The sequence below is a fragment of the Hypanus sabinus genome, unplaced genomic scaffold (genome assembly GCF_030144855.1).
Source record: "Hypanus sabinus isolate sHypSab1 unplaced genomic scaffold, sHypSab1.hap1 scaffold_703, whole genome shotgun sequence".
In the NCBI taxonomy this organism is placed as follows: Eukaryota; Metazoa; Chordata; class Chondrichthyes; order Myliobatiformes; family Dasyatidae; genus Hypanus; species Hypanus sabinus.
Window position 1 is genome coordinate 97,714 of NW_026781555.1, and position 144,179 is coordinate 241,892.

The window sequence follows — 144,179 nt, forward strand, 5'->3', positions numbered from 1 at the left end:
AGTTCTGTAGAGGCTGGAGGGAGTTACAGACACTAAGAGGACTATAGGGCTTGGAATGGGTTACAAAGACAGGGAGGTATATAGGGTGTGAAGACTATTACAGAGACAGAGAGGTCTAACGATGTTGGAGGGGTTACAGAGAAAGGGACGTCAGTTAGGTGTTGGAAAGGGTTACTGAGAAAGGGCTGTCTAAAGGTTTTGAAGTCGATTATAGAGATAGAGAGGTCTATAGGGTCTGGGGACTGATACAGGATCAGGAAGTCTAAAGCTGTTGGAGCATTTACCGACACAGGGAGGTCTATAAAGTTGGAGGGGGTTAGAGGCAGAGAGTTCCATTGGTGTTGTAAACTGTTAAAGAGACAGGTACATCTATAGGGGTATGGAGGCTGTTTTAGAGACAGGGTGGTCCATAGTGATTGGTTGGGCTTACAGAGACACAGAGGTCCATAGAGGTTGGGTGGTGTTACATTCATGGAATGTCAAGAAGTGTTGCAGAGGGTTAGAGAGACAGGAGGTTGATAGGGCCTGGAGTGGGTTACAAAGACAGTGAGGATTATAGCAGTTGGAGGAGTTAGAGACAGGGATGTAAATAGGGGTCTGGGGGGGGTTACAAAGACAGCGAGGTCTATAGGAGTTGGAGGGGTTACAGAGACAGGGAGGATTATAGGGTCTGGAGACTATCACAGAGACACTGAGGTCTATGAAGCTTGTAAGATGTTGGTGAAATGGAATTTTCAAAGGGTTGAGGGCTGTTGCAGAGGCAGGGAGGTTGAAGTGGGTTGGGGGGGTTACAGAGACAGGAAGGTCTATACAGATTCCAGAGGGTTACAGTAACAAGGAGGCAGTTACAGAGACAGGGATGTCTATCAGGTATGGGAACTATTGCAGATATGGGGTTCTATAGGGGTTGGAGTGGGTTTACAGAGGGGGATCTAAAGGGGTTGGACTGGAGTTGTAGAGGCAGGAAGGTCTCTGGAGTCTGGAGACTGTCACAGAAACAGGGAGTTCTATCAGGGTTGGGGGGGTTACGGAGACAGGAAGGTCTATCAGGATTGGAAGGTTGTTGCATTGACAAGGAAGTCTATAGGCGTTGGAGTGGGTTTCAGAGACGGAGGTCTGTAGCGGTTAGAATGGGTTTCAAAGACAGGGAGGTCTATAGGGCTCTGATGAGGTTACAGAGACTGGGAGTGTTGTAATGTGAGCATTATTTAAAGTAAGTTAATTCTAACCGGGAAGCTGTTTTTAAAACGAGGCTGGTTCCGGGGTCAGTGGAGTTTCACTTCCATTCTTTTTATTTTCTTTGTATATTCTTTGTATATAGTTAGACTGCCATGCTGCACGAGTTGCCTGAAAGTCTTTGTATTGTAATTATCATTTGCCGTCCCAGATAAAGGTGTTCTTTTGGCCATGCAGTTGTCGAGTGGTCCTTTTGTAAAGTCGAAGTTACCACATATTTTTGGCGATGAGGTGAACTGGTTTTGTGGACGTGATGGCCCGTTTCGAACAGGAGCTCTGAGCGGACGTTCGGGACTATCGGTGAATTTGTGGAGTGAATCGAATACTGGCTGGAGAATGAGGAAATGTTGGGATATTTCTTCAGTGCTAATGGAATTACTCAGGAGGCTAAGAAGCGCTCTATTCTCCTGAGTGTGTGTGGGGCAAAGACGTACAAGCTAATAATGAACTTAGCCACACCATGGAAAGTGGAGGAAATTCCACATGACGAGCTGGTCAAGCTCATGGGAAACACCACAATCCAAAACATGCTGTGACAGTCCAACGGTGTAAGTTTCACAGTCATTTCAGGAAGCCAGGTCAGTCTGTAGCCAATTTTGTGGCTGAGTTTCAGTAGCTGTAGGAGCTTTGTGATTTCGGGGCAGGATTGGATGACATGCTCCATGATAGATTAGATTAGATGCTCGGTGACACTGAACACCACCACCAGCTGGGGAAAACCCCACCGTTGACTTTCAAGGAAGCCCTAGAGATTGCCCAAAGCATGGAGATGACTGCTAATAATGCCAGGGATATCCAGAAAGGACATGGGGGTCGCAGTCAGCAGCAGTGCACCAAGTCAGGAGGGAGACTGGTAAACAGTCAAAGTGGGTGGAATGTTTTCGGTGTGGAGGGACACACTATGCAAATGTTTGCAAATTCAAAGACACTGTCTGCCATGCTTGTAGCAAAAGGGGACTTTTAGCTAAAAAGTGCAGGAGCATAAAGGGTGAGGTTAAGCCTGGGCAGGGGAAAGCTCAACAGACTCAGGCAGCCACACACCACCGAGGAGAAGCAGATGAGGAGGCAGCTTGTGCCTACAACATGTTTGGGGTGGAAATGGATGAGGGACCACCTGAACCACATGGTGCCACAGTCACTGTCAGAGGAAAGGACATTATTTTGAGATTGATTCTGGGGCTACTGCATTGGTCACTAGTGACGAGACCTACAGGAAGACATGGGGGGTCCAACCTACCTCCCATCAGTCCGTTTAAGCTCCAACTCAGGACCTATGAGGGACAGCCCATACCTCATTTAGTGGTGTTATATGTGGATATTTCAGCCGGGGGTCAGAAGGCTGAAGCCAGGTTGGTGATAGCTAAGGGCAGTGGGGCTCAGCTTTTGGGGCCGCGATTGGCTTCGCAAAATCCAGCTCAACAGGCATGAAATTAAGTATGCACACAAGACGAGGGACATCCTGCAGTGGTACAGTGCCATTTTTAGGGACGAGTTGGGCACACTGAAGGGCGTGACCATGAAACTCCATGTCGACCCTGAGGCCACACCACGTTTTTTAAGCCCGGGTTTGTGCCCTGTGCCATGAAAGGCAAAGTCGAGGAGAAGCTGGAGCGTTTACAGGGGCTGGGCATCATTGAGCCCGTCCAGTTTTCAAGGTGGGCAGCTCCCATTGTTCAGGTTTTGAAGGCAGATAAAACGGTGAGGATATGTGGGGACTACAAGCTTATGGTGAATCAGGTCTCAAGGCTGGAGGAGTACCCATTGCCACGGGTGGATGACCTGTTTGCGACCCTGTCGGGGGTAAGCTGGTCACAAAGCTGGACATGAGCCACACCTACCAACAGCTGCTGCTTGATGAGGATTCAAAGGAGCACGTCACCATCAATACGCACAAGGGATTATTCAAATACAATCACCTGGTGTTTGGAGTGGCGTCTAGCCCCGCCATTTTCCAAAGGACAATGGACTCTTTGCTGCAGGGGATTCCGCACATAGCAGTGTATCTTGATGATATTTTGATCATGGGGGCCACGGAGGTGGAGTATCTGGCTAACTTAGAACAGGTGCTCTCAGACGCAGGGCTGCAATTGAACCACGGAAAATGTGTGTTCCTGGTTCCGAGTGTGATCTACCTGGGACACTAGATCAGAGCTGAAGGGCTGTACCCAGTGGAGGACAAAGTGAGAGCTATCAAGGAGGCCCCAAGCCCCAAGAGCGTCACTGAACTCAGATCATTTTTGGGCATGGTGAATTATTATGGCAAGTTTCTTCCTGACCTCTCAAAGGTTTTGGCCCCATTGTACAAGCTGCTTCACAATGACACGGAAAGGCAGTGGGGTGAAGAGCAGGAGGATGTGAAAGAACTTGTTCACTATGGCTCCAACAAGGAGATCGCCCTTTCATGCGACGCTTCGCCCTATGGAATCGGGGCAGTTCTCTCACATTTGATGGAGGACAGTTCAGAGAAGCCTATTGGTTTTGCTTCACGTACCCTGACAGCTGCTGAGAAGGGATATTCACAGCTAGACAAAGAAGGTCTGGCCATTGGTTTTGAGGTCAAATGCTTTCGTCAGTACCTCTATGGACATGCATTCACAATTTATACATACCATAGACCACCGATGAGCCTGTTCGGTGAGACCAGATGCATCTCACCGTTAACCTCAGCCAGGATACAGCGTTGGGCTCTCACATTGTCAGCCTATCAGTATACTATCGTATACAGAGCAAGTGGGGATAATGCAAATGCCGATGCGCTGAGTCGACTACCTTTACCTGAGATGCCTGTTACTATATATGTGCCTCCAGAGACTGTGTTTTCACTGGAGAAGCTGTCAGAGACACCTGTAAAGGCGACCGAGATCAAGCAATGGACAGGAGGGACCAAGTCCTGTGCCAAGTCAAGACTTTCCTTTTACAAGGTTGGCCCAGAGTTGTGGAAGGAGAGGAACTGAGGCCTTATGTTAAACGTGACAGAACTGAGTCTGCAGGATGGCTGCATTTTCTTGGGGGGTGGGGGAGGATGCAAGCGTCCTCCTGCAGAGGGATGGAGAAGGCAGAGCACAAGTCGACTACAGCGTACAACGGCTTTCGGAAGGAATGGAGGCCAGTATAACATTGGAGTCCGGCACAACAGGTGAAATCAGGTGCACGATTTGATTAGTGACCTGTAAGCCCTGTATGAACCGCTATTCCTCAGGGCATCTGGCGATAGGTGGTACTGTCGGATGGAAGGTAGGCAGCGAGTCTCCTTCAGACTCACCCGGTGGGGTAAGCGGAGGGGGGGGGGGGGTGGGCGGGAGGTCAAGGTCTTGACAAGACCTACGAGATTCTTATGTTGAGCCCATAATTCTGGGTTCACTCGGTGAATGTCGAAATGTTCTGACCATTGGAGTTGGGGTGGGGGATGATGAGGAGAAAATGTCTTGTATGGGGAGAGGGGTTATCCATAACAATGCCCATTTCAGGGTTCAGGAAGTGTACCCCAGGTTCCTGACATAGGGACTGGTTGACAGTACTCTCTTCACCATGAGGCCCAAGTCCTTTGATGTGAAAGGAGGTTTCAGGGCTGAGGAGACATGGGGGTGTCTGTGTCTCTAGGAATAATTGTGTCTGGGCAAAGAAAAGGCCAGGGTCTAAATGGTCTTTGGCAGGTAGTTCCTCCGGGCCAAAACCTATGGCCCCACTGAAGAACATGAGAACGTAAGGAATAGGAACAAGTCATCAGGCCCTTCGAGCCCGCTCCACCATTCAATAAGGTCAATGGGCTTTCTGTCCATGGGCTCTTCTCCACCCATAACCCTCAATTCCTCTACTATGCAAAAATCTATCCAACCTTGTTTTAAATATATTTACTGAGGTAGCCTCCATTGCTTCAATGGTCAAATAATTACACAGAGTCACCACTCTTTGGAAAAGCAGTTCCTCCTCATCTCCATCCTAAATCTTCTCCCCCAAATCTTGAGGCTATGCCCCCTAGTTCTAATCTCACCAACCAGTGGAATTAACTTTCCTGCCTCTAACTTGATCTACCCCTTCCATAATTTTATATATTTCCATAAGACCTCTCATTCTACTGAATTCCAGCGAGTACAGTCCCAGGTGACTTAATCTCTCCTCATCGACTAACCCCTCATCTCTGGGATCAAAACTGGTGAACCTCCTCTGCACTGCCTCCAATGCCAGTATATCTTTCTTTAAGAAGACCAGAACTGCATGCAGTACTCCAGATGCAGCCTCACCAGTACCCTGTACAGTTGCAGCATAACCTCCCTGCTCTTAAATTCAATCCCTCCAGCAATGAAGGCCAACATTCCATTTGTCTTCTTGATGGCCTGTTGCACCTGTTAGCCAACCTTTAGTGATTCATTCACAAGCACTCCCAAGTCCCTCCGCACAGCAGCATGCTGGAAATGTTTTACCATTCTGATAATAATTTGCTCTTCCATTTTTCCTTCCAAACTGGATAACCTCGCATTTGCTAACATTATACTCCATCTGCCAGACCCTTATTTATCCTGTCTATATCTTTCTGCAGACTGCCCATTTTGCTTTTCCACTGAATGATGGGCAAACCAAGTTTGAAACAGGGTCCAGAATTAACCCTATGAACTGTGCTGCTATTGAGAGAGAGAGAGGGGGAGGCATCCAGCGCAAATGAGAGAGAGAGAGACAAGGTTAATGTTATGGTTTCTTCTGCCAGCTTATTTATCTTTTCCCCAAGGACACTTTGCCTGCTTGTTAAGATTCCGGCAGAGAGAGCAGGATGGAGCCGGTTGATGGACAGCCGGTGTCCAGCATATGGTGATAAAAAGCTGGTCCATTGGGACACACTGAGACACACCACGAGACATGCAGTGTGGACACTGAATGAGCTTTGTGCACCCACATGAAGGTGGGGTTTTTGGAGGATCGATTTAGGGAAATCGATCAGTGGCTCACAATGTGAAAAGGTGCGACCGGTGGGGAATTATTTGTGTGTCCACCCTTGCCTGGGTAATAGGTCCACCACTGAAGAACGGTCGTATGTATCAGGGTCATAGTCTGTGACCACAACAGGACTTCAGAAGACAACTGGAAGATCAATGGTATCACCTCTCATCACTTCTCTCTCTCTCTCTCTAACATTACTCAACCAACTACCTCGAACTGAACTGAACTCTCTTTATCATATCGTAAGACTGTATCCATTTACCCCTAGATTTGAAAGAGCCTGGTTTTGGTTCCTATTTCCACACTTCTGTATATATCATTGCTAACCTGTTTCATATATTTGCATTCTATAGTACTGCATTGCGTAGTTTACTAATAAACACTATTGGTTACTAGTAATACCAGACTCCAAAATGTTTTCCATTTCTGCTGGTTCTTTAACCCTGTCATGGGGTACGTAACAAGTATCATCAGCAAACTGAGTTACACTGCTCCTGCTCCCCTCCTCCAGATTGCAAAGGTATATCATGAACAATAGTGGGCCCAGAACCAACCACTGCGGAACAATGCTCACCACTGATTGCCAACTAGAGAAACACCCATGAATACCAACTCTCTGCTTTCTATTGGTTAACCAATTCTCTATGCATACTAATACATCACCCCCACCTCTATGCATCCTTATCTTACAGATAAGTCTTTTATGTGGCACCTTATCAAATACCTTCTGGAAATGGAAGTAAATAACATCCATCTGTTCCCCTCTATACACTGTGCTCGATATATCCTCAAAGAACTCCAGTAAATTTGTCAAACAGGACCTGCCTTTGCTGAATCCATGCTGAGTCTGCCTGATGGATCCATTTCTTTCCAGATGCCTTGCTATTTAATCTTTAATGATAGCTTCAAGTATTTTCACAACTACAGATGTTAAAGTAATTGGTCTATGGGTACCTGCCTTTTGCCCAGATCCTTTTTGAATAGTGGTGAGACATTTGCCATTTTCCAAAATGCCCGGACCTGCCCAGAGTCTGGAGAATTTTGGCAAATAATCACCAAATCTTCCATAACTTCTATAATTTTTTCTATAATTATCTTCTATAACTTCTGCCATTTCTCTCAATATCCTAGGATGCATTCTATCAGGATTAGGGGACTTATCTATCTTCAAGCCCAGACATTCATTCAACACTACCCCTTTAGTGATAGCTATTGTATCGAGGTCCTCACCTCCCATCACATCCCTAAGATCGCTCTTTGGCATGTCAGACATGTCCTCCACCATGAAAACTGACACAAGATAGTCATTCAAAGCCTCTACCATTTCCTCATTACCTAATATCAATTCCTCTTTCACATCATCCAAAGGACTTCTGTTCACTTTAGCCACCATTTTCCACTTCATATAATTATAAAAACTTTTACTATCCTTTTTTATAGTTTGTGCTAGTTAATTTCATAATTTATCTTCCCTTTCTTTATTGCTTACTTAGTGGATCTTTGTTGCTTTTTAAAGTTTCCCAATTCCAGTTTCCTGTGACTCTTGTTGACTTTGTATGCGTGACGAGTCGGCATACAGAGAGGAGTAGAGAGGCTTGTCACGTGGTGAGAGAACACGTCTTCATGTAGACAAGACAAAAGAGGTGATCGTGGACTTCAGGAAGGCTTCTGTCTCCCACTCTCCATTGCACATCAGGGACTCTGCTGTGGAGAGAGTGAAGAACACAAAGCTCCTTGGTGCACTCAGAACAGACAGTCTAATTTGGACCTGTCACTCCTCTCATTGGTCAAGAAGTCACAGCATCGTCTACACTTTCTGAGGAGACTGAGGCACACAAGGCTCCCTGCCCTCATTCTAACAACTTTCTACAGGAGCACCATTGAAAGTGTCCTGTCTGGCTGCATCATCGTGTGATATCGAAGCTGCAAGGCATCGGACCGCAGTCCCTACAGAGGACAGTAAAAGCCACCACGAGGTTCGGTAGGGTCTCCCTCCCCTCGTTTCTCACAGTTACTGTGAGCACTGTATAAGTAGAGCCCAGAGTATTAATGAGGATCATTTCCACCCATCTCAAACTCACCACCACCATCAGGACTAGGACTGCCAGACTGAGTAACAGCTTCTTCCCCCAGGCTCTGAGACTAATGACTCCCCTGTCAGCTCTGAGGTCTCGTCACTCGGATAGGGAACAGCTTACCTGTGCTGAACACCACATGGGCTCGGAATTACATTTTATTATTTGTGGGAATAACGTGATGTTTTATGTGTTGTGTGTGATATACGTCTTGTTGGTGTGCCACACTTCAGAAGGAACATTGTTTTAGTTGGCTGTGAATAAAAAGTTAGATGAGAATAAACTTGAACTTGAGTAAGTGATGGGCAGGTAATGGAGGCATCCGGCACCGGAGAGCACAGGTTTAATCTGAGGATCAGGGGATTTGAGGGGATCTCAGGAAAGCAAGTTTGCAATCTGAAACACAGTTCTCTCACAGTATTTAAAAAGTATCTGGTGAGCACTCAAATCGTCAGGCACAGAGGCTACAGAGCAAGTGTTGGTGAATGGGTTTGGTACAGATGGTACTCGGTGAGCTGTATGAACAGGAAGGATGAAGGATGGGGTGGGCAAGTTAACCAATACACATGTTGTACCTACTCCACCCACACCTACCCTCCTGAGAGCCCTGCCCTGGGCCACAAGAGACACCCATTGCCATATCTGCCCCCACCACCATCCCCATCCTCATATACCACCCATGCACTCGCGACAGTCTTTATATTTTGCACAAACTTTGCCTCAAAGCTATCAGTTTTGTGATCAGAATCATTGACATACAACATGAAAAGTCCCCATCACCAACCCCTGTGGAACACCACTAGTCACCAGCAGACAAACAGACCAGGTCCCCTTTATTCCCACTCTTTGTCTCCTGCCAGTCAGCCAATCTTCTGTCCATACTCAAGAAAATCTGTAATTGCTGCAAATCCAAGCAACACACACAAATTACTGGAGGAAGTCAACAGGCCAGGTACCATATATGGAATAGTCTCAGACTGTAACCCTTCATCAGGACTGGAATAAAAGATGAGAAAGAAGGTGGGGGGAGTTGGGGAGGAAGAAGTACAAGGTGGTAAGTGATAGGTGAAACCCGGAGAGCGGAGGAGTGAAATAGAGAGTTGGGAAGTGGATTGATGAAAGAAATAAAGGGCTGGAGAAGGGGGCGTTTGATAGGAGAGGCTGGAAGACTGTGGAAGAAAGGGTAGGAGGATCATGAGAGGGTGGTGAAGGGCAGGTAGGGAGTTAATGTGAGAGAGGGAAATGTGAAGTGGGAAGGAAATTACCAAACGTTAGAGAAATTGATTGTCATGCCATCAAGTTGGAGGCTACCCAGACAGAATATAAGGTGTTGCTCCTCCAACCTGAGTGTGGCCTCAGTGTGGAAACAAAGGGTCCATGAACTGGCATCTCAGAATGGAAATGGGAAGTAGAAATGACATGGGTGGCCACCGGAAGATCTCTCTTTTCTCTCGGCCAGCTCTCTCTCATTCCTCTGTCATACCCATTGTCCTACTGTACTACTAATAAACCTCACTTTCGTTTCTCCCTCTCAGACCGCGGGAGGAATCTGTCAAATCATCATCACTGTCTTCTAGAGTTCCTTTACCTTCAGCTCCGTAATGAAATCTGATCAAATGCCAGTGACTGGGTGCATAGGGAAGACTGTATATCCCAGTGACTGGGTGCATAGGGAAGACTGTATATCCCAGTGACGGGGTGCATAGGGAAGACTGTATATCCCAGTGACTGGGTGCATAGGGAACACAGTATATCCCAGTGACTGGGTGCATAGGGAAGACTGTATATCCCAGTGACTGGGTGCATAGGGAAGACTGTATATCCCAGTGACGGGGTGCATAGGGAAGACTGTATATCCCAGTGACTGGGTGCATAGGGAAGACTGTATATCCCAGTGACTGGGTGCATCGGGAAGACTGTATATCCCAGTGACGGGGTGCATAGGGAAGACTGTATATCCCAGTGACTGGGTGCATAGGGAAGACTGTATATCCCAGTGATGGGGTGCATAGGGAAGACTGTATATCCCAGTGACAGGGTGCATAGGGAAGACTGTATATCCCAGTGACAGGGTGCATAGGGAAGACTGTATACCCCAGTGACAGGGTGCATAGGGAAGACTGTATATCCCAGTGATGGGGTGCATAGGGAAGACTGTATATCCCAGTGACAGGGTGCATAGGGAAGACTGTATATCCCAGTGACTGGGTGCATAGGGAAGACTGTATATCCCAGTGACTGGGTGCATAGGGAAGACTGTATATCCCAGTGACGGGGTGCATAGGGAAGACTGTATATCCCAGTGACTGGGTGCATAGGGAAGACTGTATATCCCAGTGACGGGGTGCATAGGGAAGACTGTATATCCCAGTGACTGGGTGCATAGGGAAGACTGTATATCCCAGTGACTGGGTGCATAGGGAAGACTGTATATCCCAGTGACTGGGTTCATAGGGAAGACTGTATATCCCAGTGACGGGGTGCATAGGGAAGACTGTATATCCCAGTGACTGGGTGCATAGGGAAGACTGTATATCCCAGTGACTGGGTGCATAGGGAAGACTGTATATCCCAGTGACTGGGTTCATAGGGAAGACTGTATATCCCAGTGACGGGGTGCATAGGGAAGACTGTATATCCCAGTGACTGGGTGCATAGGGAAGACTGTATATCCCAGTGACTGGGTGCATAGGGAAGACTGTATATCCCAGTGACGGGGTGCATAGGGAAGACTGTATATCCCAGTGACGGGGTGCATAGGGAAGACTGTATATCCCAGTGACGGGGTGCATAGGGAAGACTGTATATCCCAGTGACTGGGTGCATAGGGAAGACTGTATATCCCAGTGACTGGGTGCATAGGGAAGACTGTATATCCCAGTGACGGGGTGCATAGGGAAGACTGTATATCCCAGTGACGGGGTGCATAGGGAAGACTGTATATCCCAGTGACGGGGTGCATAGGGAAGACTGTATATCCCAGTGACGGGGTGCATAGGGAAGACTGTATATCCCAGTGACGGGGTGCATAGGGAAGACTGTATATCCCAGTGACTGGGTGCACAGGGAAGACTGTATATCCCAGTGACAGGGTGCATAGGGAAGACTGTATATCCCAGTGACGGGGTGCATAGGGAAGACTGTATATCCCAGTGACGGGGTGCATAGGGAAGACTGTATATCCCAGTGACAGGGTGCATAGGGAAGACTGTATATCCCAGTGACTGGGTGCATAGGGAAGACTGTATATCCCAGTGACAGGGTGCATAGGGAAGACTGTATATCCCAGTGACTGGGTGCATAGGGAAGACTGTATATCCCAGTGACGGGGTGCATAGGGAAGACTGTATATCCCAGTGACTGGGTGCATAGGGAAGACTGTATATCCCAGTGACTGGGTGCATAGGGAAGACTGTATATCCCAGTGACAGGGTGCATAGGGAAGACTGTATATCCCAGTGACAGGGTGCATAGGGAAGACTGTATATCCCAGTGACAGGGTGCATAGGGAAGACTGTATATCCCAGTGGCGGGGTGCATAGGGAAGACTGTATATCCCAGTGACTGGGTGCATAGGGAAGACTGTATATCCCAGTGACGGGGTGCATAGGGAAGACTGTATATCCCAGTGACGGGGTGCATAGGGAAGACTGTATATCCCAGTGACTGGGTGCATAGGGAAGACTGTATATCCCAGTGACTGGGTGCATAGGGAAGACTGTATATCCCAGTGACAGGGTGCATAGGGAAGACTGTATATCCCAGTGACTGGGTGCATAGGGAAGACTGTATATCCCAGTGACTGGGTTCATAGGGAAGACTGTATATCCCAGTGACGGGGTGCATAGGGAAGACTGTATATCCCAGTGACGGGGTGCATAGGGAAGACTGTATATCCCAGTGACTGGGTGCATAGGGAAGACTGTATATCCCAGTGACAGGGTGCATAGGGAAGACTGTATATCCCAGTGACAGGGTGCATAGGGAAGACTGTATATCCCAGTGGTGGGGTGCATAGGGAAGACTGTATATCCCAGTGGCGGGGTGCATAGGGAAGACTGTATATCCCAGTGACTGGGTGCATAGGGAAGACTGTATATCCCAGTGACGGGGTGCATAGGGAAGACTGTATATCCCAGTGACGGGGTGCATAGGGAAGACTGTATATCCCAGTGACTGGGTGCATAGGGAAGACTGTATATCCCAGTGACTGGGTGCATAGGGAAGACTGTATATCCCAGTGACAGGGTGCATAGGGAAGACTGTATATCCCAGTGACTGGGTGCATAGGGAAGACTGTATATCCCAGTGACTGGGTGCATAGGGAAGACTGTATATCCCAGTGACGGGGTGCATAGGGAAGACTGTATATCCCAGTGACGGGGTGCATAGGGAAGACTGTATATCCCAGTGACTGGGTGCATAGGGAAGACTGTATATCCCAGTGACGGGGTTCATAGGGAAGACTGTATATCCCAGTGACAGGGTGCATAGGGAAGACTGTATATCCCAGTGACTGGGTGCATAGGGAAGACTGTATATCCCAGTGACTGGGTGCATAGGGAAGACTGTATATCCCAGTGACGGGGTGCATAGGGAAGACTGTATATCCCAGTGACGGGGTGCATAGGGAAGACTGTATATCCCAGTGACGGGGTGCATAGGGAAGACTGTATATCCCAGTGACTGGGTGCATAGGGAAGACTGTATATCCCAGTGACGGGGTGCATAGGGAAGACTGTATATCCCAGTGACGGGGTGCATAGGGAAGACTGTATATCCCAGTGACGGGGTGCATAGGGAAGACTGTATATCCCAGTGACTGGGTGCATAGGGAAGACTGTATATCCCAGTGACGGGGTGCATAGGGAAGACTGTATATCCCAGTGACTGGGTGCATAGGGAAGACTGTATATTCCAGTGACTGGGTGCATAGGGAAGACTGTATATCCCAGTGACTGGGTGCATAGGGAAGACTGTATATCCCAGTGACTGGGTGCATAGGGAAGACTGTATATCCCAGTGACGGGGTGCATAGGGAAGACTGTATATCCCAGTGACTGGGTGCATAGGGAAGACTGTATATCCCAGTGACGGGGTGCATAGGGAAGACTGTATATCCCAGTGACTGGGTGCATAGGGAAGACTGTATATCCCAGTGACTGGGTGCATAGGGAAGACTGTATATCCCAGTGACTGGGTTCATAGGGAAGACTGTATATCCCAGTGACGGGGTGCATAGGGAAGACTGTATATCCCAGTGACTGGGTGCATAGGGAAGACTGTATATCCCAGTGACGGGGTGCATAGGGAAGACTGTATATCCCAGTGACGGGGTGCATAGGGAAGACTGTATATCCCAGTGACGGGGTGCATAGGGAAGACTGTATATCCCAGTGACGGGGTGCATAGGGAAGACTGTATATCCCAGTGACAGGGTGCATAGGGAAGACTGTATATCCCAGTGACGGGGTGCATAGGGAAGACTGTATATCCCAGTGACGGGGTGCATAGGGAAGACTGTATATCCCAGTGACGGGGTGCATAGGGAAGACTGTATATCCCAGTGACGGGGTGCATAGGGAAGACTGTATATCCCAGTGACGGGGTGCATAGGGAAGACTGTATATCCCAGTGACGGGGTGCATAGGGAAGACTGTATATCCCAGTGACAGGGTGCATAGGGAAGACTGTATATCCCAGTGGCGGGGTGCATAGGGAAGACTGTATATCCCAGTGACGGGGTTCATAGGGAAGACTGTATATCCCAGTGACGGGGTGCATAGGGAAGACTGTATATCCCAGTGACGGGGTGCATAGGGAAGACTGTATATCCCAGTGACTGGGTGCATAGGGAAGACTGTATATCCCAGTGACTGGGTGCATAGGGAAGACTGTATATCCCAGTGACTGGGTGTGATGGAACAGTGTACCCCAGTGATTGGGTGTGTGGGGGACAGTGTACTCCAGTCAATGGGTGTGGGCAGAGAGTTGTATCCCAGTGAATGGGTGTGGGGGAGTGTACCCCAGTGACTGTGTGTTTAGGGTGAAGTGTATATCCCAGTAACAGTGTAGGGGGGGTTAGAGTGTACCCCAGTGACTGGGTGTGTGTATACCCCAGCAACTAGGTGGGGGGGAGTGTGTACCCCAGTGACTGGGTACCGGGGGGAGTGTGTACCCCAGTGACTGGGTGCATGGGAGACAGTGTGACCCAGTGACTGGGTGTTGGGGGAGTGTGATTTGTTACCCTGTTACAACTAAGGATCACAGTTAACAGACAGTACGCCACATACAATTAAACAATTTAGCTTTATAATTCTTAATTTGCCTGGAGGTTAGTAAAGAAAAAGCAACAAAAGAAAAAGGCCCATTTTAACAAAACAGTCTAACGTGCACAAGCTGGAGCTCACAGTTTCCCCTTCTCTGATCCTCCTTCGAACTCCCCGGGTTTCATCGAATAACGACCCCACTCCGGGTCGACTCCTACAACCTCTTCTCTCCGGCATCATCTCCCTTCATCTCCCACCAACAAAAAGACGCCACTCACACCGGTGTCAGGCACTCAACACGGAAAACACACTCCCTTCATTGGACAGTTCACCTCAGAAAACACCCATTATCTCTCACCATAACCCAGACACTGGCTCTACAGAAAGACCATTAGTTAGCAGTGAAACCTTTCCCAGAGAGTTACACCAGTAACTGGGTGAGAGGGGACAATGTACCCCTGTGATTGGGTGTGTGTGAGTGACAGTATACCCAGTTAATGGGTGTGTGGGGGGACAGTGTACCCCAGTGATTGAGTGTGTGTGTGTGGGAGGAGTTGTTCAGTGTACCCCCTTGACTGGGTGTGTGGGATAGTGTGCCCCCAGTGAGTGGGTGAGGGGGGGACGACAGTGCTCCCCAGTGACCGGGTATGTGAAGGACAGTGTACCCTCTTGTGAGTGGGTGTCAGGGGACAGTGCACTTTAGCTTTCTATTTCTTAATTTGCCTAGAGGTTAGTAATACAAAAGCAACAAAAGAAAAGGGCCCATTTTAACAAAACAGTCTAATGTGCACAAGCTGGAGCTCACAGTTTCCCGTACTCCGACCCTCCTTCGATCTCCCTGAGCTTCGTCAACTCCTGGCCCCACCCCGGGTCAATTCCTACGGCCTCTTCTCGCCGGCGTCTTCTCCATTCATCTCTCACCAAAAAAAAGACCCCGCTCACACCGGTGTCAGGCACACAACACGGAAAACACACTCCCTTCATTAGGCGGTTCATATTCCAAAGCACCCGTTATGTATGTTAATGGGTGTGTGAATGGGGGACAATGTATCCCAGTGACTGGGTGTGTGGGGAGGGGATAGTGTACCCCAGTCGCGGGGGTGTGTGGGGTGACTGTGTACCCCAGTCACTGGTCACTGGGTACATGTATGGGAGACAGTGTACCCAGTCACTGGGTGTGTGTGTGTGTGATCAGTGTGCCCCAGTGACTGTGTGTGTGCGTGTGTGTGTGGGGGGGTGATCAGTGTGCCCCAGTAACTGTGTGTGTGGGGATAGTGTACCCACGTGTGGCGGGCACAGTGTACCCTTCTGGTGACTGGGTGTGTGGATTGGACAGTGTACGTCCCCTTGATCAGTGTGGGGGTGGGATCGTGTTACCCCAGTCACTGGGTGTGTGTGAAAAGGGGACAGTGTATCCCAGTTACTAGGTTTGTGTGTGTGGGGACAGTGTACCCCAGTAACTGTATGTAGGGACAGTGTACCCCAGTGACCAGGTGTGTGGGGACAGTGTACTCCAGTGACTGGGTGTGTGGGGACAGTGTACCCCAGTGACCAGGTGTGTGGGGACAGTGTACTCCAGTGACTGGGTGTGTGGGGACAGTGTACCCCAGTGACCGGGTGTGTGGGGACAGTGTACCCCAGTGACCGGGTGTGTGAGGACAGCGTACCCCTGTAGATGAATGGAAATGGAATCTTGCTGCTTTGATTGAACCAATATGAAGGTCACTGTTCAGTTTGAGGGATAATCTCTTTGATTATTACCTGGTGCCTTTGCTTATGTTGCTCAGCTCTGTGGAATCTTTGTCAGAACTATAAGGACGCTCAGCTTTGGCTCTCGATGAGTCTGTGATTGTCCTTTGTGCCAGAACATCCAGTGGTCTGTTAGGGTGGTGAGGATGGTCTGAGGAGATTACACTAGTACCCCTGACCCGAGGTAATGTGGCTGTCCTTCAGACTGTGAGAGTGGTCCCAGGGGATTGAAGAGTTCAGTCTGCAGTTCCACTCCCTTCACTGGGGTAATACATCTCCTCTTACCATCTCATTTCCTTCGAGAGGCTGCCAGTTGCTGCCGAACTCTTTGTTGCCTGAAATTCTGCGCAAATTGAGCTGTTGGGAAGTGGGTCTGTGGAGCAGATGAAGAGACGATGAGAACCTCCCCCCACCCCAATGTTTCCTTCACACCCCAATTACTGTCACCCCTCTGCACCACCTCCACTGCTAAGCCCCCATCTCTCCTGAATCCCTCCCTCATCTCTCCTTTCCATCCCACCCACAATGCAGGATTTCCTGCTCCCTCCAACCTCCTTATTCCTTCCTCCAACCATCCACCTCCTCCCACCTACACCCCGATTTCTGTCACCCACACACCCTGACACCAACTACACCCCTTCTCCCACCTTTTGTCCCGATTCGTGAGGGTCAGGTTGTAAGACACCTGCCTATACCCCTCTCCTGCTCCCCCTGCCCGGACTTGGCTGGACCTCCTGTCCTAAGGGTAGGGCTGTTGGGTACTTGCCTGCAGACCCTCTCTCTCCTGTTGCACTCCTCCTGAGGGTGAAATATAGCGAGAAAATAAGTCCCACAATGACACCGACGATGTTGATGCTTGCAATGAGTGCAGAGATGCTCTTTAGAAAATTGTCACCTACACCAGGAGAGGAGAAAAGCTTCTGTGAATAACTCCATCCTCTCACTTCCAATGGTGGGAGATCGATGGATTGATTCCATCCCCCTCCGGCTGAAGAAAACTCCCATTCACCCCAGTGCTGATTCCTACCACCCACACATCACTCCTCTCCACTCGGTTACTCCTCGTCACAACACACATCATTCCTCTCCATTATCCCTCGTCACTCCCCTCCCCTCCATTACCCCCATCACTCCCCACACTTCCGTTACCCCTCATCACTCATCACATTACTCCCCTCCCCTGCATTACCGCTCATCACCTCTCACTGCCCTCCCCACACTCTGCCTCATTCTACCTCTCCATACATCAGTAACCCATCTCTTTGCTCTCCCACTATTAAAGTGCTTCTTCTGTTGAAGTCAGCTCCTGTGTCAATCATGAGCACTGGTATTCACTGTATGTCCATAAGAAAACACACACACACACACACACGCACGCACGGACTTGATCCCGTGAGGCCGTAACACAATGGGTTTGGACTGGGTGTACCACACAGTTCCTTCTCTCTGCTCATTATCCGGTCTAGGATGAACACCAGGTGAATGGACAAGATTTCAGAAAACTCTCTCCAATTCTCTCCTTGCAGGCTCCCACTAGCCTCCTCACCATAGGAATATTTATTCCTAAAAGAATTGAAGCTTCACCTTTCCTGACCAAGTCCGGAGAAACCAACACTGGCCAACGAGGACCTCAGCCACTCCCACACCGGCCTCTGAAAACTCCAGCTTCAATGACCGGTAACCACCGTACGGGTAGTCATCAGTACTAAGGCCCCAGATCCCTAGCGCACTGAGTGGCGTCTATAGTGAGTGAGTCAAACTCACTGGATCTCTATTCTTCTCTTCTGCCTGGGGGGGGGGGGGGCTGTCGTGTCTGTTGAGACATTCGGAGGTTTCAATCTCACGTAACTGTGGGCCCTTCACCACTCACCCATCCTTAATTGATTCACATCAGCCCCTTTCGACCACAAGCAAAGCACCTTTCTCTCCAGCTGAAAAATGTAGGCAGAGAATTTCTCCCCTTTCTCCTGGAACCCATTGCTAAACCCCGTCGTAAGCTCCACTGGACTTCCCGTCGTGTCAGAAACACTTCCTAGTGCTTGCAGGTCACCACAGAAGTAGCAAAGGAGATTTGAGGACATCACCACTTCAGCAGCCGGAGCTGTCTTTTCACATTATCAGGGCACTGTCACTCACCCAGCAGCTGAGATGTCTGATCCGCCCAAGTCTCATATTCCTCCTCCCCATCGGGGCGGGATTCACTCCGGAGAATATTCCCAGCCTACGATAACTTTGACTCTCCAGCGGAGCACTTTGCTATTTATCCACCAGGGATAGAATTGCCGATACCAACACAAAATTTTCACCCTTCACTGGAGGACTCATTTGACCTTCCACATCAGACTACTCCTTCCCATCAATCCATAGAAACGACAGCAAATTGTTTTTAAAATATCCGCCTGCTGCTATGTTGGACTCGGCTTACAATTCAGCACCTTCACCAATACTCCTCTCTTCACTGAATGTATGGATGGTCCATGGCCCCACCTCTCCTGAGACCCCAATAGTACCAGACAGACCCCAGTCATGTCATCGTTAGTCTGAACTAAAACAACATATTTGCCCGCCTTCTGGTCAAAATGCTTTCTGTAACATATTAACGGTGATCATACATGATTGTAATACACTAATACTAACACTAATACACTAATACTTTAACGGTACTTAAAACCGTAAGCAATAATTCATCTAGGCTGCGGATATCTAACCTGCTCAGAACACAAGCTTTAATTATGGGTTATCTCTTTGATTCACACCAATGCTTAATCCCTGTCCCATCCATAACCACATATCTTCATCACTTTCCTGGATAACACAGGTTTAAATACAAACCCACTTAATTAATTCTTAGCACAAACAGGGAAAAATCTGCAGATGCTGGAAGTCTGAGCAACACACACAAAATGCTGGAGGAAATCAGCATTTTGTTTGCGTTAATCAGTTCTTAGAGCAATTACACAGTATTCAACAAATTCAATCTGGTAGGATGAAACCCCTTTTCAGTTGCGTCTCTAGAGACTTGGCTCGTTAACCATATATAACCATATAACCATCACAGCACGGAAACAGGCAATTTCAGCCCTCCTAGTCCATTCCAAACTCTTAATCTCACCTAGTCCCAACTACCCGCACTCAGCCCCTAACCCTCCACTCCTTTCCTGTCCATATACCTATCCAATTTTATCTTAAATGACACAACTGAACTGGCCTCTACTACTTCTACAGGAAGCTCATTCCACACAGCTATCACTCTCTGAGTAAAGAAATACCCCCTCGTGTTTCCCTTAAACTTCTGCCCCCTAACTCTCAAATCATGTCCTCTCGTTTGAATCTCCCCTACTCTCAAAGGAAACAGCCAATTGACGTCAACTCTATCTACCCCTCTCAAAATTTTAAATACCTCGATCAAATCCCCCTCAACTTTCTACACTCCAATGAATAGAGACCTAACTTGTTCAACCTTTCTCTGTAACTTAAGTGCTGAAACCCAGGTAACATCCTAGTAAATCGTCTCTGCACTCTCTCTAATTTATTGATATCTTTCCTATAATTCGGTGACCAGAACTGTACACAATATTCCAAATTTGGCCTTACCAATGCCTTGTACAATTTTAACATTACATCCCAACTTCTATACTCAATGCTTTGATTTATAAAGGCCAGCGTTAACCCCTCGCTAACAGCTGCTGTACTTAGCAGTGAGAAAACTCCGCATGTCTAGGGTCGATATGACTTGAGTCCTGTCAAACCTGAGGAGCTGGCATGTCTCTCCAACATGAACCTTGAGTTCTGTGAAGACTGTGTTATTACTGCTCCCGTGGAATCGCCAGGCGGCAAGAAATAACAGACTGTACACTGCATACAATAATAAAGAATGTCTAATCTCCACTGGAGCTCAAATCTTCCGATGTACTGACAGTGCTGACTCATTTTCACTGATCACTGTCAGAATTCCCCCTCTTGGGCTCCATCAGATTGTGCATTCCTATCCTATAGATCAGATCCTATAGTCAGTTCCCTGGAGCTTCTCTCTGCATCTTCCACTGTAAAAAGATTTCGACCCACCTCAGTATGCATCACAAAACCTTTACCCCGGCATTCTCTCAAACCTTCTCCCAGTTTCACCATCCAGATTGGAAGGCACAATATACCTAAGCATCCCTTACCTTTAACTGGAATCAAACACTACCAACAGCACACACTGATCACAATTAGATGAAATACCCTACAACATTAGGAGTAAAATCTTTATAAGGGGGTTACACGAGTGGGTATCATTTAAAGTGAGAGGAGTTAATTTTAAACAAGATGTGAGAGGAAATTATTTTTTCTCTTTTAAAAATGTAACACAGGGAGAATGAATGCCTAAAATAAGCTGCGTTGAATAGTGATACAGGCAGATACATCAGGGACTTTTAAGAGGTGTTTAGGTAGGCACGTGAATATGAGGACATCAGAAGGATACAGAGATTGTGTAGGCAGATGGCGTTAGTTTACAGGTACAGGAGCTTCATGACCCATTCCACTAGGTTGAAGAATTTATTACCCCCCCAACTACCAGCTATTCCCTCTGGTCTTGAACTCGGGAGGTGGGGTGTTGAAACAGAAAGGATACCTTCACTCATCTTGACTCACCCTACACTGAACCATTCCCACAACTTATGGGCTCATTTTCATGGACTTGTCATGTCATGTTCCTGATATTTATCGCTTCATTATCTATTACTACATTTGCATGGCACAGTTTGTTGTCTTTTACTGGTTGATTGTTCCTCTTGTGTGCAGGTTTCATTGATTCTATGGTGTTTCTTTGAATTTACTGAAAACTGAAAGTGTATTAACAAAGATATTGGATGATGCCAGGGTGGTTTTCAAGGATGGAATTGGAAAACTCAAACATATCAAGGGTAAAAGAGCGTTAAATGACAATACTACACACAAGTTTTACTAATCCTGACCAGTTTCTTATACCATCTGTGACAAAGTAGCTGGTAAGCTACACTGCATAGAGACTGAAGGAATTCTTTCCAAGCTTGTCTGGAGCCCATGGGTAACGCCAGTGCTCCAGCAGTCAAGAATAGTTCTGTCAGGATCTGTGGTGATTTTAAGGTCACCATCACCCAGTACTGAACATAGATCAATACCCTCTGCCCAGGATAGAGGAGATCTTTGCAAAACTTTCTGGAGGAAAACACATCAGCAAAGTGGACTTAGCTGAGGCCTACCTACAGATGGAAATGAAAGAAGAGTCCAAAGTGTTTCTCAACATGAACCCTCACAAAGGGCTTTATCACCATAATAGGGTAATTTCTGGAGTAGCATCTGCCCCTGTCGTCCTGCAGAAAGCTATGCACCAGGTGTTGCAAGGAACTCAGTGCTACCTGGATGGTTTAATTGGGACCAGTCAGGATGACAAGCAACATCTCCAAAACCAAAAGACAGTGTTAAAAAGATTAGAAGATTATAGGCTCAGTGAATGATGCAAGAAGTGTGAATTCTTTCAACCGAGTATTACTTATTGTGGTCAGACCATTGACACACAAGTGTTCTGAGAAAATTCATGCAGTGGTGGATGTTCCAAGGCCAAAGGACATGTCCCAGTTGCAGTTCTTTTTATGATTTGTCAATTAATATAACAGGTTTCTGCCAATCTTGGTTACTGTACTCCACCCCTTGAACTCATTACTAAAGATTACGAAGAAATGGCAAAGGAGAAAGCAATGTGAGGTGGATTTCCAAAACACAAAGGAACTGGTGACATCAGACACTGTACTCACATGTAATGCCTGGGTTAAGAACATGTTTTATTGTATTTCTTCTCTTATGCTGTGAGGTATTTGATTTTAGCATTTTTTCTGCAAACACAGTGTATTCAGTTAGTTAAGCTTCATACATTAGTGTTCTTGGTTTCCACTGAGATATGGAACCATTTGTTCAACTTGGGAATTTTATGTCAGCCAATCGAGTTGTCTTTGCAACGTGTTGTATCCGTCTGTTCAGTGGGATGCCATGAAACATTTGAGAGAGCTGGGTGGGATCAGACTTCTGAGGAACAGGGGGTTGGTTTTTGTTGGCAGATGTTGGAAGAAGGAGGTGCGGAGCGGAACACAGGGGAAGACACTCGCAGAATCCTGCCTGAAGGGGAGACCCTGTTGCAGGAATGTGCTGATGAATGGCATAGAGAAGTTAGCCTGTTTGTTCATAACACTGAGTTTTTTCCAGATTAATTACATAGAGAAGGAGTTAGCCTGTTTGTGCATAATATTTTTTGAGGGAAGATCAAACTGTGGCAGGTGATGTGGGTTCAGCACTGTGAGTAAAGTGATACACCCAACTACTTTAGAAATGAGCTCCAAACTTTATGTGCACTTTTAGATGGGTTGAACTGTAATGGGCTCTTTTTTTCTTTTCTTCTCCTCTGAAGTGTTTGTTAAAGTTGAAATAGCTGTAAATATACTTGCACTGTAAGTCTATGCCAGTGTAAGGTCTGTTATTTCCTGATGAAGAACACCTTGGCACGGAGCAGTGTTGATACAGGATTCACCTCAAATCTGTATTCCCTCCACATTCCAGCTTTCCAAGTTAGTTAAACCCGAATCATACCGACCTGAGATGTGTGTTGCTTATTGAAGGTGGCCTGGAGACTTTCAAGGAGCAGTGGGCTCCACAAAGGCTCAAGTAATCTGTTACACATTGCCAAGACATAAATTAGATCCAGAACAAAGTTCTTCTTTGCTGTCCCACCACACACTTTCAGTACAAGGTTAGATTCAGACTGAAGCTCACTCTGCAGGGAAACAACACCCTCAGAATAACCTGGGTTCTTTACTCTGCCACTCACCACATGTGTCCAGTTTGCACATGTCCCTCAGCTTGATCTCTGCCATTTCATTACTGATCAAATTCCTGGCCTCACATTTGTACACAGCGTCCTCGACTTCTGCAGTGTGATGAACCTCTAGCGTATTTCCAAGTACCCGGATGTGCCGCGTGCTGTCGTTTACCAAAGCTTCTCCATTCCTCCACCACGTGAAGCTGGTGTGGTCACCGGAGGTCACGGTGCAGGTCAAGGTAAGGTTGTAGATCCCATTGGTCTGAACTGTGATGTTTGCTCCTGACACAAGCTCTGGGGTTGGAGGAGGGAGATGCAAGATGAGTAAAGGAATTCTTTGTGGACACTTCAAACACCAACTTTCCCATCCCATCCTGAAAGGTCCCAAGTGAACATCAAGCTAATCCCAGCTCATATCCCCCCACCCATTTAACCCTTCACTCATCTTCAGTTCATCCAGTTGCTACTAGAAGCAGCTTCCACATGTGCTGTGCCCTCTTTACAAAAAATTGCCCAGGGTCATCCACAAGCACTCTGTTATGTCTTGTTTATGGCTCTGTATGCTGGGAATTCTCTCAGTTCCATGTCTTTTGTCACTCCTGGGAGTGGTCCTGAATCTGGTGCAAGAGCAGTAACCATGGGACTGTGATGGGCACAGACCTAGACTGGAACTGTGTGCAGTGTTCCAGAGTGAACCTGACACTGGAGATCCTGGGTCACACACCTTCTCCCCCATTCATCAGCTCACAGATCAGGGTGATCAGGATGTCAATTCCCATCTGTTGACGTGGCTCATTCTGAGAGGGGAAACGAGGCAGAGTGGGGAGTAAATTGCAGTGATGGGCAGTAATTTGGGATGACAGATTCAGCGTCCACTCAAGGGTAGCACTCCGAGTACAGCTGCAGCTTTGCAGTGCCAGAGACCGAGGTTCAATCTTGATCTTGGCTGGTGTCCGTGTGGAATTTGTATGTTCTCTATTTTTCGGCATTGGTTTCCCCCGGGAGCTTCCGTTTCCTTCACAAATTAAAGTCAGTAGGGTAGGTAAGCTAATTAGTCATTGGGCAGACATTGCCACAGGTCTGTATGTAAGCAGTAGGTCTGGGACAAGTTGATGAGAATGTGGGAGGAATTAAAAAATGGAATTAGTGTCGGAATAGTGTGAATGGGTAGATGGTCAGCGTGGATCATGGGCCAAAGGGGTTCTCCCATTTCGTGTGGCAAAAGGGGTCTTCCTGTTCTGTGTGGGTAAAGGGGTCTTTGTGTTCCATGTGGTTTAAAGGGGCTTTTCTTGTTACATGGGGCTAAAGGGGATTTTTCTGATTCTGAATCTGGTTCTGTTCTAATTGTACGTGTTTATACCACACTCCTCCCCGTGTGCTGTTTCTACAGGCTCGGGGCCACAGGGTCACCCTGCACAGCCACTGGCCTCATCTCCAGGGATGCAGTGGGTGTGTTCCCCCAGCCCTGCACTGTCACAGCCCCACTACACTGGGACCCTGAGCTCAACTCTGGACACAGGCAGACAGTGGGAACACGCAGGATCTGCCCTCACACATTCATCCAGGACCCTCCACAGTTTTACTCACCGTACACCTTAAGTTGGATACGCTCTCTGCGTTCGTCTCCTGAATCTCCTGCTGTAACAATGACCTCATATTCAGCAGCATCCTCTTTCCTCAGATCATGGATTTCCAGGCTGAAGTTTCTGGAATGAAGAGTTATTCGGTTGTTGTAAATGGTATTAAAGTATTTAATCAATTCTTCCAAGTATCGTGCTATCTTTGTGCTGGGTGATGATCTTTTCCACACAACCTCATCCACGTCCTGTCTGACTGGGATCGAAGGAAACAAGGAAACCGAGTGTCCCAGGACTCCATTCACGATGGCAGGGGAAGCTCCAGTCCTGGCTGAGGAGACAAGAGGAGGCAGTCAGAATGTGAGCTCAGTGACCGGAGGAGGAATCAGAGCTTGCAGAATCACAGACACAGGGGCCCATTGTCTGGCTACTGGCCCACGAGTGATCTGCCCCACAGTTCCTCCATCACACAGTGAGCTCATGGGGGGAACAGAGTGAAGATTCTCTGCAGCCAGGCCTGAGAAATGAAGTCAGGGAGGCAGAGAGATGGCAAAGGAACTCGGTCAAGTGAACGGTATGGGTGGAGAAGGTTGAAGCATTTGGGGAGTTTGAACAAAAAAGGAACAGAGCAACACTCTTACAGTTCAGGCCAGTGGAGTTCAGAGTTCAACTCTGGCATCCTGTGTAAGCAAGTTTGTCCTTTCTTACCATGAGTGTGTGTGTCTCCTCCCACTGTCCAAAGACATACCGGTTAGCAGGTCAATTGCTCATTGTAAATTGTCCTGTGGTTAAGCTCAGGATAACTAGTTGGGTAGCTCGTCTGGCCGTAAGGACCTGTTCCAAGCTGTATCTCTAAGCCAATAAATAAATGATAAGGGTAAATGGGAGGGTGTGAGCCTTGTGGAGGAAGAGATTTCTGAAAATGGTGAAAGGCATAAATGGTGAGGCGGAGAATCGAATACGAGAGAGTCTGAGGTTGGTATCTTTGGAATAGAGATGGACATTAGAAATGGTTTAAAGCAGTGATGAAGTTGCTTCTTTCACATCAGTCGTGATATAGGCCTGGGTACAATTAATGAAATTAAAGACATAAGCAAAGTGGTCATTCAGTAATCTGGGAATTTTAACAGGGAAAACTAAGAACATTTTATTTCTGAACTGTATAGAAGGAGGAACTTTCTATTGCTCATTTGGAGTCCAGGATGACTCCCCGTGATGTAGTTCATAAATAAAGTGGGTTTGATCCTATTCTTGTTGGAGTCCACATTTATTTGTCTGGACAAGGTGGTTAGTTCAGGCAACAGTAGGAATTAAAAGCACAAGATAGTCTGTAGACATGGGAAATGCAAATCAACACAGACAAAATACTGAATGGACTCATCAGCTCAGGCAGCATCTGTGCAAATGAATAAATAGTCAATGTTTTGGGCCAAGACACTGTTCCATGACTGAGAGGGAAGGGAGAAGATGCTAGAATAAAAAATGTGATGGGAGGGGAAAGAGGCAAACTGGAAGGTGTTAGGTGAAGCCAGATGGGTGTAGAAGGTCAAGTGCTGGAGAAGAAAGAATCTGACAGGGAAGGAGAGTGGACCAATGGAGAAAGGGGAAGAGAAGGTGGCCTGGGGGAAGTAATAGGCTGGTGAATAAAGGTCAGACTGGGGAATGGGGGAGAGCAAATTGCTTACCAGAAGGAGGAATATTAATGTTGGATTATATTGGATTGATGCTGACATGTTGAATGGCACCCAGATGGAATACAAGGTGTTGCTCTTGCACCCTGAGGGTGGCCTCATCTTGGCAGAAGAGGAAGCCATGTATCAACAAGTCCAAGCAGGAATGGGAATTGGAATTAAAATGTTTGAGCACCGGGAAGTCCCACTTATGGATACTGGTGCAGATGTGCTCAATGGAGAGGTCTCCCAATATATGATGTAGCTCACCAATGTAGAGGAGACTGGTCCATGGAACCCCAGCTCTAGAGACTGTTGAGTGTCAAATCCCAGAAGATCAGCAGTTTCTGAAATACTCAAGCCGCCCCATCTAGCACCAACAATCATTCCACAGTTACAGTTCTTCCCCCATTCTGATGTTTGGTCTGAACAACAACTGCACCTCTTGACCATGTCTGCATGCTTTTAAGCATTGAGTTACTGCCTCCTGATTGGTTGATCAGATATTTGCATGAATGATCTGGTGTACAGGTTCACACAATAACGTAGCCTCTGAGTGTACATTAAAGAGAATGCATGTGGTAATAGTGGGAAACACTACTTAATATGACTTGTCCAGATGTTCAGAACTCTTTCAGGAATGTTCTATATAGAATGTTCATCAACTAACTGAGACTGCTTGGAACTGCAGATATTTCTGTGTACCTGAGAAACAAAAGTGAATAAACCTTTACAATTTGCATTTATGGAGTACCATATGGACATTGTTCCTGCCCCAGAATATCCACCATCACATTAGTGTGGATACCATAGGGATATTGTTACTGTTTCAGTCTATCCACAGTCTTATCAGTGTGGAGTTCTTTAATGACGTTGCTCATGCCCCAGACTATATCCAGTCTTATCTGTGACTGAGCTGAGGACACCAAACCTAATATTTACAGTTTTGCCAATGATGCCAAATGAAGTGAGATTTAGAGTTATATTGTGAGTGCAAAGATGTATTAAGATGATAGACAGGCTGTGTGGGTGAACAAGAGCATGACAGATTGAGTACAATGCTGAAAAACATGAAGTTATCCTTGACAGAAAAGACAAAAATAATGTTTAGAAAGTGTTTTTCAAAGGAAATATATCCCCTTTGTACATGTCACAGGGGATAAATGCTCAGATACAGGAAGTATTTTGGAAGGCATAAACACAAGAGATTCTACAGAGCTAGAAATTCAGAGCAACACATACAAAGTGGAGGGATTTGAGTGAGAGTAACAGTCATTCTGGCATTGGAATTAAGGATTAGAGTTTGGAGGATGATGAGTGAGAGTCTCTCTGGTGTTGGTATTGAGGATTAACCTGTTATAGACCTGAAGGTAACCATGACAAAACTCACCTTCAATAGCAGCAGAGAGTCTCTGTGCAGACTTCACCATCTCTCTCCATCATCAATGACAGCAGAAATGCAGTGAATGTCTGACAGGACATCTCCCACTGGGTTTGGAAGATGAAGCCACCTGGTTGCTGGGTTGGCAAGAAGGATTAACCATACAGCTGTTACACTAGAAGTCAAATCATGTCAATTCTATTTCCACCCTGGTATCTATAGTGTCTATTCAAAGTATTCACACATACCCTTCTCCCCCCAGAAATTTTCATGCTTTATTGTTTTACAACATGGAATCACAGTGTTTTAATTTGACTTTTTTTGACACTGAAAAACAGAAAAAGACTCTTTCGTGTCAAAGTGAAAACAAATCTCTACAAAGTGATCTAAATTAATTACAGATATAAAACAGAAATAATTGATAACATAATTACTCATGCCCCTTCAAATCACTATTTAGTAGATGCACCTTTGACAGCAATTCCAGCCTTGAGTCTGTGTGGATAGGTCTCTATCAGCTTTGCACATCTGGACACTACAATTTTTCCTCATTCTTCTCTACAAAACTGCTCAAGGGGATTGTGAGTGAACAGACCATTCCAAGTCCAGCCACAAATTCTAACTTGTTTGAGGTTTGGGCTCTGATTTGGCCACTCCAGGACATTAACTTTGTTGTTTTAAAGTCATTCCCTGTAGTTCTGGCAGACGGCATCAGGTTTTCCTCCAGGATATCCTTGTTTTATGCTGGTTTCATTTTACCCCCTACCTTCACAGGCCTTCCAGAGTCTCTTGTAGTGAAGCATCCCCACAGCTTGATGCAGCCACCATCGTGCTTCATGTTAGGGATGGTGTGTCTTTGATTATGTTTGGTGTTTGGCTTATGCCAAATATAGCATTTAGTCTGATGGCCAAAAAGCTCAATTTTGGTTTCATCAGATCATAGAACCTTCTTCCAGTTGACTTTAGAATCTCCCTCATGCCTTCTGGAAAATTTTAACTGAGATTTCAGGTGAGTTTTTTTTTCCCAACGGTGGCTTTCTCTTTCCCACTCTTCCATAAAGCTGCAACTGGGGAAACACCCAGGCAACAGTTGTTGGGTGCACAGTGTCTCCCATCTCCAGCAGTGTAGCTTGCAACTCCTCTCGAGTAGTCATAGCTTTCTCGGTGGCCTCCCTCATTCGCCCCCTTCTCACACAATCACTCAGTTTTTGAGGACAGCCTGCTCTAGGTCGATTTACAATTGTACCATGTTATTTCCATTTCAAGATGATTGACTTAACTGTACTCCAAGGGATATTCAGTGATGTGGAAATTTTCTTGTATTTATCTCCCAACTGTGCTTTTCAATAACTTTTTCATGGAGTTGCTTGGAGTGTTCTTTTGTCTTCATGGTGTAGATTTCCCAGGATACCGACTCACCAGCAGTTGTTCCTCCTCCTCCTGCTTCCTCTTCCAGTTTAGACGCATCTCGGCGTATTACTGCCCTCCGCAGGATGTACAATTAATTATAGAATTTCAAGAAACTCAAATTCTCGAATATAAACTAGTCGCATGTAGAAACTGAATGATAAATTGTTCAATCAGATGGTGGCTCTCTTGGTGGCCAAACAAAGATTTAATAGAAAAACAAAATACGTTTAAGTCAGACACCCTCTTGAACAATATTCTTCTTTCAATTTTATATCGATTACAACTCAGCAAAATATGCTGAACTGTCTCTGGACTACCACAGTCACATAATCCAGTTGGACATTTTCCTATTATCTTTAAATAATAGCTTAGGCCGCAATGTCCCAACCTAAGTCTTGTTAATTTCACCACATCTCTATGATTTAAAGAGTAACAGTCTGAGACCTTTTTAACAAGTGGGTGACTAGAAAGGAAATACTGTAGCAGTGTGCTACATGCAGCGCTAAAATTACGACACGGAGTCGGTAACTGCAGTCGAAGAAAAAACTTTATTCGAAATCCCCAGCCTCACTTTTAAGCCTCCCTCAACCTGCCCCCCGTGGCGCAGAGGCTCCAAAGCTCTGTGCTCGCAAACCCCCGTAGGCTATCTAATTGTGAGTCGGTTCGGATGTGCCAGGAAATGGGTCGCCACAATACCTTTCTTTTAATTCATTTTTCTAATCCTCCTACCACTTCTTCTCTACCTTTTTTATCCCACTTCTCAATTCTGCTCTGCTTAGGGGTACTCTAAATCTTACTTGCCCACTCTGGAAGGAAGACTTTGCAATGCCATCTACAATTTCATTTCCCTCCACCCCAGCATGCCCAGGTATCCATATAAATCTAACTTCACAACCCATCTTCCCTAATCTAAACAAAACTAAGAGAATCTCAATAACTATGTCAGGACGAGCTTTTGATTTATTCCCTTTTATAGCCTCTAAGACAGCAGCAGAATCCGAACAGATGATGACCCTGCATGGTCGAGAGTCTTCTATCCACCATAAGGCCCAGAGGATTGCTAATAATTCTGTTGCAAAGACAGAAACACCATCTGAAACGCAGTGACCAATCTCAACTCCAAGTTGAGACACGTACATCCCAAATCCTGTCTTGCTGCTTTCTGAGTCCACTGAGCCATCAGTAAAAATAGAACATAGAGAACATAGCATAGTACAGCACAGTACAGGCCCTTCAGCCCACAATGTTGTGCCAACCCTTAAACCCTGCCTTTCATATAACCCCCCAACTTAAATTCCTCCAAATACCTGTCTAGTAGTCTCTTAAATTTCACTAATGTATTTGCCTCCACCACTGACTCAGGCAGTGCATTCCACACACCAACCACTCTTTGAGTTATCCTTCCTATAGTGAGGTGACTAGAACTGGACACTGTACTCCAAATGTGGCCTAACCAGAGTTTTAAAGAGCTGCATTATTACCTCACAATTCTTAAACTCTATCCCTCAAATTATGAAAGCTAACACTCCATAAGCTTTCTTAACTACCCTATCTACCTGTGAGGCAACTTTCAGGGATCTGTGGACATGTACCCCCAGATCCCTCCACTCCACCACACTTCCAAGTATCCTGCCAATTACTTTGTACTCTGCCTTGGAGTTTGTCCTTCCAAAGTGTACCACCTCACACTTCTCCAGGTTGAACTCCATCTGCCACTTCTCAGCCCACTTCTGCATCCTATCAATGTCTCTCTGCAATCTTCGACAATCCTCTAAACTATTCACAACATCACCAACCTTTGTGTCATCTGCAAACTTGCCAACCCACCTTTCTGCCCCCCACATCCAGGTCGTTAATAAAACTGACGAAAAGTAGAGGTCCCAAAACAGATCCTTGTGGGACACCACTAGTCACAACCCTCTAATATGAATGCATTCCCTCCACCACAACACTCTGCTTTCTGTAGGCAAGTCAATTCTGAATCCACCTAGTCAAACTTCCCTGGATCCCATGCCTTCTGACTTTCTGAATAAGCCTACTGTGCGGAGGCTTATTCAGATAATGATCAGATAAGATCCCTGTTTATTATTTAAATATTCACTTATGATCGACGCTGTTAAAATTGCTCTGCTTTCTTGAAGCTGAAAAAGGAGGAATAGGTCTAACTCTGGTTCTGGCAAAGGTCAAAGAGGAATGGGTGGCAAGCCAATTTGGTCAGCTTCCACAATCAGTTTCAATTTCACAGCCTAGTTATTAACCAAATCTAAAAATGGATATCTTTCAATTTTACTTCGGCACTCCGACATCTCCTGCAAAAGACATTTTGATGAACAGCTGTGATTAAAGCCATTTCATTTTACCCAATACTGCAGGCCCAACTTAACTCGTCTTAAGGGTAGAGGAGCTTCTCACATCTCCACACATAATGCAGGGACTGATGTTGTTCTGAAAGCTCCACAGCAGAGCCTGAGTGCTTTGGACTGCACAGTGTCTAATTTTTCAAGCACTGCTGTAGCAGCAGAACCATAAGCATTACAACCATAATCAATTACTGATCTAATCATAACTGGATATATTAAGTACATAGTTTCCCACCCTGCTCCCCAGTCACATCCAGCAATACTTCTCATAACATTTAAAACTTTCTCACACTTTCCAATTGTTTTATCTATATGAACACTCCAAGTAAGTCTTTCATCAAACCAGGTACCTAAAGACTCTTTCTAATGGAGAATCATATAGACACAATTCACAATCAGGAACCTTTCTTCTAAAGCCAAGAATCATGTATTTGGATTTAGAAGCAGAAATCCTGAAACCCCATTTACTTGCCCAATTTTCAACTGATCTTAAAGGCTTTTGTACCTGATTTAATATATACTTAATGTTTCTCCCTCTTTTTCAGATTGCAGTCTACAAACAACAATTTGCTAAATCCTGTCCCTACCTGATCAAAGATATCATTTATCATGACTTTAAAAAGAACTGGCCTAATGACGCTTCCTTGGGTACCATTGTCTATTTTAACTGACTTGGAGCTTGTTCTGCCTAATTTTACTTGAATTGTTCTTTTCAAACCTTTGATCAGGTTAAACATTCTACCTCTAATTCTCGCATCGTAGAGTTTAATTAATAAACTATCCTTCCACACTGAGTTATATCCTCTTTTAGTATCTAGAAATACTCTTACCATTACTTCTCTATTTTGAAATGCTTTTTAACTATCATAATCTAAAAGGGCAACATATTATATTGTTGATCTTCCAATTCTAAAACCACTTTGATAGGCAGAAAATTGTCCCTCATTTTCTAAAAAATAAACAAGTCTGTTGGTGACCATTCAATTCATAGTTTTATAAAGCACTGATGTTAAAGCTATAGGCCGATATGAACTAGGACGAGACGTGTCTTTACCTGGCTTTAAAACTGGAACTACCACCGCACGCTTCCATTCTACTGGTAATTCTCCTCCTTTCCACACTGAATTAAACAAAGGTAGCATTTCTATTAATACAGAGTCATCTAAATGCTTGAGCAATTCTTAACACAGTCAATCCCTACCAGGAGAAGTGTTTGAAACTGATTGGACATCTTCCTGCAATTCCTGAAGGGAGAAAAACACATTTATGGAGCTATTATCATCCAATCTCCTGTCTAATTTCCAATTTTCCTCTAATGTAATTTCCTTTCTCAAATCACCTGGATCTTCAGAACTGTTTAATGCTTGGAACACCTCTACAAACTTATCAGCCTTTTCCTTGATGGTTACAGCTTCAATATCTCCTTCCTGCAAAGCTGGGATAGATGGCTTTCTATATATCCCTGACATTCTGTGAATAGCTGCTTTATAGGTGTCTCAGGGCCCAGGGTTCCACAATATCTTCTCTAACTATCCCTCTTTGCATTTTTAATTACTCTCCTTGCTACTGCTCTTTCCTTTTTATACTTCATTACATTATCTAACACTGGGTACTTCCTTAATTTCCTGTAAGCTCCATTTCTGTTTGTTACTGCTATATCACAATTTTTATTCCACCATGGAACTAACGCTTGAGCCTTAGGAACATACTGCAACTGAGTAATAGTCAACTGAGCAACTTTATGATTAGAACAGGGGGATTCATTCCAATTGTCTATGGAGCCCTCACTATCAATTTCTTCTATTATATCCACAGCTTTCTCCTGGTACTCATCCCACCGGGCCAATGAAAAACTATACCGTCCAGCCCTCTCCTCAACTTCTACTATCAAATTTCTACCAAATCTACATAACATAGGATAGTGATCACTTCCTAGTGTGTATCCGTCCATAACAGCCCATTCTCCAACCCTGGCTAAGTTTGAGGAAGTGATTGATAAGTCTAAGTGACTACAAGTATTCTTTACAATATTAAATCTTGTAGGCCTTTTGTCGTTTAGAAGTACCATGTTATATTTATCTAGAAACTCCTCTTCTACTGCTCCATTACTATCTTTACTTTCACTACCTCATATAGGATTATGGGCATTGAAATCTCCAACCCAGATTACTGGGGATCTTACCTTATTCATAATTCCATCAAAATCTGATAACATCATCATATTACATGGATTATAGAAATTAATCAAAGTTGTTTGACCACAAGAGCTCCAAACCTCCACAGCCACAATTTCAAGGTTAGATTTAAAATCAAGTCTTCTAAACTGAAGTCCTGTTTTTATGGAAGTTGCACACCCTCCACCAGATTTACCCGTTCTGTCAGCTCTCAGACTATTATACCCAGGGATCACAAAATCTAAATGAGGCTTTAACCATGTCTTCTGTATACAGATCAAATCAGGCTTATCTTTTAAAGTTCCAACAAATCTTTTTAATTCTTGACCATTTGCAATTAAACTTCTTGCATTCAATTGTAATATTAAAAACATCCGAATACTCATTATCGGACTCTTCATCCACATAAAGCTCCTCCATGCTCTCTGACCCCGACAACTGGGAAGTATTCAGTGATTATTTGTTTTCATATACTCATGTAATTTTTCAGGTAAAACCTGTTTCTATGCCCCGACCAGTACGTCAATAAATGCCAAAAAAGACTCTTTAGTCATCAACAGCATGTCTGAAGGAACCACAGTTGGAGAACGCAGAATGTGCTGACTCTCCATCGTTCCAAATTTTACTTACCCTTTGCTCTCCGTCAACTTTCTTTACTGCCTCAGCATATGATATTTTTTGTTGGTTACGAACAGCCTGAATCTGCTTTGCCTTGATACAATACTCACATCCTCTGAATGCTGCTACATGGTCCCCTCCACAGTTACTGCATTTAGGTGCGGCTGCCTTACATACTGTAATATCATGATCCTCTCCACATTTCTCACATCTTCTTTTACCTCGACACAAACCAGCAACATGTCCAAATGTCTGGCAATTATAACAGTGGAGGGGAGGTCTAATATATCCCCTAACTTGATAAGACATGCTTCCAAGATAGACTCTAGTTGGAGGAACATCACCTGCAAAAACCAGCTGGACAGGAGAATCCCAAACATCTCCTTCTCTGGATTTTAATCGCTTGGCTTCAATCACTCAACCATCTGTAATATTGTCCAAAATTTCCTTTTCAGTCACGCCAGACCAAATACCATGCACTACCCCCAAAACTCCCTTCCTTTCTTTTGGAGTAATACACTCCACTTTCGCAACCAATTTTCCCACCGTTTTAGCACTGCTATATTGGTCAACATCTTTGAAACAAATTTTCAGCAATCCATTATACAAAATCTTGGCCTGGAATCCTTTACCTATTTGGTTCTCTAATGCTGCTGCCACTTTCAAAGGAGTAAAGGCTCTAAATCCTCCTTCACCTTCCTTCTGACCTTTAATTTTATACAGAACTATAAATTCCGCCAAGACACCCATTTTCCTCAATTTGTTGTCCTCTATTACATCTATTACATTGGGTCTTTCACTTGATGCACCTCTTTTTTGGCTATCCTTACTTCTGGAATATTCCACAGCCTACCACCCTCCCCCCCCCCCCCCCCCCCCCTTTGCAGCCATATGCTACAAACTAATCCTTTCAAACTACTAGGCTGAATAGAGGGGAATAAAATACGTACAATTAAACAAACTGGCAAACCAAAAGTTAATGGAAACTATCACCGATCTAACATCAAAACAATACTTCTACCCTGCCCAGCCCAACTACCCTCCTGGCACCGCTCGCCAAGAAGCTCCCAGCCCCACAGTTGAACCTTCCAGATACATTTGTATTTTTACTACAATGAATTAAAACAACTTAACTGCACACAAGTAATCTCCATTTAACTAATTATGCAAATTCTCAACCCAATTGGCTGCACCAGCGGTGATTGAGTGTGTGATATAAAAATGCGGGGGGGGGGGGGGGGGAGGTGAATTCTTATGCAATCAATTATTTGTGTTTTATATTTGTAATTAATTTGGATCATTTTGTAGAGATCTGTTTTCACTTTGACAAAAAAGCCAAATTAAATTCTCTGTGATTCAATGTTGTAAAAGAACAAAACATGAAAACTTCCAAGCGGGTGAATACTTTTTACAGGTATCTGGTTAGCTCTGACTGGTTCTTTGGAATCTTTGGGACAATTGCCCCAGCTCACCATGTGCCTGGGTGGTGTACTGATACACCCAGTGAATATTTGCACTCTGGGTCTCAGCTGTTAGAGGCAGCTGCTCTGATAATCGCTCGTGATAGCAGGGCTTCAACCCTGGAGGAAGCAGGTTTTAACTGTAGTGTCAAGGAGAGGGACCATTCCAGACTCTAGCACGGCCAAGTATTACAGCAAAACTGTGGGAGCTGATTGACTCCCTCAACTTAATGCACATCTGGAATACACTCCAGTCCTTCACCCAGAGGTCTGGGGGAGGAGACTCAAGTCAACCATCTGAACATTTCGCAAGTCTGCATCTCTCCTGGTGGACTCCATGTATCTGGTACCATGCAATGGTATGAGCAGAGGTCCTCACTGTGCATACAGGTGGCTCCACATTCCTGCACCTTAACAACTGACTGATAGAGGACGAGCAATTCCAGCAGAGATCCCCATCTTGAGGGAAGACTCACAGAAGCACGTGATGGGATTGACCAAGATGCAGGGCTCACAATTCAGGTTGAGAGAGATGTGCTCAACTTTGAACCCAGTCTGAGCTCTGCTTCGATTTGTCAAGGACCCGGCACTGCAGAAAGCAGACAAAGACAAGTAGGGTAGCTTGAAGGCAAGAATGCAGGATCACAGATCCGGAGCCGACATCACTCACTCTTCCACTCACTGGGCAATCGCAGCGTCACCGGTCCAGAGGGAACTGCTGGCTTGGTCTGCTCCCTTTGTGGGGGTGGGGAGTCGGAATAGAGTGGAACTCCGCTCTCTTTATGAGGAGTCAGAATGGGGTGGGGAGTAGGAATAGGGGTGGGGCTCTACTCCTTTCATAGGGAATAGTAATGGGGAAGGGGCTCTGCTCTCTTTCTCAGGCATCAGAATTGGGGTAGGGCTCTGCTCTCTTTGGTTTCGTTGTGGGAAGATTCGGAGGGTTGTTCACTTCCCTTCAACAGCTCAAGGTGCAAACCCAGGAGTGTGACAGACTGACCATGAAGTTCCTGTTGTGGGATCGCCACTTGTGAATCCCAGTGATGGGAAGATGTACTTCCTGTGGTGCAAGGCAGTCATCATTCTGCTGTCTGAAAGGAGTCTTTACCAGTTTTAACATTCTCAATGTGTGGCTCCCTCCATAACGCAGATCAGGGAATTGTTGTCCAGCTGTCCAATAGCCTGATTTCCCACTCACCTGGCTTCACCTATCAGTTTCTAGCTTGTACTCCTTCGCTTCCCTCCACCAAATCACTCTGACGTCTTCCCCCTTTCTGTCCAGTCCTGATGACCAAGATCTCACTTGGACAGCGACCTGTTCACTGTTTACTGTCTGAATGTTCACTATTTACTGTTTATCTGTTCACTGTTTACTGTTTACCTGTTCAGTGTTTACTGTTTACCTGTTCAGTGTTTACAGTTTACCTGTTCACTATTTACTGTCTACCTGTTCAGTGTTTGCTGTCTACCTGTTCATTATTTACTGTTTAAGTGTTCACTGTACTGTTTACCTGTTCAATGTTTACTGTTTTTCTGCTCAGTGTTTACCTGTTCAGTGTTTACTGTCTACCTGTTCAGTGTACTGTTTACTTGTTGACTATTTACTGTCTACCTGTTCACCATTTACTGTTTACCTGTTTACTGTACTGTTGTCCTGTACTGTGCAGCACATGCATTTATAATTATATTTTATTAACTTATTTATGGTAATATTCTGTTTTATGTGCTGTTTGAGATACATGTTGAGCAGGGGCAAATGCAAATTCAATATAAATGATAATAAGTCAATAAATAATGAAAAAATATCAACACCATGAAGCCTGCTTGAAGCTAATGGGTACTTCAAACTGCCAAGTGAGAGGTTAAAGCTCTCAGTGAACACTCCAGCCGTCTGGTATGGGGGGAGGGGGAGGCTACTGCACAGGATCAAAGTAAGCTGCAGGGAGTTGTAAATGTTGTCAGATCCATCATGGGCACTAGCCTCTGTAGTATCCAGGATATCTACAAGGAGCAGTGCTTGAAAAGGTGACGTCCATCATTAAGGCAACCCATCGTCCAGGACATGCCCGCTTCTCATTGTTATCATCAGAAAGGAGATACAGGAGCCTGAAGGCACAATCTCAATAATTCAAGAACAGTTTCTTCCCCTCTGTCATCAGACTTCTGAATGGACATTGAATCCATGAACCTCCCTCAATTCTATTATATTTCTACTATTGCGCTACTTATGTAATTTAACTATTTAATATACACTTTGTATATATGTACTGTTTTTCTCTATTATTATCTATTGCATTGTACTGCTGCTGCAGAGTCAGCAAATTTTGCAACATATGCCAGTGATGTTAAACCTCATTCTGACTCTCTCCAGTGCCAGAACATGTTTTCTTAGATTAGGGATTCAAAACCGCTCACAATACTCCAGTCTGACTAATGCCTCACAAACCCTTAGCATTACATCTTGCTTTTATGTTCTTGTACTGTTGAATGAATGCTGATATTGCATTTGTCTTCCTTATACAAGGACTCCCAAGTCCCTTTGCATCTCAGATTTTTGAAGTTTCTCCCTGTTTAGGAAGCAGTGCTAGGAAGTGCCTAGCCGTGCTCTTTGGTAGAAGGAAGAAAAACGTTGACTGTTTCCTGCTGGGTGTCTGCAGAAGGAATTGGACAGATTAAGTGGATGGGCAGATGGAATAGTGTCAGGAAGCGTAGGGTCATGGACTTGGGTAGAAGGAATAAAAGTGGACACTGTTTTCCATCTGCCACTTCATTGCCCATTCACCTAATCTGTCAACGACCTTCTGAGGGTCTGAACGACCTGCTTCCTCAACACTACCTGCCCCTCCACATACCTTTGTATTGTCCTCCAACTTGCCCAGAAATCCGTCAATTCCATTATCCAAATCAGTGAAAAGTATCGGTCCAAACATCAACCCTGTGGAGCACCTCTCGTCTCCAGTAGCCAACCAGAAAAAGTACTCTTTGATCCCTTCTTTCTCTCCTGTCTGTCCATGTTAGTAACACAGCTCCCTCTATGTACAACTTCACAGAATAATTTATAACACAAGAGAATATACAGTTCATTATTCATGCTACTAAGAGAAAGACCCTGAGCCTTATCCCAAAGAGCCAATATCCATATAGATCCCAGTTCATTGTCCATCCTTGAAAGGTGTTTAAATGTGGGGTGCGTCTCTGCCTCATTCCCCTTGTCGGTTCCCAGAACCTACCATCCTCTGATCCATCCTCCCTCTCCCCACTAACCCTTGCTCCTGTTCCTGTAAATCTCTGCCCCGGTCTGGCCCTTTGGTCAGGGATATTGACTCTTTGCAGGCTTGTCATCGCTTTACACATTTGAGTAGTCTCCCCTCACTCTCACCTGTCCTGGGGAGCATGACTCCAGCCTGTTAGATCTGCCCTCTCAATAACAATGTTAGGGTCTCAACAACACTACCATGAACACGACGCCCCATGGGCTTTTACATTCTTCATCAGCTGGTCATGTGGGACTTGGTAAACAAATTCCTAACAACTGAGGCCTTTACTAGGATTATTGTGCTCAGTTCTGGTCATCTACAGTACAGTGCAAAACTCTTTGGCACCCAAGATTTTTATATGATTTTAAATGGTTTGGCTCCACACAGACCTGATCTCAACATCATGGAGGCTGTCTGGGCTTACCTGGAGAGACAGAAGCAAGCGAGACACCAGAGTCTGGGGGAGAACTGTGGCAAGTTCTCCAAGATACTTGGAACAACCTACCAGCAGATTTTCTTGTAGAAATGCACGACAGGGGAACTCAGAGAACTAATGGAGTTTTAAAGGCAAAGGATGGTCACAATAAATATTGATTTGATTTAGTTTTTCACTGTTTACTGCTCTTCACAGTAAAGTTTTGGCATCTACAAACTTTTCATTATTTTTAAAGTATCCTTGCTTTACAGATTTTTTTTACATGTGCCTAAGACTCTCGCACAGTACTCTACCTTCAGGAACAATATCAATAAGATTGAAAGAATGCAGAGACAAATCACAAGGACTTTGCCAGGACTGAAGACCTGAGTTACAGGAAAAGATCTAACAGGGTAGGACATTGTTTCCCTGGATTGCAGGTGGATGAGGGGAGGTTTGTTACAAAATTATGAGGACTATCGAGTAAACACAATCAGGCTTTTTCAAGTGAGTTGGGTGGGTGGAACTAGAGTTCATGGGTTAAGAGTGAAAGGTGAACTTTGGGGGGGAGCTTCTTCACTCAGAGGGTGGTGAGGTGTGGAACAGGCTGCCACAGGAAGTGGTGGATGTGTGTTCAATTTCAAAATTTAAGAGAAATTTGGTTAAGTACATGAATGGGAGGGGTATGGAGGGCTGTGGTCTGGGTTTTGGTTTAATGGACTAGACAGAATAACAGGTTTGCATGGTCTGGATGGGCTGAATGGTCTGTTTCTAGGCTGAGGTGTTCCATGAGATTATGCTTCTCTGAAATCCAAATAGACCAATTAAAACATCCTGAAAAAATGTGATATCCCCTCCCTCTCTCTTTGGGAGGAAGCTGTCTCCCTCGTTTCTCAACACTGTAGGGATGGACAGGGAAGCAGGGGCTGGAGTCAAAGAGTTGGTGGGTCTGAGTGCCTCGAGCTTCTATGAAAGGCGAGGGGCATGTCAGGATGTGGTAAACATGGCATCAAACGGTGACTGGACAGGAAATGGTTCGATGGTCACAGCAAGAGGACAGTAATACGTGCAGCAGAAAGAGGAACATTATTTACCGTTCAAATAAAAATCTGAGGGAGGGAGGGAGACAGGGAAAGACAGAAGGACTTGTATAAAGCAACTGATAGATGTGTTGAAGGAAGAAAAGAAATAATGAAAGAGCTAAATGAGACCAAAAGAAAGACAAGGACATTGAGGGTGAAAGTGTGTCGGTAGACGGAGGTATAGAGAGAGAGACTAGGTGAGGGAGACTGAGATCAAGGATGTTCAACAAAAATTTAGGAAGGCAAAGGCTGAAGGTGAAAATTTGGAACTGAACATATTCTGATAAATTGTGTGAATCAGCAGATTGGGACGTGACCGTGATAAACAACGTTTTCACGCACTGAAAACCTGCACACATCGAACTGTTCTGTTACCCAGAGCTGAAACATTAAAATCTGACCTTACCCAGAAAGATGGCAAATACAAAAGCAGAGTTCAGGCAGAGAACCCTTTTCAAGCACTTCCACATCTTCAAGCTTGACGGGTGAGCTTGATGGCCGGGAGATTGTTCCAGAAGGAAGTAAGACCAGGAACTCATATGTCATAATTAAATATGATGCACGTATTTGACAAAAACATCACACTGACCCCCCCACTTCCTTTATCTCACACGTTTTCCACTTTCCTATTTTGAACTTGTAGCACTCTCCTCACGAACAACAAATTCTACAGTGTTATCAAGCATACGGACAAGAATGATTCCACTCTGCTTTGGAAAAGCAATCACTATCAGCTCTCAGCAACAGACCTCATTTCTGTGGGACATTTCCCCTTCTCCCCACTGGTGCGCAGCCATTCCTAGCCTATATCTAGTTTCTGTTCACGCAAAAGAGATTGGACTGTCCAGGTGGATCAATTGTTTGAGCTGCCCAAACCTTACTGGACTCTCCAGGTCGATCAATTATTTCAGCTGCCTGAGCCTCACCAGACCATCCTGGTGGATGAATTATTTTCAGTTGCCCGAGACTGATTGGACGATTCCCGGTGATCAATTATTTCATGTGCTCTCGCCTCACTGGACTATCCAGGTGGATTTGTTGTTTCCAGCTACCTGATCCTCACTGGACTGTCGAGGTGGATCATTTCTCTCCAGCATACAAGCCAGAAGAAACTACAGTCTAACCAAGCACAGGGGAAACAGACAAACCAGTTCTGTTTGTTTCCCCACCATTTTGTGAACTCTGAACTGATTCTTGACTTTGGGACAATCTAATCAGAGCCATAAACCTGAGACCATTCTCAGAGGAGTAGCTGTTATGTAAAATACCATACCTACCAAAGAAGCAATCTGTAATCTTGTTAGACTCTGTCTGCATTGCCTCATTTAACTGGTTTGGAAATACACAAAGCTGGGGAGGCCAGAACCATGAAACACTTGGTTGTAGCCCTCTACAACGGCCAGTAAGAAAGTGACTCAGGTAGATCAGGTGACCTTGATCCAATGGGATGGAGATCCAATGATTCATTTGATGAGGAACAATATAAGAATCAGGAGCTCCAAATACGGGGGGGGGGGGGCGATAACTCTCCAGCAACCGGAGACAAACCTTTGCGGATAAGGAAGCACAGATCAGAAATGAATTTCGGCATAAAGCAGAAGCCGAGCGAGAGGGGTTACAACAGGAAGACCAAGAATATCAGCCTAAACCAAAAGCCGAACGAGAGAGCTTACAACAGGAAATCAAAGAATATCAGCATAAAGCAGAAGCCAAGTGAGATAGTTTAGAAAGAGAACAGAAAGGGCTCCAAAAAGGAGGTAGAAATCTTTAGAGGGTTACTGATTTACAGGGTCAGAGAGGTACGGACTTGATACATAAGAACCAGTTTCAGTTGAAATGTCAAAAACTACTAACAGAAAAATGTTCAATTGATGAGGAATGCTATAAGAATCAGGAGCTCCAAATACGGAGGGGTGATAACTCTCCAGCAACCGGAGACAAACCTTTGCGGATAAGGAGGACCCCATGGACACGTGGAGATCGGGACCGTGAGGAATGCCTGGCCAGTGTAGACTCCTTTCCCGGATAATACCTTTTCTCTTCATTGACTGTTCATGGAGGGTCAGGGATTCTAGTAGGAAGCACACAGGTAGATAGTTTGTGAACACGTGCTTTTTAGTTGAAACAATAAAAGTTATTTATCAGTAAATACAGATTCTCTGTGCCTCACTGATCATTATTACAAGGGGTGATTCTTGTAACAGAATTGGCATCCCTGGGTGGGCTTGAGGATAAACCTCTTTGTTCAGTGAGACACTCGAGTTCAATCACGTAGGTGATGAACAGAGAGATCTGGGGCTGGGTGGTTGGCAGTTACTAACCCAGGATGAAGAATTCAGGAAATTCTGCATGTCCACAGGACTTCGATAGTTTTGATTGGAGGGGATCCTTCAGAAATATGTGTTGGGAAGTGGTCACAATTTGAGAAGTCTGCCAGTCACTCTGGGTGTGAAGGGAGAACTGCTGGGGATGCCCTGTGGAAAATCGCCCAAGGAAAGTTTAAACAGTTACAAAACCAGTAGCTTTGGCTTTTTTATTGAGGATTTGATAGAATTACAACAAAATGATCAGGCAGAACGGCACAGATCAGAAACGGGAAATAAATGTCTGCATAAAGCAGAAGTTGAGCGAGAAAGCTTACAACAGGAAATCCAAGAATATCAGCATAAAGCAGAAGACGAGAGAGATAGTTTAGAAGGAGAACACAAAGGGCTCCAAAAGGAGCTTGAAACCTTTAGAGAAAGGGTTAGTGATTTACAAGGTCAGAGAGGTATAGATTTGATGCATATGAACCAGTTTCAGTTGAAGTGTGAGAAATTACTTACAGAAAAAAGTAAACTAGAGGAGGCAGCCGAACTAGTGAAGGATAAAGTGGAAGAATTAAGGAAACAGTGCAGAGATTTAAAGACGGCGATGAATGTAGTTCAGAAATCAGCACAGGAAAGACAGAGTAACACTGGCCACCTTGCAAAGTGTTTAAAGCAGATTCAAAAGCTGCAGGACCAACTTCCTGCACAGCGAGGAATAAAATGTGCTTTTGGATCTGAAAAAGAGCAGGAAGGTGAATATGGAGATATTAATTGACATGATTCAGCAGATGAAGCTGCTAGATACAGTTACGATAATTACCAAGCACCATTTCCCGAGGAACTCCCAGTGACACTCTACCAAGGGAATCCAGTGCTACCGTCTACATGATTAGCACCCCTAGTTACTATCAGAGAGGAGTAGGCAAATCAAAATCAGAATATAACACACACCACACCGTTCAGGGTACAGCAATTTTGAGATATTACTGAGGACATCAGGATAAGTGTGCTCGGATCAGAGATGACCCTCGAGAGCTTTTCCAAGCAACTGGTCACCAGAGAATAATACATGGCTTAGACGACTCTGAGGAAAGGAAACTGTTTATGATGTGTTTACTCCAAAATATACCATCAGCAGTTCCAGATGTACAACGACACGATGGGGGAACAAGTGAGGATCTGATGAACGCAATGGTGACTGTTATGGGAGTTAACAGAGGGGACCTGGTAGGCGTGCTAGCCAGATCTGATCAGAGGAGAGGTAACCATCCCACTGCATTTGCATCCCGTTTATGGACAGTGTTCCAAGGGTTTATGGGACAACATTAGAGCGGGACCATTTAGGACCAGAGGCCTCAAGCAGTTCCCTCTTTCTTTCCCCAAAACATTTTTTGATAATATAGATTCTCTGAGTTTTTCTTATGTTTGGAATAATAAAAGCTCTAGACTAAATAAACTTTTATTGCAAAAATCAAAAAAAATGGAGGACTGGCTTTACCACACTTTAGATTTTATTATTGGGGAATTAATATTCATTATATTACTTTTTGGATTTCTGATATAGACGACTAAGATCGCCCATCATGGTTACAGCTGGAGGAAAATTCAGTAATGGGGTTTTCGTTAACTTCTTTATTAGGAGCTCCTCTTCTGTTTTCGCTCTCCAGAATAGGTCGACAAGCTTTCAACCCTATTGTTAAACATGCTTTAAAAATTTAGTTTCAATTTCGGAGGTTTTTTGAACTACATGATTTTCTACTTTCTAGTAATATTTATTCTAATTTCTTTTTAAAACCATCAACTGTGGACAAGGCTTTTTTAACATGGAAAATTAAGGGAATAAAAACTTTATTAGATTTGTTTTTACAAGACTGTCTAATGACTTTTTCACAGTTAATGGATAAATATGATATCTCTAATACACATTTTTTCAGATATTTATAGGTTAGGAATTTTTAAAGTGATTTTTTACCGAATTACCCCTCGGCCTGCTTTTTAAATTTTGCATATGCTATTTTTCATTTAAACCTTTTCAAACACGATTAAAAGTTATCATTTATAAACGGTTAATGAATGCTTGCATGTCGCCTAATGATAGGGTTCAACGCACCTGGGAAGTAGAACTTTAACATTCACTTTCAGATAATCAATGGAGTAAAATTTATTATTTAGTCAATAATTCATCTGTCTGAGCACGCCAAATCTTAATTCAGGTTAAGATAGTACACAGGGCCCATATGTCCAAAGATAAATTGGCATTTATTTTTCCTAATATAAGCCCTATTTGTGACAGATGTAACTCAGAAGTGGCTACTCTAACTCATAGGTTTTGGTCATGTGTAAGTTTAAACAATTTTTGGAGGTTTGCAATATTATCTGAAGTTATAGATGTGAATGTTCAACCTAATCCAGATACAGCAATTTTTGGGATTATTCCAGAGAAAGCAAGGAAAGTGTCTGCTTCCTCCGAACATGTGATAGCCTTTTCAACTTTACTGGCTAAGAAAGCTATTTTGCTACACTGGAAAGAATCTAACCCACCGACTGTCTTCTATTGGCTCTCCTCCATCATGTCATGTCTAAGTGGAGAAAATTAGAAGCTGGACCTTTGATACATCCTTTAATTTTGAACAATTCTGGTGACCCTTTATTCAATATTTTCCCATGACTTAATTTATTTTTCTTTATTTTCTTTGGGGAAAATCCTTATCCATGAAGGTTTGGAGATGACTGGAAGGATGTTTTATTTTTTCTCTTTTTTTAAAATTTTATCTTCAATTGGACTGCCCAATCTTTCTTTTACTTTCTTTTTTTTCTTTCTGTTTTTTTTTTGTTTCCATTTAGTTAGTGGAGTTTTTTCCTTTATCAATAAACTTTCCAATTTTTTTAATGATTGCTATGAGGAGTTATAGTTTTTTTTTAACCATTGTATATATAACAGCATAATATTTTACCTATTTGATTTTGACATTATATACTTCTTGTTTTTGTTATTGCTGTTTATTTGTCATTTATATTATCTGTTTGCTAAACTCCTCCTCTGATTTGTATATTCTTTATTTGAAAATCAATAAAACGATTGAAAAAAATGAAAAGAGCATTTGTTTCAGCTGATGGAAAGCCCCTCCCATCTGCTGCTCTGTTGTGATATATATTCGAGGAGACAAAGGGAAAAGAAGATGGAGTTATAAAGGTGAAATCCCACTCTAAGTTATGTCCTGAAGGGAATAGCAAAGCTGACGAATTAGTGAAGCAAAGTGCTCAATGTGGGCAAGAATGGCAGCCACAGGTTGGAGAAATTGGGAGGCAGAAGGAACAACGGATTACAGTTACGGATTTAACAGAGGAATAGAAGAAAGATAAAGGAATAAATAAATAGGTAGAAGGTGCACGGTCTGAAATATGCAAAGAGCACAAGGGAGTGTTTGCCAAAGTTAGATTTGTCCTTCATGATGGCAAGTTTGTGGTTCCAGAGAGAGGAAGAAACCAGATGACACATTGGTACCATAATATATAGGGACACCAGGCACCCTGGAAAAGATTAGGAAGTGGGCGGGTGGCCTAAGATGAAGGATGATGTTGAGTATTACGTCAAAAATTGCTTGAATTGTGCACAATATAATCCTGGTAGAAATGTAAAGGAAGGAGCCCTTCGACACACTAGAGCAGTGGAAGGGCCTTGGACTAATTTGCAGATAGGTTACGTTAGTTCCTTACCACCCACCCCAGCAGGGTACAAATATATTCTGGTGGTAATAGGTACCTTTACAAAGTGGGTGGAAGCTTTCCCAGTTAAGACAAATGCAGAAAATGCCACTGCAACAATCTTATTGGAAAGGACCACCCTGGAGTATTGAATCAGATCAAGGCACACAATTCAGGTCCCAGACAATGCAAGATGTGATGGCACTTTTAGGGATCAAGCAGAGGTTTCATATACCCTATAGACCTCAGTCTAGTGGAATTGTGGAAACGATGAATCAAACACTAAAAAATATGATTGCAAAAATGGTGCAACAACATGAACAACATGGCAGGTGGTTTTGTCTTATGTTTTGTTGATAATAAGAAATACAGTGGCGTCATCAACAGGTTACACCCCTTATAAACTCATGACCGGAAGGGACATGAGAGGATTACTGTTATGGTTAGATTTGTCAGAATCCAAAATCGATGGGTTGTGTCAGAAAGTGGTACAACAGTTGGTAGAGACAGTGAAAGAGATCAATTATGTGGCAGCCCACCAAACAGGAAAGAAGTAATCTTTCCCAGAGCTTCTTTTCCCAGAGAGTTGTGGAGTTGTGCAGGTGTGGAATGCACTGCCTCGGGAGACGGTGGAGGCCAATTCTCTGGATGCTTTCAAGAAGGAGCTAGATAGATATCTGATGGATAGGGGAATCAAGGGATATGGGGACAAGGCAGGGACTGGGTATTGATAGTGAATGATCAGCCATGATCTCAGAATGGCGGTGCAGACTCGAGGGGCCGAATGGTCTACTTCTGCACCTATTGTCTATTGTCTATAATCGAGTAAAGCCTCAAAAGTCAGTCCCAACGAATCAAGTCAAGGACAAAGAGTGATGATTAGAATATACCAACCCACCTCATTTTTTAAATCCAAGGTTTGCAGGGCCCGATGAAATTACAGAGAAAGCATTTCTTTAATGTACAAAGTTCTGACTTCTCCAGATAAAAGTGGGTGATCCAATATCAAACAGCTGTAACTGGTGGGGGAGAATCAGGAATGTTATCACCATCGGCACGTTACAATTGATGTACATGATTAAGGAGACAAGGTTGGAACAACTGTTCCAAGAAGATGAGAACATGTCCTATGACGGGGGTAATTTTCATCCTGAGAACTGGGGACGTTTTGTCAAAAAATCAAAGGAATAGGAAGATAAGCCAGTGCTTGTCCTTCCTATCCTGAAACAAAATTGGGTGAGGAAAATTGGATGCCTCAGGTCCAAAGACAATTGGGAGTCTGGATTGGATGGACTTAAAATAACTTAAAATTCAAACTGGAAGTAAAAGCAGATATTACCATTGTGTATGACAAGTTTAACTCAACATGAAGAGAATAATGTACTTCGTTGCGATGGCATTAACCATGACTGGAGCCATGGTCAGTCTTATTCCAGAGCCAGTACAGAAGACAAATATGTCAACAGTGATGGGAAACAATTAGTGAATAAAAAAAACATATCTTCTCACCATCACTCGTCATACGGTCAAACAAAGAAGTGGAGGACTCAATTTTGTATTATACATGTAATGAAGGAGAACTTCAAGATCCAACACACTGATACAGATGAATATCTGTGGGACTATGTTGTTACTGAGATGCCACCAATTCCTCATTTGACTGCAGACTGGACATGTGTTGTTGGGTTAGGCAAGGGAGATGCTTCCAATAATCTAGTCTGCATAACTGGTGTCCATAGCTCTCTGGGGCAGAGAATGATCTAATTGGGTGGTCTTAAATTGATTCTGTTATGGTTATTATTTTGTAGAGTTGTTGAGTACTTTGATAACAAAATTTACTTTGAACAATGACATTTAATCAGCTAATTATGTTTAAAGACCAGCTCACATTGTTCAGGGTCTGTGTGCTTAAGCACCAGGTGTACAGAGTTCAGGACCTGTGTGGTGAAAGACCAGGTGTACAGAGTTCAGTGTCTGTGTGTTTAAAGACCAGTTGAACACTATTCTGAGTCTGTGTGTCCTGGTCAGAAGGAGGAATATTGTGAAATAAGGGAACTTTGGGTTATGAGAGAGTGTGCTAATTTAGTCAAGAAGGAAAAGGAAATACATGTAAATTTTAGGAACTTGAAATGAAACAGGGACGTCAAGGAATATAAAGAAGCCAGAGAAGAATTCAAGAAAGAAATTTGGAGGGCTCGGTGGGGCATGAAAAGTCCTTTATATGTAGGATTAATGGGAAATATTATGAGTATGTCAAACAAGAGGATAAATATGGAAAGGAAAGTTCCATGTTGGACTGTTGGAAAGCATTGTGCTTTGAAATTCTTTTTATAAGATACTAGGTGAATTACTGCTTGCCTAACGTCACAGTTTAATCATTTGTACTTTTAACAAATTCATGTGTTTTTCTGAGTCCATGGTGATTGGTCCCCACTTACTGGCAGAAGACGGTTTGGCAGTTACATATACCTTTCCTTTTTCATTGGCTGAGTATTAGCCACGTGATGTAGTTGTGCAGCCATTCATCGATTTACTTTATCAAAGAAGTTCTATCTTATTTTGACTGTAAAGGTGATGGATTTTCAGCAACACCATCTTTTTACGTTAATATTCTTTGCTTTTCATTCATCATTTCCTCAATTCTTTACTTAATTTGCCTAGTGATGTACGTTTGTACTTTAAAATGAATGGTCATTAAGAACTAAGATTACTTGCCATTCCTGGCCCCTGAAAGAACCCAAAGGATCAGAAAAATGACAGAGATTCAACAATTTGGTGCCAACACCGATGAGTCCCCAGAAACAGCAACACCTTGGGAACTCTGCGAAACAGCAGTGAAACTGACTCAGCAGAGACCTCTAGTGACTGATAGTGATAACTGTAATGAGGGGATCGGTCAGAGACTTGGCAAAACTTGTCCCTTTAAAAATCAAGCGAGTGAAAACACACGAGTCTGATAATGGAGGGTTTGAAAGGAAACAGGAGGCTTGTCATCAAACACCAGATCTGGAAAATAGTCGATAAGTGGTTCAGGGTATTTCCACATCCTGAAACAGCATGTGGAACAGACCTGGGCTGAAATAAAACAAATTAAGAATATGTAGGAATTTCATTTGTGTGATGGCATTCAAATTGTAGCCACCATGCGGACAAGCCAAAAAATAAACCTAATAACACAGCGAGTTGAGGGTGGCATAGGAGACTACAACTGGTTGGGATGCAATTAAGACCTGTTTGGACCGACAATCCCCAATTCAGGCTGATTGTAATGTGAGTATTATTAAAAGTAAGGTAATATGAATTGGGAAGCTGTTGGTAACAAGAGGCTGGATCCGGGACTGACAGGGTTTTACTTCTGGTATGCATTGTACGTAGTTCCACCACCCATGCCGCACAAGGTATCTGAAAGCCTTGGTATTGTAAATATCATTTGCCGTCCCAGATAAAGGTGCTCTTTTGGCCATCAAATTGTCGAGTGGTCCTTTTGTAAAGGAGAAGTTACCATATATTTTTTGGTGACGAAGTGAACTGGTTTTGAGGACGTGTCGGCCCGTTCCAAACAGGAGCTGTGAGCAGACGAGGAGCCTCGTGTTCAGATGGCTACATTTGGGTCTATCTTTTGAAAATCTTTTTATTGCATTATAATCAGATAAATGAACATATCAATAATAACAATATCAAGAGAACAGGATTACAATAACAGCTATAACACATACAAACATCAGTTCCAAATATCATATCCAGACATGTCTACCTGATCTCTTGATAATTGAAACAGAAAAAAGTTCAAAAGATTTGTTCAGAAGAAAATAAACAAAAAAAAACAAAAATTCACTAAACTAAACTGAAAACAAAACAAAAAAAATGGGCTGCCATGATTTGGTAATTATAATTATTCTGTCCTTAACTCGGTTCCTCTTTCCATAAACGGATAAGTATTAGGAAAAAGGATTTTAAAAAATCAACTTAAGTCATATGTATAGTAATATTGAATAAAAGACTCCCAAACTTCCTCAAAATTAATTGAGGAATTAACTCTGCCACTCTTAATTTTTTCAGGTTAAACAAGCTATAGTTTGAGAGAAACATTGAAGTGTAGTAGGGGGATCAAAATCTTTCCAGTTAAATAAAATAGATCTTCTGGCCATCAGTGTAACAAATGCTATCAAATGGCAGCTGAAGATGATAAATAACTAGAATCAATCATTAGTAATCCAAAAATTGCAGTAATAGGATAGAGTTGTAAATCAATACTTTAAACTGCTGAAACATTGTCAAAGATGTCTTTCCAATATTATTTCAAAAGAGGGAAGGACCAAAACATTTGGGTAAAAGAAGCAACCTCAGAGTTACTTATGAGAATAAAAAAGGGCTAGCTTGTCTTTTGACATATATTTTCTATGAATCACTTTAAATTGTATTAAAGTATGTCTAGCACACTTTGAAGAAGCATTAACTAATTTAAGAATCTTCTCCCATTCTTCTATGGATATACTTACTTTAATTTCTAGTTCCCATTCATTCTTTATTTTATTGGATATACCTGAAGAGATTTTCATGATCAAATCGTAGATAGTTGCTATTACCCTCTTTTGTAAGGGATTTAAACTTAAATTCTTTTCCCGTCATTTCAGCTTGATATGTCACCGGAAATGTAGACAAAATAATATTCAAAAAATTTCCAATCTGTAGATATTTTTAAGAAGTGTGATCTAGGCAAATATTATTTATTAGATAACTGCCCAAAAGACATAAAACAGTTACCCATAAATAAATCACAAGAACTGTTTATTCCTTTCATTTTCCAAAGAAGAAAAGCTTGATCAATTCTGGATGGTTTGAAAAAAATTAAATAAAATAGGGATAGAAAGGGTAAATTTATTCAAATCAAAAAATTTACAAAATTGAAATCATATTCATATTGTATATTTAATTATTGGGTGAGTAATTTGTTTATTCAATTTAGTAAGTGCAAAGGGGAGCGAAGCCCCTCAATTAGATGCCAATGAAAATCCTTACAAAGACTTACATTCAAGATTCAACCACCTTGGACTTTGGGTTTCATCTAACTCTTGAGTGCAAAAGGTTAATTTTTGAATATTACTTGCCCAATAATAAAATCTAACATTCAGCATTGCGAAACCACCATCCTTTTTTGGATTTCTGTAAATATTTCTTTCTCAACCTTGGATTTTTACCCTGCCATATATATGAAGAAATTTTTGAAATCAATAATATCAATAAAGGATTTAGGAATCAAAGTTGGTACTACCTAAAATAAGTAAAGAAACTTGGGTAAACTATCATCATAATAGCATTGATTCGGCCAACTAATGATAAGTACATTGGAGACCATTTAGTTAATAATTGTTAATAATTAATATGAAAAGGTAATTAATTAAAGGTAAGAAATAAGCTTTAAATAGGTCCTGATGTTTTTTTTAGTAATTTTAACCTTTAAATACATAAAGTAATCTGTAACCCATTTAAATGGAAAACAGACAGACAGACAGCCTTACCTTATTGATCCCAAGGGAAACTGGGTTTCGTTACAGCCACACCAACCAAGAATAATGAAGAAATATAGCAATATAAAACCATAAATAATTAAATAATAATAATGTTATTCATGCCAAGTGGAAATAAGTCCATGCCCAGCCTATTGGCTCAGGATGTCTAAAACTCTGAGGGAGGAGTTGTAAAGTTTGATGGCCAAAGGTAGGAATGACTTCCTATGACGCTCAGTGTTACATCTCGGTGGAATGAGTCTCTAGCTGAATGTACTGAATATAAATTAAAGTGTGTGATTTTAATGGGAATAACTCACTCTTATCGAAATTTAATTTATAACCAGAAAAGCTAGTAAATTGAGCAAGTAATGATATTACTGAAGGAGGGGATTTCTCTGGATTAGAAATATATAATAACAAATCATCTGCATATAATGATACCTTATGTGTTTCATTGCCCCGCATAATGCCAAATATATTTGATGGATCTCGAAAAGCAATTGCCAGGGGTTCTAAAGCAATGTCAAATAGTATAGGACTTAAAGGGTAGCCCTGCCTAGTACCACAAGAAAGCCTCAAAAGTGGAGACCTCTGACTATTTGTAACTACAGAGACCAAAGGTGTATGATATATCAATTTAATCCAGGATATAAACTTTGGACTAAAATTAAATTTCTCAAGTGTATTAAGCAAATATTTCCATTCACATCTGTCAAATGCCTTCTCAGCATCCAATAAAATAATACATTCTGGAACTTTAGGTGAAGGAAGTACATATAATATCAATAATCTCCTAACATTAAAATATGAGAAACGATTTTTTTATAAAACCTGTCTGATCTTCTGAAACAACTTTGGTTATATATTTTCCAATCTAATTGCCATTATTTTAGAAATAATTTTAAAATCTACATTCAACAAAGATATTGGCCTGTATGAAGCACATGCAGTAAGGTCTTTATCTTTTTTAAGAATTAAGGAAATGGATGTTTCATAAAAGGATTATGGTAGTTTACCTATCAATAAGGAATCTTTAAAAGTTCTACTTAACCAAGGAGAGAGCAAACCGGAAAAATATTTTTAAAATTCTACTATAAACCCATCTGTACCAGGGACTTTACCAGAGTTCATTAAAGTAGTTGCTTTCTGTATTTCTTCCTCTGTAATCAGTGTATCTAATAGTAAACATTCATCAGATGATAGTTTGGGGATATTCAATTTCCCTAAGAATTCATGCATTGTAATAGTATCATGAGGGAATTCTGATTTATATAAAGAAGTATAGAATTCTTGAAAGGATTTCTTAATCTCACATGGCCAACTGTAAAATTGCCATCCAGTTTACAAACTTTAATAATCTGATGTTTAACCAAAACAGTTTTCAGATGATTGGCCAATAATTTCCCCAATTTATCACTATGTACATACAATTGAGATTTAGTTTTAAGTAACTGGTTTTCAATGGAAGATGTTAATAACAAAATATGTTGCATCTGAAGTTCAACTCACTTTTCATAAAGCTCCAAATTAGGAGTAATTGAATATTCTTTATCAATTTCTTTAATCTTATCAAACAATATACACATTTCATTATTGGTTTGCTTTTTTAATCCAGCAGAGTATGAAATAATGTGTACACGAATAGATGCTTTAAAAGTTTCCCATAATATCCCACTGGAAATTCCTTCAGTAGAGTTAGTTGAAAAGAAAAAAAGTGATCTGTTTTTTAATGAAATTAACAAACTTTAAGTCTCGAAGTAAGGTTAAGTTGAACCGCCATTATCTAGTTCTAAAACTTACATCAGTTAATTTAATTGATAATCTCAGAGGTGCATGAACAGAAATAGTAGTTGCAACATAATCACCAGCAATGACAGATGGTACTAATCGGGAGTCAATATAAAAGTAATCAATTCTAGAATAATTGTGATATACATGAGAGAAAAAGCAAACGCTTTATCATTAGGTTGTAGAAGCCACCAAATGTCTGATATTCCAGAGTCCACTAAAAAAGAATTAATAAATAATGCAGATTTATTTGGTAGGATTTGTTTAACTGAAGAGCTATCCATCAAAGGATTCAAACAGCAATTAAAGTCTCCACCCATTTTCAACTTATATTCATTTAAGTTAGGGAATAATGGAAATAATTTCTTTAAAAATTCAGGATAATCAACATTTAGAGCATAAGTATTCACCATAACAACTTTTTAATTATAAAGTAAACCGGTAATCAACAAAAATCTATCAGTTGGGTCTGAAATTGTCTCACAATAAACAAATGGAATTGAAGAATCAATAAATATAGAAACAACTCTCACCTTTGCAGATGAATAAGAATGAAACTGCATGACCCTCCAACATCTAAAAGAACATTGATTGTCCTCCTTCCTCACATGAGTGTCCTGTGAAAAATAATTTGAGCTTTCAGTCTATTAAATATTTTATTTTTTTTCCTTTTAATCGGATGTTTCAAACCATTAGTATTCCATGAAACAAAATGAATAATCTTATTCATTTTCAATAATTAAGTCATATAATTTGTAAAGGGTTAATCCTACTGTAGGGAAATCATGTTCCCAAAAAAAGGAAACCAAGTCAAAAGAGGAACCAGAAGTCACAACAGTCAGACATACTTGTAGTTTCGGGTCAGCCCAGAAAAAAACAGAAAGAGAAAAGGAAACACCCCTCCCCCACCACGCCAAACCAATAGATAGTTAGAAAGCAAACTAAACCAGATTCTACCCCCATCTCTCTAGTGATGAATTCCAAAGTGTAAAAAAATGAGATTCATACTACTCACATTTTGAGCATCTACTATTTTACTAAACGTTTTTTAAAATCACAAAAAGCCAATTTCAAAAAAAAGGAAAAAGTGTTAATAGATTGTTTATGTTTCACAAATTCAAAAAAAGGTAATCAGTCTATTAGAACTCAAGTCAAACATAGTTATTTTAAATAGTCGCAAGGGGAAAAAATCAATAAAGAAGGGCTTTATCAAAAAAAGGTAACAAATATTCTTAATTCAAATCTGAATCTACCTTTTACTAAAGCTAGGAGAAAAAAAATAAATGATGAAAGTCCAGATTTATAATTTTCTTTAAACCTAAACCGAGTGTATTTTAATACATAATAATAAACAAAGTTAATCTTTAACCTGTAGGGGACTGCCATGTTTTAAGTTTACACCTGCCTGAAGTTGACTAAACAAAGTAAAATCAGGGATGTCACGTGATGACGTAGGATCGAGATGTGGAAATCCAGCTCTCCCGTAAAAAAATAATAAATTAATATTTAAGTGAGAAAAAGTTAGTAAATATTTTCTAAAAACTACATCTAAACTACTCAGGATTTTCCTTAGATTTGCCTCCTAAACAGACAAAGAAGAAAACTTCTATTTTGAACATAGTACAAGTTGAGCCGGCCACCACGAAGAAGCCTCGGACTCAAGTCCATCTTACCTCCAGTGATACAGAACAGAAATCAGCCGCAACATCAACAGTCTCCAAGAAGGAACAACAAGAACTGCGAGTGTGTGCAGGAAAGGGCATATGCAAACATGAGCAATTTGAACTACAAATCCCAGCTACGATTGGAAGTGGAAGTGAAAATGAACCCGAGGTGGATTCGGATTCTCTGGAACATACAGATGAAGATGAGCAGGTAAAAGAAGAACAACAGGAAGAGATTGGAGGTTGAAGATATTCTGGAGACATAAGAAAAGCTTTGGTGCAAATAATGAATGAATTAAAAGAATTAAAAACATTAAAAAATAATGTAAGAAAATATTAAAAATATGAAGGCTCTTTTTAAAAATATTATTTATTTATTAAATTTTAGAAATTACAAAGAATAAATGTGGTAATAAAATAATAAGAAAAATAATATTGACCCTCCCACCTCCCTTTAACCCTCCCCCCCCTTAACCCTTATCTAAAGAAAGAAAAAAAAAGAAAAGAAGAGAAGGATTGCCTGGATATCGGAGGATCCCCACATGCTCCATGGAGTTCAAAATAATTTTGATATTTATTTTTACTTTCCCCAATTACTATAATTTTATCTTCAAAGGACCTATGTATTTAAACCTATTTTTTGTAAGTATGGGAACCAAATTTTCAAAAATATATCATATTCATTTCTTAGATTATACATAATTTTTTCAAGTGGAATACAACTATGTATTCATGATCCATAGTTAAATATAGATTAGATTTCCAAGTAACTGCGATAACTTTTTTGGCTACTGCCAATGCAATTTTTATAAATTTTTTCTGATACTTATTCAATTTAAGTTTTGTTATTGTCCCTTCAATATCGCCTAATATAAATAATAATAGACTATGTGGAAGTTGTACTCCAATAATTTGTTCCAATAAAAGTCTTAAGTTTATCCAAAATGGCTGAATTTTAAAACAAGACCAAATAGAATGTAAAAAAGTACCAATTTCTTGATTACATCAAAAACAGTTGTCAGACATATTTGAATTTAATCTATTTATTTTCTGTGGTGTTATATATAATTGATGTAAAAATTATATTATATTAATCTAAGCCAAACATTTATTGTATTTCTCATACTATCAGGACATAATCTTGACCAGTTTTTTCCATCAATTTTAACATTCAAATCAGATTCCCATTTTTGTCTTGATTTATGAATTCCTAATTTAGTTGTCTGCTTTTGAATCAAATTATACATACAAGATGTAATTTTTTTAATTTTTCCTTTCTGGATTAATATTTCTATTTCACTAGGTTTTGGCATCAACATTGTTTGTCCCAACCTCTCATAAATAGGCTTTTAATTGTAAATAACAGAAAAGAGTGTTATTTGATATTTTATATTTATTTTTTAATTGATCAAACAACATCAATATACCTCCTTCAAAACAATCACCTATATATTTAATCGCCTTTTGGAACCAATTATGTAAAAGTCTATTATCCATTGTAAAAGGAATAAGCCTATTTTGAATTAAAGTTCTTTTTGCTAATAAAGATTTCTTTATCTCATCATCCATATTTACCTTATTCCATAAATCAATCAAATGTCTTAATTTAGGAGATTCTTTTTTTTCGTATCCATTTGAATTCCCATTTATGTATAAAATCTTCTGGTATATTTTCTCCTATCTTATCTAATTCTATTCTAATCCATGCTGGCTTTTCTTCATCAAAAAAAGATGCAATAAATCTAAGTTGATTTGCTTTATAATAATTCTTAAAATTTGGAAGTTGTAACCTTCCTAAATCAAATTTATATGTCAATTTTTCCAATGATATTCTTGACATTTTTCCTTTCCAAAGAAATTTCCTTACATATTTATTCAGTTTTTGAAAAAAACTTCTGAGGTAATTGTATTGGTAAAGTTTGAAATAAATATTGCAATCTAGGAAATATATTCATTTTTATGGCATTAACTCTACCTATTAATGTCATTGGTAACATCATCCATTTATCAAGATCCTCTTTTATTGTTTTTAATAATGGCAAATAATTTTGTTTATATACATTTTTTACATCATTATCAATTCTAATACCTAAATATTTTATCCCATTTATTGACCATCGAAATTGAGTTGCTAGTTGACATTGATTATAATTTCCTTTGGTAAGGGGTAAAATTTCACTTTTATCCCAATTTACCTTATAGCCTGATACTTTCCCATATTCTTCCAATCTAAAATATAATCTCTGCAAAGATTGCAATGGGTTTGTTAAATAAATCAAAACATCATCAGCAAATAAATTAATCTTATATTTTTCTTGATTAACTCTAAAGCCCCCAATATCTGAGTCTGTTCTAATTAATTCAGCTAATGGTTCTATTGCCAATACAAATAAAGCAGGTGATAACGGGCAACCTTGTCGAGTTGACCTCGTTAAACAAAATGGTGTTGAAATCTGACCATTTGTAACTACTTTAGCTTGAGGATTAGTATTTAAAATTTTAATCCATTGTATAAAAGATTTTCCTAATTCATATTTTTCCAATACCTTAAATAAAAAAATCCCATTCCAATCTATCAAATGCTTTTTCTGCATCCAAAGCAACTGCCACACTCATTTCCTCTCTTTTTTGTGCCAAATGAATTATACTAAGTAACCGGGTTATAATATCTATTGATTGTCTATTTTTAATAAAACCTGTTTGATCCATATGTATTAATTTTGGTAAATATTTAGATATTCTATTAGATAAAATTTTTGCTAGTATTTCATAACCAGTATTCAACAAAGAAATAGGCCTATATGATGTTGGTTTTAAAGGGTCTCTACCTTTTTTTGGCAATACAGTTATAATCGCTGTTAAAAAAGATAGTGGGAGTTCATGCATTCTTTCCACTTGGTGTATTAATTCCATAAAAGGAGGAATTAATAAATCTTTAAATTCTTTATAAAGCTCAGGAGGAAAACCATCTTCTTCTGGAGATTTATTACTCTGAAGTAATCCTAAAGCTTCTTCAACCTTTTTAATGTAAAAGGCATATCTATTCCAATATCTAATCTAATCTGTTCTTCCAAATTTAATTTTGGAAGAGTTATTTGTGATAAAAAATTATCTATCTCAGCAACCTTATTCCTTGATTCTGATTGATATAGTTCAGTATAAAATTTTTTTAAAGTTTCATTAATTTCTAAAGGCTTATAAGTAACCTTATTTACACTTGTTCTAATTGCATTTATTGTTTTAGAAACCTGTTCTGTTTTCAACTGCCAAGCAAGAATTTTATGTGATCTTTCACCTAATTCGTAATATTTCTGTTTAGTTCTCATAATTACTTTTTCTGTACAATATGTCTGGAGTGTATTGTATTGTAATTTTTTATTAACAAGTTGTCTTTGTTTTTCTTCTGTCATATATCTTTGAGATTCTTTTTCTAACTTTATGATATCTTTTTCCAATTGATCTATTTCTGCTGCATATTCCTTCTTAATTTTAGATGTATAACTTATAATCTGACCACTTAAATATGCTTTCATCGCTTCCCATAATACAATTTTATCCTCAACTGAATGTAGATTTGTATCCAAAAAAATTGAATTTGTTTTTTCATAAAATCACCAAAATCTTGACGTTTTAATAGAATTGAATTAAATCTCCATCTATAGATTGATTCCTCCTTATCCATCATTATCATTGTCATTATCAAGGGGGAATGATCTGACAGTATTCTTGCTTTATATTCCACACTTTTCACTCTGTCTTGAATATTTTTTGATCATAAAAAAAGTCGATCCTTGAGTAAGTTTTATGTCTATTTGAATAAAATGAATAATCTCTTTCGCTTGGAATAATTTTTCTCCATACATCAATCAGGTTTAAATCTTTCATTAATGATAAAGTTAATTTTGTTACTTTTGATTTTGTAGCAACTTTAGTTGACCTATCCAAAACTGGATCTAAACAAAAATTAAAATCTCCATCTATTAATATTTTATCATGTGCATCAGCCAATTAAAAAAAAAACTTGTATGAATTGTGCATCATTTTCATTTGGTGCATAAATGTTCATAAAAGTCCATAATTCTGAAAAAATTTGACAATGTATAATCACATATCTCCCCCCAGAATCAATTACTACATTTTGTATTTTGATTGGTAAAGATTTATTAACTAAAATTGCAATTCCTCTTGATTTTGATTTAAATGAAGCTGCAATAACATTTCCAACCCAATCTCTCTTTAATTTCTTATGTTCTGTTTCTGTTAAATGTGTTTCTTGTAAAAAAGCTATATCTCCTTTCATTTTCTTAATATATGTTAAAACTCTTTTTCTTTTCACAGGTCCATTAATTCTATTAACATTAAAACATAATAAATTAAGTAAATTAATCATTCATAGTACCTTGGGAACTCTTTAAAATTCTCCATGTTGCTATGAGTCTCTCCCCAACCATCCAGGCAAAAAAGAAGAAAAATAGAAGAAAGATAACTAATATATAAGAAAAAAAAACAAAATACACCCCTCTAATGTTGCGAATAAAAAGAACACAACATTACCCCCCCCACCATTTTACGGGTCATGGCAATCGGCATGATTGTACACATGAAACTCGCAGCCATCGATCAGGAGCTCCTCCAGCTCCCCCGCAAAAAAAAAAGAAAATAATTAATGTCTCTACTCCCAATTAATACTCCTCGACTATTTTTTTCCCTTATAAATGTCCATCAAGTCCAACCTTGTTTCAGTCTTCATCATTAGTCCATTTCATTTCTATAGTTCTTTACTCCTCTTCATGGACATCAGGTAATTCTTGTACAAATTTCTCCGCTTTCTGGCAGTCAACAAAGAAACTTCTTTCTCCATTATCCAGGAAAATTATCAATTTTGCTGGGTAACTCAATAAAAATTTATAGCCCTTTTCCCATAAAAATATTTTCTCTGGATTAAATTCCTCTGCCTCTTCAGAAGATCGTAACTTATGTCTGGATTAAAAAAAACCTCTTTTCCCTTCTATTATCAATGGCCCATTTCTGTTTTTAGCACCTTGAGTAGCTGCCTTCAAGATCATTTCTTTATCTTGGTACTTTAAACATTTTATCAAAATTGATCTTGTTGAGATCTTGGTCTTAATGCTCTATCTGCTCTTTCAATTTCAATTACTTGACTTCCTTCTTTCATTTCCAAAATTTTCGGAATCCATTCTTGAAAGAATTTTATTGGATTTTCTCCCTCTGTACCTTCCATAAGACCAACAATTATTTTGTCTACTAGAATTCTCAAGCGCATCCATTTTTTCCAACCATTTTCTTTCTGTTGTCCAGGCAAGATTATTCACTTCTATCTTGTCTATTCTTTCAGTGTTTTCTTCCACTTTTATTTCTATCTCTTTAACTTTATTATCCATCTTCTTTTGTTTTTCCACCACATTATCAAGTGTATTCTACATCCTTCTTATATCTGTTCTTACAGCTTTTAATTCATTCATCATATCTGTTCTTACAGCTTTAAATTCATTCGTCATATCTGTTCTTATAGCTTTTAATTCATTCATCATATCTGTTCTTATAGCTTTTAATTCATTCGTCATGTATCTCAGGATATCTTTTATGTCTCCTTTAATCTCTTCCTTCTTTTCCTCTTCTTCTTCCTCTGAATTTACCAAAGAGTCTGTTTCTACTTCTGATCCATTTCCAGTTTCACTTCCAGTCGCAGTTGGGCTTTGTAGTTTTGCTAATATCTGTTCAGGCATACTTTCACGCATGCGTTGTTCTTGCCGTTTCTTCTTGGAGACCGCTGACATTGCTGCAACTTTCTTTCTCGCATCATCGGAAGTACCATGCACTTCGCCGGGAGATGATCCAACTTGAGTCCAAGGCTTCACCAAGACGGTTAGGCCTTTTTCCCCGCCGATTTGCGCAGTCTTCGAAGTAGTTGCTTTCTTCTGTTTCAGTTTAGGAGCCATATCAAAAGATAATCCTGAGTTACTTCTAAATAGTTTCTGGTAGATATTTGTTAACTCTTCTTTATTTAAACCCTATTTCATTACTTTTTACGAGGGAGCTGGATTCCCAACGTCTCGACCCTACGTCATCACGTGCTGTCCCCCATGAAGGCTATGTCTGATAAAATGGTGAAAAAACAGGAGAAAATGGACAAGAAAGTTAAAAACCTGGAAGAAATAATGGGTGACACTATTGAGAGAGTGAATAAAATGGAAGATAATATTCTTGCCTGGACATCAGAAAGAAAACGACTGTTGGAAAAAATAGATGTGCTTGAAAATTTTAGTAGACAAAATAATATTAAAATTGTTGGTCTTAAAGAAGGGATAGAGGGAGAGGATCCAATATAATTTTTTCAAAAATGGATCCCGGAAAATTTGGAAATGGAAGAGGGAACCCAGTTGATTGACATCAAAAGGGTCCACAGAGCCTTAAGACCAAAACCTCAACCTGATCAAAACCCACGACCAATCTTGATAAAATGCTTAAGATATCAAGATAAAGAAAAGATCCTGAAGGTGGCTGCCCAATGTGCCAGAAAGAAAAATGAGCCATTGATGCTAGAAGGGAAAGCAGTTCTTTTCTATCCTGATATAAGTTATGACCTTTTGAAGAGAAAGAAGGAATTTAACCCAGCAAAAAAAGTTTTATGGGAAAAGGGTTACAAATTTATATTGCGCCACCCTGCAGCACTGATAATTTTTTTGGATGACGGAAAAAGAAGATTTTTTACTGATCATCGGGATGCAGAGGAGTTTGTACAAGAACTCCCAAATATTCACTAGTCACAGTAAACATTTAAAAGTGAAACAGATTAAAGATGAAAACGGGGATGCTGAAGTGAGTTGATGGACATTAAGGACAGAAGAATATTGAAATAAACTTTTAATTATATGATACAGGGGGAGAAAGGTAAAAATTTGAGAAACATTAATCAAGAGTAGTGATATTATTTTTTCTTATCTTACATATACGTTTTTCATTTTATGGGAGAGCTGGGGGGACTTTGGATCGATTGCTATGGGATTCACGTGTCTAATCATGGCAATTGCCATGACCCGCACAACGGAGGTGGGTAATGTTGTGTTTTTTTTTCATTCACAACATTAGTAGGGTTTTTTTTTTGTTTTTTTTTCTTTATAATCTATTTTTCTTTTATCTTTCTTTCTTTGCCTGGATGATCGGAGGGGAGACACATAGCAACATGGAGAATTTTTAAATAATTCCCCAAGGTACTATGAGAGTTGAAATATTATGTATTATTATAGACTGGAGTAACCCTATTAAAAATAATGACTAATTTACTGAATTTTTAAAGTTTTAATGTGAATGGGCTTAATGGACCAGTGAAAAGAAAAATAATTTTAACATACTTTAAGAAAATGAAAATAGATATAGCTTTTATACAAGAAACACATTTAATAGAGATAGAACATCAGAAATTAAAGAGAGATTGGGTCGGAAATGTTATAGCAGCTTCAATTAATTCAAAAGCGTGGAGAGTTGCAATTTTGGTCAACAAAACTTTACCAATTAAAAAACAAAATGTATTAATTGATTCTGTGGGAAGATATGTAATTATACATCGTCAAATCTTTTCAGGACTATGGACTCTTATGAATATTTAAGCACCAAATGAAAATGATGTAAAATTTATACAGGAGGCTTTTTTGAATTTGGCTGATGCACACAATAAAATATTAATAGGTGGAGACTTTAACTTTTGTCTAGACCCAGTTTTAGATAGGTCAACAAAGGTTGTTACAAAACCAAAAGTAACAAAATTAACTTTATCATTGATGAAAGATTTAAATTTGATTGATATATGGAGAAGAATTAACCCAAGAGAAAGAGATTATTCATTTTATTCATATAGACATAAAACTTATTCAAGGATAGATTTTTTCTTACTATCTGCAAATATTCAAGACAGAGTGAAAAATATAGAATATAAAGCAAGAATATTGTCAGATTATTCTCCCTTGATAATGACAAGGATAATGATGGATAAGGAGGAATCGATTTACAGATGGAGATTTAATTCAATATTATTAAAACATCAAGATTTTTGTGATTTTATGAAAAAACAGATTCAGTTCTTTTTAGATACAACCTCACATTCAGTTGATGATAAATTTATATTATGGGAAGCGATGAAGGCATATTTGAGAGGCCAGATAATAAGTTATACTTCTAAAATTAAGAAGGAATATATGGTAGAAATAGACCAATTGGAAAAAGAGATTACAAAATTAGAAAAAGAATCTCAAAGATATATGACAGAAGAAAAACAAAGACAACTTGTTAATAAAAAGCTACAATATAATACATTTCAAACATACCGAACAGAAAAAGCAATTATGAGAACTAAACAGAGATGTTATGAACTAGGTGAAAGATCACATAAGATTCTTGCTTGGCAGTTAAAGACAGACCAGGCTTCCAAAATGATAAATACAATTAGAACAAGTGTAAATAAAATTACTTATAAAACTTTAGAAATTGTATCAATCAGAATCACAAAATGATATTGTTTAGATAGAAAGGTTTTTATTACAAATAACTCTCCCAAAATTGAATTTGGAAGAACAGAAGGGATGAGATGTGCCTTTTACATTAAAAGTGGTCGAAGAAGCTCTAGTATCACTTTAGAGTAAAAAATCTCCAGGAGAAGATGGTTTTCCACCTGAATTTTACAAAAAGTTTAAAGATTTATTAATTCCTCCTTTTATGGAGCTAATACACCAAGCAGAAATAATGCATAATCTTCCAGAATCTTTTTCGACAGCTATTTTAATAGTATTGCCAAAAAAAGACAGAGATCTTTTAAAGCCAACATCATATAGACCTATTTCTTTGTTGAACACGGAGTATAAACTAATAGCAAAGATTTTATCTAACAGATTATCTAAATACTTAACAAAATTAATACACATGGACCAAGCAGGATTTATTAAAAATAGACAATCAGCAGATCATGTAACTCGGTTACTTAGCATAATTCATTCGGCACAAAAGAGGGAAAAAATGAGTGTAGCAGTTGCTTTGGATGCAGAAAAGGTATTTGATAGATTGGAATGGGATATTTTTATTTAAGGTATTGGAAAAACATAGATTAGGAGTCTCTTTTATAAAATGGATTAAAACCTTAAATACTAACCCCAAAGGTAAAGTGATGACATATAGCCAAATTTCAACATCATTTCAGTTAACAGGGTCAACTAGACATGGTTGTCCATTGTCACCTGCTTTATTTGTGTTGGCGATAGAACCATTAGCTGAATTAATTAGAACTGACTCAGATATTATGGGTTTCAGAGTTAATCAGCAGGAATATAAGATTAACTTATTTGTTGATGATGTTCTGATTTATCTAACTCACCCATTACATTTGTTGCATAATTTATCTTCTAGATTGGAAGAATATGGGAAAATATCAGGGTACAAAATAAAATGGGATAAAAGTGAAATTCTACACCTTACTAAAGGAGATTATAGTCAATGTCGATTAATAACTCAATTTAGATGGCTGATAAATGGTATAAAGCATTTAGGTATAAGAGTTGATAATGATATAAAGAATTTATATAAATTAAATTATTTGCCATTATTGAAAAAATTTCAAGAGGATCTTGATAAATGGATGGTTACCAATAACATTAATAGGTAGAGTCAATGCTGTAAAATGAATATATTCCCTAGATTACAATATTTATTCCAAACATTACCAATACAATTACCACAGAAATTTTTTCAAGATTTCAATAAATGTGTGAGGAAATTCCTTTGGAAAGGTAAGATGTCAAGAATATCGTTGGAAAAATTGACATGGAAATTTGACCTAGGTGGGTTACAATTACCAAATTTTAAGAATTATTACAAAGCAAATCAACTTAGATTTATTGCATCTTTTTTGATTAAGATAAACCAGCATGGATTAGAATAGAATTAGACAAAATAGGATAAAATATACCAGAAGATTTTAATATATAAATGGGAATCTAAATGGATCCGGGAAAAGAAAGAATCTCCTATACTAAAACATTTGATTGATTTATGGAATAAGATAAATGTTGATGATAAGATAAAGAAATCTTTATTAGCAAAGAGAACTTTAATTCAAAATAAACTTATCCCTTTTACAATGGATAATCAACTTTTATATAACTGGTTTCACAAAGGGATTAGATATATAGGAGACTGTTTTGAAGGAGGTATATTAATGTCATTTGACCAACTAAAGAATAAATATAAAATATCAAATAACACACTTTTCTGTTATTTCCAATTAAGGGCTTATTTAAGAAATAAACTGGGTCAAACAATGTTATTGCCGAAACCTAATGAAATAGAAACTTTAATTCATAAAGGAAAAATTTAAAAAATTATTTCTGGTATGTATAATTTGATTCAAAAACAGGCAATAAAACAAGGAATTCATAAGTCGAGACAAAAATGGGAAACTGATTTGAATATTAAAATTGATTAAACAAGTTGGTCAAGATTACGTCTTGACAGTTTGACAAATACAATAAATGTTCGACTAAGATTAGTACAATATAACTTTTTACATCAAATATATATTACACCACAAAAAATAAATAGATTAAATTCAAATTTATCTGATCAATGTTTTCGATGAAATCAAGAAATTCGTACTTTTTTACACTCTACTTGGTCGTTTTAAAATTCAACCTTTTTGGATAAATTTAAGAATTTTACTGGAACAAATTATTGGAATGCAACTTCCACATAATCCAACATTATTTTTACTAGGTGATATTGAAGGGATAAAATCAAAATCCAAATTGAATAAATATCAGAAAGAATTCATAAAAACTGCATTGGCAGTAGCCAAAAAGGCTATTGCAGTTACTTGGAAATCAGATTCATACTTAAGTATAGATTGTTGGAAGAATGAAATTTTTAGCTGCATTCCACTTGAAAAAATACTTATAATTTAAGAGATAAATATGAAATATTTCTGAAAATTTGGCACCCTTATTTACAAAAAATAGGATTAAATATATAGGTGCTCCAAAGATAAAATTATTGGTTATCTGGGGAAAGAAATAAATATACATATTAAAGCTATTATGAACTCTGTGGAGCATGTGGGGATCTTTCGATATCCAGTCATTCTTTCTTTCTTTCTTTTTCTTCTTTTTTTCTCTAGAGGGATATGTTAGGGGGGAGGGGTTAAGGGGAGGGGGGAAGGGTTGATAATTTTTCTTTCTGTAAGCTATTTGAAAATTCAATAATTTTTTTAAAAAAACAAAGTAAAATCAAGTGCATAGGACACACTAAAATAGACGATTGGCTATTTTAAACGTTTCAAAAAATACTTCAGAAAGCCGTTTTAAAAGACAAGAAATAATTATCTTAAAAATATGGCAAATACTTATAATTTGAAACAAAATACACATTTTACCAGAACATAAGTAAAACAAACATATAAGATCTACCATTAAACTTTAGACTGTAGCAAATTACCATTTAAGTTTAAACTATCGAAGATAGTTTTTAATAATTGAAACCGTTAGACTGTAAGAAACTGTCGATTTTATTCACTAGGCAAATAAAATATCTATAATCAAACTATGGAAAACTGTCATTCTCTGTCGAAGACAATTTTAAATCCACATAAACGTTAGAATATATTGAAACTATTGAACTTGCATTTAGATCCTCGAAAAACTTTAGAGCCTTTTCGACTGAAGTGAACCATTTGAGGGATCCATCAGATAAGATTATTCTGAGGCGAGTAGCAAATAATAATGCTGGTCTGAATTTAGCATGATACAAATCACAGATCTCCAATTTAAACATCGATCTCTGATGCATTACTTCGGGACTATAATCTACTAATCGAAATTTGTGATTTCCATATACCATAATTCTTTTCTGACGGGCAAGTCGAATTAACTGTTCCTTAATATGTATATAATGAAATCGTAATATGATATGCCTCGGTTTGGGATCCGATGACCATTTCATTTTCGGGATTCTATGTGCGTGATCTAGAATTGGTGACTTTGCAAACATTTCTGAGCCAAACACCTTCCTTAAAAATTGAGAGAAAAATTCAGTGGGGTCTTCACCTTTTGCAATATCTTCAGACGGGTCAGTTATTCTAATATTTTGTCTGCGACGTTGACCTTCCAGATCAATCATCTTAATTTTCTGCTGCTCCAACTTTTGAATAGCAGAATACAGTTTCTTCTTCTTGTTGGCTTCCTCAAGTTCAAAAACACGTCCCTGTAACTCCCTGGTCTCCCATTTAAATGTTTCCATTGCATCATTAATCATCCTTAACATCAAACCCACGGCATCAATTTTCTCTTCCAATTTTGAATCTCTCCACTTGATTTTCTTATTCAATAATTTTGAAATTTTCGTTTCCAGTTTCAAATCTTTTGGGTCAATTTTTTCATCCAGTAATTTCGATATTGCATCCAAGGTAAGCTCCCACTCTTTACAGCTTTCAAGTAGTTTCTTTTGTCCTCTGCTACTCATTTTCTCTAAATAAGGTTCAGATTTCAAACATATAAACAGTTATATGCTTTAGTATAAGTAAGTAATAGAAGAGTGGTAAAAAATTGAAAAGTTTAGGAGCAAGCTTCAACTCAACTCAACTCACTCCATTAGGTGCCACCTAGAGAGTCCCACGTTCGGGACTATTGGTGAATTTGTGGAGCGAGAGGAGGACTGGCTGGAATATGAGGAAAGGTTGGGACACTTTTTCTGTGCCAATGGAATTACTGAGGAGACTACGAAGCGCTCTATTCTCCTGAGAGTGTGTGGGGCAAAGACTTACAGGTTGAAAAGGAACTTAGCCACACCGCAGAAACTGGGAGAAATTCTATATGACGAACTGATCCAGCTCGTGGGGAACCAACACAATCCGAAACCTTTGGTGTAAGTTTCATAGACATTTCAGGAAGCCAGGTCAGTCTGTGGCTAATTTTGTGGCCGAGCTTCGGCAGCTGTCGGAGCATTGTGATTTCACAGCCGTGTTGGATGACATGCTCCATGATAGATTAGTATGCGGCATTATTTTTTTTTGTATTTTATTTTTTTATTGAAGTTCATCATCAAACAAACATTTCCATAAGATGTATTTCAGACATTGTACATATATATCATATAATCATATATATCACAAATCTCCACAAAGTATTTATCTGGGGTATACTCTTATAGAAAAGAGTGGAAAGAAAAAAACAAGCAAAAGGAAAGAACTATGTACAAGTAGGGAGTGATCTTTTTTTTACAACATATTCATTGATTTGTGAGAATAAAATCAGGCCTATGAGGCATTATGTAGTTAAACCATTTTTCCCAGTATGAATCAAATTGTTCTAGCTTATGATTAACAGATGCTGTTATCTTCTCCATTTTGTAAATGTCCATTGTAATTTCCATCCATGCATTTAAAGTTGGGCTCTCCTGTGATAACCATTTCCTAGTAAGAGTCTTTTTACCAGCCACCAACAGTATATTCATTAAATATTTATCTCTTTTCAACCATTCTTGAGGTATATATCCAAAATATATGCTTTTACTCTCTAAAGGTATTTCACATTTAAAGATATCTTGTAGGGCATTGTGTATCCCGCTCTAATAGTTTTTGATAACAGGGCAGTCCCAAAAAATATGATAGTGATTTTCATTTTGATTTCCACAATTTCTCCAGCAAACAAGGAGGTTACTATAATAATGGGATTTCTGAGAGGGTGTAATAAAATATCCTATCAAGTTTTTCCATCCAAACTCCCTCCACTTCTGTGAACTGGCACATTTCCATTGATACCTCCATATTGTTGTCCATTCTTCCTCAGATATAATTATCCCTCCGTCCTTCTCCCATTTTGTTTTAATGTATGAAGTCGAATGTGTTTTAAGATTTGACAACCCCTTAAACATGCTTGAAATGATTCTACTACCATTATCTGAATTATATGCTTTTCTAAAGGTCTCAATCAAGCATGTATATAATGGTTATATTTTTATGCGTCTTATTAACATATTGTCGCATCTGTAAATACTGATAAAAATGTTGTTTTTCTAATGTGTTTCTCTTTAAGCATTTCAGAACTGAACAGTGTTCCTTCTTTCATTATGTTGCAAAGAACTGTTATTCCTTTTGCTGTCCAGTCCTTAAATCTAGCATCCAATTTATTTGGTGTAAAATCAGAGTCATATGCACACCATTTAAAAATTGCATTATCTCCCGCTAGATTATACTTTATATAGTAGTTTTCCATATTTTAAGAGTCAATTTCACCCATGGGTTATCAATAGTATTTATGTACCTTTGCAGGTTGTTATCAGCCAAAATTGCTTGTATGGGGATGGGAATTACCCGCTCCTCAATGTTTTTCCATTGAGCATCATATGATGGGTTGCACCAACATATCACAGCTCTCAACTGTGCCACAAAATAATAATCTCTAAGAGAAGGCAAGCCCCATCGCCCCTTTTCCTTTGCTAATTGCAAAGTTTTGAGATGAACTCTAGGCTTTTAACCTGCCAAATATACCTTGATAGCATCTTGTTCCATTCATTGAATTGATTTTGATTAATCTCTATTGGTAGGGTCTGAAAGAGATATAACAGTCTGGGCAGTATATTCATTTTAATAGACTCAATCCTTGAACTGAGACTGAAAAAAGGAATCTGGTTCCATCTTGCCACATCTTCCTTAACTTTTTTGTATAAAGGCTGATAATTACATTTTGATAATTTTGCCAAATCTTTTGGCGTAATGATGGCCAAATATTTGAAAGATTCTGTGTGCCATGCCCAGGGGTATCTACTTTCAATTTCTCTTGGTGGGCTAAAGTAATATGAAAGTAATTGGGTTTTATCTATGTTGATCTTGCATCCTGATAATTGACCATATTGTTCAAAGGATGGCATCACTTTAGATAAAGAGTATGTTGGTTGCCCTAGATAGATCAAAATGTCATCAGCATAACAAGCCAATTTGTGCTCCGTCGCTTTAATAGTAATTCCCCTGGTATCTTCATTTTGTCTGATGTATTGAGCTAATGGTTCCAGATATAACACAAAGAGTAGTAGTGACCATACAAAACCCTGTCTCGTGCCCCTTTCTAGGGTAACACTATTTGATAAACATCCATTGATTTTAATCCTAGCAGTAGGATTGTCATATAGTGTCTGTATAGTTTTAATAATTGTGTCTTGGAAACCAAATCTATGTAAAACTCTGTAAAACAAAATCCATTTAACCAAATCAAATGCATTTTCAGCATCCACGTTTATCACTATCGCTTCGATTTTATTTTTTTGTATATGATCCATAATGTGAAGTGTCCTTCGTATATTGTCTTGTGTCTGGCATTGTCAGTATTGGTAGAAACTTCTCTAATCGTTTGGCCATGATGGAGGTAAATAATCTATAATCTACATTAAGAACGGATATTGGTCTAAATGACCCGCTTTCAATTTTATCCTTTCCTTCCTTCGGTATAGCTGAGATTATCACTTCCTTCCCACTGGATGGCATTTGTGCCTTTTTTAGAGCCTAGTTCAGAGTGGGGAGTAAAACAGGAAGTAACTCATTTTTAAATTCTTTGTTCTACTCTGTCGTGTACCCATCTGATCCTGCTGACTTGCTTAATTTAAACCAACAAATTGCAGCTTTTAATTCAACTTCAGTTATGTCAGTAGTCATCGTTCTATTTTGTTCTTCACTTAAAGTGGGTAACTCTAGAGAATTCAAAAAGGTGTCAATTTGAGTTATGCTTACCCCAGGAACTTTGGAATATAGGGTTTTGTAAAACACTTCAAAAGCTTCTGGAATTTTACTAAACTTATTCTTTATCATTTTTGTTCTTGGGTCCCTAATTCTATGAATTGTATATTCTGCTATCTTTTTTTTCAGTTTCCACGCCAGTATTTTCATAGATTTCGATCCACTTTCATAATATCTCTGTTTCAGAAACATTAATTTTTTCCTGATTTCTTGCATAGCCAAACTATTAATTTCATTCCTACTTCTTTTAATTTCCCCTAATGTATCCTGTGCTAAATTCAATTTGTGTTTTTCCTCTAGTTCCTTCAGCCTATTTTGTAATTCCTTTAATGTTTTATTCCTTATTTTTTTCTTATATGAAGATATCGCTATAATTATCCCTCTTAAGATCTCCTTCAGATTATCCCATAAAATGGGAGGTGAAACCTCTCCATTATCATTAAATTCCACGCAGAGAACACAATTTCTTTTTTAATTTGTTCCTTAAAGTATGGATCATTGAGTAGACTGGAATTTAATTTCCAAATAGTATTCTTTGGTTGTAGGTCAAAATCAACAGATAAATATATAGGTGCATGGTCACTTACATCGATTGTCCCAATTCCACAGGTGTTCATTTTGTCTTTGTCTTTTCCAAATGTTAAGAAATAGTCTATTCTTATATATACAGAATGGGGAGCAGAATAATAAGTGATAAATCCCTTCTGTCGGGGAAAAGGTCCCTCCCTATATCAATTAAACCAACATCCTCAAAAAGTGTATTAACATTCTGATGTAAAGATTTTGTTTCATAGGTTTTTCTATTGGAAGAGTCTAAGTTTGGTTGTAATTGTAAATTTAAGTCTCCCCCACATAACAGGAGACCTTTTGTTTCCGCTACCATAATATCAGTAATTTTCTGAAAGAAACCAACATCACTTCCCGGGGTTGCATATATATTCAATAGAGTAACTGAATTTCTGTCTATATTCCCCCTTACCAGAATATATCTGCCCTCTTTATCTCCCATTTCAAATACTTTTTCAATACTTAGCTTACTTGAGATAAGAATAGCAACTCCTCTCCTATGTCCTGATTTATATGAGGAGAAAAACAAATTAGTGAAGCCCATTCTCTTTAGTTATTTATGCACATTATCACTTAAATGAGTTTCCTTTAAATATACTACATGGGCTTGTTCTTTTTTCATTTTGGATAAAATTCTCTGACATTTGATTGGACTTAATAGCCCATTGACATTAAAAGAAATGAATTTTACCTTGTCCTTAGCCATCTGTATTTATCTGTCAATGTATCATTGAAATTAGAATAAAACTTAATCGGTCTACTCCCTGAACAAATAAGAACCAAGAAACACAAATAATAACAAAAATGGCAATGAAAGCGTGATTCCAAGGCTGTGGTCTCCAGTAGATGACCCTGCGTTGAGCTAAAGGAAATGTCTAGCTGTGGGGGATAACCCCTCCTATTTGTGAGTTGAGGGCCCCCATTGCAGTATTCATATAAGTCAGTGAACCCAAATCCTTTACATAGAAAAGATTTCCCTGTGTACTCCTCCTATACACACACATACACACACACACACACACACACACACACACACACACACACTCACACACACACACATATATATATACACACACATATCACACACATTTTTTTTCCACATTTTGTTGGGGAAAAAGGAGTAAGTGAGTGAATAAAAAATAACAACTAAGGAATATAAAATCCACATTGTAATAGGTATTTCTCGAGATAGGTATATCACCGTGTACTTTTGCTTCCGTTTAGCTTCTCAACATTTTTAAAGTTAGCCAAACCTTATGGCTCTTCTGAAGGGGGTGAGGACTGTCTTTGGGTAACTCCCGGTCTCTTCCTGATATATTTCTCTCGGCCTCCTCCCGTCTCCTGCCTTCTCTATTCTCCCACTATTTCCCAAGCGGAGCAGGGTAGTTCCTCAGCCAGGCTTTCCATCAGTTTGGTCACGCTGACGGGCAACCCTCTGGCCTTCATGTCTGTAGTCGCCTCTTCCACCGTCTGGTACAACCACATCCCATCGTCATAAAACACTCGAAGTTTAGCAGGGTATGAAGCTTGAAATCTAATCTTTTTTTACTTTAGTACTTGCTTTATTTCAGAGTATTCTTTGCGTTTCTGCAGGACTGTGGGGGGGGGGGGGTAACCTTGGTCGAAATATATTAATTTATCATCTAAAAACACTCTCTTCTTACCCCAGGCCCTACATAGAATCTCCACCTTGGTGCTGTACCGAAGGAATTTAATTATTATTGAGCATAGCTTATCTTGGGTAGACATTGGGACTAACGTGCGATGCGTCCTCTCGATCTCCAGCTCCATAACCAAGAGAAGATCCAGCGCGTCCCGCAGTAACTTTCCGACAAACTCCATCATAGACTAGCCCTCAGCTCCTTCGGGTACGTTGTAGATTCTGATATTTTTCCACCGTGATCTTTCTTCCAGGTCAAGCAGTTTACCTTCTTGGTGATTTAATATTTTCATTGTCTTACTCAGTATTCATTCCATGTTTTGAATGCGATCTTCCACCTTCTCAACTTGAGTCTCTGCCATCGCTATTTTTTGATTGACACTGGTGAGCTCTGACTTAATATCATGGAGCTGCTGCTTTATTTCTTTCTGAAACTCCCTTAGCTCTTTCAGAATTTTGATCATATTTGCCGCTTCACCTGAACGAGGCCCAGCGTCCGCCTCGCTAGCACGCGGTCGGGTAGGAGAGCCACTCGCTGCACTCCTCTCGGCCGCAGGCTTTGCAGTGTCGCTTTTTAAATTTCCATTCCTTTTCCCCATTCTTGGCTCTTTTCAGTTTAAATATTTTTTGAAAAATACTATATTTGATGGGTTAACGTGGCTTAATACACTTTTTTCCAGAGGAGCCAGAGGCTTAAGCTGCCATTCTGGACAATGATGTCACCGGAAAACCTCAGTATGCGGCATTAATAATGACGTCGTACAACGCTGCTTGCTGGGGGAAACCCCAGCGTTGACTTTCAGGAAAGCCCTAGAGATTGTCCAAGGAATGGAGATGGCAGCTAATAATGCCAGGGATATCCAGAAAGGACATGGGGGTCGCAGTCAGCGGCAGTGCACCAAGTCAGGAGGGAGACTGGTAAACAGGCAAAGAGGGGGAAATGTTTTAAGTGTGGAGGGACACACTATGCAAATGATTGCAAATTCAAAGACACTGTCTGCTATGCTTGTAGCAAAGAGGGACATTTAGCTAAAAAGTGCAGGAGCATAAAGGGTGAGGTTAAGCCTGGGCAGGGGAAAGCTCAACAGACTCGGGCAGCCACACACCACCTAGGAGAAGCAGACGGAGAGGCAACGTGTGCCTACAGCATGTTTGGGGTGGAAACGCATAAGGAGCCACCTGAACCATATTATGCCAGTTACTGTCAGGGGAAAGGACACTAAGTTTGAAAATGATTCAGGGGCTACTGCATCGGTCATTAGTGAGAAGACCCACAGGAGGACATGGGGATCCAACCTGCCTCCCATCAGACCGTCTAAGCTCAAACTCAGGACCTACACCAGGCAGCACATACCTCATTTAGGGGTGTTATACATAGATATTTCAGCTGGGGGTCAGAAAGCTGAACTCAGGCTGGTGATAGCTAAGGGTAGTGGGCCCAGTCTTTTGGGCTGTGATTGGCTTCGCAAAATCCGGCTCAAATGGCACGAAATTAAGTAAGCTCACACATTCTACAGCTGTGCAGTAACGTTTTCATGGACGAGATGGGCAATCTGTGGGGCATGACCGTGAAACTTCATGTTGACCCTGAGGCCACACTACATTTTTTTTTAAGCCCAGGTTGGTGCCCTGTGCCATGAAAGACAAAGTCAAGGAGGAGCTGGAATGTTTACAAGGGCTGGGCATCATTGAGCCCGTCCAGTTTTCAAGGTGGACAGCTCCCATTGTTCCAGTTTTGAAGGCAGATAATACAGTGAGGATATGTGGGGACTATAAGGTTATGGCCCTGACGAAGGGTCTCAGCCCGAAACGTCAACAGTGCTTTTCCTTATAGATGCTGCCTGGCCTGCTGAGTTTCACCAGCATTTTGTGTGTGTTGTTTGAATTTCCAGCATCTGCAGATTTCCTCAAGCTTACGGTGAATCGGGTCTCTAAGCTGGAGGAGTACCCATTGCCGTGGGTAGATGACCTGTTTGCGACCCTGTTGGGGGTAAGCTGTTCACAGAGCTGGACATGAGCTATGCTTACCTTGCTGCTGCTCAATGGGGATTCAAAGGAGTACGTCACAAACAACACGTACAAGGGATTATTCAAATACAATCACCTGGTTTTTGGAGTGGCGTCTAGCCCGCCATTTTCCAAAGGACAATGGATGCTGCAGGGGATTCCGCACGTAGCAGTGTATCTTGATGATACTTTGATCACGGGAGCCACGGAGGGGGAGCATCTGGCTAACTTAGAACAGGTGCTGAAGAGTCTCTCAGACACAGGGCTGCGATTGAAATGCGGAAAGTGTGTGTTCCTGGCTCTGACTGTGACCTACCTGGGACACACGATTACAGCTGAGGGGCTTTGCCCAGTGGAGGACAAAGTGAGAGCTATCAAGGAGGCCCCAAGCCCCAAGAGTGTCACTGAACTCAGATCATTTTTGTGCATGGTGAATGATTATGGCAAGTTTCTTCCTGACCTCTCAAAGGCCCCACTGTATAAGCTGCTTCACAATGACACTAAGTGGCAGTGGGGTGAAGAGCAGGAGGAAGCTTTCAAAGAAGTAAAAGAACTCCTCCACTCAGCGAAGCTGCTTGTTCACTATGACCCAGACAAGGGGATCGCCCTTTCATGTGATGCTATGGAGTCAGGGCAATTCTCTCACACGTTCAGAGAAGCCTGTTAGATTTGCTTCACAGACCCTGACTGAGAAGGGATAGTCACAGCCAGACAAAGAAGGTCTGGTCATTGTTTTTGCGGTCAAACACTTTCATTAGTACTTCTGTGGACGTGCATTCACAATTTATATGGACCACAAACCACTGATGAACCTATTCAGTGAGACCAGATGCATTCCACTGCTAGCCTCAGCCAGGATACAGCATTGGGCTCTCACATTGTCAGCTGACCAATATACTATCATGCACAGAGCGAGTGGGGATAATGCAATCGCCGATGCGCTGAGTCGACTGTCTTTACCTGAGATGCCTGTTACTACATATGTGCCTCCAGAGACTGTATTTTCACTGGAGAGTCTGTCAGAGACACCTGTAAAGGTGACCCAGATCAAGCAGTGGACAGAGAGGGACCCAGTCCTCTGTCAAGTCAAGACTTTCCTTTTACAAGGTTGGCCCAGAGTTGTGGAAGGAGAGGAACTGAGGCCTTATGCCAAATGTGACAGAACTGAGACTACAGGATGGCTGCATTTTCTGGGGGGGCGGCGAGGGTCATCGTGCCTCCCCCGGCTGTTCACAGATTTTGGAGGAAATTCATGAGACTCATCCAGGGGTGTCTCGGATGAAGAGCCTTGCAGGATGCTACGTCTGGTGGCCAAGAATGGATCAGGATCTACCGAGGTTCCCATGGTGAGACAGACTACTATGGGAACACGTCCATCAGTGACTTTACAAGAGAGAGAGAGAGAGAGAGAGAGAGAGAGAGAGAGAGAGAGAGAGAGAGAGAGAGAGAGAGAGAGACACTGGGAGAGGGATAGGGGTCCCCTGAAGAGGATGGACATTCTCACACGGGCACACAGACCCCTCTCATGTCCCCAACTCCAGATCCACCCAAAACATCCTCACCAGCGGTGCCTGCTGGGTCACCGGGGGTAGTGCGCAGATCACAGTGCACTCGCAAACCTCCCGACAGACTGAATGTTTGACTGGACAGTTTTTTTTGTGTTTGACTGAATGTTGAATCTGCCACGTTTTTCAGGTGTTTTGTATTGATAGACTGTTGCTGAGACTCTAGTCTAAATTTCTGGGGTACGCAAGCTAATGACATCACTGTTTTTATTTCCCAGTTCCTTTACATTTGGGGAATGTTGGAATTTAAAGGGGGAGAAATGTTGTAATGTGAGCATTATAAAAATAAGCTATTACTAATGAGGATAATGGTAATGTAGCAATACTCCCGCTAGGGGAAGCTGTTTGTAAAGAGAGGCTGGTTCCGGGGTTGGGGGATTTTACTTCCATTTTTTTGTCTGGTGTGCATGTGTATAGCTTCTCTGCCATGCAGTATGGTTCAGTGAAAGCCTCTGTATGTAAATATCGGTTTTGCTGTCCCAGATAAAATTGTTCCTTTGGGCATGAGGTCGTTGAGTGGTCCTTTTTCATAGGCAGCAATCCTGAAAATGCCACCCTTGAGGTCCTGTTCTTCAGCCTTCTGCCTAGTTCCTGAAATTCACACTTCAGAACCCCATCCCTCTTCCTGCCTATGACGCTCGTACCAATATGTATCACGACTTCTGATTGCTTTCCCTCTCATTCCAGGATGTCATGCACCCGGTCAGAGACATCCCAGACCCTGGCACCCAGGAGGCAACAAACCATGTGGGTGTCCTTGTTGCATCCACAAAATCTCCTGTCTGCTCCCCTGACTATAGAGTTTCCAATGATGACAGCTCCCCCTTTCTCCTCACACAGTCTTCCAGATCGGCCAGCCGCAAGCACTTCTGGCAGATGTGACCCTGCAGGAGAGGGGAGCTCCCCCAAGACTGACACATCTCACAGGAGAGGCACATCACCATCTCAGGAGGCATTGTAAAGACTAACTGGAAACAAGCTCGTCCTCCGCCTCTTCTCGTCGAAGCCTGTCGAGCCAAAGCCTCAAATCTCCACTGCTTCTCTGGCCCACTCACTCACTAGCCGCTTTCCACTATTACTAACAAATATTTAACCCCCTCCACTAGCCGCCATGTGCTCAAAGTCAACCTGTCGGTCAGTGAAAGGAGCGTCTGCGGGGACTCGTGGACAAATGTAGAGGGTGATTTCCCTCTATTATATGTTTGACAAATTTCACAGCCGTGTACTGTGTGCTCGGCCACTGCTCGTAGACCCGATGCAGACCACTGTTTTAATACCTGATGTATCAGACTTCCTTTTCCTTCATGCCCCCTTCCATGACCCATGGGTGTTTGGGAGACTCTGGGGACAAACCAGCCACCCATCAGGGTGGCGCCACACACTATTGGAGTCGGGAACACATTTGGCCTTGACCCGCTTCAGTGGTGGGGCAGATCTATGTGTCGCTACGAGATCCTCTAGAGTGGGCCACACGGGAGGTGTAATTTTACACACAGCTTGGACAGGGACCTGTAGGTTCACGTCTCCCACACCAGCCTGATTGTCTGCTGTATCTGCTGTCACGTTGCCCTGTGTTACGGGATCCGGGTACCAGTGTGTGTGTCGCACTTGATTATTGCTGAACTATTTGGCAGCTGCACTGCCTGTAGCAGGTTCACCATCAAACTAGAGTGTTGTGTGGGCTTCCCAGATGAAGTAATAAATCCCCTATTTTTCCAAAGGGTCCCGAAGTCATGTACTACCCCAAAGGCAAAACAAAAGTCAATCTAGATATTGATGGTCTTCCGGGTGGCGAAGATACACGCCCGGGTTAACGCACAGGACTCACCTGCCTCAGAGGATGTGCCGAGGGGGAGGGCTGATGTTACTATCTCCTCTACATTCAGCCAACCATGGGGTTCAGCAGGACCAGGGAGAGGCATTAAAGGGGAAGATTTAGGGCTGTTGCTGTGTGAAAAGAGAGGTTCGGTTTACATAACAACATCACGTCTTAGCCGGTTCGGCGAGTTACGGTCAAATGCTGTTGCTGCTGAGTTGAGGAGTGGCAGCACTGAGTGGGGAGTGAGAACGGTGCAGCCATGATCTAAGACCAGTGGCGTGGCCTTTCCCACCATAACGATGGTGGCAGCCACGGAACAGAGGCAGCTAGGCATGCCACGGGCCTCAGGGGGCAGAAGGGTCGAATAGTTGGCTATAGACCACCAATGTCCAGACCTCCCATTGCAGCCATAAGATCTCTCTTTGGTATGTCAAATGAGTCCTCCACCATGAAAACTGACACAAAATAGTCATTCAAAGTCTCTACCATTTCCTCATTACCCAATACCAATTCCCCTTTCTCATCATCCAAGGGACCTATGTTCACTCTCGCCACCATTTTCCATTTTATATAATTATAAAAAACTTTTAATACCCTTTTTTATAGATTGCGCTAGTTAATTTCATAATCTATCTTCCATTTCTTTATTGCTTGCTTAGTGGATCTTTGTTGCTTTTCAAAGTTTCCCAATTCCAGTTTCCTGTGACTCTTGTTGACTTTGTATGCGTGACGAGCCGGCATACAGAGAGGAGTAGAGAGGCTTGTCAAATGGTGAGAGAACAACCTGAGTCTCCATGTAGACAAGACAAAAGAGATGATCGTGGACTTCAGGAAGGCTCCTGTCTCCCATTCTCCATTGCACATCAGGGACTCTGTTGTGGAGAGAGTGAAGAACACAAAGTTCCTTGGTGCACTCAGAACAGACAATCTAATTTGGACCTGTCACTCCTCCTCATTGGTCAAGAAGTCACAGCATCGTCTACACTTTCTGGGGAGACTGAGGCATACAAGGCTCCCTGCCCACATTCTAACAACTTTCTACAGGAGCACCATTGAAAGTTGTCCTGTCTGGCTACATCATTGTGTCATACGGAAGCTGCAAGGCATCGGACCGCAGTCCCTACAGAGGACAGTAAAAGCCACCACGAGGTTCAGTAGGGTCTCCCTCCCCTCGTTTCTCACAGTTACTGTGAGCACTGTATATGAAGGGTGGTACAGTGGAAGGAGGTACAAAAATATCAGGACTAGGACTGCCAGACTGAGTAACAGCTTCTTCCCCCAGACTCTGAGACTAATGACTCCCCTGTCAGCACCGAGGTCTCGTCACTCGGATAGGGAACAGCTTACCTGTGCTGAACACCACATGGGCTCTGAATTACATTTTATTATTTGTGGGAATAACGTGATGTCTTATGTGTTGTGTGTGGATAACCTCTTGTGGGTGTGTCGCACTCCAGAAAGAATGTTGTTTCATTTGTCTGTAAATAAAAAGTTAGATGAGAATAAACTTGAACTTGAGTTAGTGATGGGCAGATAATGGAGGCATCCAGCACCAGAGGGCACAGGTTTAAACTGAGGATCAGGGGATTTGAGGGGATCTCAGGAAAGCAAGTTTGTAATCTGAAACACAGTTCTCTCACAGTATTTAAAAAGTATCTGATGAGCACTCGAATAGTCAAGGCACAGAGGCTACAGAGCAAGTGTTGGTGAATGGGTTTGGTACAGATGGTACTCGGTGAGCTGTATGAACAGGAAGGATGAAGGTTGGGGTGGGCAAGTTACCCAATACACATGTTGTACCTACTCCACCCACACTTACCCTCCTGAGAGCCCTGGCCTGGGCCACAAGAGACACCCATTGCCATATCTGCCCCCACCACCATCCCCATCCTCATACAACACCCATGTATTTGTGACAGCGGATGTAGGACATGGATCACATCCATGGAGGATGGATGTCTCCTGGTTCACAACGGGTGGATCATTTGAGGGGACCTAGGAGACTTGATGGTGTCATACACAGTGGGAGAAATCTCTATCGTCTCCACTTGTCTGTGAACCTGGAGAGAAAGCACAGAATTCAGAGACAGGAGATGCAATCCGGGACACGATAAATGTAGGTGGGAAGACACAAGACCATTTTCTCAATCTGTAAATTCTTCAGATACCCTCCTGCCTCAACACTACCTACCCCTCCACCAATCTTTATATTTTGCACAAACTTTGCCTCAAATCCATCAGTTTCATGATCAGAATCATTGACATACAACATGAAAAGTCCCCGATATCAACCCCTGTGGAACACCACTAGTCACCGGATGACAACCAGACCAGGTCCCCTTTATTCCCACTCCTTGTCTCCTGCCAGTCAGCCAATCTTCTGTCCATACTCAAGAAAACGTGTAAATGCTGAAAATCCAAGCAACACACACAAATTACTGGAGGAAGTCAACAGGCCTGGCAGATTCTATGCAATAATCTCAGAATGTGACCCTTCATCAGGACTGGAATAAAAGACGAGGTCAGAGAAAGAAGGTGAGTGGAGTTGGGGAGGAAGAAGTACAAGGTGGTAAGTGATAGGTGAAACCCGGAGAGGGGAGGAGTGAAATAGAGAGCTGGGAAGTGGATTGGTGAAAGAAATAAAGGGCTGGAGAAGGGGGAATTTGATTGGAGAGGCTGGAAGACCATGGAAGAAAGGGTAGGGAGGAGCATGAGAGGGATGTGATGGGCAGGAAAGGTGATAAAGTCAGAGAGGGAAATGTGAAGTGGGGAGGCAATTACCAAACGTTAGAGAAATTGATTGTCATGCCATCAAGTTGGAGGCTACCCAGACAGAATATAAGGTGTTGCTCCTCCAACCTGAGTGTGGCCTCAGTGCGGAAACAGAGGGTCCATGAACTGGCATCTCAGAATGGAAATGGGAAGTAGAAATGACATGGGTGGCCTCCGGAAGATCTCTCTTTTCTCTCGGCCAGCTCTCTCTCATTCCTCTGTCATACCCATTGTCCTACTGTACTACTAATAAACCTCACTTTCGTTTCTCCTTCTCAAACCGCGGGAGGAATCTGTCATATCATCATCACTGTCTTCTAGGGTTCCTTTACCTTCAGCTCCGTAATGAAATCAGATTAAATGCCAGTGACAGGGTGCATAGGGAAGACTGTATATCCCAGTGATGGGGTGCATAGGGAAGACTGTATATCCCAGTGACAGGGTGCATAGGGAAGACTGTATATCCCAGTGATGGGGTGCATAGGGAAGACTGTATATCCCAGTGACAGGGTGCATAGGGAAGACTGTATATCCCAGTGACAGGGTGCATAGGGAAGACTGTATATCCCAGTGACAGGGTGCCTGGGGCGACGGTGTCCCCCAGTGAAACACTCTGTTTCCGTCATCTGTGTAAGTCTAGAGAAGAAAATCTCCTGCCCCACCAGGCATGGGAGACTGAAACACAAACCCATCAGAACCCCCTGTTTGTGTGGATGCTGCGTGATACAATACCCTGTTACAAATAAGGATCACGGAATAACAAACAGTACGCTACATGCAATTAAACAATTTAGCTTTATAATTCTTAATTTGCCTAGAAGTTAGTAAAGAAAAAGCAACAAAAGAAAAGGGCCCATTTTAACAGAACAGTCTAACGTGCACAAGCTGGAGCTCACAGTTTCCCCTTCTCCGATCCTCCTTCGATCTCCCCGGGTTTCATCGAATAACGACCCCACTCAGGGTCGACTCCTCCAACCTCTACTCTCCGGCATCATCTCCCTTCATCTCCCACCAACAAAAAGACGCCACTCACACCGGTGTCAGGCACTCAACACGGAAAACACACCCCCTTCATTGGACAGTTCACCTCAGAAAACACCCGTTATCTCTCACCATAACCCAGACACTGGCTCTACAGAAAGACCATTACGTTAGCAGTGAAACCTTTCCCAGAGAGTTACACCAGTAACTAGGTGTGTTGAGGGGGTGGGGGGGGGAGTGCAACCCACAGCGACTGGGTGTGAAGGGGGGAACTGTGTACCCCAGTCACAGGGTATGTGTGTGTGGGGGGACTGTAATACAGTCACTGAGTGTGTGTGGGGGGACTGTAATACAGTCACTGAGTGTGTGTGGGGGACTGTAATACAGTCACTGAGTGTGTGTGGGGGACTGTGTACCCCAGTCACTGGGTGCGTGTGTGTGGGGGACAGTGTGTGTGAAGGAGGGAGAGTGTAACGCAGTGGGGGGAGCAGTGAACCCCCCGGCGACCGGGTGTGCGTGTGGTGACAGTGTACCATGGTGACTGTGTGTGTGGACAGAATACACAGTTAATGGGTGTGTAGGGAGACAGCATACCCCAGTGTCTGTGCGTGGAGACACTACCCCAGTGACTGGGCACTTGGGGAGGGGACAGTGTACCCACATGTGGGGGGCACAGTGTACCCTCCCAGTGACTCGGTCTGTGTGTGGGGGGGAACATTGTAATTCCCCCAGTAACTGGGTGTGTTAGGGGGACAGTTTACCCCCAGTGACCTGGTGTGTGGATTGGATAGTGTACACCCCTGTGACTGGTGTGGGGGTGGACAGTGTTACCCCAGTCACAGGGTGTGTGTGTGTAGGGACAGTGTACCCCAGTTGCCAGGAGTGTGAGGACAGTGTACCCCAGTGGCTGGGTGTGTGGGGACAGTGTACTCCAATCATTGGGTGTGTGCGGACAGTGTACCCCTGTGGCCGGGTGTGTGGGGACAGTGTACCCTGTATATGAGTGGAAATGGAATCTTGTTGCTTTGATTGAACCAATATGAAGGTCACTGTTCAGTTTGAGGGGCAATCTCTTTGCTTATTACCCGGTGCCTTTGCTTATGTTTCTCAGCTCTGTGGAATCTTTGACAGAACTGTAAGGAAGCTCAGCTTTGGCTCTCGATGAGTCTGTGATTGTCCTTTGTGCCAGAACATCCAGTGGTCTGTCAGAGTGGTGAGGATGGTCTGAGGAGATTACACTAGTACCCCTGTCTCGAGGTAATGTGGCTGTCCTTCAGACTGTGAGAATGGTCCCAGGGGACTGAAGAGTTCGGTCTGCAGTTCCACTCCCCTCACTGGGGTAATACATCTCCTCTTACCATCTCATTTCCTTCAAGAGGCTGCCTGTTGCTGCGAGCTCTTTGCTGCCTGAAATTCTGCGCAAATTGAGCTGTTGGGAAGTGGCTCTGTGGAGGAGAGGAAGAAGTGATGAAGACCTGCCCCCACCACAATGTTTCCTTCATACCCCAATTACTGTCACCCCTCTGCACCACCTCCACTGCCAAGCCCCCATCTCTCCTGAATCCCTCCCTCATCTCTCCTTTCCCTCACATTTTCTGCTCCCTTTAACCTCCTTATTCTTTCCTCCAACTGTCCACCTCCTCCCTCTCCCACCTACACCTCAATTCCTGTCATCCACACACCCTGACACCAACTACATCCCTTCTCCCACCTTTCGTCCTGATACGTGAGGGTCAGGATGTGAGACACCTGCCTATACCCCTCTCCTGCTCCCCCTGCCCGGACTTGGCTGGACCTCCGGTCCTAAGGGTAGGACTGTTGCGTACTTGCCTGCAGACCCTCTCTCTCCTGCTGCACTCCTCCTGAGGGTGAAATATAGCGTGAAAATAAGTCCCACAATGACACCAACGATGTTGATGCTTGCAATGAGTGCAGAGATGCTCTTTGAAAAATTGTCATGAAGATTGGTTTCGAGTTCTGAAAAATGTAAATTATTTTTCTATATGTGCAAATCACCGTTTCATTCAATTTTAAATTGTTCACCGGTATTATTTAACAAAGGAGAGACTATCTAAAATATTTCCTAGTATAGACAACTACTGCGATAGATGTAAAACTGAAGTAGCTACTTTATCGCACATGTTCTGGTCATGTTCTTCATTAAAATCGTTTTGGAAATCTTTATTTTCTACAATTTCTAAAGCTCTGAAAATTAATTTACAACCTAACAGATTAAATGTTCTATTTGGAATAGTTCTGCATCATATTCAGGGTATCTCATCTTCAGAACAACATGTAATTGCATTTGTTACATTATTGGCAAGAAGGGCTAATTTATTAAAATGGAAAGATACCTCTGTCCCTACTTTAATTGAATGGTTTTCTCAAGTAATGTTATGTCTCAGTTTGGAAAAAATTGGAAGTAGAACTTTTGATCCCCAATTCAATCTTGAGAGACGAAGGTTTTTTTTGCCAAATACTATCATTTAATTTGAATTATTTTATATGGTTTCCTTCCAATTTTTTTTATAAATATGAATTGGCAGCTGCTGATTCTTTTTCTTCACATATATATATAGATGATGTTAAGACATATTGCTCTGGGGGGTTGATTCCTAATGGTGTTTTTTTCCTTTTTCTTGTAGTTAGTGGGTTTTGTTTTCCTAGTTAGATGGGGTTCTTTTTTTCCCTTCTTTTTCCTATATATATAAATTTTTTTCCATTTTTATATTTTACGATCGGCTTATTTTTCCTTCAGCTTTATTAATCGTATACATATTAATCTGTTGAAGTTTTGTATCATTTTGTAGCTGTAGAAGATTACGTACCAAGAAAAAGATTCCAAAAATGAAAAAAAAAGTAAAACTCAAACATATCAAGGGTAAAAGAGCGTTAAATGAGAAAACCACACACAAGTTTTACAAAGCCTGTCCAGTTTCTTATACCACCTGTGACAAAGTAGCTGGTAGGCTACACTGCATAGAGGCTGAAGGAATTCTTTTCAAGCTTGCCTGGAGCCCATGGGTAATGCCAGTGGTCCAGCAGTCAAGAATAGTTCTGTCAGGATCTGTGGTGATTTTAAGGTCACAATCACCCAGTACTGAACATAGATCAATACCCTCTGCCCAGGATAGAGGAGATCTTTGCAGACCTTTCTGGAGGAAAGCACAACAGCAAAGTGGACTAAGCTAAGGCCTACCTACAAATGGAAATGAAAGAAGAGTTCAAAGTGTTTCTCACCATAAACCCTCACAAAGGGCTTTATGAGTATAATAGGGTAATTTTTTGAGTCACATCTGCCCCTGTACTCTGGCAGAAAGCTATGGACCAGGTGTTGCAAGGTTGTCCAGGAACTCAGTGCTACCTGGATGGTTTAATTGTTACCAGTCAGGTTGACAAACAACATCTCCAAAACCAAAAGACAGTGTTAAAAAGATTAGAAGATCATGGGCTCAGTGAATGATGCAACAAGTGTGAATTCTTTCAACCGAGCATAACTTACTGTGGTCACACCATTGACACATAAGTGTTACACACGTGTATTGAGAAAATTCATGCAGTGGTGGATGTTCCAAGGCCAAAGGTCGTGTCTCAATTGCAGTTCTTTTTGTGATTTGTCAATTAATATAACAGGCTCCTGCCAATCCTGGCTACTGTACTCCACCCCTTGAACTCATTACTACAGATTACGAAGAAATGGCAATGAAGTAAAGTAATGTGAGGTGGATTTCCAAAAGGCAAAGGAACTGGTGACATCAGACACTGTACTCACATGTAATACCCGGGTTAAGAACATCTTTTATTGTATTTCCTCTCTTGTGCTGGAAGGTATTTGATCTTAGCAGTTTTTCTGCAAACACGATGTGTTTGGTTAGTTAGGCTTCATACATTAGTGTTTTTGGCTTCACCTGAGACAAGGAGCTATTTGTTCAACTTAGGAAAGTTATGTCAGCCAATTGAGATTTCTTTGTAACGTGTTATAACAGTCCGTTCAGTGGGATGTCATGAAACATTTGAGAGAGCTGGGTGGGATCAGAATTCTGAGGAACAGTGGGCTGGTTTTGTTGGCAGATGTTGGAAGAAGGAGGTGCGGAGCGGAACACAGGGGAAGACACTCGCAGAATCCTGCCTGAAGGGGAGACCGTGTTGCAGGAATGTGCTGATGAATGGCATAGAGGGGGAGTTAGCCAGATTGTTCGTAACATTGAGAGCTTTGTGCAGATGAAATATAAAATATCTGTAAATATACTTGCACTGTAAGTCTATGGCAGTGTAAGGTCTGTTATTTCCTGATGAACAAAACCTTGGCACGGAGCAGTGTTGATACAACATTCACCTCAAATCTGCATTCCCTCAGCATTCCAGCTTTCCAAGTTAGTTAAACCCGAATCATACCGACCTGAGATGTGTGTTGCTTATTGAAGGTGGCCTTCTCACCATTCCCCATGCAATACTGAGTCACGTGGCTGTTGGCCAGAGTTATCTATGAGCCAATTTGGTTACGAGCCTCAGTGAGAGGGTTATCCACACCTTCCAGTTAAACTTTCCCGTCGTTCCTTACCTAATGATATACGTTCAGTCCTGTCACATGCTATGAGTGATGGAAGTGAAAGCCCCATAAGCTTTGCATCACGGTCCCTTACGGCTACAGACAAAAAATTAGGCACAGATTGACAGAATGGGCTTGAATCTGATTTGGGGTGTAAAACATTTCAATCAGTACTTGCATGGGATGGAGTTTACCCTCATTACTGTTCCTCAACCACTGGTGTCCATTTTCAATCCACAGACGGGTGTTCCACTAACAGCAGCTGCTAATGCAGAGATGGACCAGTTTCATGCAGCCGAAGAGACACGATGACAAGATCAAATTCAAGAGGACAACTAATCATGGAAATGCTGATGGATTGTTCCTTAGAAAGGAACTGTCCGCAAAATTTACAGAAGAGGACAGATCCTTTTGAAATATTCTCCCTCATGAAAATCGAAAGTCTCCCTATTACGGCAGAGATGATCGAAAGGTAAACCAGAAGGGAATCTACACTGTCTCTGATCTACATGGTCACCCAAAGTGGCTGGAGTGTGCTGCAGAAATTCCAGTTGCCCCATTTTTACCAGCGCTGGGATGAACTTACCCTTGACGGAGTTTCCTTTTGTGGGGCTTGAGAGTTACTGTACCATCCAAGCAGACAGCTAAAGTGTTGGATGACCTACATGCTGGTCATCTAGATGTGGTTAAAGTGAAAGTGTTGGCTGAAAGCTTTGTCTGGTGGCCTGCGATAGATCAGCAGATCAAGCAACTTGCCATGCACTGTTCAAGATGCCAACTCATCCAGAAGATGCCAAGTGCAGTGCCTCTCCATCCCCGGAAATGCCCTGCATTGCTCAGGCAGAGTGATCCCCTTGTCAGGAAACACTTTACCTTGCAAGAGTAAGAAATCCTCCACAGCCACTAACTCTTTAGACCTGAATAGGACAAGTTAAGATTCACTCTGCTCTAGCTGTTTATATAGTAGTTGTATTTTATATATATATATAAAATATAGAATTCAAAGGTTTACCATTGACATGTTCACTGGTCATTGTAAATTGCCTCATGGTTAGATAAGGGTTAAATCAGGGGTTGCTGGTCAGCATGGATGATAGGGTCGAAAGGGCCGGTTTCACACCATATCTCAATGAATAAATTCGTAAATGAACTGAGTTGGAGATTCTCTCTAAGCAGGGAGGAGTGTAGCGTGTTCAATATTTCAGTAATATTGTAAATATATGTTTTGATTAAGAATTCTTGTCTGTTTACATAATTTATTACCGGTTATATGCACAAAGTGCATGAACAGCGCACATCATTACGCCACCCCGTCATACATGTGCACTTCACTAAAAGAGAAACGAAGAGTGTACACACATATCCCAGTTTCCATGTTTTCCTTTCATTTAGTTTCTGGAGTTACAGAAGTCATAAACGCTGGACTGGACTGTATTCAGGGATTCATCTTCGAGTCTACATGAATACACCACAGCTGTCACTGACTTCATTAAAACCTGTGTGGATGAGCATGTGCCTACGAGAACATATTGTACAATCCCAAACCAAAACCTGTGGATGAATCAGGAGATTGGCTGTCTGCTGAGGGCTACGTCTGTGGCATTTAAGTCTGGTGACCCAGGTCTATGCCAGAAAACCAGGTATGACTTACCGAGGGCTATTTCAAGGGTGAAGAGACAACTTCAAGTGAGGTTGGATGTGATATCAGATGCACGTCAACTCTGGCAGAGTTTGCAGAACATTACTTCCTACAAAGCAAAACCCTGTAGCATGAACATAAAAAATTGGAGTAGGAGGAGGCCATCTGGTCCATCAAGCCTGCTCCACCATTCAAAAAGATCATGGCTGATCTGGCCGTGGGCTTATCTCCACCTACCTGCATTTTTCCCATAACCCTCAATTCCCCTACCATGCAAAAATCTATCCAAACTCGTCTTAAATATATTTATTGAGGTAGCCATTGCTTCTTTGGCAGAGAATTACACAGATTCACCACTCTCTGGGAAAAGCAGTTCCTCCTCATCTCCATCCGTAATCTACTCCCCCAAAATCTTGTGGCTATGCTGCCTAGTTCTAATCTCACCAACCAGTGGAATTAACTTCCCTGCCTCTAACTTAGTCTATCCCTTTCATAATTGTATACAGTTCTATAAGATCTCCTCTCATTCTTCTGAATGTCAGTGAGTACAATCTCTCCTCATAGTCTAACCCCTCATCTCTGGACTCAACCTGGTGAACCTCCTCTGCACCTTGTTCAAGAAAGAAGACCAGAACTGCACACAGTACTCCAGATGCAGCCTCACCAGTACCCTGTACAGTTGCAGCATAACCTCCCTGCTCTTAAATTCAATCCCTCTAGCAATGAAGGACAGCATTCCATTTGCCTTCTTGATAGTTTGCTGCACCTGCAAACATGAGGAAATCTGCAGATGCTGGAAATTCAAACAACACACACAAAATGCTGGTGGAACACAGCAGGCCAGGCAGCATCTATAGGGAGAAGCGATGTCGACGTTTCGGGCCGAGACCCTTCATCAGGACTAACCAAAAGGAACAATAGTAAGAGATTTGAAAGTAGTGGGGGGAGGGGGAAATGCGAAATGATAGGAGAAGACCAGAGGGGGTGGGATGAAGCTACGAGCTGGAAAGGTGATTGGCGAAAGTGATACAGAGCTGGAGAAGGGAAAGGGTCATGGGACGGAAGGCCTCAGGAGAGAGAAAGGGGGGAGGGGGAGCACCAGAGGGAGATGGAGAACAGGCAAACAACTAAATATGTCAGGGATGGGGTAAGAAGGGGAGGAGGGGCATTAACGGAAGTTAGAGAAGTCAATGTTCACGCCATCAGGTTGGAGGCTACCCAGCCGGTATAAAAGGTGTTATTCTTCCAACCTGAGTTTAGATTCATTTTGACAAGAGAGGAGGCCATGGATAGACATATCAGAATGGGAATGGGACATAGAATTAAAATGTGTGGCCACTGGGAGATCCTGCTTTTTCTGGCCGACCAAACGTAGGTGTTCCACAAAATGGTCTCCCAGTCTGCGTCGGGTCTCACCAATATATAAAAGGCCACACCGGGATCACCGGACGCAGTACACCACACCAGCCGACTCACAGGTGAAGTGTCGCCTCACCTGGAAGGACTGTCTGGAGCCCTGAATGGTGGTGAGGGAGGAAGTGTAAGAGCAGGTGTAGCACTTGTTCCGTTTACAAGGACAAGTGCCAGGAGGGAGATCGGTGGGAAGGGATGGGGGGGATGAGTGGACAAGGGAGTCGCGTAGGGAGCGATCCCTGCGGAAAGCAGAAAGAGTGGGGAGGGAAAGATGTGTTTGGTAGTGGGATCCCGTTGGAGGTGGCGGAAGTTACGGAGAATTATATGTTGGACCTGGAGGCTGGTGGGGTGGTAGGTAAGGACTAGTGGGGTGACGGGTAGATGGGGTGAGGGCAGATGTGCGGGAAATGGGAGAGACGCAAACCAGCTTTTTGTGATTCATGCACAAGCACTCCCAAGTCTTTCTGCACAGCAGCATGAGGCAATTTTTTCCCATTTAAATAACAACCTGCTCTTCCATTTTCCCTTCCAAAGTGGATGACCTCACATTTACCAACATTGTACTCCACCTGTCAGACTGTTGCCCTCTCACTGAACCTATCTATATCCTTCTGCAGATGCTCCATATCCTCTGTACAATTTATTTTTCCACTGAATTTAGTGTTATCAGGAAACGGAGATAAAATACACTCGGTATTGTATCAGATTGTTAATGTACTTCATGATCAGTTGCAGGCCCAGCACCGACCCCTGCGGTACTCTGCTCACCACTGATTGCCAAACAGAGAAACACACATGTATCCCAGTTGTTTACCCATGCTAATGCATCTTCCTCAACTCCATGCATCCTAATCTTACAGATAAGTCTTTTAAGTGACACCTTATCAAATGCCTTCTGGAAACCCAAATAAATAATGTCTATCTGTTCTCCACTATACACTGTGCTCGATATATCCTCAAAGAAATCCAGTAAGTTTGACAAACAGGACCTGCCTTTGCTGAATCCATGCTGAGTCTGCCTGATGGATCCATTTCTTTCCAGATGCCTCACAACTTCTTCTTTAATGATAGCTTTAAGCATTTTCCCAACTACAGATGTTAAACGAACTGGCTGATAGTTGGTTGCCTTTTGCCTATATGCTTCACTACCAGACGAGCTCAACTCCTTTTATGCCTGCTTTGAAGCCGAGAATATAACTACAGCTGTGAAAATCCCTGCGGCTCCCAATGACCCTGTAATCTCTTGCTCAGCGGCTGATATTAGGCTGTCTTGAAGGAATGTGAATCCTTGCAAGGCCACAGGCCCCAATTAAGTACCTCGTAAAGCTTTGAAAACTTGTGCCAACAATGGGCGGGAGTATTCACGGCCATTTTCAACCTGTCACTGCTATTAGTGAAAGTTCCCACTTGCTTCAAAAGGGCAACAATTATACCAGTGCCCAAGAAGAGACGTGTGAGCTGCCTTAACATCTGTCATCCAGTAGCACTCACATCTACAGTAATGAAATGGTTTGAAAGGTTGGTATTGGCTAGACTGAACCCCTGTGAGTAAGGACATACTGTAGACCCACTACAATTTGCCTGTTGCCACAGTAGGTCTATAGCAGATGCAATCAATGACTCTTCACATGGTCTTAGCTTATCGGGTGCCTTTTGAACTCCTGTGCCTTTTGTGGTAGTTAGCGCAAAGGTGCTACACAAAGCGGTCCCCGGTCTACATCGGGTCTCACGACGTAGAGGAGGCCACACAAGGCAAACTGGATAGAGCAGATGAGCCCGTCAGACTCACAGGTGAGGTGTCACCTCACCTGAAAGGAATGTTTGGGGCCCTGAAGGGTGATGCACTTGTCCTGCTTACAGGGATAAGTGTCATGAAGCAGATCAGTCGGGAAGGACAAGTGGACAAGTGTGCCTCAGAGAGAGCCGTCCCTATGGAAAACAGAAAGTGAAGGGAGGCTGAGCCTTGTGGTAGAATCCCGTTGATCATGGCAGACGTTATGGAGAATGATCTGCTGTATATGGCGGCCTATGGAGTGGTAGGGAAGGATAAGGGGAGCTCTCTCCCTGATATGCTGGCAGGAAAATAGGCTGAGGTAGATACCCGGGAAATGGAGAAGAAGTGGGTGAGGGTATCGTCATGATTCCTGGAAGAATAGGCTCTCTGTACCTGTGTATGTGTATGTATTCTGCATCATAGTGACGCCATGCTTGGTAAGCATGTGGTGTGGGTGAAGCTCACCCCGCTATGCATATGGGACCTGGGGTAGAGTGTACTGATGGAAACAGTCCTGTACAACAGAATTTTAATTTTATATTCACCTGTGGTCTCCTGTCCTCAGGTTCCATGTACAAGAAGGTGTGTCTCAATTCAGCACTCGATGTTTGCCTGGACTTAGTTCCTGAACGATGGGTGGCCAGGTCAGCAGGGGGTGAGACCTCCTCAACATTTTGCTCATGAGCAAGGTGGCCATTCCCAGTCCAGACAGTAGTCCATCGAAACCTCCATCTGAACCCACAGCCTGCCCATCATCCGAGGGTATATCCGTTCATGGATGTTAAATGAAAAGAATTCAGCATCGTCTGCTGGAGGCTCTCAAGGAGCAGTGGGCTCCACAGTGGGTCCATCCTGGGCATGGGACAAATGCTTTAATCAAGCTTTGCTTAAAATAAATGGGGAGAATACTGGGTACAGAATAAACCCCTCTCTCCAGTGATCTGTTAAACACTGCCAAGACACAGATTAGATCCAGAGTAAAGTTCTTCTTTTTTGTCCCACCGCACACTCTCAGTACAAGGTTAGAAACTCCATTAACACTGTCCTATCTCATGTTTCCAAGACACGGGCTCGATACAGACTGAAGCTCCCTCTGCAGGGAAACAACACCCTCAGAATAATCTGGGTTCTTCACTCTGACACTTACCACATGTGTCCAGTTTGCAGATGTCCCTCAGCCTGATCTCTGCAGCTTCATTACTGATGGGGTTCCTGACCTCACATTTGTACACAGCGTCTTCGACCTCTGCAGTGTGATGAACCTCTAGCGTATTTCCGACTACCCGGATGTGCCGCGTGCTGTCATTTACCAAAGCTTCTCCATTCCTCCACCACGTGAAGCTGGTGGGGTCACCTGAGGTCACGGTGCAGGTCAAGGTGAAGTTGCAGGTCACAGTGGTCTGAACTGTGATGTTTGCTCCTGACACAAGCTCTGTTGGGGCAGAGAGATGCAAGATGAGTAAAGGAGATCTTTGTGGACACTTCAATCACCATCTTCGCCATCCCATCCTGAAAGGTCCCAAGTGAACATAAAGCTAATCCCAGCTCATATCCCCCCACCCATTTAACCCTTCACTCATCTTCAGTTCATCCAGTTGCTGCTAGAAGCAGCTTCCACATGTGCTGTTCCCTCTTTCCAAAAAATTGCCCAGGGTCATCCACAAACACTCTGTTATGTCTTGTTTATGGCTCTGTATGCAGGGAATTCTCTCAGTTCCATGTCTTTTGTCACTCCTGGGAATGGTCCTGAATCTGGTGCAAGAGCAGTAACCATGGGACTGTGACGGGCACAGAGCTAGACTGGAACTGTGTGCAGTGTTCCAGAGTGAACCTGACACTGGAGATCCAGGGTCACACACCTTCTCCCCCATTCATCAGCTCACAGATCAGGGTGTCGTCAGGATGTTAATTCCCATCTGTTGACGTGGCTCATTCTGAGAGGGGAAACGAGGCATTTCATGTTCCAGGCAAACACGAGGAAATCTGCAGATGCTGGAAATTCAAGCAACACACACAAAATGCTGGTGGAACACAGCAGGCCAGGCAGCATCTATAGGGAGAAGCACTGTTGACGTTTCGGGTCGAGACCCTTCGTCAGGACTAACTGAGAGGAAAGATAGTAAGAGATTTGAAAGTAGGAGGGGGAGGGGTAAATGCGAACTGACAGAATTAGACCGGAGGGGGTGGGGTGAAGCTGGGAGCCAGAAAGGTGACTGGCAAAAGTGATACAGAGATGGAGAAGGGAAAGGATCATGGGACAGGAGGCCTAGGGAGAAAGAAAGGGGGAGGGGAGCACCAGAAGGAGATGGAGAACAGGCAGAGTGATGGGCAGAGAGAGAAAAAAACTAAATATATCAGGGATGGGGTAAGAAGGGGGGGAGGGGCATTAACGGAAGTTAGAAAAGTCAATGTTCACGCCATCAGGTTGGAGGCTATCCATCGGTATATAAGGTGTTGTTCCTCCAACCTGAGTGTAGCTTCATCTTGACAGTAGAGGAGGCCATGGATAGACATATCAGAATGGGAATGACACGTGGAATTAAAAAGTGTGGCCACTGGGAGATCCTGCTTTTTTTGGCGGACCGAGCGTAGGTGCTCAGCGAAATGGTCTCCCAGTCTGCGTCGGTTCTCACCAATATATAAAAGGCCACACTGGGAGCACCAGACACAGTATACCACACCAGTCGACTCACAGGTGAAGTGCCACCTCACCTGGAAGGACTGTCTGGGGCCCTGAATGGTGGTGAGGGAGGAGGGAGGAAGTGTAAGGGCAGGTGTAGCACTTGTTCCGCTTGCAAGGATAAGTGCCAGGAGGGAGATCGGTGGGAAGCGAAGGGGGGGGGGGGGCTACGAGTGGACAAGGGATTCGCGTAGCGAGTGATCCCTGCGTAAAGCAGAAAGTGGGGGGGAGGGAAAGACGTTCTTGATAGTGTGATCCTGTTGGATGTGGCAGAAGTTACGGAGAATTATACGTTGGATCCTGAGGCTGGTGGGGTGGTAGGTAAGGACGAGGGGAACCCTATCCTGAGTGGGGTGGTGGGCAGATGGGGTGAAGGCCGATGTGCGGGAAATGGGAGAGATGCATTTGAGAGCAGAGTTGACGGTGGAAGAAGGGAATCCCCTTTGTTTAAAAAAGGAAGACATCTCCTTCATCCTGGAATGAAAAGCCTCATCTTGAGAGCAGATGCAGTGGAGGCGGACGATTTGTGAGAAGGGGATAGCATTTTTGCAAGAGACAGGGTGGGAAGAGGAATAGTCCAGGTAGCTGTGAGAGTCTGTAGGCTTATAGTTGATATCAGTAGATAAGCCGTCTCCAGAGATGGAGACAGATCAAGAAAGGGGAGGGAAGTATCGGAAATGGACCAGGTAAATCTGAGGGCAGGGTGAAAGTTGGAGGCAAAGCTAATGAAGTCGACAAGCTTCAGGAAACATGCTCCATGTTTCATGTTCATGTTCCATGTGGCTAAAGGGGCTTTTCTTGTTCCATGGGGATAAAGGGGCTTTTCCTGTTCACTGTGGCTGAAGGTGTCTTCTTTTTCCATGTGGCAAAGGAGGCTTCTCCCGTTCCGTGTGGCTAAAGGGGTTTTTCCAATTCCATGTAGATAAAGTGGCTTTTCCTGTTCCATGTGGCTAAACGGGCTTTTCCCGTTCCATGTGGCTAAAGGGGCTTTTCCAATTCCATGTAGATAAAGTGGCTTTTCCTGTTCCGTGTGGCTAAACGGGCTTTTCCTGTTCCATGTGGCTAAACGGGCTTTTCCCGTTCCGTGTGGCTAAAGGGGTTTTTCCAATTCCATGTAGATAAAGTGGCTTTTCCTGTTCCGTGTGGCTAAACGGGCTTTTCCTGTTCCATGTGGCTAAATGGGCTTTTCCCGTTCCGTGTGGCTAAACGGGCTTTTCCCGTTCCGTGTGGCTAAAGGGGCTTCTCCCGTTCCATGTGGATAAAGGGGCTTTTCCTGTTCCGTGTGGATAAAGGGGCTTTTCCTGTTCCGTGTGGATAAAGGGGCTTTTCCTGTTCCGTATATCTCAAGGAATCTTGTCTCCATTTGCCTGGGTTCAACCACACAGGGAGCACCATGCACCACCTTATTACCTATCTCCCTGATTCAGACCTCATTGTGAGAAGCATACTCAATTCCAGTCCCTGTCTTCCTTGCTTAGGCCACCCACAGTATGTACTCACAGTTTTGGTCTCTCTTGGTCAGACCACACTCAGATCAGAAAATACTTCATAAAGCAGAAAACGGACATTCAGCCAATCCCAGCTGTGTCAGTTGGGATGGATCTTTCTCACACTGTTCTCTCTAAGCTGTGTGGGTGCACGGCCAGGCAGTGGCTGAAATACTCCCGCACACGTAACCGATGTTGCTGCATTAACTGGAATTGGATGCAGCTAGAGAAAGTTTACAGAATGTGAAAGGTTTTCTTTGTTGGACTGTCTTTCATTATATCCTTCAATTCATAAAATCAAAAGTATGCGATTTTTCAATTTTCTAAATATTCATAGTCTACACATTGCAGAAAAATTTAAAGTGCTGCGATGCTACCAGGCCATTTAAAGCTTTCCTGTTGAAAACAATGGTTGGACCGCACAGTTGTAAAAAATGTTTGAGTGAATGTTGATATCCAGCCTGATCCCAGCTTCCTACCGTGGCTCCATTCTTGTAGGTGACAGTGTCCTGTTAGAATATGATAGATATGATAGGGTCTCTGCCTTCCTCCCCTACCCATCAGCAAGTTGCAGAAGTCCTGGCATTCTTAGAGAAACTCCTTGCTTCCGTCTCCTTCCACCACCACAAATTCTTGCCTCACATCAAACCCACTGTCCAGGAAATCAGTTCCCACTGAGTTTGAATTCAATCCTTTGTTTGATACAAGAGTGTAATCTTTAACACAACAGATTCTGCAGATAGATGTATCATTACAGCAGGAGATTGGCCACAATTAATGTTGAAGTGGATGGGCTCCAGCGGGAGAAGACCACAGCAGTTTCCACTCCTCTATCTGATAAAGTGGCCACTGACTCTACTTTTGCCTGTCTATCAGTGCCCTCAACTCTCCAACACTTCACCTGGAAGTATCAGCAGAAACTGTTCGGAACTGAGAATGATGTCTACTGGGATTACTGGGCGGGGGTGAGAAGTGGCAAATGGAGCTGAGTTGTAGTGGGGCAGAGGCAGAGCCGGGCTGGGGGAGATTAGGCTGCTGGGCAAGTGTCCCTGGGGAAATGCACCGGGGTAGGGTGTGCACAGTACATTGAGCGAGGTGGAGGTCACTTTATCAGGTACACTCGTACACCCTGCTCGTTCATGTAAATGTCTAATCAGACAATCCTGTGACTACAGAAAGTTGTAAACACAACCATCATGGGCACAAGCCTCCCCAGCAATGAGGATAACTTCAAAAGTGGCATCTGCCGTGAAATACCCCACCACCCAGCACATGCCCTCTTCTCATTGCTTCCATCAGGGAGGAGGTACAGGAGCCTGGGGTCACACACTTGACGTTTCAGGAAAAGCTTCTTCTCCACCACCATCAGATTTCTGAATGGACAATGAACCCATGCACTCTGCATCACTAGTTTGCTCTCGTTTTCCACTGTTAATTTAATTTTATATATATTCTTTATTCTTCATTATAGCTTTTTTAATCATGTACTGCTGCCACAAAACAACAAATTTTATGATGTGTGCCAATGATATTGAACCTGATTCTGATTCTGGTTCTGTTCTAATTGTACGTGTTTGTACCACACTCCTCCCCGTGTGCTGCTTCTACAGGCTTGGGGCCACAGGGTCACCCTGCACGGCCACTGGCCTCATCTCCAGGGATGCAGTGGGTGTGTTCCCCAGCCCTGCACTGTTGCAGCCCCACTACACTGGGACCCTGAGCCCAACTCTGGACACAGGCAGACAGTGGGAACACGCAGGATCTGCCCTCACACATTCATCCAGGACCCTCCACAGTTTTACTCACCGTACACCTTAAGTTGGATACGCTTTCTGCGTTCATCTCCTGAATCTCCTGCTGTAACAATGACCTCATATTCAGCAGCATCCTCTTTCCTCAGATCATGGATTTCCAGGCTGAAGTTTCCAGAATGAAGAGTTATTCGGTTGTTGTAAGTGGTATTAAAGTATTTAATCGACCCTTCCAAGTATCGAGCTATCTTTGTGCTGGGTGATGATCTTTTCCACACAACCTCATCCATGTCCTGTCTGACTGGGATCGAAGGAAACAAGGAAACCGAGTGTCCCAGGACTCCATTCACAATGGCAGGGGAAGCTCCAGTCCTGGCTGAGGAGACAAGAGGAGGCAGTCAGAATGTGAGCTCAGTGACCGGAGGAGGAATCAGAGCTTGCAGGATCACAGACACAGGGGCAGGCCATGCGGACCATTGTCTGGCTACTGGCCCACGAGTGATCTGCCCCACAGTTCCTCCATCACACAGTGAGCTCATGGGGGGAACAGAGTGAAGATTCTCTGCAGCCAGGCCTGAGAAATGAAGTCAGGGAGGCAGAGAGATGGCAAAGGAACTCGGTGAAGTGAATGGTATCGGGGGAGAAGGTAAAAACATTTGGGGAGTTTGAACGAGAAAGGAACAGAACAACACTCTTACAGTTCAGGTCAGTGGAGTTCAGATTTCAACTCTGGCATCCTGTGTAAGCAAGTTTGTCCGTTCTTACCGTGAGTGCGTGTGTCTCCTCCCACTGCCCAAAGACATACCGGTTAGCAGGTCAATTGCTCACTGTAAATTGTCCTGTGGCTAAACTCGGGATAACTAGTTGGGTAGCTCGTCTGGCCGTAAGGACCTGTTCCAAGCTGTATCTCTAAGCCAATAAATAAATGATATGGGTAAATGGGAGGGTGTGAGCCATGTGGAAGAAGAGATTTTTGAAAATGATGAAAGGCTTAAATGGTGAGGTGGAGAATCGAATACGAGAGAGTCTGAGGTTGGTATCTTTGGAGTAGAGATGGACATTAGAAATGGTTTAAAGCAGTGATCAGGTTGCTTCTTTCACATCAGTCGTGATGTAGACCTGGGTACAATGAATGAAAGTAAATACATATGCAAAGTGGACATTCAGTAATCTGGGAATTTTAACAGGGAAAATTACGAACATCTCATTTCTGTACTGTATAAAAGGAGGAACTTTCTGCTGCTCATTTGGAGTCCAGGACACCCCGATTGTTAGGCGGACTCACCGTGATGTATTTTGCAAATCAAGTGGGTTTGATCCTAGCCTTCTTGGAGTCCACTCTTATTTGTCTGATCAAAAGAGTTAGTTTAGGCAACAGTAGGAATTAAAACCACAAGAAATTCTGTAGACACAGGAAATGCAAATCAACACAGACAAAATGCTGGATGGACTCATCAGCTCAGGCAGCATCTGTGCAAATGAATAAATTGTCAACGTTTTGGGCCAAGACACTGTTTCAGGACTGAGAGGGAAGGGGGAAGATGCCAGAATAAAGAAATGTGAGGGGAGGAGAAAGAAATGGAAGGTGATTGGTGAAGCCAGATGGGTGTGGATGGTCAAGTGCTGGAGAAGAAAGCATCTGACAGGGAAGGAGAGTGGACTAATGGAGAAAGGGGAAGAGAAGGTGACCCGGGAGAAGTAATAGGCTGGTGAATAAAGGTCAGACTGGGGAATGGGGGAGAGCAAATTGTTTACCAGAAGGAGAAATAAATGTTCATGCTATCAGGTTGGAGGGTACCCAGACGGAATACAAGGTGTTGCTCCTCCACCCTGAGGGTGGCCTCATCTTGGCAGAAGAGGAAGCCATGTATCAACAAGTCCAAACAGGGATGGGAATTGCATTAAAATATTTACATGAATGATCTGGTATACAGGTTCACACAATAACGTAGCCATTGAGTGTACATTAAAGAGGGTGCATGTGGTAATAGTGGGAAACACTACTCAATATGACTTGTCCAGATTTTCAGAACTCTTTCAGGAAGGTTCTATACAGGAAGTTCATCAACTAAGTGAGACTGCCTGGAACTGCAGATAATTCTGTGCATCTTAGAGAGAGAAGTGAATAAACCTTTACAACTTGCATTTGTGGCGTACTGTCGGACATTGTTTCTATCCCAGACTATCCACAGTCATATGAGGGTGGAGTTCTTTAAAGACATTGCTCACACCCCAGACTATATTCAGTCATATCTGTGACCGAGATGAGGACACCAAACCTAATATTCAGAACTTTGCCAATCATACCAAACAAAGTGAGATTTAGCGTTGTATTGTGAGTGCGAGGATATATTAAGATGATAGACAGGCTGTATGGCTGAGTAAGAGCACGACAGATGGAGCACAAGGCTGCAAAACATGAAGTTATCCTCAATAGAAAAGACAAAAATACTAAGTTTAAGAAGTGTTTTTCAAAGGAGAAAGATCCCCTTTGCACATGTCACAGGGGATAAATGCTCAGATACAGGAAGCACTTTGGAAGGCATAAACACAAGAGATTCTGCAGAGCTGGAAATCCAGAGCAACACGTACAAAATGCTGGAGGGATTCAGCAGATCAGGCATCTGTGGAAATGACCAAGCAGTCGATGTTTTGGACTGAGACCCTTCATCAGGATTTGAAAGGATGAGGGAAGATGTCAGAAAAAAAAGGAGGTGGAAGGGGAGATGCTTGACAAAGTGGTCCCCAATTTACGTCAAGTCTCACCAATGAAGAGGAAGCACTGGATACAATTGATGTCTCCAGTGGATTTGCAGGTGAAGTGTTGTCTCACCCGGAAGGACTGTTTGGGTTTCTGAATGGAGGTCTGCCCTCACTCCCACTGAGAACTCTGTCGAAACGTTCAGGGGTGGCTCAAGAGCAGAAAGAAAGAGAGACTCTGAAGCAGGTCAGAAGATCTCTGACTTTCATGAGAATTTGAAGGAAAAGAAAATCAATAAACACTCGGCCAACAGGACTGTTAACTGAAACTCTTAGACTGAAAGATAAAAGGTAACACAGCGACTGCAAACACAAAATGAATAACACTCCTTTACAGCATCAATCAAAATGGTTCATCTTTCCCAGGCAAGGACCAGGGTGAGCAGAGAGCAACATGTCACTGTGCATCTGGACAAGATTGGAACAAGAGGAAGAGAGTTAAACACCACCATAAAGAAACATTAATTAGCTGGAACATTCATTCTCACGAGCGTGATAACTGACCTACTCCACAGCCTGCCTGTGTGGGCCCAGATCCCACAGGAGAGTCTGTGCTTGTGACAGCTTTACAGGGCACAGCAATAAAATCACAACTGGTATTGCTCGTGGAGTCTGTCCGCACCATCCTGAGAAAAGTGAGTGGCGTTAGTATGGCCTCAGTTGAATAGTGTCGATTTAAAGCATTCCACCCTGAAGTGAAAAGGGTGTGGAGGGTGATGAGTGAGAGTCACTCTGGTGTGGGAATTGAGGATTAGGGTGATGAGTGAGAGTCACTCTGGTGTTGGAATTGAGGATTAAACAGCTATGGACGTGTAAGTTACCATGACAAACCTTGCCCTCAATGGCAGCAGAGAGTCTCTTCACAATTTTCACCACCTCTGTCCATCCTTAAGAACAGCAGAAATGCAGTATATGTCCAACAGGAAACCCATTGGGTTTGGGAGATGAAGCCACCTGGCTACTGGGTTGGTAAGAAGGACCAACCATACAGCTGTTACACTAGATTTCAAGTCATGTCAATTTGATTTCTTGTCTGGTATCTGCAGTGTCTATAAATAGTATTCAACCCCCCCCCCCCCCCAGAAGTTGATATGTTTTATAGTGTTACAACATCAAATCACAGTACTTTAATTTGGCTTTTATTGACACTGATCAACAGAAAAAGACTCTTTTCTGTCAAAGTGATAACAAATCTCTACAGTGATCTAAATTAATAACAAATATAAAACACAAAATAATTGATTGCATAATTACTCACCAGCCCTTCAAGTCAGTATTTACTAGATGCACCTTTGGCAGCAATTACAGCCTTGAGTCCATGTGGATAGGTCTCCATCAGCTTTGCACATCTGGACACTGCAATTTTTCCCCATTCGTCTTTACAAAACTGCTCAATTTTGGTCAGATTGCATGAGGATCATGAGTGAAAAGCTCTTTTCAAGTCCAGCCACAAATTCTCAATTTGATTGACATTTGGACTTTGATTTAGTCACTCCAGGACAATAACTTTGATGTTCTGGCACTCCCTGTAGTTCTGGCAGTCTTTATCAGATTTCTCTAGGATTTCCCTGCATTTTGTTGCTTTCATTTGACCCTCTACCTTCACAAACCTTCCAGAGCCTGTTGCAGTGAAGCATCCCCACAGCTTGATGCAGCCACCACCTTGCTTCACAGTCAGGATGGTGTGTTTTTAATGATGTTTGGTGTATGCCAAACATAGCATTTAGTCTGATGGCCAAAAAGCTCAATTTTGGTTTCATCATACTTTTGAACCTCCCACATAACTTCTGGCAAACTCTGAGATTTCATGTGAGTTTTTTTTCAACAGTGGCTTTCTGTTTGTCACTCTCCCATAAAATTGTGACTGGTGAAACACCCAGGCAATTGTTGTTGTATGCACAGTCTCTCCCATCTCCAGCAGTGAAGCTTGCAACTCCTCTCGAGTAGTCATAGCTTTCTCGGTGGCCTCCCTCATTCGCCCCTTTCTCACACATTCACTCAGTGTTTGAGGATGGCCTGCTCTAGGCAGAGTTGCAACTGTGCCATATTCTTTCCATTTCTTGATGATTGACTGTACTCCAAGGGATATTCAGTAACTTGGAAATGTTCTTGTATCCATCTCCTGACTTGTGCTTTTCAATAACCTTTTCTTGGAGTTGCTTGAAGGGTTCTTTTGTCTTCATGGTTTAGTTTTCACCAGGATACTGACTCACCAACAGTTGAACCTTCCAGATACATTTGTATTTTTACAACAATGAATTGAAACACCTTGATTGCACACAGGTCTTCTTCTTTCTTCTTCCTTGAGTTTTTACGGCAGTTAGCATCCACACCGTTACTTTACTGCCATCTTCAGGATTTACTCTCCCTCATTGTCCATTCTCTTGACTGCCTAAGTCATCTTTCCAGACCCATTGCCCTTAAAAAACTAAATAACCATTTCCTCCCCAATCACTCTCCCCATATTCCAATAAATCTTTAACACTGTTCTTTACCAGTCCTGTTTTCTGTAGTTGTTGTAGCATTTGTTGTCTTTCCTGTGAAAATGTCCTGCATGAAATAATGATATGATCTATGTCTCCTGACATAGATCGTAAAAATCTGTTGGATGTTTAGTTATGATGGCCAGAGTACCATTAGGGTTGCTGTGCCGAATTCTCAGTCTACTTATAATGACTTTCTCCTTCTGCTTTACTCCACTACTCCTTCCCATATCTACTCTGGTCTGAATTGAATGTAAATGTCTTCCTTTTATTGCTCTATTCCAATGCTGCTGCCACTGTTGATTTATCCTTCTCCACAATATGCTCTTCCCCTCTGATTTTGATAGTTTAATATTGACCTCTACAGATCCTTTTTTGATTGCTGCTTTTGCCAGCTTATCTGCTGTCTCATTTCCCATAATACCCGAATGTGCTGGAACCCAGATGAATGCGATATTTTTGCCTTGTCTTGCCAGTCTTGAATTTGCAAACAGGATTTCATAAAGCAGATCCTGGTGTCCTCTAGCTGTACCCGCCTTAATGCTTGCAAGGGCTGATACAGAATCGCTATATATCACAAAATTATTTGAATCACCTTGCTCACTCCATTCTAGTGCTAACAATATGGCAAACATTTCAACTACATAAACGCTCAAGCAACCCGGTGTTCTCTTGTTAATTTCCACTTGATAACTTGGCACAACAATTGCAGACCCTGTTGCACCCATTTCTGGATCCTTTGATCCATCCGTAAAAATCTGTACGTCTATTCCCAATACCTATGATATTCACTCAGTATATTAGCCGCTTTATTACTGCATTTAATCTTAAGCAAATCCAAATCTACAGAGGGATTTTCTAATACCCAGAAAGGTCTGACAGGCCACATGACACTTGGACAAAACTCTCCTGTCCAGCCAAAACTTTCTTTTTGTGTCCTTTCCTTCTCCCAGCATGTCTCCAACATCCTTTTTGTAGGATGGCTATCACCATGCCCCCTTAAGTTAATCCAGTAATTGGCCTCCAGCTGTTTACATCGAAGCCCCAATAGCATTTCATTTGCATTAACTTGGAGTGCACACGCTGGGAAAGTTCTAACCGTTCCCAAGCACACTCTTAGAGCCCGAGCTTGCACGATATCCAGTTCTGCTAACACAGATTTTGCTGCTGACCCGTATACATTACCTCCATAATCTAATCTTGATCTTATCAATGCTACATAAATATACTTCAGTGATGCAAAACCAGCACCCCATTCCAAACCAGCAAGACACCTCATGACATTTATCACATTTTTACATTTAGCAACTACATATCTAACATGTTCGCTCCATGTTAATCTCAAGTCAAAGTGCACTCCCAAAACCCGAAAACTTTCAACTCTCTCCAGGTTACTTCCATACAGAGTCAAATTAAGTCCCCTGAGTTTTTTCCTTATAAAGAACATGGTTTTTGTCTTCACTGAAAATTTAACACCCCACTTTGCCTCCACTCTTCAACTTGATTAATTCCATCTTGCATTTTCATAACTATATGTTCAATATTTCTCCCTCTTTTTCACAAAGCCCCATCATCTGCAAACAATGACCTTCCCACTTCCGTTGATATATTTACAAATATATCTTTTACTAAATTGGAGAATAAAGTTGGACTCACTACACTCCCCTGAGGCATCTCGTTTTCTACAACATACTGACTTGATAGCTCTGATCCTATCTTCACCTGAATAGTTCTCCTGTTTAAAAAGTCCTTAACCCAATTGAACATTGCCCCCCCAATTCCCATTAAATGCAGCTTGATTAGGAGCCCCTCCTTCCATAACATGTCATTGGCTTTCTCAGCATCAAAAAAAACTGGAACCACTGTCTCTTTATTTACTTGTGCTTTTCTTATTTTGTCCTCTAGACACACCACTGGATCCATAGTATTCCTTCCTTTCCTGAACCCACTTTGATACGTAGCCACCATACCTCTACTTTCCAGAAAGTACACTAACCTCTCATTTATCATATGTTCCATAAGTTTACATATATGAGACATTAAGGAAATTGGCCTGTAATTTCCTGGCCTGCTGGCATCTTTTCCAGGCTTCCTTATTGGAATAATTATTGCCTCTTTCCAGCTCCCTGGTATTCTCCCTTCATCCCAGACTTTGTTATACAGAAGCAGTAGTTTCTCCAGACCTCCTTCACTCAGGTGTTTTATAATACTATAGCATATTTCATCTTTACCTGGTGTAGTCTTTCCTGTTCTATCTAGTTCCTTCCTTAATTCTCCCATGCTGAAAGGGACATCTTGCACATCATCAAGGTTAGTTTTCCTACATAAAGCCTCCGTATTTTCAGCTTTTGTTCTCTCTCTACCTCTTCTCTTCTCAGACAAATTATCAGAACTATGTACCATAATAAAGTACTTGCCAACAACTCGATCTTTTCCTTATTTGTTACTGCAGTCACATTTCCATTCACCAGAACTGGGTACCTCCACTCTCTCCTGTCCCCTCCCATCTTTTTTATCATCCCCCACACCTCTCCTACTTGGGTTGTGTTTCCGATTGAATCACAATACTCCTTTTAGCATGTCTTATTGTCGTCCTCACTACTGCCTGAGCTTGTTTGTACTGAATCATATGTTGGAAGTTATGAGTTCTTTTAACCAATTTAAAAGACATTTCTATTTCTCACTGCTTCATTAAAATTATCATCCCACCATGGCATTACTCTCTTCTTTGTTCCTCCTTTACTTTTAGGAATGGATTCTAATGCAGCTGATATTATACCTTATTTTAATATGCTGTCAAGTGTCTCTATGTTCATCTCATCACTGACCTGACTTAGATATCTATCACTTTTTTCCAGAAACTTCTACCAATTGGCTTTCTCAAGGATCCATTTCCCACCTATATTCTCTGTGACCCATGAGGCAGAAACATTTATCTTGCACCAGATTGGGTAATGATCACTTCCTCCAGTTCCTTCTTGGTACACTAACTGATGCACCATCAATAACTCTCGGAGATGTGAGGCGAGATATAGGCTTTTATTGGCTGGAAGAAAGAACAAGCAGCAATTGACCACCACACTACATCCTAGAGACTGAGGCCGGGGCTGTGTCTCCAATCGCCTTTATACCGGGGTCCGTGGGAGGAGCCACAGGAGCAGTCAGCCGGGTGGGTGGGGGGGGGGGGCGTGTCCAGACAGGTATATGTAGTTCACCACAGTAACCACTCACATACTGATACAATAGCGTTTGATACTAATGTAAGAGCAAGCACAGATTCTTTACCTGTATTAACATCAATTCTAGTACTACTGTCATCATTTAGACACACTAAATACTTCTCGTCTAGCAACTCCTCTATTACTTGACCTTTGATGTCTGTTCTGTCACTCCCCCATGATACATTATGTCCATTTAAATCACCACACCAAACAACGTTACTACTATTCTGCCCTTCTATCTCCTCGATTGTTTAACTCTAGCCTTTTGCATGGATTATAATAATTCACAATCTCCAACTCTTTCCTTTTAGCCCATACTTTTACTACCACATACACTTGTTCACTTCCTATACCTAGTATTCTATAAGGAGTACTTTGCTTTACATAAGTTGTACTTCCTCCTCCTCCCCCCTTTCTCCTGCTTTGCCTTACTGCCTCATAACCATATAAAACAAAACCTATATTAGGTTTTAACCAGGTCTCCTGGATACACACATCTGGCTTTTCTCTCCTACTAGCTATAAACAGCTTGAAATCTTGTCCATTACCAATCAGGCTTCTTGCATTCCATGGAAGAAGTAGCATTATTAGTAATATCAACCCACACATACTGTCTCTTGACTTGACCGTACCCTGAGTTCATCATTTACCTCTTCCCATTTTAACCCTATCATATCCAAATGGTGCTCTGCAGCTTTCAAAATAATCTGAATCCTTTCAGCTTTAGGTTTGATCTCACAAGTTGCATTTACCACTCCTGCTATAAAGGTCACTGATTGCTTCTTCTCTATCCATGCATTCTTCTTATCTTGCCTTTCTTTAGCTGCCACTTGCTCTTTGCTACATCCTCCGTCATTCATTTTCTTCTGTCCCGCCAACTTGACTGTCTCAGCATATGAGACTTTTTCCTTCACCCTTATCTTCTGCACCTCTACCTCTTTTTTTCACCACTTCACATCCCCAGTATGCTACACTATAGTTACCTCAACAATTACAGCACTTTGGTCCCACTCCCTCTTCACATTTTCCGTATTCATGTTCCCCACCACACCTTGCACATCTTCTCTTTCCTTTGCACACTTTGGCCACATGCCCAAACTCCTGGCAATTGAAACACCTCATTGGTTTTGGTATATATTCTCTTGCATTGTATCTCAGAAATCCAAAATATAACTCCTTTGGAGGCACCTTATCCTCAAATTCTACCAGAACAATTTCAGTCTCCCTTTTCTCTGCTCGCCTTATCATTCTTTTCACACTCTTCACTGAACTATTCCTCACCCTTAAGTTCTCCACTAGCTCCTTCATATTAACACTGAGGGGAACCCCAGAGATCACCCCCTTGCAACCATTGGCCTTTTGTGCTCCAACTCAAACATCCCTGGACTCTTTGATTTCCCAACACTAGTCACCTTCATTGCCTTCTCCATCTGCTCTTTAGTTTTACATCCTATCAGCAGGTTTCCATCTCCTAAAATTCTCCCATGGCTCACTTCCCCTACTTGCCCTCTGATGATTTTTGTTAGATTAAGCGGATTGATTTTCTTTACTCCACCTTCCCCCTCAAATCTTACCAGTACATTTAGCAATTTTGCCCTCGGGCCCTTCTCCTCAACTTCTCTTCCCTCATTTTCTGATCCACCTTCACTAGGCCCACTCCTTTCTTTCTCTTCCAACCCATCACCTTCCTATTCTTAGTCCGTCTCCGCACCTCTTCCCACTCAAACTCCAAGCTGCTGCTGTCACCATCAGTCTCCCTCCCTGTCATCCTATCTGAATTTTCAAGGAAACGTGTACGAATATCCTTCCAAACCTGTACAGGCCATTGGTCAATATTCCCACAGAATGCCCCCCACAACACCCCAGCAGTTCCTCAGCTCTGAGCTGAGCTGAGCCGAGCCGAGCCCACCTCCCTTCCTCCCTTCCGACTGCACACAGGAGATCTCCATTTAACTAATTACATGACTTCTTAAACCAATTGGCTGCACCAGTGATGATTTAGTGTGTCATATTAAAATGTGGGAGGGGGGGTGTGGAGGAATACTTATGCAATCAATTATTTTGTGTTTTATATTTGTAATTCATTCAAATCATTTTGCAAAGATCTGTTTTCACTTTGACACAAAAAAGTATTTTTCTGTTAATCAGTGTCCAAAAAACCAAATTAAATTCTCTGTGATTCAATGTTGTAAAAGAATAAAACATGAAAACTTCCAAGTGGGTGAATACTTTTTACAGGTATCTGGTTAGCTCTGACTGGATCGTTGGGACAATTGCCCCAGCTCACCATGTGCCAGGGTGGTGTACTGTTACACAGGGTGAATATTTGTGCTCCAGGTCTGAGCTGTTAGAGGCAGCTGCTCTGATAATCACTCGTGATAGCAGGTCTTCAACCTTGGAGGAAGCAGGTTTCAACTGTACTGTCAAGGAGAGGGACCATTCCAGACCCCAGCACGGCCAAGTATTACAGCAAAACTGTGGGAGCTGATTGACTCCCTCAACTTAATGATCATCTGGAATACACTCCAGTCCTTCACCCAGAGGTCTGGAGGAGGAGACTCAAGTCAACCATCTGAACATTTCGCAAGTCTGCATCTCTCCTGGTGGCCTCCATGTATCTGGTACCATGCAATGGTCTGAGCAGAGGTCCTCACTGTGGATACAGGTGGCTCCACATTCCTGCACCTTAACAACTGACTGATAGAGGACGAGCAATTCCAGCTGAGATCCCCATCTTGAGGGAAGACTCACAGAAGCACGTGATGGGATTGACCAAGATGCAGGGCTCACAAATCAGGTTGAGAGAGATGTGCTCAGCTTTGAACCCAGTCTGAGCTCTGCTTCGATTTGTCAAGGACCCGGCACTGCAGAAAGCAGACAAAGGCAAGTAGGGTAGCTTGAAGGCAAGAATGCAGGATCACAGATCCGGAGCCTACATCACTCACTCTTCCACTCACTGGGCAATCGCAGCGTCACCGGTCCAGAGGGAACTGCTGGCTTGGTCTGCTCCCTTTGTGGGGGTGGGGAGTCGGAATGGGAGTGGAACTCCGCTCTCTTTATGAGGAGTCAGAATAGGGTGGAGAGCAGGAATAGGGGTGGGGCTCTGCTCCTTTCTCAGTAGTCAGAATTGGGGTAGGGCTCTCCTCTCTTTGGTTTCATTGTGGGAAGATTCGAAGGGTTGTTCACTTCTCTTCAACAGCTCAAGGTGCAAACCCAGGAGTGTGACAGACTGACCATGAAGTTCCTGTTGTGGGATCGCCACTTGTGAGTCCCGGTGATGGGAAGATGTTCTTCCTGTGGTGCAAGGCAGTCATCATCCTGCTGTCTGAAAGGAGTCATTACCAGTTTTAACAATCTCAATGTGTGGCTCCCTCCATAACGCAGATCAGGGAATTGTTGTCCAGCTGTCCAACAGCCTGATTTCCCACTCACCTGGCTTCACCTATCAGTTTCTAGCTTGTACTCCTTCGCTTCCCTCCACCAAATCACTCTGACGTCTTCCCTCTTTCTGTCCAGTCCTGATGACCAAGATCTCACTTGGACAGCAACCTGTTCACTGTTTACTATTTAAATGTTCACTGTTCAGTGTTTACCTGTTCATGTTATGGTCCGGTCCTGAGCCCATACTCCGGGTCTTGTAGCCGACCCTCCTTTCCCCCTTGAGCCCAATTAGTCACACCTGTGGATCATCGTGGCTTGTTGGGGCTCAAGGAGATGCACCAGATGCCCATTGGCTGCTGGTGTATATAGGGGTCTCTGGTAGTGAATGGAGTTGGGGGTTGTTCTGTGTTGGAGTTTTTATTGTTAAAGATGGGTTCTCTGAGTAAGTCTGGCTGTCACCCTGGACCTAGTTCCCTTCCTATCCCTTGCCTCTGACTGTACAAGCCTGGCTGGACTGCTGTTGCCTGATAGGGGACTCTACCCCTTTCCATCCCTTGCTGCTGATGGATGTTCCCTGCAACCTTCCCAGGTGCCCTGTGACCTGCTCAGGCCCCCATGTTCCTGCCTGGGAGGTCTAGGCCCTGCCTAGGAGTTATGTGGCCTGTGCAGTGAACTCTGTGCCTGAACTCTGACTCTCCTGGAACCCCAGGATCACCTTGAATGTCATGTCTCTCATGCACACCATGGTCACCACTTGTCTATTGTTTAGTTGTTCTTATCCTGCCCCTAGTATTTCAATGCTTGTGTCCTGCATGTGGGACCAGCCTCCTGTCCCACCTATGATAGTTCAGTGTTTACTGTTTACCTGTTTATTGTTTACTGATATACTTTATTATTTACCTGTGCTGTGCAGTACATGCATTTATAATTATATTTTGCAACTTACTAATGGTAAGATTTTTGATGTGCTGTGTGAGATGCATGTTGTGTGGGTACCCCGTGATTCGGAGGAACGTTGTCTCATTTTGGTTGTGTATATATACAGTCAGATGACAATAAACGAAGTGTAATGGAGGTGATGAACAGGACGACTCCCCCAGGGGTGAGCTCTGGAGACATCTGTATTGTGTAACCTGTCGCTCTCTTTGATTTCACTCCCTGTTTCTGCTGATGAGATCAGGGTGAATCTGATGGATTTTGCTGGGCAAGAGGAGAGTGGTTGGATGTGTGAGTAAACCCAGGTAGTGACTCCATCTTCGAAACCTGCAGAGCATCGTCACGGGTGAAGCAATTTATATTTTCCATCAGCGCTCTGCCTTATGAGATAACACCCACCTCTGAGGGGGTTGGCATGGTTTTTACTGGGACATTTTCCACAAAGTCTGGCACTCTGTCATCTTAATTAAAGCTTTATTTTGTCTCCTTTTATAGTCTGGTTACTTTGGGAACAAAATAAATACACAAAAAGAAAGGCTGGAGTAGAGCCCAAGGGAAGTGAAGCATGATTGTTTCTGAATAAGGACATAACACCACACTGGGGCTGAGGTAAGCCATTTGGCCCCTTGAGTCTGTACTGTCATTCCATTATGGCTGATTTACTTTCCCGCTCGACCTTATTTTCCTGCCTTCTACCCACAGCCTTTGATACCCTGACTCATCGAGAACCTACCAACCTCCAATTTAAATATATTCAATGACTTTGCCTCCACAGCTGTCTGTGCCAGTGAATTCCACAGATTCACCACTGCCTGACTAAAGAAATTTCTCCTCATTTCTATTCCAAAATGATGTCCCTCTACTCAGAGGCTGGGCTCTCTGGTCCTAGATTTCCAAACTGTGGGCAACATCCTTTCCATGTCCCATCTATCTAGGCCTTAATAGGTTTCAATTAGATTCCCCCTCATTCTCCTCAGCTCCAATGAGTACAGGCGCAGAGACATCACTCACTCCTCATATTTTAACCCTTTATTTCCTGAATCATTCTTGTGCTTGAATCTGGATCTGACATATTGTTGAAACTTCAAAAAAAAAAGATAGTGGCTTTATTTTATTAGTAGTTTGAGTAGATTTAGTATGTCACCAAAAACACTCAACAATTTCTACAGATGTACAATGGCGAGCTTTCTAACTGTCTGCATCACTGTCTGGTATGTGGGGGGAGGGGGTGGGGGAGGCTACTGCACAGGATCAAAGTAAGCTGCAGGGAGTTGTAAGTGTTGTCAGATCCATCATGGGCACTAGCCTCTGTAGTATCCAGGATATCTATAAGGAGCAGTACTCCTTGTAGATGCAACCCATCATCCAGGACATGCCCTCTTTCTCCTTTCTGATGATAGGAAGGAGGTACAGGAGCCTGAAGACACAAACACAATAATTCAAGAATAGTTTCTTCCCCTCTGCCATAAGATTTCTGAAAGGACATAGAATCCGTGAACCTACCTCAAATCCCGTCCCCCAGTAGTTGTCATCTTTCCCCCACACTGCTACCCTCTCAAATGATTTTTGATCACCTGATACTTACTGTACAAAGCTGTCCACCCATTTCAACTTCAACTATTATTATCTGTTACTGACCTTGAGAGATGCTCTCCCTTGGGCCCCATGGGCTTTTACATTCTTCATCAGCTGGTCCTGTGGGACTTGGTAAACAAATTCCTAACAACTGAGGCCTTTACTGGGATTATTGTGCTCCGTTCTGGTCACCTACAGTTTGGTGCAAAACTCTTTGGCACCCAAGATTTTTATATGATTTTAAATGGTTTGGCTCCACACAGCCCTGATCTCAACATCAGATTCAGATTATTGTCATTTAGAAAACACAAATGCAATGCAGTTTAAAAAATGAGATAACGTTGTCCGGAATGATATCCCAAAACAGACCACACAAGAAAAACCACATAACGCTGTTAATCCCCAATCCAGAGTCCGGGTGAGGCTGCTGCATATCGATATTGCGCTATCGTCTTAGCATGTTCCCCAGAAAGGAACTCCAAACCCATCATACAGAACAATACTACCCAGACACACCAAGTCAAGAGATCAGCACTACCACCCAACAAACCATAAACCTACACAAAACCACATAGTTATAGTTAACATTTAGTTGCAACAGTGCAGACAATACCATAATTGATAAAAGACTGACAGAACTCACATAATTATAACATTTAGTTACAACAGTAGTTAAAATGTTAAAAGTAGTTACATCATGGAGACTGTCTGGGATTACCTGGAGAGACAGAAGCAAGTGAAACACCAGAGTCTGGGGGAGAACTGTGGCATGTTCTCCACGATACCTGGAACAACCTACCAGCAGATTTTCTTGTAAAACTGCACAACAGGGGAACTCAGAACTGATGAAGTTTTAAAGGCAAAGGGTGGTCACAATAAATATAGATTTAATTTAGCTTTTTACTGTTTACTGCTCTTCATAGTAAAGTTTTGATATCTAGAAACTTTTAATTATTTTTAAAGTATCTTTTCTTTACAGATTTTTTTTACGTGTGCCTAAGACTTTTGCACAGTACTGTACCTTCAGGAACAATATCAATAAGACTGAAAGGATGCAGAGACAAATCACAAAGACTTTGCCAGGACTGAAGAACTGAGTTACAGGAAAAGATCTAACAGGGTAGGACTTTGTTTTCCTGGATTGCAGGTGGATGAGGGGAGGTTTGTTACAAAATTATGAGGACTATCGAGTAAACACAATCAGGCTTTTTCAAGTGAGTTGGGTGGGTGGAACTAGAGTTCATGGGTTAAGAGTGAAAGGTGAACATTGGGGGAGCTTCTTCACTCAGAGGGTGGTGAGGGTGTGAAACGGGTTGACAGAGGAAGTGGTGGATGTGGGTTCAATTTCAAAATTTAAGAGAAATTTGGATAAGTACATGACTGGGAGGGGTATGGAGGGCTGTGATCTAGGTTTTGCTTTAATGGACTAGGCAGAATCACAGGTTAGCATGTTCTGGATGGGCTGAATGGTCTGTTTCTAGGCTGAGGTGTTCCATGAGATTATGCCTCTCTGAAATCCAAATAGACCAATTAAAACATCCTGAAAAAATGTGATATCCCCTCCCTCTCTCTTTGGGAGGAAGCTGTCTCCCTTGTTTCTCAACACTGTAGGGATGGACAGGGAAGCAGGGGCTGGAGGCAAAGAGTTGGTGGGTCTGAGTGCCTCGAGCTTCTATGAAAGGCGAGGAGCATGTCAGGATGTGGTAAACACGGCATCAAACGGTGACTGGACAGGAAATGGTTCCAAGGTCACAGCAAGAGGACAGCAATACGTGCAGCAGAAAGAGAAACATTATTTACCGTTCAAACAATAATATGAGAGAGGGAGGGAGACAGGGAAAGACAAAAGGACTTGTATAAAGCAACTGATAGATGTGTTGAAGGACCAAAAAAAAATGAAAAGCTAAATGAGACCAAATGAAAGACAAGGACATTGAGGGTGAAAGTGTGTGGACAGGCGGAGGTATAGAGAGAGAGACTAGGTGAGGGAGATTGAGAATAAGGAAATTCAACAGAAGTTGAGGAAGGCAAAGGCTGAAGGTGAAAATTTGGAACTGAACATGTTCCAATATAGTGTGTGAATCAGCAGATTGGGAAGTGACCGTGATAAACAGCGTTTTCACACACTGAAAACCTGCACACATCGAACTGTTCTGTAACCAGAGCTGAAACATTAAAATCTGACCTTACCTAGAAAGATGGCAAATACAAAAGCAGAGTTCAGGCAGAGAACCCTTTTCAAGCACTTCCACATCTTCAAGCTTGACTGGTGAGCTTGATGGCCTGGAGATTGTCACAGAAGGAAGTAAGACCAGGAACTCATATGTCGTAATTAAATGAGATGCACGTATTTGAGAAAACATCATACTGGCCCTCCCATTTCCTTTATCTCACACAAGTTTTCTACATTCCTATTTTGAACTTGTGGGATTCTCCTCATAAACAACAAATTCTACAGTGTTATCAAACACTCTGTTTAGAAAAGCAATCACTATCAGCTCTCAGAAACCGACCTAATTTCCGAGGGACATTTCCCCTTCTCCCCACTGGTGAATAGCCATTCCTCGCCCATTTCTAGCTTCTATTCAAGAAAAAGAGATTGAACTGTCCTGTTGGATCAATTGTTTCAGCTGCCAGTCACTCTGGGTGTGAAGGGAGAACTGCTGGGGATGCCCTGTGGAAAATCGCCCAAGGAAACCTGTCGAGCAGGAAGTTTAAACAGTTACAAAACCAGTAGCTTTGGCTTTTTTATTGAGGATTTGATAGAATTACATCAAAATGATCAGGCAGAACGGCACAGATCAGAAATGGGAAATGAGTATCAACATAAAGCAGAAGCCGAGCGAGATAGTTTAGAAGGAAGACACAAAGGGCTCCGAAAGGAGGTAGAAACCTTTAGAGAAATGGTTACTGATTTACAGGGTCAGAGAGGTATAGACTTGATGCATATGAACCAGTTTCAGTTGAAGTGTGAGAAATTACTTACAGAAAAATTTAAACTGAAGAAAGCAGCTGAACTAGTGAAGGATGAAGTAGAAGAATTAAGGAAACAGTGCAGAGATTTAAAGACGGCGATGAATGTAGTTCAGAAATTGGCACAGGAAAGACAGAGTAACACTGGCCACCTTGCAAAGTGTTTAAAGCAGATTCAAAAGCTGCAGGACCCCAACTTACTGCACAGTGAGGAATAAAATGTGCTTCATGGACAAGTAAAATGTGCTTTTGGATCTGAAAAAGAGCAGGAAGGTGAATATGCAGATATTAATTGACATGATTCAGCAGATCTGATCAGAGGAGAGAGGTAACCATCCCACTGCATTTGCATCCATTTATGGACAGTGTTCCAAGGGTTTATGGGACAGTGTTCCAAGGGTTTATGGGACAGCATTAGAGTGGGACCATTTAGGACCAGATGCCTCAAAAAGGTGGTTGAGGACACTGGTGTCTCACTGTACTGATAAATCTAAAAAGGCATTGGAAATGTTTGAACCTTCTGAACCCACACGTACTGAGGCATGGGTACTGAGGAAAATGAGTAGAGCGCGGGGAAAGGAGATACAAAGACCAGCTGAACCCTTTAATGAGAAAGTGATGCCTGTTAAAGGTCAGGCACCTGCCTGGAGAAATGAGTGTAGGGACCCTCCCCGAGGACATCCCTGCCACGTTATCAAGGGGAGGGAAGGGCAGGGAAATGGAACAGGGCCAGTAACAGGGAGAACTGTAGGTGGAGTAGTTAAACGCTAAAACTCTGGTCGAGAGGGACACATTAAGAGAGAATGTCCAAACCTGAGACGAGAAAGAGCAGAGCAATGCTGTTTCCCTTGGAGGGGCAAGAAAGATGGAGCCCACAAAATAACATGGTGGAGACACCACTATCCAGGGAATTGTACCCTGAGCCTCAATGATGGTGTCAGGCCTCACCAATGTGGGTTTGTGACACAAGGTTGGATGAAACTGGAAGACCTCTAGTGAGTCGTTGGGTCGGAGGATGCCCCGTTACCTCTTTATCGGACACTGGAGGATCCCGAACCACCATCAGAACCACTAATATAAATAACGTAAATTGGGAAATACAAGGTCAAGCTGCCCTAAGTGGATTCACAGGACATTCACAAGTGGGACATGTGAGTGTACTGTTGGAGGTAAGGATAGGAGACATCGCATTGGAGCATTCAGTAGTGTTGGTGGAATTACCCAGTGAGCAGGAACATGTACTGGGGTGTGATTACATGGCCAAAGTGGGGCTTTGTTTTGACCCAGTTCAGTGTATGATTTGGCAGATGCCAACTGCCATGAATAACATAACCACATGCAGATCCCAGTAGGAGAATATCAGGATAGAATATGCACAATGGGTGAAATGTGGATAAAAATGGAGATGAGCAATGATCAGAAGGTGCAACAAATTATTGCACAGAACTCAGGGGCATTTGCAAGAAACAAGCATGACTGCAGAAAGATGTCTGGCAGTGTGTGCATTCACGGTCCTGACATCAAACCACAGAAGCAATATGGGTTTCCCAAAAAAGAAGAGGAAGATGTGGGTAAGGTAAGACAGAGTTTGGTACACAAGGGGTACTGAGGTCAATAGCCTCCACTATTAACTCATCCATACGGCCAGTGAGGAAACCAGATGGTAGTTGGAGGTTCACAATCAACTATCGAGAGCTGAATAAAGTAACTCTTTCAACAGCCCCAACTCTAGCAACTAACCCGGAGACAGTGGTCAAACCAATGAAAGGGCACAATGGTTCACAGTTTTTGACATCAATAATGGATTTTAGTCTATCCACTCAAATGAAAGTTTGCATTTACCTTTCAGAGACAGCAGTGTACATGGACTGCCCTACCACAGGGGTTCATAATTCCCTATCTGTTTTTCACTAGAGCTTAGGGGAAAAGTTAAAATGGTTTTCAAAGCCTGAGTGCTTGGTACAATATGTAGATGATATACTTCTGTAGTCTGAAACCAAGCAGGAACATTATCAGCTACTGACAGGACTGTTACAATTCTCACTTGCTTTGGGATTTAAGGAAAACCCTAAAAAAGCACAGGTGATGAAACAAGAAGTTAGTTACTTGGGAATGGTCTTGACAGCTGGAAAAAGAGAAATTGATGAGCAAAGAGCAGAATAGGTTATGAAACTGCCTATTCCCTGAGACCTGAAAGCACTGCGGTCATTTCTGGGGCTGACACGATACTGCAGGCATCACATTGATGGATTTTCCACTCAAGCAGCTCCTTTAGTGGAGTCACTGAAAAACCATGTGGTTGGGAATGGAAACCGGGTCACACCCAGATAATCACAGCTCTGAAGCAAGCATTGGGCACTGCGTCTGCTTTAAAAACCCCAAATCCGAATGAACCATTCTCATGGGAGTTGTCTACAACTAATACCACTCTCTCAGCAGTTCAATTACAGGAAACACATGGGAAGTTAAGACCAGCAGCATATGCATCACACATGCTCTCACTAGTAGAACAGGGGTATCCTGTATGTGAAAAACACTTGTTAGAGGTTTTCTGGGCAGTACAACATTTCGCCTACATAGTGGGACTGACAATACTGACAGAACACACCCCCATACAATATCTGTACGGTGGAAGGATTAAAGATGGTTCAGTAAGCAAAACAGAATTGCTAGGTGGACATTGCTGCTGCAAGGAAGAAATATTAACGTAAAGCGAGTACGCTCTAGCTGAAAGTTTGTTGGTAAACCCGGTGTACGAAGCAAGTGAACATGAGTGTCAGGTTATGATAGCAAATGATCCCACGGGGCCATTTGTATCAACACAAAAAGGAGGGGTTGGAAGCAGATCAGGAAAAGTAATGACTGAGAACAAAAACACAAAGGAAAAAGAAAAACCTTATTTTAAATTTTTTGTAGGTAGCTCCTCATCAGTACAGGATGGTGAGAGGAGAACCTGTGTAGAGGATGAACATGGACAGGAAAGGTATAGTATAGCTATAAAGTTACCCAAAACCATGAGTACACAGGCAGCAGATTTAGCCGCTGTGGCATATGTGGTTAGCCACCCAGAATGTTTTCCGCCAGGGTCAGTCATACACTCTGACAGCGTGTGCATTTGTTACAGCCTTACAGAAAATCTGACTGCAGGATCATTTGTTTCAGCTGACAGAAAGCCCCTCCCATCTGCTGCTCTATTGCAGTATATATTTGAGGAGACAAAGGGAAAAGAATATGTAGTCATAAAGGTGAAGTCCCACTGTAAATGATCTCTTGAGGGGAATAGAAAAGCTGACAAATTAGTGAAGCAAAGTTCTTTATTTGGGCAGGAATGGCAGCCACAGGTTGGAGAGATTGGGAGGCAGAAGGAACAACAGATTGCAGTTGTGGATTTAACTGAGGAACAGAAGAAAGATAAAGGATTAAATAAATAGATAGAAGGTGCATGGTCTGAAATATACAAAGAGCACAAGGGAATGTTTGTTTAAGATAGAGTTGTCCTTCATGAAGGCAAGTTTGTAGTTCCAGAGAGAGGAAGAAACCAGATGATTCATTGGAACCATGATCTGTAGGGACACCAGGGGTGCCAAAAGATCCAGGAAGTGGGCTGGTGTCCTAAGATGAAGGATGATGTAGAGCATTAAGTCATAAATTGCTTGAATTGTGCACAGTATAATCCTGATAGAAATATAAAGGAAGGAGCCCTTCGACACACCAGACCAGTGGAAAGGCCTTGGACTGATTTGCAGATAGATTACGTTAGTTCCTTACCACCCACCCCAGCAGGGTACAAATATATTCTGGTTGTAATAGATACCTTTACAAAGTGGGTGGAAGCTTTCCCAGTAAAGACAAACACAGGAAAGGCCACTGCAACAATCTTATTGGAAAGGACCACCCTGGAGTATTGAATCAGATCAAGGCACACAATTCATAACACATATAATGCAAGATGTGATGGCTCTTTTAGAAATCAGCAGAGATTTCATGTACCTGATGAAGGGTCTCGGCCCAAAACGTCGACAGTGCTTCTCCTTATAGATGCTGCCTGGCCTGTTGTATTCCACCAGCATTTTGTGTGTGTTATTTCATATACCCTATAGACCTCAGTCTAGTGGAATTGTGGAAATGATGAATCAAACACTAAAAAATATGATTGCAAAAATAGTGCAACATCATGAACATCATAGCAGGTAGTTTGGCCTTATGTTCTGTTGATAATAAGAAATACAGTGGCATCATCAACAGGTTACACCCCTTATAAACTCATGACCGGAAGGGACATGAGAGGATTAGAGGAGCTGTTATGGTTAGATTTGTCAGAACCCAAGATCGATGGATTGTGTCAGACAAGTGTGTACAACAGTTGGTAGTGACTGTGAAAGAGACCGATTATGTGGCAGCCCACCAAACAGGAAAGAAGTAACAGAGTAAAGCCTACTTTGACTCAAAGTCAGTCCCATCAAATTAAGTCAAGGACCAAGAGTGATGATTAGAATACATCAACCCACCTCATTTTAAAATCCAAGGTTTGCAGGGCCCGATGGAATTACAGAGAAAGTATTCCTTTAGTGTACAAAGTTCTGACTACTCCAGATAAAAGTGGGTGGCTCACAATCAAACAGCTATAACTGGTGGGGGAGAATCAGGACTGGTATCACCATTGGCACGTTACAATTGATGTACATGATTTGGGAGACAAAGGTGGAACAACTGTTCCAAGAAGATGAGATCATGTCCTATCAAGGGGGTCATTTTCAGTCGCGTCATCCTGAGAACTGGGGAAGCTTTGTCAAAAAATTAAAGTAATAGGAAGATAAGCCAGTGCTTGTCCTTCCTATCCCGAAACAAAATTGGGTGAGGAAAAATGGATGCCTTGGGTCCAAAGACAATTGGGAATCTGAATTGTATGGACTTAATTTAAAATTCAAATTGGAAGTGAAAGCAGATATTACCATTGCGTGTGACAAGTTTAACTTAACATGAAGAGAATAATGTACTTCGTTGCGATGGCATTAACCGTGACTGGAGCCATGGTCAGTCTTGTTCCAGAGCCAGTACAGAAGACAAACATGTCAACATTGATATCATTGATGTGAAACACATAGTGAATAAAAAAAAATCTTCTCAACTATCACTTGTCATACGGTCAAACAAAGGAGAAATGGAGGACTTAATTTTGGATTATACGCAGTATTGAAGGAGAACTTCAAGATCTAACGCACTGATACAGATGAATATCTGTGGGACTATGTTGTTACTGAGTTGCCACCAATTCCTCACTTGACTGCAGACCGGACTCCTGTTGTTGGGTTAGGCAAGGGGGATCATCCACCAATGGACTAAACACACTAAAATAATTAAAACACACACTGGTAAGACAAACAGAATATTGAGTGACCCAGGATTTGGAATAAGTTTTGGAATTGGGGGTCGAATGTTCTTGTACGTCCATGGGTACAAATAGTATCACATGCTGCTGTAATACCAATTTTATGTACCCCGATACTTGTATTGCACAATGTATATCAACTGAGCAGGCTAAAATATGGAAAAAATGGAGGATAATGCTTTCATGAAACAGCAGAGAAAATTGTCGGTGTAAAGTGAGTGAATTTAGTCAGTAAATGTTTATATTGTGATCATTATTATAAGGGGTGTTTCGTGTAAGTAGCTGCCTGAGCCTCACTGGCCTGGCCTGTCCAGGTGGATCATTTTTTCCAGCTGCCAGAGACTACTGTACATTTAACTGCATCCTTTCTGCCCTGGCCCAGTTACTTCACACTGATCCATCTGAACGCGGCCCTCCATTGGTTGGAGTTGACCATGGATGTATCATCCCTGCTCTCTTGTGATACACCAGCCAGGGCAGTACGATATCGAGAGCAAGCTGTTACCCATGCAGCTGGTGAATCCAAAAGAACGGCAGAGACCTACACAGGTTCGTACCAGCAGTGTCACTGGAGTTGCCAGTCAGCATTGAATTCAACTGCCTTACAGTCTCCAGTTCCAGATTTTTCCTCAAAGTTTACTCCCAAAGCCTTCCCCATGAGTGAGTATAGGCACAAATCACGGGAAATTTGAGATCCGAATTTTTCATCTCCTAGATGAGCTGGTAATCAGGGCTGACAAGCCCCATCTGCCTAAAGCGACTGGTTTTAATTTGCCAGTAACCTGCCTTTGCCCCTTCTCCTGTCAGAAGAAACGGGTCTACTGGGGTTAGTAACTAAGCCAAACATGAAGACCAAGAGCTGGATTTGGTTGTCAGGGTCTATTTGTGACACCTGCCTTTGGGGACATTTAATGTGCAATGGGAGCTTATCCCCAGTACGTACCTTCAGCAACCTCTTTTACTCCATCCAGATCAAAAGTATAATGGTGGAACTCACATTGGCCCAAGCTACACCTGCCTTCTGTGGGGTACACACAAGAACAACACGGAAAAAAGAGGAACAACACACACAAAGTGCAGGGGGAACTCAGCAAGTCGGGCAGCATCTACAGAGGGAAATAAATGGGCAATATTTTGGGCCAAGGAGCTTCATAAAGACTGGAAAGGAAGTGGGTAGAAGCCACCTAATTTATTCTGGCTTCTCTCCACACCCCACTTCCTTTCCAGTCACATTGAAGGGAGTCAGCTCAAAATATCGACCATTCACTTCCCTTCGTTTCCCTGTCTGACTTGCTGAGTTGCTGCAGCATTTTGTTGTGTGTTACTCCTGATTTCCAGCATCTGTAGAATCTCATGTATAGAACGCGGAGCAGAGTAGCGTCCTGACTCTTGAATCCTACCCTTCTATTGAGTATGTCCATGGCTGATCTTGTTGTTGTTGTTAAGGCCTACATAGGCCTTAACTCCTCTTCCATGTGAATTCCCCATTAATCTTCCAAACAATTACTCAAAACTTCCAATGATCTAGTCTCCATATCTCTCTGGGGAAGAGAATGATCTGGTCTCCATATCTCTCTGGGGCAGAGCATGATCTAGTTGGGTGGTCTTAAATTGATTCTGTTATGGTTAATATTTTGTAGAGTTGTTGAGTACTTTGATAACAAAATTTACTTTTAACAATGATTTTTAATCAGCTAATTAGGTTTTGAGACCATCTCACATTGTTCAGTGCCTGTGTGTTTAAAGACCAGTTGTACAGTGTTCTGAGTCAGTGTGTTTAAAGACCAGGTGAACAGTGTTCAGTGTCTGTGTGTTTAAAGACCAGGTGAACAGTGTCAAGTGTCTGTGTGTTTAAAGACCAGGTGAACAGTATTCTGAGTCAGAGTGTTTAAAGACCAGGTGAACAGTGTTCAGTGTCTGTGTGTTTAAAGACCAGGTGAACAGTGTTCAGTGTCTGTGTGTTTAAAGACCAGGTGAACAGTGTTCAGTGTCTGTGTGTTTAAAGACCAGGTGTACAGTGTTCTGAGTCTGTGTGTTTAAAGACCAGGTGAACAGTGTTCTCTGTCTGTGTGTTTAAAGACCAGGTGAACAGTGTTCTCTGTCAGTGTGTTTAAAGACCAGATGAACAGTGTTCAGTGTCTGTGTGTTTAAAGACCAGGTGAACAGTGTTCTGAGTCTGTGTATCCTGGTCAGAAGGAGGGGTATTGCAAAATAAGGGAACTTTGGGTTATGAGAGAGGGTGCTAAATTAATCAAGGAGGAAAAGGAAATATATGTAAATTTTAGGAACTTCAAATCAAACAGGGACCTCGAGGAATATAAAGAAGCCAGAGAAGAATCCAAGAAGGAAAAATTGGAGGGCTAGGTGGGGCCATGAATAGTCCTTTACATGTAGGATTGATGAGACATTTTACTAATATATCACACAAGAGGTTAACTAAGAAAAGGAAAGTTCCATGCTGGACTGTTGGAAAGATGCATTGGCAGTTACATATACCTTTCCTTTTTCATTGTCTGAGTATTAACCATGTGATGTAATTGTGCAACCATTCATTGATTTACTTTATCAAAGGAGTTTTATCTTATTTTGACTATAAAGGTGATGAATTTTCAGCGGCACCATCTTCTTACGTTAATACTCTTTGCTTTCATTCACCGTTTCCTCAATACTTTACTTAATTTGCCTAGTGATGTACGTTTGTACTTTAAAATGAATGGTCATTAAGAACTAAGATTACTTGCCATTCCTGGCCCGTGAAAGAACCCGAAGGATCAGAAAAATGACAGAGATTCAACAATTTGGTGCCAACACCGATGAGTCCCCAGAAACAGCAACACCTTGGGAACTCTGCGGAACAGCAGTGAAACTGACTCAGCAGAGACCTCTAGTGACTGAAGTGATAACTGTAATGAGGGGATCGGTCAGAGACTTGGCAAGACTTGTCCCTTTAAAAATGAAGAGAGTGGAAACACGCGAGTCTGATGATGGAGGGTGTGACAGGAAACAGGAGGCTTGTCATCAAACAGCAGATCTGGAAAATGGTTGATAAATGATTCAGGGAATTTCCACATCCTGAAAAAGCCTGTGGAACTGACCTGGGCTGAACTAAAACAAATTAAGAATAGGTAGAAATTTCATCTGTATGATGGCATTCAAATTGTAGCCACCATGCGAACAAGACAAAAAAATAAACCTAATGACACAGCGAGTTGAGGGTGGTGTAGGAGACTACAACTGGTTGGGATGCAATTAAAACCTGGTTGGAACAACAATCCCCAATTCAAGCTTGTTGTACTTGGAGTATTATTAAAAGTAAGTTAGTATGAATCGGGAAGCTGTTGGTAACAAGAGGTTGGTTCTGGGACTGGCGGGGTTTTATTTCCGGTATGCATTGTATGTAGTTCCACCACCCATGCTGCACGAGGTACCTGACATCCTCTGTATTGTAAATATCATTTGCCACACTGTGGAAACTGGGAGAAATTCCATATGACCAACTGGTCCAGCTCATGAGGAACCATCACCATCCGAAAGGCTTGGTGAGAGTCCAACGATGTAAGTTTCATGGCCATTTCAGGAAGCCGGGTCAGTCTGTGGCTAATTTTGTGGCCGAGCTTCGGCAGCTGTCGGAGCATTGTGATTTCAGAGCCGTGTTGGATGACATGCTCCGTGATAGATTAGTATGAGGCATTAATAATGACACCGTACAACACTGCTTGTTGGGGTAACCCCGCCGTTGACTTTCAAGAAAGCTCTAGAGATTGTCCAAGGCATGGAGATGGCTGCTAATAATGCTAAGAATATCCAGCAAGGACATGGTGGGGGTTTGCAGTCGGTGGCTGTGCATCAAGTGAGGAGGGAGACTGGTAAACAGGCAAAGTGGGTGGAATGTTTTCAGTGTGTAGGCACACACTATGCAAATGTTAGCAAATTCAAAGATACTGTCTGCCATGCTTGTAGCAAAAGGGGACTTTTAGCTAAAATGTGCAGGAGCATAAAGGGTGAGGTTAAGCCTGGGCTGGGGAAAGCTCAACAGACTCGGGCAGCCACACACCACCTAGGAGAAGCAGACGGAGAGGCAGCGTCTGCCCACAACATGTTTGGAGTGGAAACGGATGAGGGACCACCTGAACCACATGGTGCCACAGTCACTGTCAGAGGAAAGGACATTAAGTTTGAGATTGATTCTGGGGCTACTGCATTGGTCACTAGTGACGAGACCTATAGGAAGACATGGGGGGGTCCAACCTATCTCCCATCAGACCGTCTAAGCTCAAACTCCGGACCTACACGGGGCAACCCATACCTCATTTAGGGGTGTTATATGTGGATATTGCAGCCAGGTGTCAGAAGTGTGATGCCAGGCTGGTGATAGCTAAGGGCAGTGGGCCCAGTCTTTTGGGCTGTGATTGGCTTCGCAATATCTGGTTCAACTGGCATGAAATGAAGTATGCACACACGATGGAGGACATGCTACAGCGGTACAGTGACGTTTTCAGGGACGAGCCAGACACACTGAAGGGCGTGACCGTGAAACTCCACGTTGACCCTGAGGCCATACCATATTTTTTTAAGACCAGGTTGGTGCCCTGTGCCATGAAAGACAAAGTCAAGGAGGAGCTGGAATGTTTACAGCAGCTGGGCATCATTGAGCCCGTCCAGTTTTAAAGGTGGGCAGCTCCCATTGTTCCAGTTTTGAAGGAAGATAAAACAGTGAGGATATGTGGGGACTATAAGATAATTTAGTTTTAATATAATTATGGAGAAGGATAGGTCTGGATCCAGGGTTGAGATTTTTAATTGGAGAAAGGCTAACTTTGAGGAAATACTAAAGGATTTAGAAGGAGTGGATTGGGACAATTTGTTTTATGGGAAGGATGTAATAGAGAAATGGAGGTCATTTTAAGGTGAAATTTTGAGGGTACAGAATCTTTATGTTCCTGTTAGGCTGAAAGGAAAGGTTACAAGTTTGAGATAACCATGGTTTTCAAGGGATATTGGAAACTTGGTTTGGAAAAAGAGAGAGATCTACAATAAATATAGGCAGCATGGAGTAAATGAGGTGCTCGAGGAATATAAAGAAAGTAAAAAGAATCTTAAGAAAGAAATTAGAAAAGCTAAAAGAGATATGAGGTTGCTTTGGCAGGTAAGGTGAAAATAAATCCAAAGGTTTTCTACAGTTACATCAATAGCAAAAGGATAGTGAGGGATAAAATTGGTCCCTTAGAGAATCAGAGTGGACAGCTATGTGTGGAGCCAAAAGAGATGGGGGAGATTTTGAACAATTTCTTTTCTTCGGTATTCACTAAGGAGAAGGATATTGAATTGTGTAAAGTAAAGGAAACAAGTAGGGTAGTAATGGAAACTATGATGATTAAAGAAGAGGAAGTACTGGTACTTTTAAAGAATATAAAACTGAATAAGTCTTCGGTTCCTGACAGGATATTCCCTAGGACCTTGAGGGAAGTTAGTGTAGAAATAGCAGGGATCCTGATAGAAATATTTCAAGTCATTAGAAATGGGGATGGTGCTGGAGGTTTGGCGTATTGCTCGCATAGTTCCATTGTTTAAAAAGCTTCTAAGAGTAAACCTAGCAATTATCGGCCTGTAAGTTTAACGTCAGTGGTGGGTAAATTAATGGAAAGAATTCCTAGAGATGGTATATATAATTATCTAGATAGACAAGGTCTGATTAGAAACAGTCAACATGGATTTGTGCACGGAAGGTCATGTTTGACAAATCTTATTGAATTTTCTAAAGAGTTTACCAGGAAAGTTAATGAGGGTAAAGCAGTGGATGTTGTCTATATGGACTTTAGTAAGGCCTTTGACAAGGTTCCACACGGAAGGTTAGTTAGGAAGTTTCAATCATTAGGTATTATTATTGAAGTAGTAAGATGGATTTAACAGTGGCTGGATGGGAGATGCCAGAGAGTAGTGGCGGATAACTGTTTGTCAGATTGGAGGCCAGTGACTAGTGGTTTGCCTCAGGGATCTGTACTGGCTCCAATGTTGTTTGTCACATACATTAATGATCTGGATGATGGGGTGGTAAATTGGATTAGTAAGTATGCAGATGATACTAAGATAGGTGGCGTTGTGGATAATGAAGTAGGTTTTCAAAGTTTGCAGAGAGATTTAGGCCAGTTCGAAGAGTGGGCTGAAAGATGGCAGATGGAGTTTAATGCTGATAAGTGTGGGGTGCTACATTTTGGTAGGACTAATCAGAACAGGACATACATGGTAAATGGTAGGGCATTGAGAAATTCAGTAGAACAGAGTGATCTAGGAATAATGGTGCATAGTTCCCTGAAGGTGGAATCTCATGTGGATAGGGTGGTGAAGAAAGCTTTTGGTATACTGGCCTTTATAAATCAGGGCATTGAGTATAGGAGTTGGGATGTAATGTTAAAATTGTACAAGGCATTGGTGAGGCCAAATTTGGAGAATTGTGTACAGTTCTGATCACCGAATTATAGGAAAGAGATCAATAGAATAGAAAGAGTACAGAGGAGATTTACTAGAATGCTATCTGGGTTTCAGCATCTAAGTTACAGAGGAAGGTTGAACAAGTTAGGTCTCTATTCTTTGGAGTGTAGAAGGTTGAGGGGGGACTTGATAGAGGTACTTAAAATTATGAGGGGATAGATAGAGTTGACGTGGATAGGCTTTTTCCATTGAGAGTAGGAGAGATTCAAACAAGAGGACATGAGATGAGAGTTCGGGGGCAAAAGTTTAGGGGTAACATGAGGAGGAACTTCTTTACTCAGAGAATGGTAGCTGTGTTGAACGAGCTTCCAGTAGAAGTGGTAGAGGCAGGTTCGCAATTGTCATTTTAAAAAGAATTGGATAGGTATATGGACAGGATAGGAATGGAGGGTTATGGGCTGAGTGCAGGTCGGTGGGACTAGAAGAGAGTAAGCATTCGACATGGACTAGATTGGCCGAGGTGGCCTGATTCTGTGCTGTAATTGTTATGTGGTTATAAGCTTATGGTGAATCAGGTCTCTAAGCTGGAGGAGTACCTGTTGCCACGGGTGGATGACCTGTTTGCGACCCTGTCAGGGGGTAAGCTGTTCACAAAGTTGGACACAATCTACACGTACCAACAGTTGCTGCTCAACAAGGATTCAAAGGGGTATGTCACAATCAATATGCACAAGGGATTATTGAAATACAATCACCTGGTGTTTGGAGTGGTGTCTAGCCTGCCATTTTTCAAAGTACAATGGACTCTTTGCTGCAGGGAATTCCGCACGTAGCGGTGTATCTTGATGATACTTTGATCACGGGAGCCACGGAGGGGGAGCATCTGGCTAACTTAGAACAGGTGCTGAAGAGTCTCTCAGACACAGGGCTGCGATTGAAACATGGAAAACGTGTGTTACTGAATCCGAGTGTGACCTACCTGGGACACAAGATTACAGCTGAGGGGCTTTGCCCTGTGGAGGACAAAGTGAGAACTATCAAGGAAGCCCCAAGAGCGTCACTGAACTCAAAGTGTTTTTGGGCATGGTGAATTATTATGGCAAGTTTCTTCCTGACCTCTCAAAGGTTTTGGCCCCACTGTACAAGCTGCTTCACAATGACACTAAGTGGCAGTGGGGTGAAGAGCAGGAGGAAGCTCTCAAAGAAGAGGAATAACTCCTACAATCAGCGAAGCTGCTTGTTCACTATGACCCAGACAAGGTCACCCTTTCACACAACGCTTCACCCTGTGGAGTCGTGGCAGTTCTCACACATTTGATGGAGGACAGTTCAGAGAAGCCTATTGGTTTTGCTTCACGTACCCTGACGGCTGCTGAGAATGGATAGTCACAGCCAGACAAAGAAGGTCTGGCCGTTGTTTTTACGGTCAGACGCTTTCATCAGTACCTCTATGGATGTGCATTCACAATTTATATGGACCATAAACCACTGATGAACCTATTCAGTGAGCCAGATGCATTCCACTGCTAGCCTCAGCCAGGATACAGCATTGGGCTCTCACATTGTCAGCCTACCAGTATACTATCGTGTACAGAGCAAGTGGGAATAATGCAAATACCGATGCGCTGAGTCAACTGTCTTTACCTGAGACACCTGTTACTACATATGTGCCTCCAGAGACTGTGTTTTCACTGGAGAGGCTGTCAGAGACACCTGTAAAGGCGACCGAGATCAAGCAGTGGACAGATAAAATATCAAATAACACTCTTTTCTGTTATTTTCAATTAAAGGCCTATTTAAGAGATAAACTGGGTCAAACAATGTTAATGCCAAAACCTAATGAAATAGAAACTTTAATTCAAAAAGGATAAATTAAAAAATTTACGTCTTGTATGTATAATTTGATCCAAAAACAATTAAACCAGGAATTCATAAGTCAAGACAAAAATGGGAAAATGATTTGAATATTAAAATTGATGAAAAAAATTGATCAAGACTATGTCTTGATAGTATGACAAATACAATAAATGTCTGACTTAGATTAGTACAATACAATTTTTTACAACAATTATATATTACACCACAAAAAATAAATAGATTAAACCCAAATTTATCTGACCAATGTTTCCGATGTAATCAAGACATTGGTACTTTTAAACACTCTACTTGGTCTTGTTTTGGATAAATCTAAGACTTTTACTGGAACAAATTATTGGAATACAACTTCCACATAGCCCAACATTATTGAAGGAATAATACTGAAACCTAAATTGAATAAATATCAGAAAAAAATTATAAAAATTGCATTGGCAGTAGCCAAAAAAGCTATTGCAGTTACTTGGAAATCAGATTCATACTTAACTATGGACCATTGGAATAATGAAATATATAGCTTCATTCCACTTGAAAAAATTACTTATAATTTAAGAAATGAATATGATATATTTTTGAAAAATTGGCACCCCTATCTACAAAAGATAGGATTAAATATATAGGACCTTTGAAGATAAAATTATTAGTTATTTGGGGAAAAAATAAAGATATACTAAAGTTATTTTGAATTCCATGGTGCATGTGGGGTTCCTTCGATATCCAGGCAATTCTTTCTTTCTTTCTCCTTTCAGTCTTTTTGTTCTTTTTTCTTTTTTTTTAGACAGGGATGTTAAGGGGGGAAGGGTTAAGGGGAGGGGGGCTAATATTAATTTTCATTACTTTTATATTCTACTCATTGTATGTAAATCTCATAAAAATGTAATAAAAATATATTTTTAAAAAGTAGATTACAGAGAGGGACCCAGTCCTGTGCGAAGTCAAGACTTTCCTTTTACAAGGTTGGCCCAGAGTGATGGAAGGAGAGGAACTGAGGCATTATGCCAAACGTGACAGAACTGAGTCTGCAGGATGGCTGCATTTTCTGGGGGGCAAGGGTCATTATGTCTCCCCCTGGCTGTTCACAGATTGTGGAGGAAATTCATGAGACTCATCCAGGGGTATCTCAGATGAAAAACCTTGCAGGATCCTACACCTGGTGGCCAAGAATGGATCAGGATCTGGAGAACAAGGTAAAATCATGCACGCAATGACAGACAAATCAGAACATGGCACCACCAGCACCTTTGCACCCATGGGAGTGGCCAGACCACCCCTGGTCAGGGCTACATTTGGACTTTGCTGAACCTGTATGGGGCAGATGTTTCTTGTAATCGTGATGCACACTCCAAATGGATAGAAGCTCACATCATGAGTAAAATCACCACCTACTCAACCGTAGACAAACTCAGGCAAGTGTTTGCAGTCCACGGGTTGCCTGACTCTCTGGTCACTGATAATGGCCCGATGTTCACCAGTGAGCTGTTCAGTGAGTTCATGCAGCAAAATGGTATTCGTCACATTCGGACGGCCCCTTTCCACCCAGCCTCAAATGGTTTGACTGAGCGGGCTGTTCAGACAGTGAAGGAAAGCCTGAAGTGGATGACACAGGACTCCCTTAGCACTCAGTAATACTCCCACTAGGGGAAGCTGTTGGTAAAGAGAGGCTGGTTCCGGGGTTGGGGGGTTTTACTTCCGTTTTCTTGTCCGGTGTGCATGTGTATAGCTTCTCCGCCATGCAGTACGGTTCAGTGAAAGCCTCTGTATGTAAATATTGGTTTTGCCGTCCCAGATAAAATTGTTCCTTTGGGCATGAGGTCATTGAGTGGTCCTTTTTCAAAGTAGAAGTTATCAAAATAACCCCCTCCAAGCCCCAGACTCTTAACCCCACGCCACCCCGAAAGAACTCCTGTCTCCGCAGGTCCTTTTGTCCTCTGTCTCTGTAACCCACTCCAACCCCCATAAACCTCCGTCTCTGTAACCCACTCCAACCCTTATAAACCTCCGTCTCTGTAAGCCACTCCAACCCCTATAAACCTCCCTGTCTCTGTAACCCCCACCAAACCCTATAAACTTCCCTGTCTCTGTAACCCACTCCAACCTCTATAAACCTCCCTGTCTCTGTAACCCACTCCAACCCCTATAGACCTCCCTGTCTCTGTAACCCCCACCAAACCCTGTAAACCTCCCTGTCTCTGTAACCCCCACCAAACTCTATAAATCTCCCTGTCTCGGTAACCCCCACCAAACCCTATGAACCTCCCTGTCTCTGTAACCCACTCCAACCCCTAAAGACCTCCCTGTCTCTATAACCCCTCCAACCCCTATAAACCTCCCTGTCTCTTTAACCGCCACCAAATCCTGTAAACCTCCCTGTCTCTGTAACCCCCACCAAACCCTGTAAACCTCCCTGTCTCAGTAACCCCCACCAAACCCTATAAACTTCCCTATCTCTGTAACCCCCACCAAACCCTATAGACCTCCCTGTCTCTGTAACCCCCACCAAACCCTGTAAACCTCCCTGTCTCTGTAACCCCCACCAACCCCTATAGACCTCCCTGTCTCTGTAACCCCTCCAACCCCTATAAACCTCCCTGTCTCTGTAACCCCCACCAAACCCTGTAAACCTCCCACTCTGTAACCCCCACCAAACCCTGTAAACCTCCCTGTCTCTGTAACCCAAACCAAATCCTATAAACCTCCTGTCTCTGTAACCCCTCCAACCCCTATAAACCTCCCTGTCTCTGTAACCCCCTCCAACCCCTATAAACCTCCCTGTCTCTGTAACCCCCACCAACTCCTATAAACCTCCCTGTCTCTGTAACCCCCACCAAACCCTATAAACATCCCTGTCTCTGTAACCCCCACCAAACCCTATAGACCACCCTGTCTCTGTAACCCCCACCAAAACCTGTAAAACTCCCTGTCTCTGTAACGCCCACCAAACTCTATAAACCTCCCTGTCTCCGTAACCCCCACCAAACCCGATAGACCTCCCTGTCTCTGTAACCACTCCAACCCCTATAAACCTCACTGTCTCTGTAACCCCCACCAAACTCTATAAACCTCCCTGTCTCTGAAACCCCCACCAAACCCTATAAACCTCCCTGTCTAACCCCCACCAAACCCTATAAACCTCCCTGTCTCAGTAACCCCCACCAAACCCTATAAAACTCCCTGTCTCTGAAACCCCCACCAAACCCTATAAACCTCCCTGTCTCTGTAACCCCCACCAAACCCTATAGACCTCCCTGTCTCTGTAAACCCCACCAAACCCTATAAACCTCCCTGTCTCTGTAACCCCCACCAAACCCTATAAACCTCCCTGTCTCTGTTAACCCCACCAAACCCTATAAACCTCCCTGTCTCTGTAACCCCCACCAAACCTTATAAACATCCCTGTCTCTGTAACCCCCACCAAACCCTATAAACCTCCCTGTCTCTGTAACCCCCAACAACCCCTATAAACCTCCCTGTCTCTGTAACCCCCACCAAACTCTATAAACCTCCCTGTCTCTGTAACCCCCACCAAACCCTATAAACCTCCCTGTCTCTGTAACACCCACCAAACCCTGTAAACCTCCCTGTCTCTGTAACCCCCACCAAACACTATAAACCTCCCTGTCTCTGTAACCCCCACCAAACCCTATAAACCTCCCTGTCTCTGTAACCCCCACCAAACCCTATAGACCTCCCTGTCTCTGTAACCTACTCCAAACCCTATAGACCTCCGTCTCTGTAAACCCCACCAAACCCTATAGACCTCCCTGTCACTGTAACACCCACCAAACACTATAAACCTCCCTGTCTCTGTAACCCCCTCCAACCCCGATAAACCTCCCTGTCTCTGTAACCCCCACCAAACTCTATAAATCTCCCTGTCTCTGTAACCCCCACCAACCCCTATAGACTTCCCTGTCCCTGTAACCCCTCCAACCCCTATAGACCTCTATGTCTCTGTAACCCCTCCTACCCCTATAGATCTCTGTCTCTGTAACCCCTCCTACCCCTATAGACCTCTGTGTCTCTGTAACCCGTCCTACCCCTATAGACTTCTGAGTCTCTGTAACCACTCCAACCCCTATAGACCTGTATGTCTCTGTAACCCCTCCAACCCCTATAGACCTCTGAGTCCCTGTAACCCCCCCAACCCCTATAGATCTCTCTGTCTCTGTAACCTGTCCTACCCCTATAGACCTCTGTCTCTGTAACCCCTCCAACCACAACATACCTTAGTCTCTCTGTAACCTCTCCAACCCTGATAGACCTGTATCTCTCTGTAATCCCTGCTACCCCTATAGACCTCTGTGTCTCTGTAACCCGTCCTACCCCTATAGACTTCTGAGTCTCTGTAACCCCTCCTACCCCTATAGACCTGTATGTCTCTGTAACCCCTCCAACCCCTATAGACTTCTGAGTCTCTGTAACCCCTCCAACCCCTATAGATCTGTGTCTCTGTAACCCCTCCTACCCCTACAGACCTCTCTGTAACCCCTCCAACGCCTATAGACCTCCGAGTCTCTGTAACCCCTCCAGCCCATATAGACTATGTCTCTGTAACCCCCCCTACCCCTATAGACCTCTGTCTCTGTAACCCCTCCAACCCCTATAGACCTATGTGTCTCGGTAACCCGTCCTACCACTATAGACCTCCGAGTCTCTGTAACCCCTCCAACCCCTATAGACCTCCGAGTCTCTGCAACCCCACCAACCTCTAAAGACCTCTGAGTCTCTGTAGCCCCTCCAAACAATATAGACCTCTGTAATCCCTCCAACCCCTATTGACCCCTGAGTCTCTGTAACCCCTCCAACCACTATAGACCTCCCTGTCTCAGTAACCCCCAGCAAACCCTATAGACCTCCCTGTCTCTGTAACCCCCACCAAATTCTGTAACACCCTGTCTCTGTAACCCCCACCAAACTCTATAAATCTCCCTCTCTGCAACACCCAACAACCCCTATAGACCTCCCTGTCTCTATAACCCCTCCTACTCCTATCGACCTGTCTCTGTAACCCCTCCAATCCCTATAGACCTCTGGGTCTCTGTAACCCCTCCAGCCCATGTAGACCTCTATGTCTCTGTAACCCCTCCTACCCCTATAGACCTCTGTCTCTGTAACCCCTCCAACCCCTATAGACATCCGAGTCTCTGTAACCCCTCCAACCCCTATAGATCTCTGTGTCTCTGTAACCCCTCCTACCCCTATAGACCCATGAGACTCTGTAACCCCTCCAACCCCTATAGATCTCTGTGTCTCTGTAACCCCTCCTACCCCAATAGACCTCTGAGTCTCTGTAACCCCTCCAACGCCTATAGACCTCCGAGTCTCTGTAACCCCCAACCCCTATAGACCTCTATGACTCTGTAACCCCTCCTACCCCTATAGACCTCTGTCTCTGTAACCCCACCAACCCCTATAGACCTCCGAGTCTCAATAACCCCTCCAGCCCATATAGACTATGTCACTGTAACCCCTCCTACCCCTATAGACCTCTGTCTCTGTAACCCCTCCAACCCCTATAGACCTCTGAGTCTCTGTAACTCCTCCAACCCATGTAGTCCTCCGAGTCTCTGTAACTCCTCCAACCCCAATAGCCCTCCGAGACTCTGTAACCCCTCCAACCCCTATAGACCTCCGAGTCTCTGTAACCCCTCCAACCCCTATAGACCTCTGTGTCTCTGTAACCCCTAAAACCCCTATAGACTTCCAAGTCTCTGTAACCCCTCCAACCCCCAATAGACCTCTGTCTCTGTAACCCCTCCAACCCCTATAGACCTCTCTCTGTAACCCCTCCAACCCATATAGACCTGTCTCTGTAACCACACCAAACACTGTAGAGTCTCTGTAACCCCTCCAAACACTGTAGAGTCACTGTAAACCATCCAAACCCAATAGACCTCCGAGACTCTGTAACCCCTCCAACCCCAATAGACCTCTGAGACTCTGTAAACCCTCGAACCCCAATAGACCTCTGTCTCTGTAAACGCTCCAACCCCTATAGACCTCCGAGTCTCTATAACCCCTCCAGCCCATATAGACTATGTCACTGTAACCCCTCCTACCCCTATAGACCTCTGTCTCTGTAACCCCTCCAACCCCTATAGACTTCCGAGTCTCTGTAACCCCTCCAACCCCTATACATCTCTGTGTCTCTGTAACCCCTCATACCCCTACAGACCTCTGAGTCTCTGTAACTCCTCCAACCCATGTAGACCTCCGAGTCTCTGTAACGCCTCCAACCCCAATAGCCCTCCGAGACTCTGTAACCCCTCCAACCCCTATAGACCTCCGAGTCTCTGTAACCCCTCCAACCCCTATAGACCTCTGTGTCTGTAACCCCTAAAACCCCTATAGACTTCCAAGTCTCTGTAACCCCTCCAACCCCCAATAGACCTCTGTCTCTGTAACCCCTCCAACCCCTATAGACCTCTCTCTGTAACCCCTCCAACCCATATAGACCTGTCTCTGTAACCACACCAAACACTGTAGAGTCTCAGTAACCCCTCCAAACCCTATAGACCTCCGAGACTTTGTAAACCCTCCAACCACGATAGACCTCTGAGACTCTGTAAACCCCTCCAACCCCTATAGACCTCCGAGTCTCTGTAACCCCTCCAACCCCTATAGACCTCTAGTTCTCAGTAAACCCTCCAACCCCTATAGACTTCCGAGTCTTTGTAACCCCTCCAACCCCTATAGACCTCTGTGTCTCTCTAACCCCTCCAACCCCAATAGACCTCTGTCGCTTTAACCCCTCCAACCCATATAGACCTCTGTCTCTGTAATCCCTCCAAACACTGTAGAGTCTCTGTAACCCCTCCAACCCCTATAGACCTCTGTGACTCTGTAATCCCTCCAAACCCTATAGACCTCTGAGTCTCTGTAACCCCTCCAACCCCTATAGACATCCGAGTCTCTGTAACCCCTCCAACCCCTATAGATCTCTGTGTCTCTGTAACCCCTCCTACCCCTATAGACCCATGAGACTCTGTAACCCCTCCAACCCCTATAGATCTCTGTGTCTCTGTAACCCCTCCTACCCCAATAGACCTCTGTGTCTCTGTAACCCCTCCAACGCCTATAGACCTCCGAGTCTCTGTAACCTCCAACCCCTATAGACCTCTATGACTCTGTAACCCCTCCTACCCCTATAGACCTCTGTCTCTGTAACCCAACCAACCCCTATAGACCTCCGAGTCTCAATAACCCCTCCAGCCCATATAGACTATGTCACTGTAACCCCTCCTACCCAAATAGACCTCTGTCTCTGTAACCCCTCCAACCCCTATAGACTTCCGAGTCTCTGTAACCCCTCCAACCCCTATACATCTCTGTGTCTCTGTAACCCCTCATACCCCTATAGACCTCTGAGTCTCTGTAACTCCTCCAACCCATGTAGACCTCCGAGTCTCTGTAACGCCTCCAACCCCAATAGCCCTCCGAGACTCGGTAACCCCTCCAACCCCTATAGACCTCCGAGTCTCTGTAACCCCTCCAACCCCTATAGACCTCTGTGTCTCTGTAACCCCTAAAACCCCTATAGACTTCCAAGTCTCTGTAACCCCTCCAACCCCGAATAGACCTCTGTCTCCGTAACCCCTCCAACCCATATAGACCTGTCTCTGTAACCACACCAAACACTGTAGAGTCTCTGTAACCCCTCCAAACCCTATAGACCTCTGAGACTCTGTAACCCCTCCAACCCCAATAGACCTCTGAGTCTCTGTAAACCCCTCCAACCCCAATAGACCTCCGAGACTTTGTAAACCCTCCAACCCCAATAGACCTCTGAGTCTCTGTAAACCCTCCAACCCCAATAGACCTCTGAGACTCTGTAAACCCTCTAACTACTACAGACCTCTGAGTCTCTGTAACCCCTCCAACCCCTATAGACCTCCGAGTCTCTGTAACCCCTCCAACCCCTATAGACCTCTAGTTCTCAGTAAACCCTCCAACCCCTATAGACTTCCGAGTCTTTGTAACCCCTCCAACCCCTATAGACCTCTGTGTCTCTCTAACCCCTCCAACCCCAATAGACCTCTGTCTCTTTAACCCCTCCAACCCATATAGACCTCTGTCTCTGTAACCCCTCCAAACACTGTAGAGTCTCTGTAACCCCTCCAACCCCTATAGACCTCTGTGTCTCTGTAATCCCTCCAAACCCTATAGACCTCTGAGTCTCTGTAACCCCTCCAACCCCTATAGACTGTCTCTGTAACCCCTCCAACCCCTATAGACTGTCTCTGTAACCCCTCCAACCCCTATAGACCTCTGTGTCTCTGTAATCCCTCCAACCCCTATAGACCTCTGAGTCTCTGTAACCCCTCCAACCCCTATAGACTGTCTCTGTAACCGCTCCAACCCCTATAGACCTCTAGTTCTCAGTAACCCCTCCAACCCCTATAGACCTCCGAGTCTCTGTAACCCCTCCAACCCCTATAGACCTCTAGTTCTCAGTAAACCCTCCAACCCCTATAGACTTCCGAGTCTTTGTAACCCCTCCAACCCCTATAGACCTCTGTGTCTCTGTAACCCCTCCAACCCCTATAGACCTCTGTCTCTGTAACCCCTCCAAACACTGTAGAGTCTCTGTAACCCCTCCAACCCCTATAGACCTCTGTGTCTCTGTAAAGCCTCCAACCCCTATAGACTGTCTCTGTAACCCCTCCAACCCCTGTAGACCTATGTGTCTCTGTAACCCGTCCTACCCCTATAGACCTCTGAGTCTCTGTAACCCCTCCAACCCCTATAGACCTCCGAGTCTCTGTAACCCCTCCAACCCCTATAGACCTCTGTGTCTCTGTAACCCCTAAAACCCCTATAGACTTCCAAGTCTCTGTAACCCCTCCAACCCCCAATAGACCTCTGTCTCTGTAACCCATCCAACCCCTATAGACCTCTCTCTGTAACCCCTCCAACCCATATAGACCTGTCTCTGTAACCACACCAAACACTGTAGAGTCTCTGTAACCCCTCCAAACCCAATAGACCTCTGAGACTCGGTAACCCCTCCAACCCCTATAGACTTCCGAGTCTCTGTAACCCCTCCAACCCCTATAGACCTCTGTCTCTGTAACCCCTCCAACCCACATGGACCTCTGTCTCTGTAACCCCTCCAAACACTGTAGAGTCTCTGTAACCCCTCCAACCCCTATAGACCTCTGTCTCTGTAACCCCTCCAACCCCTATAGACCTCGGTGTCTCTGTAACCCGTCCTACCCCTATAGACCTCTGAGTCTCTGTAACCCCTCCATCCCCTATAGACCTCTGTGTCTCTGTAACCCGTCCTACCCCTATAGACCTCTGAGTCTCTGTAACCCCTCCATCCCCTATAGACCTCTGTGTCTCTGTAATCCCTCCAACCCCTATAGACCTCCGAGTCTCTGTAACCCCTCCAACCCCTATAGACATCCCTGTAACCCCTCCAACCCCTATAGACCTCTGTGTCTCTGTAACCCCTCCAACCCATATAGACCTCTGTCTCTGTAACCCCTCCAAACACTGTAGAGTCTCTGTAACCCCTCCAACCCCTATAGACCTCTGTGTCTCTGTAATCCCTCCAAACCCTATAGACCTCTGAGTCTCTGTAACCCCTCCAACCCCTATAGACTGTCTCTGTAACCCCTCCAACCCCTATAGACCTCTGTGTCTCTGTAATCCCTCCAACCCCTATAGACCTCTGAGTCTCTGTAACCCCTCCAACCCCTATAGACTGTCTCTGTAACCCCTCCAACCCCTATAGACCTCCGAGTCTCTGTAACCCCTCCAACCCCTATAGACCTCTGTGTCTCTGTAACCCCTAAAACCCCTATAGACTTCCAAGTCTCTGTAACCCCTCCAACCCCCAATAGACCTCTGTCTCTGTAACCCCTCCAACCCCTATAGACCTCTCTCTGTAACCCCTCCAACCCATATAGACCTGTCTCTGTAACCACACCAAACACTGTAGAGTCTCTGTAACCCCTCCAAACACTGTAGAGTCACTGTAAACCCTCCAAACCCAATAGACCTCCGAGACTCTGTAACCCCTCCAACCCCAATAGACCTCTGAGACTCTGTAAACCCTCGAACCCCAATAGACCTCTGAGTCTCTGTAAACGCTCCAACCCCTATAGACCTCCGAGTCTCAATAACCCCTCCAGCCCATATAGACTATGTCACTGTAACCCCTCCTACCCCTATAGACCTCTGTCTCTGTAACCCCTCCAACCCCTATAGACTTCCGAGTCTCTGTAACCCCTCCAACCCCTATACATCTCTGTGTCTCTGTAACCCCTCATACCCCTATAGACCTCTGAGTCTCTATAACTCCTCCAACCCATGTAGACCTCCGAGTCTCTGTAACGCCTCCAACCCCAATAGCCCTCCGAGACTCTGTAACCCCTCCAACCCCTATAGACCTCCGAGTCTCTGTAACCCCTCCAACCCCTATAGACCTCTGTGTCTCTGTAACCCCTAAAACCCCTATAGACTTCCAAGTCTCTGTAACCCCTCCAACCCCCAATAGACCTCTGTCTCTGTAACCCCTCCAACCCCTATAGACCTCTCTCTGTAACCCCTCCAACCCATATAGACCTGTCTCTGTAACCACACCAAACACTGTAGAGTCTCAGTAACCCCTCCAAACCCTATAGACCTCCGAGACTTTGTAAACCCTCCAACCACGATAGACCTCTGAGAGTCTGTAAACCCCTCCAACCCCTATAGACCTCCGAGTCTCTGTAACCCCTCCAACCCCTATAGACCTCTAGTTCTCAGTAAACCCTCCAACCCCTATAGACTTCCGAGTCTTTGTAACCCCTCCAACCCCTATAGACCTCTGCGTCTCTCTAACCCCTCCAACCCCAATAGACCTCTGTCTCTTTAACCCCTCCAACCCATATAGACCTCTCTCTGTAACCCCTCCAAACACTGTAGAGTCTCTGTAACCCCTCCAACCCCTATAGACCTCTGTGTCTCTGTAATCCCTCCAAACCCTATAGACCTCTGAGTCTCTGTAACCCCTCCAACCCCTATAGACATCCGAGTCTCTGTAACCCCTCCAACCCCTATAGATCTCTGTGTCTCTGTAACCCCTCCTACCCCTATAGACCCATGAGACTCTGTAACCCCTCCAACCCCTATAGATCTCTGTGTCTCTGTAACCCCTCCTACCCCAATAGACCTCTGTGTCTCTGTAACCCCTCCAACGCCTATAGACCTCCGAGTCTCTGTAACCCCCAACCCCTATAGACCGCTATGACTCTGTAACCCCTCCTACCCCTATAGACCTCTGTCTCTGTAACCCAACCAACCCCTATAGACCTCCGAGTCTCAATAACCCCTCCAGCCCATATAGACTATGTCACTGTAACCCCTCCTACCCAAATAGACCTCTGTCTCTGTAACCCCTCCAACCCCTATAGACTTCCGAGTCTCTGTAACCCCTCCAACCCCTATACATCTCTGTGTCTCTGTAACCCCTCATACCCCTATAGACCTCTGAGTCTCTGTAACTCCTCCAACCCATGTAGACCTCCGAGTCTCTGTAACGCCTCCAACCCCAATAGCCCTCCGAGACTCTGTAACCCCTCCAACCCCTATAGACCTCCGAGTCTCTGTAAACCCCCTAACCCCTATAGACCTCTGTGTCTCTGTAACCCCTAAAACCCCTATAGACTTCCAAGTCTCTGTAACCCCTCCAACCCCGAATAGACCTCTGTCTCCGTAACCCCTCCAACCCATATAGACCTGTCTCTGTAACCACACCAAACACTGTAGAGTCTCTGTAACCCCTCCAAACCCTATAGACCTCTGAGACTCTGTAACCCCTCCAACCCCAATAGACCTCTGAGTCTCTGTAAACCCCTCCAACCCCAATAGACCTCTGAGACTTTGTAAACCCTCCAACCCCAATAGACCTCTGAGTCTCTGTAAACCCTCCAACCCCAATAGACCTCTGAGACTCTGTAAACCCTCTAACTACTACAGACCTCTGAGTCTCTGTAACCCCTCCAACCCCTATAGACCTCCGAGTCTCTGTAACCCCTCCAACCCCTATAGACCTCTAGTTCTCAGTAAACCCTCCAACCCCTATAGACTTCCGAGTCTTTGTAACCCCTCCAACCCCTATAGACCTCTAGTTCTCAGTAAACCCTCCAACCCCTATAGACTTCCGAGTCTTTGTAACCCCTCCAACCCCTATAGACCTCTGTGTCTCTCTAACCCCTCCAACCCCAATAGACCTCTGTCTCTTTAACCCCTCCAACCCATATAGACCTCTGTCTCTGTAACCCCTCCAAACACTGTAGAGTCTCTGTAACCCCTCCAACCCCTATAGACCTCTGTGTCTCTGTAATCCCTCCAAACCCTATAGACCTCTGAGTCTCTGTAACCCCTCCAACCCCTATAGACTGTCTCTGTAACCCCTCCAACCCCTATAGACTGTCTCTGTAACCCCTCCAACCCCTATAGACCTCTGTGTCTCTGTAATCCCTCCAACCCCTATAGACCTCTGAGTCTCTGTAACCCCTCCAACCCCTATAGACTGTCTCTGTAACCGCTCCAACCCCTATAGACCTCTAGTTCTCAGTAACCCCTCCAACCCCTATAGACCTCCGAGTCTCTGTAACCCCTCCAACCCCTATAGACCTCTAGTTCTCAGTAAACCCTCCAACCCCTATAGACTTCCGAGTCTTTGTAACCCCTCCAACCCCTATAGACCTCTGTGTCTCTGTAACCCCTCCAACCCCTATAGACCTCTGTCTCTGTAACCCCTCCAAACACTGTAGAGTCTCTGTAACCCCTCCAACCCCTATAGACCTCTGTGTCTCTGTAAAGCCTCCAACCCCTATAGACTGTCTCTGTAACCCCTCCAACCCCTGTAGACCTATGTGTCTCTGTAACCCGTCCTACCCCTATAGACCTCTGAGTCTCTGTAACCCCTCCAACCCCTATAGACCTCCGAGTCTCTGTAACCCCTCCAACCCCTATAGACCTCTGTGTCTCTGTAACCCCTAAAACCCCTATAGACTTCCAAGTCTCTGTAACCCCTCCAACCCCCAATAGACCTCTGTCTCTGTAACCCATCCAACCCCTATAGACCTCTCTCTGTAACCCCTCCAACCCATATAGACCTGTCTCTGTAACCACACCAAACACTGTAGAGTCTCTGTAACCCCTCCAACCCCAATAGACCTCTGAGTCTCTGTAACCCCTCCAACCCCAATAGACCTCCGAGTCTCTGTAAACCCTCCAACCCCTATAGACCTCTGAGACTCTGTAAACCCTCTAATTACTACAGACCTCTGAGTCTCTGTAACCCCTCCAACCCCTATAGACCTCCGAGTCTCTGTAACCCCTCCAACCCCTATAGACCTCTAGTTCTCAGTAAACCCTCCAACCCCTATAGACTTCCGAGTCTTTGTAACCCCTCCAACCCCTATAGACCTCTGTGTCTCTCTAACCCCTCCAACCCCAATAGACCTCTGTCTCTTTAACCCCTCCAACCCATATAGACCTCTGTCTCTGTAACCCCTCCAAACACTGTAGAGTCTCTGTAACCCCTCCAACCCCTATAGACCTCTGTGTCTCTGTAATCCCTCCAAACCCTATAGACCTCTGAGTCTCTGTAACCCCTCCAACCCCTATAGACTGTCTCTGTAACCCCTCCAACCCCTATAGACTGTCTCTGTAACCCCTCCAACCCCTATAGATCTCTGTGTCTCTGTAATCCCTCCAACCCCTATAGACCTCTGAGTCTCTGTAACCCCTCCAACCCCTATAGACTGTCTCTGTAACCACTCCAACCCCTATAGACCTCTAGTTCTCAGTAACCCCTCCAACCCCTATAGACCTCCGAGTCTCTGTAACCCCTCCAACCCCTATAGTCCTCTAGTTCTCAGTAAACCCTCCAACCCCTATAGACTTCCGAGTCTTTGTAACCCCTCCAACCCCTATAGACCTCTGTGTCTCTGTAACCCCTCCAACCCCTATAGACCTCTGTCTCTGTAACCCCTCCAAACACTGTAGAGTCTCTGTAACCCCTCCAACCCCTATAGACCTCAGTGTCTCTGTAAAGCCTCCAACCCCTATAGACTGTCTCTGTAACCCCTTCAACCCCTATAGACCTATGTGTCTCTGTAACCCGTCCTACCCCTATAGACCCCTGAGTCTCTGTAACCCCTCCAACCCCTATAGACCTCCGAGTCTCTGTAACCCCTCCAACCTCTAAAGACCTCTGAGTCTCTGTAGCCCCTCCAAACACTATAGACCTCTGTAATCCCTCCAACCCCTATTGACCCCTGAGTCTCTGTAACCCCTCCAACCACTATAAAACTCCCTGTCTCTGTATCCCCCACCAAACCCTATAGACCTCCCTGTCTCTTTAACCCACTCCAACCCCTATAAACCTCCGTCTCTGTAAACCCCACCAAACCCTATAAACCTCCCTGTCTCTGTAACCCCACCAAACCCTATAAACCTCCCTGTCTCTGTAACCCACTCCAACCCCTATAAACCTCCCTGTCTCTGTAACCCACTCCAACCCCTATAGACCTCCCTGTCTCTGTAACCCCCAGCAAAACCTATAGACCTCCCTGTCTCTGTAACCCCCACCAAACTCTATAAACCTCCCTGTCTCTGTAACCCACTCCAACCCCTATAAACCTCCCTGTCACTGTAACCCACTCCAACCCCTATAGACCTCCCTGTCTCAGTAACCCCCAGCAAACCCTATAGACCTCCCTGTCTCTCTAACCCCCACCAAATTCTGTAACACTCCCTGTCTCTGTAACCCCCACCAAACTCTATAAATCTCCCTCTCTGCAACACCCAACAACCCCTATAGACCTCCCTGTCTCTATAACCCCTCCTACTCCTATCGACCTGTCTCTGTAACCCCTCCAATCCCTATAGACCTCTGGGTCTCTGTAACCCCTCCAGCCCATGTAGACCTCTATGTCTCTGTAACCCCTCCAACCCCTATAGACCTCTGTCTCTGTAACCCCTCCAACCCCTATAGACCTCCGAGTATCTGTAACCCCTCCAACCCCTATAGACCTCCGAGTCTCTGCAACCCCACCAACCTCTAAAGACCTCTGTAGCCCCTCCAAACCCTATAGACCTCTGTAATCCCTCCAACCCTTATTGACCCCTGAGTCTCTGTAACCCCTCCAACCACTATAAAACTCCCTGTCTCTGTATCCCCCACCAAACCCTATAGACCTCCCTGTCTCTTTAACCCACTCCAACCCCTATAAACCTCC

The 144,179-nt window shown here is 43.1% G+C and overlaps 2 protein-coding genes across 2 annotated transcripts; both read right to left on the minus strand.

Annotated features, from left to right (window-relative positions):
• Positions 1-16,950: 16,950 nt before the first annotated feature.
• Positions 16,951-67,986, minus strand: LOC132389913 (SLAM family member 5-like). Its single transcript, XM_059962475.1, has 4 exons — positions 67,572-67,986; positions 24,681-25,001; positions 23,103-23,387; positions 16,951-17,156 (listed from the first exon to the last, which is right to left on the minus strand). Exons 1-4 carry the CDS (start codon positions 67,984-67,986, stop codon positions 16,951-16,953), a joined length of 1,227 nt encoding a protein of 408 aa, XP_059818458.1.
• Positions 67,987-82,444: 14,458 nt separating this feature from the next.
• On the minus strand, positions 82,445-98,205 carry LOC132389914 (SLAM family member 5-like). Its single transcript, XM_059962476.1, has 4 exons — positions 97,971-98,205; positions 93,145-93,429; positions 84,453-84,599; positions 82,445-84,067 (listed from the first exon to the last, which is right to left on the minus strand). Exons 1-4 carry the CDS (start codon positions 98,203-98,205, stop codon positions 83,994-83,996), a joined length of 741 nt encoding a protein of 246 aa, XP_059818459.1. The 3' UTR covers positions 82,445-83,993.
• Positions 98,206-144,179: the final 45,974 nt, after the last annotated feature.

What these genes read in the sequence shown, in the direction of transcription:
- LOC132389914 (XM_059962476.1), bottom strand. Translation starts at nt 98,205, where the DNA reads ATGGATGAGGTTGTGTGGAAAAGATCATCACCCAGCACAAAGATAGCT. An exon ending in CTGCAAACTGGACACATGTG is followed by an intron (nt 84,600 to 93,144) that starts GTAAGTGTCAGA and finishes TACATTTTTCAG; the next exon opens with AACTCGAAACCAATCTTCAT. An exon ending in AGGAGAGAGAGGGTCTGCAG is followed by an intron (nt 84,068 to 84,452) that starts GCAAGTACGCAA and finishes TCTCCTCCACAG; the next exon opens with AGCCACTTCCCAACAGCTCA.
- LOC132389913 (XM_059962475.1), bottom strand. Translation starts at nt 67,986, where the DNA reads ATGAGTAGCAGAGGACAAAAGAAACTACTTGAAAGCTGTAAAGAGTGG. An exon ending in TATCCAACTTAAGGTGTACG is followed by an intron (nt 23,388 to 24,680) that starts GTGAGTAAAACT and finishes CTCCAACCCCAG; the next exon opens with AGCTTGTGTCAGGAGCAAAC. An exon ending in GTGCAAACTGGACACATGTG is followed by an intron (nt 17,157 to 23,102) that starts GTGAGTGGCAGA and finishes CTCCTGGTGTAG; the next exon opens with GTGACAATTTTCTAAAGAGC.